The 130,679-nt window shown below is 40.3% G+C and overlaps 2 protein-coding genes across 7 annotated transcripts; one reads left to right on the forward strand and one right to left on the reverse strand.

Moving 5' to 3' along the window:
- Window positions 1–4,785: 4,785 nt before the first annotated feature.
- NFATC3 (nuclear factor of activated T cells 3) lies at window positions 4,786–69,135 on the forward strand. Of its 2 annotated transcripts, XM_059481207.1 has the most exons (11): window positions 4,786–5,026; window positions 20,286–21,405; window positions 29,328–29,490; window positions 41,517–41,716; window positions 42,384–42,556; window positions 43,295–43,435; window positions 44,734–44,789; window positions 45,422–45,548; window positions 47,351–48,397; window positions 56,952–57,053; window positions 65,678–69,135. In XM_059481207.1, exons 1-11 carry the CDS (start codon window positions 4,927–4,929, stop codon window positions 65,800–65,802), a joined length of 3,354 nt encoding a protein of 1,117 aa, XP_059337190.1. In that variant the 5' UTR covers window positions 4,786–4,926; the 3' UTR covers window positions 65,803–69,135. The 2 variants fall into 2 exon arrangements, with proteins under 2 accessions (XP_059337190.1, XP_059337191.1); XM_059481208.1 differs by lacking the exon at window positions 56,952–57,053.
- A 17,456-nt stretch (window positions 69,136–86,591) lies between these two features.
- Window positions 86,592–128,773, reverse strand: ESRP2 (epithelial splicing regulatory protein 2). 5 transcript variants are annotated; one of them, XM_059481618.1, is made up of 17 exons: window positions 128,603–128,773; window positions 128,186–128,338; window positions 127,153–127,281; window positions 109,543–109,656; window positions 108,396–108,510; window positions 107,560–107,658; window positions 107,384–107,438; window positions 106,481–106,591; window positions 105,511–105,643; window positions 105,283–105,325; window positions 104,482–104,783; window positions 102,266–102,487; window positions 100,808–100,994; window positions 99,361–99,556; window positions 98,163–98,340; window positions 90,856–90,965; window positions 86,592–87,957 (listed from the first exon to the last, which is right to left on the reverse strand). In XM_059481618.1, exons 2-16 carry the CDS (start codon window positions 128,318–128,320, stop codon window positions 90,876–90,878), a joined length of 2,109 nt encoding a protein of 702 aa, XP_059337601.1. In that variant the 5' UTR covers window positions 128,321–128,338; window positions 128,603–128,773; the 3' UTR covers window positions 86,592–87,957; window positions 90,856–90,875. The 5 variants fall into 5 exon arrangements, with proteins under 5 accessions (XP_059337601.1, XP_059337600.1, XP_059337597.1 ...); XM_059481617.1 differs by having other exon boundaries at window positions 100,796–100,994; XM_059481614.1 differs by lacking the exon at window positions 90,856–90,965 and having other exon boundaries at window positions 100,796–100,994; window positions 107,566–107,658.
- Window positions 128,774–130,679: the final 1,906 nt, after the last annotated feature.

The raw sequence follows: 130,679 nt of genomic DNA on the forward strand, positions 1-130,679 counted from the left end.
CAACCTTCTGTGTTATATTCCTAATTCGAGGCTGTTTGGTTGGTTGAATCATGCAGAACGAATGCCTGACCATGCGTCTTGCAAAGCCTATTCTGGCTACAGTTGCACAGCTGGCTTTGATTTGCTGCCCATAGGAAGGGGGGAGGAATCCCTATTACTCCAACACAAATACAGATCTGGGATGTGGCTGCAGATCCAGAATTCCTAGCTATCCAGCGTCGGATGATGTGTGGAAAATAAAACACAGCACAATGTAGCCCTCAGGTTTTTGGAGCCGAAAGTCACAACACGCCTAAAAAATAGCCACAGCCTGGAAAGGATTCAAATACCACAGGAAGCACGTTCCTTCCTTCTCCAGTCACATGCAATAACTCCAGCTCCTGACCAGATCAAGGTGTATCCCCATCTGGATACAATAACACAGCCTAGAAGCAACAAGGACAGAAACCACCTATGCATATTAAATAAATGAATAAATAAAGGAAACTTCTCCTCACAAAACCACAAGTGAAATAAAGTTGCCCTTGTTACTGCCACCATTTCATTTCTCAGTAGCCAACAAAAGCCAAATCAGCCAGCCATGCCCTGGATCTCAAGCACAGAGGTTGACATAATTCTCTGGAAATTGATGTGAGCTCAGTCATGTCAGATGTTTTACCAACTCCCTCCCAGCCACACCCCAATTGCTCTTCAGCTGTGTAGAAGAGGTTTGAAGGTGTATTTCTCTTTAGTTTCAGATGCAGAAAGGATGTGCTTTCTGGCGCAGTACAACAGAGTTAGCAAAATGAAAGCTATGGTGAAGGCAAGATAAAAAGAAAGGATGATGTTGGCAATGGAAGAACAGAATTCAAAGACATACATCTGCTTTTGAAGTAAAAAGCTTTATAAAGCTTACTGTAAATAACTTACCACTTTACCTTTTACATGTTCTCTAAATTCTTACCTTGTTAGCTAGGTGGTCATGTCATAACCAATTGCTCTGTTTATTTTAGGATATATAGTCCATTTTCTTTTTCAATTGACAGCAGTGGGTAAGATTAAAAGCAATACTTATATGCTTATATTATAGCTTTCTGAATGAATAGTGAAGACAAGAAAAAAAGGAGACAAGATTTACTTCACAGTCAAGGGAAATTAACAAGTCATTAATATTAAAATCTTTAATTTAGCATATTCATTAGAAATATAGTCTGAGCATCTTATCAAAGAACATGGATCAAATACTTGTGTTCAAGTCCACCCTTATGAAGAGAACAAGTTTGATTGTAATTTTCACTGGGGACGTTCATAATGAACAATCTACTGGTATAACAGAACAGGAAACTGCTGTGGTTGCTCCATTTGCTGTAATCTGACACAACAATTATTTAACAATAAGACAAAGTCTAATTCAGCTGCTTTGAAAAGCAAAAGATTACCCCAAAGTTTTTAGACAAAAATTAGCTGTTAAAAGTAATTTTATGTATAGTGTATTTTACTGACTGGTTCATCGTAGATCTGTTTTCATTCAAGAATGTATGAGGGTTTTTCTTAACCTCAGTTAATCCAATTACACATACTTTTCCAGCTTGTCTTGCTACGTGACCTTGGATTTAGAGATAAAAAGAGGCTACAGGCCAACTGGCTGTGAGCTCCTTATAAAGGTTCAGACTTCCTTCAGAAAAGGGAATTGTCTACCTTAAGAGAGCATGAATCTTTGGTTTAAGTGTTGTAAGAACAGTAGCTGTAGCTGCTCATGTATTTTCAGTAAAGAAATAGCTGGTGGTGTGTGGGAAGTGATAATGGCAAGGACAGTGCTTTACAAGATAAGTAAAAAACATATGGCTGCTTTTGCACTAGAAGCAACTTCCCATTTTGGGCAAACTTGGGCAAACTCCTGCTGTCCCAAGTTCTGCAAAGTATTTTTTAATATTATGTGTTCTGTTTCCTCTAGAATTGCAATGTCACAAAGTAGCTTTTCTTTTAGGCTTGCTTTCTTCAGCACAGATTACTGACCTTCCTCAGAAGTGCACAGAGAGAGAGAATTCACAGAGAATTCACTGCACTCTGTTAAGAGCCTCTGGACTGAGGATTATTCACTGTAGCTAATTCCTCTTCACGTGAGCCTTCTTGTCTCACTTTCATTCACAGGCTCTAATGAGAACATCCAGGTACAAATGCATGCCTAGGATTCTGACACACCTGTTGGGATCTGCCTAAACAGCAACAAATATGGAAAGACCCTGTGCATAGAAACAATTGGAATTATTTTAGAATCAAACAATATTAACCTGGAGATGGCCATAGAGTCACAACACACTAACTAGTTCAGATGATTTTTCAACTGAGTAATGAAGCCTTAGAGATAGTGATGATATTTCTGGTTAATATGAGTTTCAAATTAAACTGTGAATATTACATAACTGGCCGTAAGCAAACTTGACTATTTGTGAGTAGTAGTTTAAATCCCATCAATTTCAAAGTTTCAGCTCAAACCTAAAATCTTTCTAGGTCATATGTATTAAGGATTAATATTTTCCTTATTCCACAGCACACAGTGACTATTTCATTAAGTCCAGTCATTCCTTGGACACTCCAGGAATGGTGACTCCACCGTCTCCCTGGGCAGCCCCTTCCCATGCTTGACAACCCTTCCCATGGAGAAATTCTTCCTGATGTCCAACCTGAACCTCTCCTGGCATAGCTGAAGACCATGTCCTGTCAATTTTGCTGATTGCCTGCGGGAAGAGGCCGACTCCCACCTGGGAGTTATAGAACAGGGATAAAGTCATCCCTGAGCCTCCCCCTCTCCAGGTTAAACCCTAGCTTCCCCAGCCTCTCCTCACAGGACCTGTGCTCCAGACCCTTCACCAATTCTCTGCCATTCTCTGGACATGCTCCAGCACCTCAATGTCTTTCTTGAAGTGAGGGGCCCAGAACTGGACACAGGACTCAAGCATTAAGGTCCCTCAAGTTGTTCTATGATTTCTTAGAGTGCAAATTCTAGATACATCAGGACAGTCAGAGTTTCTGTACTGCCATCTCCTGCAGGGAACAGATGCTCATGCTGCAAGAGCAAATTCTGGTTTATTTTGCCCTTCTTTTTGTCTTTTCATCTTAGTGCAAGGCAAAACTATAGATTCTGGTATGTTATCGTGCAGGCAGAGCATCCTGAAGCTGCTGTGATCTCTCTGCTGACTGCTGGGCTCCCTTCATTGATGACATACATTGCTAAGGAATATTTTAATTATTTCCCTTATAGTTAAAAACTTTTAGATGCAGATCTCGCAAAATGCAAGACTGAGAAGACACTATTCCATACTTTTAAATTCTTTTTGGAATTGCTTTCGGAGGAGAATTCCCCACAGTTCTACAGCCTTGCTGCAGCAGCTGTGGTGACCAGAAAGTGAAGGGCACAAGAAGTGCCACAGTGCAAGCCAGGGTGGCTGGGCACGGGCTGGGCACTGAAGGGGCTGGGCACTGGAACGGGCTGGGCACTGAACGGGCTGGGCACTGAACGGGCTGGGCACTGGAATGGGCTGGGCACGGGAACGGGCTGGGCACTGGAATGGGCTGGGCACTGAACGGGCTGGGCACTGAACGGGCTGGGCACTGGAACGGGCTGGGCACTGAACGGGCTGGGCACTGAACGGGCTGGGCACTGGAATGGGCTGGGCACGGGAACGGGCTGGGCACTGGAATGGGCTGGGCACTGAACGGGCTGGGCACTGAACGGGCTGGGCACTGGAGTGGGCTGGGCACTGGAATGGGCTGGGCACTGAACGGGCTGGGCACTGGAATGGGCTGGGCACTGGAATGGGCTGGGCACTGAACGGGCTGGGCACTGGAGTGGGCTGGGCACTGGAATGGGCTGGGCACTGGAATGGGCTGGGCACAGGAACGGGCTGGGCACTGGAATGGGCTGGGCACTGAACGGGCTGGGCACTGAACGGACCGGGCACTGAAGGGGCTCCCGAAGGAAGCGCTCCCAGCCCCAGAGCTGCCGGAGTTGCGGGGGTGTTCGGACAGGGTGCTCAGACACACGCTGGGGTGTCCTGTGCAGGCCCAGGAGCTGCGGGATCCTTGTGGCTCCCTTCCAGCTCAGCATTCTGTGGTTCTGTGTTTGCCTGACTGCCGCTGTTCCCACTGAGCCGGAAGGCAAGCAGCTAACAGCTTCGAGTCCCGGAGCCAGCATTTGTTACCCAAGCGACATTCCTCAGCTTACGCCATCCCACCTAATTATTCCGGTCATTAGCTGGAGCCAAGAGCACCACCTATTCACATGCGGTGTTTTAGAACGTAACGCTCCGCACGCCGCAAGGGAATTCTGCTCCTTCGCTCGGACGTGGGGCCGTCTGCGCTGTGCAGGAGGGGTCACGGAGCGGGTCCGGACCGGGAGCGGGCTCGGAGCGGGGCGGGCGCTGCCGGCGGCGGCGGGACCGACACGTGGCACCGCGCCCCGCGCGCGGCCCCGCCCCCCGCGCGCCGCTGGCCGCGCCCGATTGGGCGCCGAGCGCCGCCTACAACTCCCGGCAGGCCCCGCGGCGCCCGGAGAGCGGGCGGTCTCTCTCGCTCTCAGTCGGGCGGCGGTCACGGGGCTCTGTCGGTGCCGTGACGTCACCGCGGGAGGGACAGCCGGAGGACGCACGGACAGAAGGGGGAGGGCCCGGCGGGGCGGGCCGGGGCGGGGGGCGCTGCCCGGGGCGCGGCGCGGGGGCGGGTCCAGCCGCAGCCCGTAGTAGGCGCCCGCCCCCCCCCGAGTGACAGAAGCGTCCGGGCACCGGAGCTCGCGCTGGGGCCGCAGTCGCCGCTCGCGCCGCCGCCCCGCCTCCGGCCCCTCCGCCGCCCGGTGTTATGCGGCGCTCCTGAGGGGCGAGCGCAGCCCGGCTGGACCCGGCGCGGCCCTGAGGGGCGACGGGGTCTCGCTGCGCCTCGCCGGCCAAACCCATGACTACGGCAAACTGCGGCGCCACCGACGAGTTCGACTTCAGGCTGATCTTCGGCGAGGACGGGCAGCCCGGCCCCGGGCCGCCGCTGGGGCCCGCAGGTGCGCCCCGGGGCCGGAGGGGTCGCTCGGGTTCCTGTTTTCCTCCGAACGAGGCGGGGAGGGCAGCGGGGACTGCGCCGGCCCTGCCGCTGCGGGAGGCGGCAGCCCGGGGGGAGCGGCGCCGTCCGTCCGTGCCTCAGGCCGCGGCCGCTTCCCGGCGCCGCTCCCGTTCCTCCCGCGGGACGCGGGGGCTCGGCAGCGATCGGCCGGGCCTCTCCCCGCCGTAAGAACTTTCTTTGCGAAAAGAAACGCAAGCGCTCGCATCGTGCGGGAGGAGCCGCCCCGGGCGCGGTGGCGCCGGCGGGGAAAAGGCCCCGGGTTGGATGTGGTGGCCCCACGCCCCCCGAGCCCGGGGAGGGACCGGGCCGGGAGCAGCGAGGTGTTAACGGGGCCGGAGCAGGGCAGCGCTCGGGCACTTGCGGTGAAAAGTTTCAGCCGAAGTGTTCCCCGTATATAGAACATCCCAGTGTGTTCTGCAGACTTTGTGTACGTTTGCACGGGCGAACACCGCGTGTCGAGATGTGATGGTTTTTTTGGGTCCCTGTGTACAGATGCACGCATACATCTCAGAGTGCTTCCATTTTACTTTGTTTTGTAGTACTGGAGCCTGAAAATCCCGTTTTAAAATGCTCGTATTTCTTGAAACTGCAGAAAACAAAGTATTCCCAGTGAATTGTGGCGTGAAGAATCAATAAGGACCAGCTGTGCCTTGTTTAGCTGTACCACAGTTTGATGGCTGCGTGCTTTATTTTCTAACATACTTGAAATAAGTTTTGATTGGTAATGGGCTGTCTTATGTCTAAGTGTTAGATGATAAGATAGCTTGAAACACGGCTGTATCCAGGCTAAATGATGCAGCCATGTTGTTTGGCTCGGTTGTCTGCCTAAGTTAATTAGAAAAAAATTTGTTTGATACAGTCTGTGTGAAAGCACTCAGGATTAACTCCTTAAAAAATCCCTAACTTTCTTGATGCTCATATTTAATTTGCAAATTCATTCAGATCAGGCAAGGCTTTGTCTATTTTCCATCTCAGTACAATAGCAGATGGTGTGTGTTGTGAAGGGGGCCTGAATTCTGCATAGATAAGTGCATTACAGTACCGTATGAAAACAATGGAAAACATGTGAACAAATGACAACAAAAATAATTTTGACACCCCCATTTCTATTATTTTGACATAAAACTGGTTGTCTAAACTATGTTCCTTTGTTGATGACAGATGAGAATGAGAGAAGAAGTTTCTCAGAAAGCTGGAAATACTAGTGTGGGATCAACTCACTGTTCTATTTGTATTTGGGTAGCAGTCCTTAATAAGATGTTCAGATATTACTCTGAATACAGAGAATGTTCCATGCTTTAAAAGTCAGAACTGTTCTTATGTCAAATTTAAAAATGTGATATTTGGACCATGAACTAGTTTGTTTGCTCTAGCTCTCAGTAAGAAATTCTGCATGTGAAGCTCAAGTAATTTTACTGTTTTGTAGAATTCTGGAGATGATCTTGCCTGCTGTGCACAGATGTGGCCTTCGGGGAAAGGGTTAGAGTAGAACTCTGCCTTCATGTCCTCTGTTAAAAGTATTGCCAGAGCTCATCTATTCATTCTGCCCTTGTATTTTACACATGAAGAACTAGAATTCATATGAGAGGTCCCATATTGGAAATCTATTTTTTCCTTTACCCCTCTTCCAAATACATTAGATGAACAAAAAAAAAAGTTCTTAGAGCTCCCTAAAGCATCTATTTCATAATCCCATATCACTTCCTTCAATGGTGATGTCTGTTGTGCTGCAAAGTAAGCGAAGGGTGTATTCTAATAATAAAACATGTAGGTCACAGGGAAAGTTGCCTAATTTGAAAGAAATAATACTAAAATTACTCAGTTTTCCATGATCGTGGAGAACACCTAAAAACACATTCAGATCCTTCGTGCTTTGTCTCTAAAAGTTTGAGACTGGCATTTGGATGAAGGAAGTGTCTGGTACTAAGTTCTTGTGCAAATAACATGGAAATCTATGTTAATGGTGTCTTTTATACTGAGACTATTGTTGTGAGGATTTTACTCTTTTATATATGTACACATGTAAGTATATACAGTTTCATATTTATATTTAACTGTATTTGTAATCAAAAGCAAGGCAAAGTGAGCTATTCTTTCATTTCCTTGAAATACTTTAGGTATCTGAACTACTAAGGAAGTGCTAGTGCCAGGCAGAAGATTATCCCTTTTATGATATTAAAGATTAAAAGAACAGTAAGAGAAATCAGCTGGGAACTTTAGTTATCCACAGAACAATTTCAGTGGGTTTCAGGATATCAGGACTGACATTTGTAGTTTTGTGCTAAGTGGCAGGACTTGAGACCTGTGTTCTGCATTAGTGCTTCTTTGCTTGATCTGAAAGTTGTAGTTCCTGCTGCAGAGGAGAATGCATGAAAGATGTGTGAAGATGCTTGCAATCCCTAGTGTAATACTGCAATCTTTGCACAATACTTGGATTGAAATTAAAAGGGGTAGCCCATTTCCAGTAGGTTTTGAGTGGAGGTAAAAATTTGCTCAGGTAATTGCTAAATTAAAGATTCTCAAAAGCTCTTCAGCTGCTTTTGAGTGGATGTTAGGTACTGAGCAAGAGTTTCTGCAAACTTGCTTTCTGTTTCTCTGTTTGTTCAGTGTTCTTATCCCAAAGAACAAAGAAATTGTCACTTGGGTTTGTAGTGTTGAGCGCTAAAAGTGTTTGGTACAGTTCTGGCTACAGTTCTTTCTTCATCTTTTTATGACCAAGGAATTCAAGCCTCCAGTTCCCAAAGGTGATGCTGTAGATCACTCTGAAGTGAACCAAATATCTTTGCTTTGCTCTTTGTTGCAAAAGTTTGGGTAGCTGCAGTAGCATCCGATTGCATTGTGCCACCTTGTATCAGGAATGTCTCAGTCAGCCCGTGCATCACGGAACGTTCAGGTGCTGCACAGTCTGAGAGATGTCACTGGCTTGCAGCTGTCAGTGCCAGTGTTTGATGTGCCCTCTGGTTTGGGCTTTTTGGTGAAGGGACCTTTGGGATGTAATGGGTGACACTGGAGTAACTGAATTAGCTGGAATGCTTTTGTAATGGTGCCCCGATTCCCTTCACCACCACCAGTTTTGCAATTCTATTCCGTGTAATTTGGGTGAATTTGTCTAGAATTTATTAGGCAATTAAACCGCATTGAGTTTTTCACGCTGCTGAGGACACGTTATACTTTTTAAATGCCAAACTTATCAAAATGAAAGCAAATATGAGTTGCTGTAAAATTTTCTGAAGTTGTATTTTAGGGGTTCGTCTTCTATTTAAAAGAATGAGTTTCTACAAGGTAAAAGCTGTACTTGGAGTATATACTACTAAGCTGAGAATTTGGGATCTTACAGGGTTCTGTGTCATGCAAAACTATTTCTTCCTGGTATATGAAATCACAACTAACTTAAAATTAGAGGCTGCAAACTGTTCAGTATGCAGAAATGAAGAGTTACAGATGAGTTATTGATGCTGCTGTTCAGCCTCCTGCCTAAAATGTTCCTGTTATTTCTGATTAAGTATCCTAAGAGCTAAAGAGGGGCTAATGCTTTGTTACCCCGTGAAACAGTAATATGAGTTTCACCTTAACTTCTACCTTTTGTTCTTGGATTATGAAGTAGAGAAGGAGAAGTTAATATTTCCATGTAAATAATCTTCCTTGGTTGATTTTGTTTATTTGCTTTCCCACAATATGAGTGCTTTAAAAGAACTGATCAAACTACCCTCCTTGGGCTTCAGGTTCATAGTACTTATTTTATTTTATTTTATTTATTTTATTTTATGAAACAAGATGAAAATGGGTTCTTCGTATTTTCTGTGACTTAACATTTGGTTAGGTAATGTTGTTTGGTAATCTTGTTACAAATGAATCTTATGATATCTCTTACTTTTCTTCTGAAGAGTATAAAAACCATCCCAGTTCTGTGATGAATTTAGCAACTGTTCAAAACATCTTTGTGAGCTGCAGCCTCGTTCTGCATACGGACACTGTGTTTGGATTTGTCTCTTTCACTGATTTACAAACTTGTACTCCTGTTCTCCTCTGAGATTTTTTTCCTGGAGCTGGTGGGTTATTGGTTTGTTACTGGATAGCTCGACTGAAATGCACATTTTGCTATAGTGACTGTTAGAGTAATGCCTGATTTTTCTGAAGGTTTTCGTGTCAGACCTTTCTCTGTGAGCATCCATGAGCTGCTTGGGCTGCTCTGCAGTTGTCTCCTGCCCACATACCAAGTGCTCTGAAGTGATGATGGCTGCTGGATTTTCCCTCAGCTAGGCAGAGTTCTCTTGTAGTGAAAACTGGCACTATGTATGTGTTATTTCATTTATGTGTGCCATAGAAGTCTTAAAACCATTGATTTATACTGAAACACCACCACAATACTAGTCTTTATAGCTTTGCCTTCGTCATTAATATGTGAAGTATCCTTTTCCCCTTCCTAAATGTGCATTCATGACAGGTATTGCTCTCAGGGATTGTTGGTAGAGAGTAGAAAACTGTCTAAGCTGTTGACGGGAGTTTGCAGCATGGTTGAACTTTTTGTTCTTTTCCCCGAGGTTGTGATTAAGGTAAATAATCTTAATAAAATCAAATTGTGGTAAAAAAGAGAGAGTAGTCTTATAATTAGATTGAGTGGGAAATGAAGGGCTGGGTGCTGGCAGTAGCTGTGAACTTATGGTGTGAGTTGACTGAGGATTGCTCTTGGTGAAATTTGATTTTGTGCTCAAAAGAGCTGGTCCAGAACTGTTGCAAAGTTTGCTTTCCCTGGCTGAGTTAAGAGGAGCTTGTGAGACATCTTTTGAAGTCTGTTTACCAGGCTACCTTGCACACCTGTATGTTTCACTTGAAGTTTTATTATTTTTTAAATTATTTTGATTCTATTTAGATTTGGATATCTATATAAATAGGTAGGAGAGAAAGTCTTTGCACAAGATGGTAACTGTGGTTAATATATATAATTTGGGCCATCCATCTAAATACAGCTGTCTGTGCTGCTCTGTTAACATTTGCTATACAAAAGAGTGCTCATGTGGTTAAGAATAGGATCAGCTGGTGCTATTCCAACAAAGGAATTAATGGATAAGTTACATGAATCCATTTATTTTTTTTCTCTCTTAGATATAAGTGACACTTTCTAACAGAAATATTTATCTGATAACTGAGTATTAAATATATAGTGATAAACCACCCCTTGAAGGAAATTGAGCTACTATCATTTTATTCTACAAGGTGGTGGATGCTGGTATCTGCATGTAAAAGATTGACACACAGGGACACAATGCAAATCAGTCATATAGGCTGTGGTTATATAATCTGCTGATAGGGGGGAGGAGGGAAAACCAAACAGCTGCATCTGGCCAAAACCAGAGGGTCTTGTGACTTCAAGATAGCTTAGAGAAACACTGAGAAAGACCAAAGGAGAATGTTTACTAAAGTGCTATCAATGGAGTCAAGAATTGCCTGGCAATTAAAAGTAAGAGATTAAGATGGTAATCCTGGCAAGCTGACATGTTTGAGTACGTTGTGATTTTTCACAGTATTCTGGATAAATTAAATCTTGCCTCTTTGAATGAAGCTTGACCAGGATGAGACTATTCAGGGAAAATACCAAAATCTTTTGTGTGGTGTTGCAAAGCAGTTGTAGTTGCAGCTAATCTAATTTGATAACTTTTCTGTTTTGGCAGTATGGTTCTTTGATCACTACATACTGCATTGAGAGTCACTAGCTAGTGAGTCACTATGTATTGCAGGGATTTTTAAAAGGTCCCCAGTTTGACAAAATGTCACTTATTTTGTTTGTGAATTCATAGTTGCACATCACTCTCTGTCCCCTTTCTTCCCAACTGAATTGTGGGCAGACTGTAAATGAAAACAAATCCTGAGGTTTGGGCTGAGGGAGATGGTCAGATACAGGTCAGCATTTGGGCTAGTGCTTTTGTCTTACGTATTTCTGAAAAGTATAAATTCCTTGCAGTTTCTCCAAGTAAAAAGTAGCCCACTGCTTAAAACATGATGGTGCCATTACTTTGGTCTGCATTGTCCAACTGGAAGCGGTTTGTGAGATGCCACCTGAAGTGTAGGCAGCTCTGTGATGTTGCTGTGAATGAGAGAGAATAAATTGGAGTAGATGGGCCTGGGTCAATAGCGAGCAGCAGTTTGGCTGTTCCCAGCAATAACGTAAATACGGGAGCTGTTGCCTCAAGCCGCCCTAGTGGGCCAGGGAGGTACGTGGAGCAGCCTTGGCAGGGAGCCCAGCCAGTAAAACAGCATCCAAGTCCTTGCATTTGTCCAGGCATGCCATGTGGGCTCGAATGACAGTGGAATTCAAGATGAGTGAAAGGATCAGTAAGGCTAAGTAAAACTGAGCAAGCTTATTAAGAAGGCAGCGTTCTCTTCTACCTTTAGTACATCCATCTGTGAGTGTTCTTGTGAAATACTGGCAAAAGAGAACATTAAAAAATCATAGAACTGTTCAAAGTCATTCAGGGAAGATGAATTTGAATCTAAAGCACTGCAGGTCTGCTGGAAGGAGAGAAGAATAAACTTTCTGGAGATCTGACTACAAACCCACGACCTTTCAGCAGTAAAGTCATGAAAATAGAATTCTGTGTGTGGTTTGATTTGGTATTGTGTGATGATTTTGGTGGGTTTTTTTCAAGCAGAAACAAAACCTTCATTTGAGGTTGCATGAAAGATGTTTGTAGATAAAGACATGAGCAAGTACTTAGAGCTAATTTATTAATACCAAAAATGTTGTATCATATTATTTATATTAATATTTAAGTTAATAGGAATTGCATGCTTAAAAATGGTCTCTCAGGCTGCACTTTGAAGATGAGTCATCACTTCTAAAAGTGAGAAATATTTTTAATATAGAAAAAATTCTTCAATGGAGTTGAATATTTCTGGTGTTTTCTGTTTTTTTTTTAGCAGGTTGATGGAGAGAGTTAATGAGAATCTTCATGGTTTAATGTCTGCTAACATTGCTTTTTTGGGAACAAATGCTGTGAGAAATGGTTTTTTAATCCCACATTTTAATGGTTTTAATGGTTTTGGGAAAAATGGAAGGATAACTTACACATACTTTGAGAGAGGTAGTATTTGCTCTGTGCTAGAGGGGGAGTGAAATTGTGCCTGATTGTTGTTGGGCTGGGGCAGAAGCTGTCACCTTTTAACTCAAGTTGTTGTACAGAGTAGCCCTCTGTGTCTTCATAGCCAAAATGAAAGTGTGACAGAATGACAAACTGCTAATCCAGTCATGTTGCATTTATTAACTGTTAGTGACAATGATTCATTGCTTTGATGGCTGCATAGTGCCTGTACTAATATCTGCAGTGATGTATAGCTGCTCATGTGTGTCTTTAGATGCTTTCTAGAAGTTGTTCCCTAAGTCAAGGACACGAAGGAGGAGATTCAGTAACTGATTACAAAAGGCTTTAATAGTGTCATTTGGGATAACTGTATTCAAACAACAAGGCCATAACGAAATACATTATTTAATCCAAAGAACTACTAAGAAAATCTGTCAATATTTTGTATTTTGCAGAGCTTCTTTAACTGATGTAGGTCTCTGTGTTTCATCAGTGCAATTTGTCATGTTTAGTCTTTTGAGAGCAAATGCTGCTGTCCTTCAAATTGCCAAGCTTTTTGTGTTGGGGGCAGGAGTTAGGCTGATGTACAGTATGAGGTGATACCTCCAGTCCTGCTGGAATAAACACAAGCCATTTAGGACTCTGGGAAGAGATGCAAAGTTACACGTGGCTAATATCACCATCTCTACATTTTGGGGTGTCATTCTGAACCTTGCTGAGAAAAATGGTATTTGTGCTGAGCTTCAGCCTCCTCTTTTTCATTTGGCTGATTCATGTTTCTGCCTTTTACTGTATCAATCTAGCAAAGTGAATTCAAGGTGTTTCTGATTCTACATTCATGCAAGCAGATGGGAAAAGGCCTCTGGCATCAAGGCAGTTTCACATTGTCATTCTGGCTCATTACAGTTGATGTACACAGCCTGTGAGTTTAATGCACCTGAAGTCCACTGCATTATAATATTGGTGACAAGTTGTAATAATTGATGGTTTGAAATACTGAGTTAACTGTGTGGTAGGAGTGCCTGCTGTGGAATGGTTTGCCCTCTGCCGTGCAGGCAGCTGCAGCAGTACAGTGTGATTTGGCCGAGGTGTGAAGAGTTCCCAAACGAGTTTGTTCAGATATTATTGATACCAGTTCTAATCTCTGTGTCATGCTCTGTTTGATAATCAGAAAGGGAATGCCCCCATTTCAGTCTCCCCTCCACTGTGTGACTGCTCCCTACTCACACATCTTGCCTTGGCTTACTGCTCTCCTTTTCTACCAGTTTGCACAAAGACCCTGCTCTGTGTCACCAAACTCTCCTGTCAACTAAAATACAAATTTTCTTGCACGCTCCTGTCTGTTTTCTTTGATACAGCCCTGCTTAACACCTGATTTTGCAAGTTTGGTTTCTGCTCAGTGCTTGCTTCAGGGCTGGAGCAGTGAACTGGCAGTGTCTCTGTACAGAGCAGCAGGTTGCTGTGAGCAAGGTTGTGTTAGAAGTCAGTTGGTGGTAAAGGCATCCATGTAGGAGTTAGGTGAGGATTTCAGTTGATTCTGTTTGACTGACTGGAGAGCCTTTCCATGGAGCCTGTTGGTTTTGCCCCCACAAAGGAAAAGTTGTGCATGGTAAACTGGCCCACAGCAGCAAGAATCTAGGCAAACCTGGCCTGCTGGCAATTACAGCCCACGATTAATTCCCTTGTTCCCTTCACTCGGTATTTGCCTAATCTTCTCACTTACCTTTATGCTCAGTGTACTTCCAGTGGGTCAGGCACAGCACACCAGTTTGGGAGTGATCAGGCTTCTCTCAGGTCTCACATCTACACATCTGAAACGCTGTGGGGCTGCAGGGCTGCAGTCCTTTTGCAGACTCTAACACCTGATCATAGAATAAGAGAGTTCATGTTCAGAGCAGCAGTGTCAGATGGCTGCTCATGCTGTGTGATAGTACCTGCTGTGCCCATGCTCTGTGCTGTTCCAAAAGGCTGTACACTAATGTCTCTGAACTACTGGGTCATGCTAAGATTACCTTTGATCTGACAGTGAATGACAATGAGGTTTCATCAAACTGGAGGGCAGCAGCTTCTGTTTTGTCTACAAGGTTATTATGCAGTGAAGTACCATGTTCTTGAATGATACAGCCACAGATTAAAAATAGAGGAGTCCACAGAACTTGGAGGCTTCTAAAGCAAGAAGCAGATTTTTTTTAACCTCTTATGAGTATTAATGAATAATCCTTAAGTACTCAACCAAAAGCTTTATATAAAAAGTTGTCATTTAAAGACATGCTTCATATCAACCAGAGATAGCAGGAGAGCTGGAGAAGGCCCAGGTACAAACACTGCTGAGCGCATCCGGTTGTTATTTTCTGTTTTGTAACTGAACTTAGAGTGACTAATTCTTGTTGAATCTTACAGTTACAAGTGGAATTCTTTACCTGCCTTGTACATAACCTGTTAGCAATGTAGCTCAGAGCTGTTCTTTCCCTATTTGAAATGTAATTTCATTACTTCAGTGTGAAGCTGGATGTACACTAAGACAGCAGTTCTAGTTTAAATGCATACCAGGCTGTGGCCTAAGGGTTTGTTTAGTTGCATGTTACGTTTTTATTTGATAGTGAACACCTGCAGTTCCTGTCCTGGTTGCTTGTTTCCTCCCATGTCCTAAAGCTTGCCATTCTGTCAGTTGTACATATACAGGTGTTAGTGCACTGTAAATATGATTACCAAAATCATCTGTGTTAAAAGAACATCTCTTCTCAGTTCCCCTCCCCCTTGGTGTGTGAAGGTGTGTGGGAGGGTGGTTGTTGCTCAAAAAACCTTAGTGTAGTTACACCCCGAGAGCCAGTATGTTCTTATTTTAGTCAGTGTCAGTTGTAAACATTTGATATGCTGGATTCTTCTCTTGTTTAAACTGCTTAAACTACTGCAGCTTCTTTATTCTTCTGTATTTCTACAAAGGATAATGAATTCTTATCCAGATTAGAATTGGAAAAGACTCCTTGAAGAGCTCCCACTGTTGAGAAGGTTCTTTTTCTTTTACATTTCCAGTATACTTACTTAACAAAAGAAAATGAGTGAAATTGTGACTGGCACAACAGAACAGCTTCTGGCATACATGATTGACAAAAGTAAAGTTCATTTTTATCCTTTTTTGAGTAATCTGACATGACCATGAAACAGAGCACAAAACCATCAAAGAGAGTAAACTGCTTCGTAAAATGAGAGTTGTAAATCATCCCTTTCTGAAAACTTAAACTTGCAGTACTTCATGTATTGCTAACTTTGGTCTAGAAGGATGTTTCCCCCTACTCCACCCTGCTACCTTAATTTTTTTCACAATTTATTCTTTTTCAGTACCATATTTGGCTTGCCAGTCAGTTGTACTCCTTATAAACTAATACATTGCTATGTTTCACTATGGGGTTGTGGAATTTTTTAAGCTGATGTTTAAGCTTGTAGGAAGTGTTTCTGGAGAACTGATAGCTCGTAATGGAAAACTGGAGTTAAATATCCAATTATAGAGCTTTAGTGCAATAGTATACCAAGAACTCTCATCAATTGTGTTTTTAAGTACACAAAATAAAAACTATTGATTAATGACTATTTTGTGTTCCCTGTGAAGATTAAGACTCTTCCTTCATCCCAAGAAATATATAAACTTGTGCAAACCTGCAGAGTAATGAAATAAAAAACCTGCCACATATGCTCTTTGTCCCTTTTTACAAATATTTTTGTAACCATTGTGTTCAGAAAGAGGTAATGGTAACTGTCATGACAGAAGTGGAAAACAGAAGAGTTGGTCATTCTTTTTGAAGCTTGTGAGACAGACTTGCCTGAGAGCACACATGATGTCTGTGTCAGTGTTCAGGTCTTTCCTCATGCTATTTAAAGGACTTGATTGCTGATCCTGTTTTCACAGTAGTAGTTTTATAAAACCTAGGTCAAGTTGCACTTTCTTCGTACCTTATAGCAACTCCTATTGTCTGAAAATGTTTATTTATGGGCTTATAAACTTAGAATAATAAAACAATTTGGATAATTCTGGCACAGGGCTCGTGTTCAGACATTTGATAGTAATTGACCTTCCTTCTCTGGAGAAATCTGGCTGAGTGCACAGCTGCACATGTGCATGTGCCAGTACAGCACTGGGGAGTGAACAACTGGTGGGCAAGCATTGCTGGTCCTGAATGTGCACTCTGATATAGCAAGTAGCAAGCAAAATGTACTTTAGAAGCAGTTGTTCTGGATATTATTTAATTATATTCCCCAGTTAGACAGCTTATGTTGAAGTGTAGTTAGCAGCTTAGTTAGGGATGAGCCAGCATTGTTTTAATGCTGAACAGGAGCTTCTGTACACGAGGCTGTTTCCAGACAGCAGCAAATGTACATTCAAAATGAGCAACCTTCTGGTTCTCATTGACAGTGGATGACACACATGCCTGATGTAAGATTGCAATGGAAGTCTGCAGCTTTATTTATCTTATACACTGTGAATATAGAGCATCTGCTCATTTTTGTGATCCCTCAGTACTGAACCTGATCTCAGCAGGGTGGGGAGGAAGACTCCAGTAAATTTCTAAAGACTCATGGCTTCTCTGTGCTTCTCAGTGGTAAAAGTCTTAGTAAGTAAAAACAAAGCTGAGTTTCTTTCTATGCCATTTGTCCAGAAGATCTCATTTGATTGTAAAAGAAAATGTGTTTGACGTGGTTTGTTCTTAGGAAACAGTGACTTGTTTTGTTTCTTTGTCTCCTTTAAAATGCTTGCTGGAACAAATAAACTATTAATACTACTTCTAAAACTGAAGTTGAACTTATTGGCCCATAATCCTTCATTATTTTTTAACCTTTTATTGAGTCCAGTTTTCTTTACTCTGCATTGCTGTTATCTTTATTAGCAGTTTATTCTGTTGGCCTTACCAAAGCAAAAGCATTTAGCACCCCTGCCTGTTCAGTGGCATGAGGGGATTTGAGGTGAATGGCATTACTTCTCTTGCTCTGTGTATTTTGCTGTGTCTGTTTTGTCATCTTGCCCCCATGTTTTTGTGGTAGTTTTTGTGCTTTACCTTCGTAGGCTGCCCCAGTTTCTGTGTCTTGAGTGCTTTCATATATTTTATGGTCAGTGAAGGCCTCATGACTTGGCCAACTTCTTTACTGTCTTTCCTCCCCCAGTAGGGTTGTTTGCATGTAATAGCTCTCCTATGAAGTAACCAGATTTCCAGAACTCCATTTTTTTCCCTTGGGCTTCTCCATAACTTTTTTCCTTACACTTGCCTATTTTGAGGCTTTCCTTTGTTTGTTTGCCCTCTGCTTCTGGAAGCCCCATGTTGGATTTGTTTTGTGCTGTTCTCACTGCTTTCTCTTTTAAGGGTTATCAACAAAGTTTTTTTCATTCTTTCTTTTCCCCCTCCCTCCCAGTTGTATGCTTGTTTGTATGTTTACTGGTTCCTTAAGATAGGTTAGAGGGCTCTTTCAGCTCTGCAATCTTTATTAAGACAAAAATAATATCTGGTAAATAATCTAGTAGAATTAATGACATGATTTGTGAAGGTCTTAGTGTTGTCCTTTTTGTGAGCAGCTAACAGGTTATTTAAACACATGAACTGTAAGGGGGAGGATTTGTGTGCACAGACTGAAATAAATCTACATGTTTATCAATTGAGTCTGAAAATTATGTGGGTGATTTAGACTTCAAACTGTGTTGTGTTCACAGTGTTTAGTGTGCTTTTGGGATGGGATATTCATTAGGTTTCTTGCTTCCTGTTTTGTGTGTGCAGCTGGGGAGGGGTAACAGCCAGCACAGCCAAACTCAGGACAGGGACCACAGAAACCTGAGTCCCAAAAGTTCTGTCTCCTGTCTGCTCCATCTCTGCCCCTGTTCTTCCCAGCTGGTGCTGGTAATTCTGTGCTAGTCTGATCTCTCCACCTCAGCATTGTGAAAGTTAAATTCTCAATGTACATCTGCTTTTTGTAAATCCCTGCGACACTGAAAGTAGAGAAATTGTCTTAAATATTTTAAGATTTCTTGATTATTGGTGCAAAGGAATAAGGCTCTTTGCAGTGGTGAGAGGTTTAGTGCAAACAATGTGCTGCTACTGTTCCTAAAACAATTAATGACAGTAAATGGTTACACACAGGGCTTGAAGACTTCCAACTGCTGTTTTTCTTTATTATTATTATTAATTTTAATTTTAAAAGTTCTGTGGCTGTAACTGTTTTATTTCTAAGTTTTGATAAGGTATATTATAGCCTTCATAGGATTGCCTTTTTCTTCCCTAGATCTATGCTTTTATTAATGCTGAGTTAGGAAACAGATATCTGTGATCTTGCACATTAATACACCAATAAATGTGGAAAACCTAGAACCAATACTGTCTGCATGTCATGTTTTGTGATGGAAAACAGCAAAAAGACCCTCAAGTAAAGTTTTAAAAAATGTTACCGTAGTGAAAGAACAGGGAAATGCAGTTTTGCTTCTGAGCTTGTGTTAATTGTGTGTGATATGTGCTGTAGTCCTTCCTGAGAATTCTGATTCTTTCAGTGTGTGCATATTTAGAAATCAACTTATGCTGATTTTCAGTGCTCTTAACACATATAGTAATAGTTAATGATATATAATATGGATAATTGTCATACATAACCATAATATGTATAAAATCATGCAGTGTTTATAATATTGCTAAGTACTCCTTAAATGCAACGTATGCCTCCTTCAATAGATTTCTTATAAAGTTGCTCCCTGGTCATGAACCTTCAGCCTTTTCTTTTTTGGTTTTTTTTGTGAAGTCTGAGGAGTGTAGTCCATTCCTTGGTAACAATGTGCTTTCTCTTCATTTGAAAATGCTTCCCTGTCTCTGAGGAGCTGATGTTTTGTTTCTGTTTTAGTTATTTTTAAGCTGATTGCTATTAATGAAATAGACTGACTTCATTAACATACTAAGTTTTTTGTCATGTAAAGGGCTAAAATACATAGCTTCCAGTCTGGATATTTTAACTGATTGTGAGAGAGAATACATTTATTTTAAAACAAGTATTATTAGTCTGCTGGTACTCGGGATAAAAATAATTTTTAAAAAAGAACTAATACCTAGATATGCAATTTATGTCATCTAGCCTGGATTTGTGGAAAATTAAAGAGTGACAACCCTATTTACAAGTGAAAAGAAACAAGAGTGGAATCACAATACCTGCAAAATAAGAAAAAAAAAATGTGTTTTCTACTTTTGTTTCAGACAAATGTCTCCTATTGGCAGTTAATTTAATATTGAGAAATGGGGCAAGAAAATTTGCTTCAGTTCTGTGACACAAAGTTGCTGATTTTGTTAACGGGACTTGTACTCCTTCTCAATTGCTTGTTTTTCTTTGGAATATTTCCTGTGTTTTGGATAAGTTAGTGAGGTCTGAGAATATTTTGTTTTGACTTATTTTGCTGAACAACTTGTGCTCAAACTTGATACAACTGCACTGAAAAATGCTATTTAGCGTAGGCACTTGAGAGTTTTCTAACCTACAAAAAATATATCTTAGGAATACAGTATATTAGTATCTCTAGTAATATTCCTTGTTAGGCCTCCTTTGGTTGAATGTTTTTAGTAGCTCATAATCTTCATTCAAGCTTGAGTCACTGTGAGATGCTTTCTGTTGTTAAAGTAGATCAATATTATGGATGTGATGTTCTGGTGCTTGTAAGTGTTGACGGGACTTGCAGAAAGTACCTTCATCCTATTTGTGTCAAAAAGACAAACTTTTAATGATTTTTGATTAAAAATGTTTAATTATAAGTGGAATACAGTTATGAAAGATGAAGTTTGAATTGAGTGTTCAAGCTTAGATCCTTTCAGGATTTTAACCCCTTTTTTTGCTTGCATTATAATTTCTTTATGAAGATGTGTATAAACTGTGAAATCTGATTGAAAACAGGATATATGATAGAAAATCATACTGTAGTCATATTTAGTTGTAAAATAGACTGGGGAAAACTTAAAATTAAGAATTAGCTTTATTTTGTGTAACTAGTGTAATGGGAAATGTCTAGGATGTTAATAACAGTCTGGGAAGCAAAGGATTTTGTTTATGGCATTTATCCAAGTATTGCATTCTGACTCTTACTACTTTTTTTATCTTTTTTAATTTCGTTTTCAGATCTTGAGTCAGATGACTGTGCATCCATATACATCTTTAATGTAGAGCAGCCATCATCCTCTGTCAACCAGCCAATTTGTATTCCTCGCCATGGACTGCAGTCTCACTCCTCTCCTACAAGATTTCAGAGTCACAAGAACTATGAAGGCACTTGTGAGGTACCAGAATCCAAGTACAGTCCACTAGGTGGACCCAAACCCTTCGAGTGCCCCAGCATTCAAATCACATCGATTTCACCCAACTGTCACCAGGGGATTGAGGCCAGTGAAGATGAATTACACACAAATGGCACAGAAAATGAGTATATGGAAAGGCCTTCCCGGGACCATCTCTATCTTCCTCTTGAGCCATCGTACAGGGAATCATCCCTTAGTCCCAGCCCTGCCAGCAGCATTTCATCCAGGAGTTGGTTTTCAGATGCTTCCTCTTGTGAATCCATTTCCCATGTGTATGACGATGTAGACTCAGAGCTGAATGAAGCAGCTGCTCGATTTACCCTTGGCTCTCCTTTGGCTTCACCTGGTGGTTCTCCGAGAGGTCCCAGCGATGAATCGTGGCAGCAGCCTTATGGCTTTGGGCATGCCCTGTCCCCCAGACAGTCTCCCTGTCACTCTCCTAGAACTAGTATTACAGATGAAAATTGGCTGAGCCCCAGACCAACATCAAGGCCCTCATCCAGACCTACATCCCCCTGCGGGAAACGCCGCCACTCCAGTGCTGAGATTTGCTATGCTGGTTCTCTCTCTCCTCACCATTCTCCAACTCCATCCCCCGGCCATTCTCCCAGAGGAAGCATAACAGAAGACACGTGGCTGAACACTTCCATTCATAATGTACAAGGCCTTAACTCTGGGCTTTCACCATTTCAGTGTTGTACAGAGACTGATATTCCTCTAAAAACCAGAAAGACCTCAGAGGATCAGACTGCCACTTTATCTGGAAAAATAGATATCTGTCCTGAAGAGCAAGGTAACTTGTCATCATCCCTTGAAACTGCAGTGGATGATTGCTCTGGATCCCAGCACACCTTGAAAAAAGACTTGCCCGGAGACCAATTCCTTTCTGTTCCTTCGCACTTTACTTGGAACAAGCCGAAGCCTGGTCACACCCCTATATTCCGGTGAGTGATTGCACAGTGGCTCCTTCCTGGCCTTCCCCTCCTGTGCATCTTAAGTAGACATACAAATGCCCTTGTATTTCAGTGATGCATTAAGACTTCTTAAAGAAAACTTGTTGAAGGCAGATGGATGCTATAATTAGGAAAAAACAAGTTGAGATACCAAATACCCTTCATCTTTAAAAACACAGTAGATCATTGTAAATAGGATTAGTTTTATTTAAGTAAAGTTTGGGAATATGCACAGGGCCCAGCTGAATTAAATGTCTGTGGATTTTGTACATGCTTTGCAGTCCCATCTAATCTGAGCACTTGACATGTTAATAGAGCTAGGGAAACATGACTTACATGATTTTCTAAAACTGGGAGGTCACAAAAGAGGTACAGAGTTTATTTGTTTTTGTGTCAATTTACTTCTTTGGGCTCATAAATTCTAGAAATAGAATCAAGGAAAAAATTTGTATGCCATGCTGAAAGTCATCCAGAAAGAATGGATGTCTGGGCTGTAGTTCCAAGGTATTTCCACCATCCATGATAGAATTATGAAGGTCTTTTCCCTTTGCAGTCCTGTCATGTGCTAGCAGGATGATTTGTGGAGACTCAGAAGAGGGAACTGGTTTAATTGAGTGAAAAAGTCCCCCCCCCCTTTCCACTTTTTAGATGGATCAGTTCTGTGATCTTTCAAGTTATAGAGCTTGTATAAATTCTTAAGAAGTTGTCATCCAGCTTGGCTTGTTAATATCTAAATCCATTTAAACAATACTTATTCAGCCATTTGGTTATTTTTTGCCTAATTTTATAACCATAGGTTTTAATTTCTCTGCACAGACTTGTACTGATTTTAGTAAATAGAAGTATTTTTTTTTCTTCTCCTTTAATGTTCTTCCACATAACTGATTATGGATTTTGTTTACTGTAAAATTTAACAGTAAAGATGCAAAACTGCTGGCTGGATCTGTTCTACCAGGTCTGAAATGACTGTGTTAACAGATAACTGTCTTCAAGTCTTGGGGATTTTTAAAATTCCATTGCCATCTGTTAATAATAGGTGTTCAATCTCTTTGTTGAGTCTTTTCATTCAAACTAAAACAATGATGTTTTAGTTTTAACTTATTTGTGTATTTTGGAATTGCATTATATTTGTGTAGGATACTAAGCAGTCCTAACTTGCCATTTTTGTTAGCTTGCATGCTAACATTGTTCCTAAAAGGTGAGCACTACTGTAGGGTTAGATGTCATGAACAAACAGGCACGGGCTGTGGATCTGTGGGATGAACAAAGTGGTTTGAAACATGGACAGCTCATACCTGTTTCCTCTTGTACTGCAGAGAACTGAGTACAACTGAATAAAAAGAAATTTTAGTGTTTTTATTAAAAAATAAAAATATTTTTTCAAATGTCAGGCTTTATTTAGAAGAAGGAACTGAATAATTTTTGTAAATATAAAATAGGCGAACAGAAGACAATGAAGACTACACCTATACACAAGGAAGCTACATGAACCTATTAAGCTGGGTGCATTTGCTGCCAAAAATGTTGACTGATTATTGAATTGGTGGAAATGGCTGCACTGGCAGCTGTGTCCTCGGTGAAATGTTGAATTACTTAGCAGTTGTAACCTGTTCCTCAGGGGCTATGGCAGTGTGCATCTTCAGCAGGTAAAACCTTCCATTCTGTCATATTGTATTTTGTAATTTTGATTCTTATAAACCTAATTTGACCCTTACATTTTATAAATAAAAATGAAATGCAAGACCCTCTGTTTCTAAATAGTTGATGATGGTGACCAAAAGTGAGTATATTAGTTGTCATAAAGAATTATGTAATTGTTATTTATGTGTTTATTCCATAATGTATGTACAATTGTATTAATTGTAGTATAAATTACAAGATATAGTAAAAATAGTGTACTTGTTAATGTCTTGATTGTGTTGTCAAGCACAAAGTAGTGCATGAAGTAAACAGCAGTATTGATTCCAAGCAGATAAAATAAGTACACACCCAGCTGTAATAACTGACCCCTGGGAGAAGGGGAGTGATTTGCCTTCCATGTTCTGTGGTGTGAAATGTGTAGGTAGCACCTTCTGCTCTGAGTGCTCTCTAAAGTTTTGTAAATCTGTTATCTATTTTATCTGTCGGGCCTTACCATGTTTTCCTCATTCTTCTGTTTTCACTAAGTGTGCAATGCTTAAGAAAATCTAAAAATGTATAAGATGCTTTTGAACATTAGTCATATTTCACATGCCATCCAGCCTGGTTTCTTTGATGACTGCTTGTTATTTGGTCACAGAAACTCATAATCTGCCAGTCAGTGGCATATGAGAAATGTCTGTGTATTACATGGCCCAAGTCCATTTCTGCTCCTTGTCAAAAAGAAGTGTGGGCAAGGGCTTGGGCAGGGCCACTGCAGCAATTCCTTCCTCCAAGTGAGAGAGCTGGGCAGCAGCTTCTGAACAGGGAATAGTGCAGGTGGCTGCTGATGGTGTCACTCACCTGCTGTGATGGCAGACTCAGTTGGTCATTCTGCAGAATATTCAGCAACTCGGTAATTTTATTTATTACATAGTTATTCTGGTTGCTGTTTAAGTTACCTCTTTCTTTCAGCCTCCCCACAGGGTGATGGGAAAGACATGTTTCTCATGTTTTCCTTCCCTTCCAATTAAAAAACCCTTTATTGGGATCTTAATGTAGTGATAGTAGATGCAACCTTCCCACTAGCATTTTACTCCAGCATTCCACAAATGTGCTGATTTTATCACTTTCTTTCATACTTGCTGTTTGAGTTTGAGTTGTAAGAGTTCCAGAAAGTGAAAAAAAAGGTCTGTTTTACAGTGCTTTTTTACTCGAACAAGGGGAATAAAAAGAGTCTAGAGATCACCTAGAAGTCTCTGCTGAGCAGGTGATAAAATACAATACCTTTGGTGAGGACTTCACTCTGCAAGTACAATTCATAAGAGATCAGGAGCATTGCTGGTGCTGACCTTGGTTGTGGCATTGTGGAGTTAAGGACCATCACAGGCATGGCCAGCCCTGGTGCAGGTAACATGGGGCTGTTAGAAAAGTGCTCTCTGATGCAATTGGAAATCATGGCAGTTCTGGTATTTTTGCGTTTTAAAAGCCTTGATTATCTTTTGCTTTAAACTTTCTATTTTAACATGAATGACTAGTGGAACAGTAGATTTTAGGTTTGGTCAAGTGGATCTTGAGAATCTAATTTGTGTCTCAAGCAAACAGGCATTTGCAGGGTAGTAAACTTAATGAGTCATTCTTTTTTTTTTTCTTTGTTTAGCCCCACGGTGTTTGATGGCAACAAATGGTGCTTTTGTGTCTGGAAGATAACCAGGCAATATTCATTAATGGTCAAAAATCTTGAAATAAGACCTAGTTTCCTTTACTTGCCTCATGGAATTCACAGAGACTTACACATTGATTTCAAAACTACTACATAAATTGGTGTTTGTCTCCAGACTGTTTTGTCATTAATTTAATCTATGACACTGAGAAGTGATGGGACATCAAATAGTTTTTTTGTCCTAGTGGTAATGAACAAACAGGCTTTAACAGACATATTTACAGCTCAGAAATCATTTTAATGGTGGACATGTAATGGTAGCTTGAGAGTATTTTACTGCTGAAAACTAGGATGGCTGACAATGTAATTAACTCATTCAGGAAAAAAAATAGTTTACATAAAGTGGTAGATAGTGGAATACTTGAGGAAACTGTTTCTTTTGTTTGAATCTTTCTCTTGGAAATCCAAAGAATAGAGAGGAACAGAATTCTGTCCTATTTTTATCATAACTGTTTTGGGCCTTCAGTCTTAATTTTAAGAACTGCACTCAGGTTGAAAGATTTCTATAGACGAAGTTAGTCTGCCAAGTATTTATCACCTATTTCTGATAAATAGAAATAACACCAGCTATTCTACTAGCAAAACTTTAAAATGAAAATGTTTGCAAATGACTGACTTTGAAGATAAGAACCCACTTAAGTGAGACAAGCAAAGGAACTTTGACCCTTTCAGGTTTTTAATAAGCAACGCTATCACTGTAATGTTTGCACACCATTACTGAATCCAGGGAAATTCAGGTAGTGTTTAGTGCAGGACCTTAGTGCTTGTACCTGTTATTCCTCTCTCTGCTTTGCTCTGGGATGATGGAACAGAGATTTCCCCATGGCAGTTCACTGTACCAGTACTCTGACAGCAATGTGAACTGTTCTGCCAGGAGCAGAATGGTATTATGAATGTAAACAGATGAATAAAGTCTATTGATAGGCCACTGTGGCAGCTGGAATGGCCCCAAATCCCTTAACTTCAGAATTTCACCATCAGGGAGAATATGGCTTTGTTCTAGGCAGTGAAGAGCAGCCACAGCAGTATCTTGGCTCTGCAAGAGACCTTGAAAACCATAGTATTGGATCATAGTTATGATTTGAAATTCTCAGGGGGTTGCTGTCTTGCAACACTGACTTGTCGCAGAATACACTGTGGGTTCATCTCTGCAAAAACTTGGGATGAGGAAAAAATGTGGAATAGCCATTGTATGGTCAGTGAGCTTTTTCTCTTTTGAAATGTTGGGAGGAGTTTTAAGTGGAAAATTATTTTTGCTGAAACCAGAAGTTAATAAAAGTATCTCTCTAGTAGATTTGGGAATCTCAACCAGTGAACTTTCACAACTATCTGGAGGTACTAAGGGGTATCTTTGAAAGGTTGCTACTAGAATTAGTAGCTACAAGGAGGTAGGAACATTTTCATACAGAGTGGCTAAAATGAGTTTTTGTGTCAGTTGCACCTGTGTTCAAAAACAGTGCTACAAGTGGAAGGTAATTGTTTTTAGCTGAATTATGTTAATGAGTCCCATAGGCTTTGTTCTTCCTTGTGTCCCACACACACTGCTCTGGAGCCACAGTCAAAGCAAATCCTGTTTCTGCCCCAGGCTTCTTCCTATGGCAGAGGGGCAGAGTCACCCATGAGTACACCCTGCCTTTTACAGCTCTGAATGCTCAAAACCTTCTGGACATGTCTGGCTGTTCTTATGCTGAACATCAGTTGTTTCCTCATCAGTCAGTTCTGTTTTGGAGGTAATGGTTGCAGAGAAGAAGGTATCTGTTAGATTAATATTGATAAAATCAATTACATGATACCTTCAAATGCTGTTGTTTCTGCTGAAAATGCTGCCAAGGGGTTCTTTCTTTAGCTCTGAGTTCCCTTTAATAGCTGCTGCTCTCCAAAGTCTTTAGTCTTGATGTGATATATATGAGTATGAGCTTTCTGAGACCTGCATTAATCAGCTCGTAAAACTCCCTTGGTATTTCCAGAAGAACATTTGTAGGTTTACAGATTGGTGCTGTTTCAACAATATGCAAAGATTTGATTTCATGAAAGCTTTAGAATGACTGTCACTCATGACTTCCCTGTCCTGATGTGATTTGGTCATTTACTAGTAGGTTATTGCATTGCTAATAAGGTTTTCCATTTAAAAAAAGAGAGAGAAAGCCTTTCACAGAAGTTAAGTCCCAAGCTGTTCTAACAGTAATTTGGCACCAAACTGGGTAGAATTTACTAATGAAACATGGAAATATCTACAAGCAAGTTCCTTCCCCATCAAGACTGAAAAGTGAAGGACTTTAAAACATGAGTTGTTATTTTTCCTAATCTTTTGTTCTAAAATAACTTGAAAAACCCCTCATGGCCAGCAGCTGATCTGGGTTCTGAATAGAAAGTTAGGTGTCTTTATCAATAACACAGAGCTGTCATGCTGTGTAAGCTGGGGAGAGACAGAAAAGTACTTGTTCATTTCTGAAGCAGCTGAGCTGCTTATTCTTCAACATGTTCCAGATACTTTAAGAGCAATACACCACTATAAATTGAATTGAAGTTCTGCACTATCAGAGATTGAGCACAAGTTCAGTGAACCTCAGTGCACAGTTGACAGCTGATAACTGTGGTGAATTAAATCTAGCAGTTCTACTGCTGATCCTCACCTATCAGTGTAGACTGAATAATATTTTCTTGAGAGCAGATCCTTACACGCAGTAAAGCTGGCAGCTTCAGACTGTTTTCCCATATTCAGCATCTGGTACAAAATAGCATTGCTTCATATGAAAAACTATTCAAAACATATGCAAGTTTGTTACTTCTTGTACCCCAAAAGCTGACATAATTTTTCTCATTTGATATTGAATTGTACATAGAATTAAAAAAAAAAAATAACAAAAAACAAAAAATCCCAAGAGTTTGTAGATTGTATTCTGTTGGGTTTTTTAATTGATCTAATGTGCAGTCTTGTGGGTTTCTATGACTTTAGGAAGGTGACAGTGCTGGCTAGGAAGTTCCCACTCTGTTTCCCACCCCTTAGTTCTGCTTGAAGGTGCGTAGGCAACTAGGACTTTGTTAAATTAATAGGATTAAAGAATTTACATTTCAAAATGAACCCAGGTTAGATCACTGATTTGGTTCAATGTGTACCTCTATAGTATTTGTCTAAAAAACGTGTAAGGATGATGTGGAAGCAAAAATACATAAAACTGATACCCTACAAGGCAGGAAGGTGCATGACAGAGTACCCTAAAAGCTGTAAAGAATCCATTGCTGGATAGAGATGGCAAGGAAGATATTCAGAGAGAAACAACAGTTTGGGTATCCAACATCAAAAGGGAAGCAGCTGTAACTGTCAGACCAGCTGCTTCTAGAGAACATCTGTTTGATGCAGTGCAGCCTCAAAAGCTGTGTCATTTACTGGGGAATTTCTTGCAATTTTTTTTAGCATTTTAGGCATCTGCACGTGCACAGTCCTCTTCCTTGCTCACTTATGCTGGTTTTTTTTTATTTTTATTTTCTTTTTGTTTTCAAAGAATGACAAAATTTTGAGAGTTGGTTATTTTCTTGTCTCCATGTTTGTCCTAGTATGCCAAATATTTTTTCAGAAGATAATGTGAGTCTGATACAACTTGTGCCACATTATTGTTAATTAATTGCAGGAGGAGTAAATCTCTCTGAGACACTGTATGGAGAGTGGTCATGATCAACAAATACTTTTTTTCTTGATTGGATTTACCATTCAACTTCCAGTAATAGCTCCCAATAATTGTTATAGACTGTGATGCATTAACAGAGTTCTCTCATGTACCATATCTGTCCAGTGTATACCAGCTATTTTAACAGAGAAATTTGGGTACATAAGAGATAAAAAGATTTTCACTTTTAAATGCTCCTAATTGAATTTACTCTGCGAGGTAATTACTGGCTTGAATCTGACTGTTCATCATCTTATTAGAATGTTAAGTCTATAAATCTGTGCAGGTAAAAGGGTAGGTAAATATTAGTTTGAGGTTCTTCCATGTTATTTCTATTACTGTATTTTGTTCTTCCCTGGAGTGACTTTGCTACTGTATGTAAGGGTGTGTCTGTGGACAAGCTGAACACAACTTTGGATGTCTCTGTTGCCTGCTGCAGTAAGTCTTTATGGCTAGATAGAACAATAGTGTTCATTTTAATGATAGCTAACAAAATGCAGTGCTTGCCAAAGGAAAGCAAATACAGCAAGCTGTAAGACAGTGCAGAGTTAAAACTTCATGACTGTCAGATTCAGTTTACACTGTTCCCTCTAAACCACATTTGAATTTGCTTGCTGATATACTTAAGGTTAAAAAGTGAATTTAAAGGCATAGAGTAGCACTGGAAGTGTGGAACTGGGAGGTCGTAGAGTACCTTTCTTTTGCTCAAGAAATTCCATTCTAGTTCAAGATTTTAATGTACCAGCAAAACTGTGTTTTTTCACATAACAATTTTAAGATGATAGTTATTCTCGTTGGATTATCATTTGTTAGGGAAGTGACATCATTGTCTGTGTTTTACAGTGAAGGCTTTGTGCTGTGCCAGGTGGCACCGTTTGTGTAACCACATGTCCTTATCTTGATTGCAGCACATCTTCATTGCCACCTCTTGACTGGCCTTTACCAAGCCATTATGGGCAGTGTGAACTGAAAATAGAAGTCCAGCCTAAAACTCATCACAGAGCTCACTATGAAACAGAAGGAAGCAGAGGAGCAGTGAAAGCATCTACTGGAGGACACCCTGTAGTAAAGGTAGGAAGTCTGGCTTTCTTTAATAGAAGGTAATTTTTAAACTACAGCTCCTGGTATTTACAATGCTGTGAATTGTTACCTTTTGTGAAGCTTATAGCCTTCCTGGGCAAGATTTTGTCCCTTAAATATGATGGTAACTATTTTGAAAACACTGACCAATAAAACCAGTTCTTGTTGAGCTCAGAATAAGATGTAAGGTCCTGGTAAATTAGACTTGGCTTTGGCATCATACTCTCTTTGAAGAGAAAGATATGTGGGTTTGGTCTGGTTAGAATAACTGTGTGCATGAGATGTGATGTGCTGCTCTCTCACTTGGAGTGTTCAGGTGTGTACACAAACATCTTGCTCTGTGCTGGGGAGATTTCTGGGTTGCTTAGGGACAGTCACTGATGTCTCCTTTGATATTCATTGTGTCAGCTGGCTCACACAGCTTGGAATGAAACCCACCCTCATTCACCGAACATGGGCAAATGGTGCTGAGAAACTGTGGGGCTCCTTAAGATGCCTTGTTTATGTTTGCCACATCCTTAGGTGAAAGCAGTGTCCCTTCACTTACCTCAGTATTGCTTAATGGTCTTTATATTAATTCCAAGCCAGGTTAAGACAAAATTTAATGGCTTGTTTATAAGTCAAATCAGACAGCAGTTACAAAATCCTTATTAAAAAAGGAGGGGAGAAAAATCTGATTACATGAAGGTTGCAGCAGGTTTTGTCTTTTCCTCCAAATCCAGGAGGAAATATTTCATGTTCTTTTCCAATAAAGTCAGTGTTTCAGTCTTAAATATTTTGCTACAGTCTAGACATTAAAAATGTATTTTATATATTTATCCTCTTCCAGTAGTCAAAAGTGACTCATTACTATTGGAGACCAGATGCAAAGTGCTGATAGGATTGCCATAATCCATCCTCATTCTTTCTCCTACTCTTACTGTAGTATAAACATGTTATCACTTTTCCCCCTTTAGTTTATTCCTCCTCTTTGGCAAGTGAATTGTGTCAGTAAATTGTGAAATTTACATCATTACATTTCATCTATATCAATGAAGATATACTAGCAGAGTTTAAGTGTCTTGGATGATCTGCTGTTATTAATTTGTCTAAGCAGCCTCTGCTTCCAGGCTCTTCATCTGATGAATTTCTTCAGCCTGACTCCTAATCATATTCTTTGGGCTGCTCATCACTGTTTCTTCTCTGTTAGCTTACCTTGAAATTTTTCATTTTACACCTTTTTTCCTCTTCAAGTCTTTGCATCATTCCTTTCTCTCCCTCTAAAAAGAGTTGGTTATCTGCATCCCATCTTCTTTCTTGAATGTCTTTCCTTGTTTTTCCATTGCAGTTCTCAGGTTGAGCTCTTCATCCAGCTTTCATGTTCCCTGCAAAGCTGCTCAGTGTGTTTCTTCTCACAATGCTGTGGCCTAACCAGCTGCAATTCTCTCCTTTTGTCAGACCACAGGGTTTCTTAGCACAGCAGAGACAAGGTCAGGTGCTTCTTAGGGAACTGTGTGCTGCAAAGTAGAGAAATTTGAGGATGCCTGGCCTAGGCTGGGGTTGGAAAGCTGGCAAGACACGTTCCTTCATGTGGAGTGGTGTGTTGCTTCAGTCAGTGGAGGACAAGTAGACACAACTTCCACATGCCAAGGTGCTCTCAGAGGAATTTAACACATCATTAATGAGGACAGAAACCTGAGAGATTTTAGCTGACAAAATAAATCTTTCCTGAACTGCTGTGAACCTCATTCAATATTGTTTAATTTTTTTCTCTGGGTGTTTGTCTTGCTCTAATATTTGCATTAAGGGAATTTATGCTGCTATTTGCAAGATTTGACAAATATGTAGGCTTTCTTTTGCTTACAGCACTAGATGATTCTAAGCTGCAGTACTGGATGCTTCTAACTGCAGTAATGCAAATTAGAAGAAACATCTGTAGTGGGTGACTTACAGCAATGATTTTAAAAGCTATTTATTTGCATTGAAATTGTGAAATACCTTGCTATATGAAAATGCTGTGTTGAAAATGAGGATGGCATTTATGTGTCTGACAGTCTTACACTTCAACACATGCATTGTACTTTGTCTCTCTAAATTAAAATGAATGCAAATGCAAATTAATATTCAACTTTGCAATTTGGTCTCTCTCTTCCAGCTGGACTGCAAATTAATTGTTGTGTTTGATAGGAGATAGGAAGCTGTTATGAAACAAAGCATTGATTTGTATTTACTTTTTACTTACTGCTTGGAAAAATAGCATGGGAAAGGCCAAATTTGGAACAGGTAATACTAATATCTGTAAGCAGGTGGATATTACTTTCATACAAACTGAAATGTTTTCCAGTACTTCTGGAAGCTTATTCCAGAAATCCACATCATAGCATGCACTACTACTTCTTTCTGACTTTTCTTTTTGGTGCTCTTAGCTTTAGAGCAATCACTTCATGTGTGTGATCATTGCAGTAAAGCACTCCACATTTTCCTGTGTGAAATGACTGTGTGTTTACCAGTGTCAGAGATGAGAAAGGAGCTGGGTAAAGAGAATAGAATCCTTTAATTGGAGCAGATCTACAGTGGTTGTCAAGTCTAACTGCCACATCTTTGGGTGCTTGAAGGCCTCTGTGCTTTTCCTTCTTACACAACTTGTTTTGCTTTTGAACATTATATTATAGAAAGCTGGAGTATTTAACCTCCAAACTGTGAAGCCTCTGTAGTTCTGCATATGCACTTGATGTATCATTTAAAATAAAGATTTTAAGATAGTACATGGCTTCAAGCCTTTAATGTATTAGTGCATGTCATTAATCTATTACTAATACTGCACCACACCTGTTGCTAGGACACTAAGCTTCTGACAAATTTGGCATCATCAGTTGTGAGTACATTTAATCAGCTTATTTCCAAATGGGAGGAAATTAAATAAGTGGAGCATCATGCTTTGCTTTGTATATCTCTTAACTTTAAGAAAGCTAATTCTATAATGATGTTCCCTTGTTTTTAGCTTTTTTTAATGCTAAATGTTCTAAGCAGCAGATACCTTTCATTTTAAGCTCTGCTTTCTTGGGAGTATGTTCCAGCTAATCCTTGTCATCTGGAACAGTTTCTTTTACCTTGGTGGAGAATCTGCATGATAATGCTGACAGTTTACACAGGGAAGGAATAAATAATATAGCAGAAAGGTTTGCAAGGAGAAAGGTGGCATGTTGAGCTTTTGTCATCCAAATGATGTGGAAATTTTGTAGTGCATTGCCAGGAGACAGCCTCTGAGCACTCCCTAATTTTACCATTCTAATTCATAGGTTAGAGTCTGCAATTCACCCATCTAGGAGCCTTTTAAACAAGTAGCTGTCACATTTTATCCAACTCCAAATGAATAGTCATCATTGCTTGAATTTCCACCCTTCCCACGGGTATAAATAAAATCATGTTTGCACTTAGAATTTGCTAGAATGAGTTTTCTTCTGTCTGAACTGGTAGGGTTCTTCATGAGACCTCACTTGGGTAATGCTTATGATCAAAAACAGAAAAGCCTTTTAGAGCAGGTGGGCACCTGATAAGAATCTATTTGGGATAGTTTGGGGTTTTTTACTTTTGTATCCTAGTTTTCTGATCTAAATGAACTTTTCTTTTTTAAATAAACAACAAACTTGTCTTATGTATTGTGTTCCTGTTACTCATGTAATTTTCTGCAATTTTCTGAGCTCAAGGATTTTAAATTAATGACATCTTTTGGTAGTAAATCATAAAGCCTGTGTTGTGCACAAGAAGTAGTATTTCCTTTTATTTTTTTGTCTTGTTGCTAGAGAAGAAGGTGATGTCCATGTTGGTCATCTTGTAACCACACAGAGTGATGTACTGGGGGACTGTGGGCTCACAGCTGCTCCTTAGCACCTCTCTGTGTGCAAGCAGTGTCTGTCCTGGGGCCACTGTGGCAGTCAGGTGTAGGTATGAACTGTGATGGGTAATTGGTTGTACAGCTGATGGTGTAGCAGCAGACACTGTCTAGAACCCACTCACACCCTGGGTATGCATGATAGATTTGGAGTTAAGCTGTTTGGCTGTTAAGAATTTGCCTGGACCAAAAGTGTCTTTTTCCTGTACTGCAAAGGGCTTAAGCATAGAATCATTCTGTTCCTCTGCCATAAGCAGAATTATTCCTGTAGCAGATTCACAGTAACAGAGGAGGGGATGCATTGTGGAATCCATATGAACAACTCAGCAGTTCTGCAGCTAAAAAAAAGATGTAAGATCAAAAATGAAAGCAATATTAAATAAAAGCCAGTTTATTTAGATGGCTACGCACTGCTACTCACTGACAAGCAGAGTTTTTTGTGTAGGGTTTCATGGAGATCTGTGTCAGCTCTGTTTAAAGTGATTGCAGAGCTTGAAGTCAAGATAAGCGCTGCTATGGCTGAAAAAAGTAAACTAATTGAGCAAAAGTAAACTCCCTTTGAACTGCTTTGAAAGTTCTGAGACAGGAATGTGTTCTCAAAAAGCCTGTCATACTCTGCCTGAGTCCTGATGGAAGAAACTGCAACCAACAAGACAGGATCTATCCAGGCAATGGCAGATGATCTGATAAAAGTAAATTAACAAAGCATTGTCTAAACGAGTGTATGTTTCCTGGCCTGTAATTCTGTTGCTGTCACCTTTTCCCAGCTGTTCCCTGTGGCTCATGCATGTAACTACTTGAATATTAGGTATAATATTGGAATTCTCCCTCTTCTCTGTGTCCAATAAACAGCACTCTTTTTCTGTGTTTTGCAACCCTTCCCATTCTTCCTGCCTTCCACTCTCTAATTTTCATGTTTGTCGTGAATTTTTTCCTGGTTTGTCCCTCACCAGAAGGCAGGCTGTATCCCAGCTCTAGTTGCCTCCTGTTGATTGGTGACAGCAACCTGCCAATAAATCTAAAACGCAGAAGGTAAATCTCAGCCTGTGTGAACTGTGTAATGGCAAAAAGCATTGACCTTTGGATGAGATTCTAAACCTATGTATCTTTCAAGAACAGTTTGATTTAGGCATCTTCTGCTTCAGAATCCCAAAAAGCGATAGCAAAAGGGATGCCTGTACTCACTCTAGAAAATGCAGTAATTGGTGTGAAAACCAATAAAAACAGTCATCTGCTTTTTGTATCATTGGTTTATTAAAGTTTTCTTTTTTCTACATGTTATGTGGGAGTAACCTCTTCCTATCCCAGCAATGCTTGTCCAAAAACTCTCCATAGCATAATTAGCATTTGGAGTTGGTATTTCAGGAATAGCACCGTTATTTTTCCAAGAGTGTGGTAGAGCCAAGTGCACATGGATGGTTTGATGGCAGATTACATGGGACTGGCAATTCTGCACTCTGTTAGCCTAATACTGTTGTAGCTATTAGATTATATTCTTTTTTGTGTAATGTAAAATGGGACAGGACTAAAACACCCCCAAAAAACACCTGAAGTCAGCATTTAAAACCCTTCCAATCCTGTCTGCAAGCAGAGTGTGTAAAAGTGTGAGATTTCAGAAATAGAAATCCAAGTTTTTAAACCTTGAAGAATGTTTTGTACATGTCTAAACACATGGAACCACGTCCAATAATGAACTGATATTTGCCATTACTCTTTTTGCTTTAGTCCTTTGCAGGATCTGTTTGTTTTTGTGATGACCTTTAAAATGTTTTTAATTGGACTTGTGCCCCTACCTAATAGTTTATTAAAGTTTGTTCCTTTTATCTGTCACTATTTTTTTCACAATTGCAAAGGTCTGTACTATTTTAAAGTCTTGAAGTCAGTCTACTTAATAAGTTTATTTAACAAAACACAAAGGATGACTTTTCTGATGTGTTTGCTTTTCCTTTTCTTTGATGGAAAGGTGCACCAAATAATCAAGCAACAGAAAATAGCACTGCACATCAGGAAGGGATTGAAATAGATGTTTTGGTTTAATGTATTGAACTTTAAAATCAGACATTTAACTTCTTGTAACATTATAATCTCTGCAGAATCAGAATGAAATTATAAAAAGAATCCAATGTGCTGTTAAGACTTTGTGAGCCAGCAGTTGGGGTATTGCATGATAGATCTGAATGGAGTTTCCTTCCATCAGTTTCTGCTGTCTCTTTTAAGCAGTCCACTGGAGATTATAGGTCAGCACTCACTGCACCTCTGCAAGGCTGCAAGGCATGACTGAGGTCATTTTGACTTTCAGTAGCTTCCCTGAGCTCTGCTTTCTTCATTTCATGCCCATGGTTTGCTCCAAGTTTTTCCAAATGCAGCTGTTGATAAATTCAGAATAAATTGTATCACTGGCATTAGTCATGGTGTCTTTTGTTTTAAATTATGTTCATCTTCATGCCCTTGGATCCTTGTCATCCCTTACTTGTCATCCCAAGTCATGGCTGATAGATGTGCTGCTGAGCTTGGCAGATAGCCCTTCAGCTTTTAAACCCAGCCATCCTCACAGTTCTTTAGGACAGCTGCTGCGCACCACTCAAAAGGGAAAGTCTTGTGGAGAAATGTCTGCAGGAAAAAGTTCCATTGATCAAAGCCGTTCACTGGTGCCTCTCTGATCCCACTGTCCAAAAGATTCCAGCCTTGTGGGTCATGTCTCCCTTTTCTCAGAGGATCAAACATTTAGATGGTTCGGTTTTTTCTTTAAATAATTTCTTTTTTAAAGAAATTGGCTTTTACTTTTGAAGTGGACTGAAATTTAAGCAGTGAAGGTTCTTTTCCTTCAGGATTGTTTAGGTTTCATAGTGAGCTCAGTCTTCCAATGCAAAAGGAAGAAGCAGCTGATTCATGAGAACAGCTCTTTCTTTTCACCCTCTACAATGGGGCCTGCATTCTTCTCTTTTGTCCTCCTTACCTTGTCACTCTGGGAGTGTTCGAAGGAATACAGAAGTCACTGAAATGCATCCAGCTGCTGTGAGTGTGTCAAGGGGGAAATAACTATTTACAAGCTGCCTTTCATATCAAGGTGTTGAAGAGCCTTGGAAATCTCCATCTGAATTAAATGCTTAGTAAGTGCTTGTAGGTCTTTACACAGATGAGTTTCCTTCCCTGTTCTTCACATTTGAGCTGAGGATCTCTGTATAGATACTGGTGCATTTGGTGAAGATGGATTGTGAACTTTAGGGACTTGATGATGTCAACCTTGCATTGTATTTCAAGACTGTGCCCTATTTTTAGGGAGGCCTATTTGTATGTAAAAGCTTTCTTTCTAATCAGCCTACTTCACCAATCCAGTAATGCCCTAAGCAGTGAATTAATTGTGCAAAGGCAAAGGAGCACTGAAATGTTCATCCACAATTAGCAAGCAAAAAAAAAAGGCACATAAAACGTTAGTATTAAACCTCAATGAATGTTTGATTAAGCATGGCAATTTCCTAATAAATGCTGGAAAGTTTTGCAGGAAAAATGCTTTAAAAATACAATTAAATAGGTTTTGACACCATCAGAATGTTGTTGGGTATCACAATATGCTTGATAGCTGAGCATAAAACCTAACTGATGAAATTATCTTTCCCCTACCACCACCACCCCATACACACACACACCCAGTTCCATGTTTTCTCTTAATTTCTGAGACTGAAACTTTAGGTGTATGGAATGCTGACATTATTTCTGGATTCAGTGACACTAGTAGGTATTTGGGGTTTTGGATATGTTGATTCAAAAACCCAGACTATTTCCAAGTATCCTAGTGATGTCTGTAAGTACCTGGTTACTGTGAGGTGTCTGTTTGCTCTTGGATGTTTTTTCCAAGCTTTGTTGTATGTCTTAAGAAATGACACTTTTACACTTGAGTAGAGATTGGTAAGACTTGGCCTGCAACAATAAATAGAAAACATGGACAGAACCTTCTTCATTAAAAAAAAAGGTGGAATGAGGAGGTAAAAATTTTAAGTATTAGAGACTAAAAAGAGTCTTTTCACAAGCTTTTCAAGTTGCTGTTTTCTTTAGACAAGAGCATGGAACCAATGATGTGTGAGCCAGCTATGGTCCAAATATAATCTACATGAAATCTGGAAAAATGCTAATTTATTTTTTGCAGGTTGATGCCTCTAAAATAAGGTGACCTCTTTGTTTTTCTCAGCAAGGAAAGGTTCTCACCACTGCCCCAAAATTCCAAGTTTAAATAGTGCTGTCTTTAGTGATCAAATGAATCCATATAGTCTCTAGCGTGACAGATTTTTACAGGATTTTCCACGTGTGCATTAAGAACATAGCAGTGTTTTTGTTGCATAAACTACAGCTTCTTGATGATCCAAAACTCTCTCCTGAAGTGCCTGCCTGTGTAGTTGCTTGGTAAAAGCCCTGAAGTGGCAGTGCCATGCAGGGGTTTCCTGTGTGCAGTGTAGTAACTGTGGAGCTGCTTTGGCGTGAAGCCCTTGTGGCTTATCCTGTAGTGACCTTCAGTCTTTAGCCTTCCAGCTTTAGTTTAACTTACGCAGGCACTGACCTTTGCTATGGAAACGATATAGAAACACAAAAACAACTTGGCTGAGTTTCCTCGGCAGAGCAGTGGGTGGTGGATCAGGATTCTGTTACAGGGGAGGGTTTCTAGAGGTCACTGGTGACACAGTGCAGTAACTTACTGCTTGTCTGCAGCACACTGTTTGCTGCTCCTGGGAAAGTGCTATATATATCTTTTTTTAAAGTAAAACTAGCAATTTTTTGTTTGTAGTGAGCAGCTCTAATACTGCACATTATTGGAATAAGTGCTAGGAGGGGAGGTTTACCTGAAAGCCTTCCTAGGGCTCAGCCAGTAGTTCAGGTTACTGTTCCTCTGTAAGTGACCCATGACTGAATCTTGAGCACACTGATACTGTAGTGCCTTACCATAATGCTTCCTCATGGTGCTGATTCTGCAGCACTTGCCAGTAGGTTGTAAAATGCTGTTTATTTAAATACCTATGGTCTGTAAAAACACACTGTGTTATTTGTGTATATTCTTTACTAAGGTGAACTAAAGGTTCATGGCTTCATTATGTATTTAAACAAAATATAGTATTTTTTCTCCCAAGTTAATTAAGTACTTATTTTCATTGAAAAACAATTAGCAGGTTGGGGATTTTTACTGATTTAAATGTTTGGGCTGTTCAACATACAGAATTGTGCATGAAGCAGACAAGGTGGTAAGAAGGCATCACCCTGCTGTCAATGAAATTAAGAACAATTAATATTTTTTTGAATGAGAGCAAAACTGTATTTAAAAGGAATGCATTTTAAATGCCTAAATAAATAATATTTCCTGATTCGAAGTTGATTTGGGGTTGTAGTTCTCTTTCATTATTCACAAGGTAGGTTTTACATCAATAATGGCAAGTCAGCCTGGAACTGCCAGCTTGCTTATTACACAAGATTTAAGGGGGAAATGTTCATTCTGAAGCATAGATTTGTGTAATAAATTTGGGGGTTTTCTATCCACAATCCTTTCAGCTGCCTGAGTTTCACTAGCACATCGGGCTGTCTGGTTAGCATGCACGGCCTGTTGAGCTCACTGGCTGTTGGCTGTGGCTGCTGGGAGCACAGGGACACTGCAGCCTGTCCCTGCTTGCTTGAGGCTGGGATGTTCCCTTTAATGAGGCTCCATTGGTGCAGTCAGGCCCTGAATTACACTCTGTGCTGAAATACATGGGGGTTGTTCTTCCTTTCCCACTCCCTGGCTTACTTTATTGCCACAGGTATTGCACACATTGGTTATATTTATTCCTTTACTTTGTGGGGCGACGTGGTGTTTATCTTTTTACTTGACCTTGAATAAAAGCAGTAAATTGCCTGCAATACCAAGTATATATTTTTAAGTCTCTGCTACCTTGTCAGAGTATATGGCCATAGAGTCTCCTGGGCAATACCAGTGTGACTGCTGGCATGGGGGATGCTTTACCTTCCTAAACTGAGCTCCTGCTCTGCGTCCTCTGCAGAAGATGGTCTTCATGCACTGTAGAGAGACCAGCTTAGTTTTACAAGTATCCCCCACCCTTCCTTATCTCTGGTATCACCAGTATCTCTAGAACTGCTGTGTACATTTCCATTGTTCAGCATGGGGAAGATTAGCCTTAATTGGAAATTAGCTTTGTCACAGTGACCGCATTTGGAAGTCAGTCAAATTTTTGAATAGGTCTGGCTTGTAATTTTTTTAATTCCCAGTATTAGAGTGAACACATTTAACTAACGTCACATTTAGGCTGTATTCCATTGTGTTAAGATTTAATTTTAACTCTGAGGAAAATGGATGGTGGAGTCACAGTGTTGAGAACTTGTGACAAGATGGCTGCTGTAATGCTAAACTAATATGTGTCCTAATTTTCTTTAAACTCCTAAAATAATTCAGACTAATTAAAAAAAATAAATTATTCATTTGGTATTTAATGAAAAAGACACTTCTGGAAGGACACTGGAGTCCTGCATCAAGCATAAAAAGGAACTTATGCATGTGTATATATTTAATTGGTGTAACAGTCCCTATGCTCCACTGTGATGGCAACACTAAGAGGAAAGTTCCTTGTGGTCCTGATGTTCCTGGAGTTTATAGTTGACTTCTGACAGTGAAGGGAGAGAAACCTGCCAGTACACTGACTGTCACAGGAGGTTCTTTACTGTAACCATTTACTTACATGGGAAGCAATTTTGACAATCTAGACTGTCTCCATTCAGTGGCTGAAGGGATAGTTTGGTTTGGTTTGATTTGGTGCTTTTTAAGTGGATTTAGCGCTTTTCACTGAGAACTCCAGGGATAACATATTTGACAAAACAAAGTCTTTCCAGACTTCTGTGTAAACGTATATTTCTATTCTTGACTGAGAAAGCTCTAATAAAAGTGACAGACCTGGTAGGTGCTGCCACTTGAATATAGAAACCAGGCTTTCATTTGGTCCATGAAACTCCCTGCCAGGAGTGCTGCACCAGCAGTGGGGCTGCTGGGTGTGGGTGTGCTTTGGGCTTGTGTGCCGCTGACTACTGGCTTAAATTACTCTTCTAAGTAAGTTAAATTGACATGTTTTGTTTGGTTTTTAAGTGTTAGTTGTGTAAAGAGCTTGGATAATATTGTTGTGTGACCAAATAACTCTCCCTAGAGACAAAAATATTGACATGGCAAAACCACGTTTAAAGAATGACTGTCTGTCCCTCCCTCCCGTTTGAACATAAGTTGATGTCAAAGTCAATGAAATGTAAATCTGCTCCAGTGCTGCTTAGCAATTATATAACTTACAGCCTGCATCAATCTGCCAGTTGCAGCAAGGTGAAGGAAAAGATTTGTAAGAAATATTCTGTAGGCTTCAGATTTATAATAACAGGGGTTAAAGGAAACTGGTGTTACTGTTGTTTATGTTTGTTTCCTTAACAAATTACCCACGTACTATCATAAAATGGGCTTTTTCTTCTAATTTCAGTTCATAATTTTTTTCTGCTGTTTCAGTGTTGCACCAGAGTTGCTGCAGTTAGCTCAAGCAACAGGTGGTTTTATGGTAACTGACTGCATTGGTGGTTACATGTGAATTTGAGAAATGGAAATATGTATAAATTACCATTTGCAGAATTTGGGGGTTTGAAGTATTTTCTTTGCCAAAAATAAACCACACTTGATTGTCTAGATATTGATTGAATCTTCTTGTCCTAATTTGATACATTTTCATTCACAAAACTTCTTAAGTTTAATAAAAGTTGCTGTTCCATTTCACAGCAGAAAAGCTAAAAGTTTTTAGTATTTCTAGAATCTAGGTGCATCTTAGTAAAATTGGTAATTGGTAATTAAAAACATTACCAGAAACAGACTTATAGCATAGCATAGCTTTGATGTAGAAATTCTGTAGATAGAAAAATTGTCTTTGAGAGATTCAAAAATAATAACAATATTTTGACATTCATTCATTCATTCCAGTAATTGTTGCCAGTCCTTGTGTTTGGTGACAGATACCTGTACTCGGTTTTCTGAAGTTAGTAATGAAATACTGCTGACTGCTAACTCTTTGGACTAGTTGTGTGTGTGTGGGGTGCACCCACAGGTGCAGTGGGAGTCACCTAACCTGCTCTATTCCTTGTGCCCCCTCAGCTGCTGGGCTACAGCGAGAAGCCGGTGAACCTGCAGATGTTCATTGGCACGGCCGACGATCGCTACCTGCGGCCCCACGCCTTCTACCAGGTGCACCGCATCACCGGCAAGACCGTGGCCACTGCCAGCCAGGAGATCATCATTGCCAGCACCAAAGTGTTGGAAATTCCACTTCTTCCTGAGAATAATATGTCAGCCAGGTACTTCACAGCATGAGTCAGCCGTTTTGTTGCTATGTGTAGTTTTTATTTTCTTTGTTTGCGCAAAGGTAAAAGAAAAGTCCTGTAAAATCAGCGTATTTTCCACAAATCTGGCTCATGATGAAGTGACACATCTCTTATAGCAAGCCAGTGTGAGAACAGTCAGAAGTAAAGGAGCAGAGAGGCAGGGAAGCTCTCGTACAAATGTGTTATATGACCGAGGTTGTGTGTCTCATATGAATAATTGACCACTGTGTGGAATAGCAGCTGGGATTTGATGGGTACACTTTGTCGTTCTCTAGTCCTTTCTAAACTAGAACTAAATAGTGGTCTCTTGCTCCTTGTAAATGACATTTACTATGTTAAATAACTCACTTTGGAGGTTAAACAATGTGCAATAACAAATAATCTTTTAAACGTTCAAAAAAGCAGCAGCTGGACATTTACAAGACAAACCATTTCACCAGTACTTGCTGCTGTTTCCACACTAAGCGTTCTTTCAATCACAGACATTTAAAATAATCCTTAAAATACCATAATGGGGGGAAAAATAGAACAGCTTCATTCTTTAACAAAAGAAAGGCTTACAGAGTGAACTTTGGCAGTAGTTTGATTTATTTTTTCCATTTCTCTTGTGATCCATCTGTCCATCCTTTCCCATCTCCAGTATCGATTGTGCCGGTATTTTGAAGCTGCGCAATTCAGACATAGAGCTCCGGAAAGGAGAGACAGATATTGGGAGGAAGAACACCAGAGTGCGCCTCGTGTTCCGTGTGCACATCCCACAGCCCAGTGGAAAAGTCTTATCTCTGCAGACTGCTTCCATTCCCGTTGAATGCTGTAAGATTGCTCTAACTGTACATCTTCTATACTCATGGTTTCTGCATGTGTCAGGAGTAGTGTCACTCTGACAATATTTATTGCCAGAATTATGTACAGCAATTGTGTAAAAAGCATTGTGTGTAAAGCACTCAATTACCAAGTTAATGTATCTTTAAGTAAAGATGGTACTTGCCAACAGCTTGGAGGTTTAGAGGAAAAACAAGGGTTTGGGCTTTAGCAACTTCAGTAGTGCCTGTGTATGAGCAGAGGCAGCTGATACATCTCAGTGAAAATACTCATTCTAAAGCTGATACCATTTCCTTGATAAGAGTCTTTAGCATGACTTTCCCTATACAGTAATATCTAGTGGACAGCTGAACTTCTAGAGAGTTGATTTGTTAAATGTTGGCACTAAGGAGTCAAGGAATAACCTTAATCTGAGTTTCCGCATGAATTTATTTTATCTAGAAACCACTACAGTAATTTTTAATCCAGTACTTACTCCTAAACTAAAAATTGAATTTTCTGTAACGGTAGAGACTGTTGGCATTCATGTCTTCTTGGTGTTTCTTTTCTGTAATTACGTAATTTCAAAATAATTTTAAAAGCAAAGATAAATCATAGACAAATATGATTTGTGTATGTAAACAGATGGTAATTTTAGTTTCATCCCTGATTCTTCAAGTTAGACTCATAAAATAAATGTCATTATGATTAAAATTGTAAATAATAATTATTCCCTTAATATTTCTAAAGCTCAACGATCTGCGCAAGAACTTCCTCAGATTGAGAAGTACAGCATCAACAGCTGCTCAGTAAATGGAGGCCATGAAATGGTGGTGACAGGATCCAATTTTCTTCCCGAATCCAAAATTATATTTTTTGAAAAAGGACAAGGTAAATACTGTCTTGCTGGGTTTTTTTTTTTCAAACCAAGCTCAGTATCCGAGCTTAATTTTAAGAAATAAGGATGTTTTAAGAGTAGTAATTGGAAAGTTCATTTGGGCACTGATCTGTGTGCTGGTTGGCAGTTATTAATGAAGTAGTCCTTCTGATTCAGGAAGACAGAGGGTAACTAACTTGGAATGTGTGTATTTGAAAGATGCTGTACAGATCATACCATGTATTTGCTCCTTCTTACAAAAAAATGAAAAAGTGAAAATGGGATCTAATTGAAATGTAGTATTTAGCATTGATGCCATGTTACATCTGATTTAATCAATGCATAGGAACTGACTCCCTAGCTAATGAAATAAATGCTAGCTAGAAAACAATAAAACATAAAATCTGAACAGCTTAAATTATCATTCTGGTGACTCAAGTGTCTGATTTGAACTTTCAGGAAAACAGTAGCAAAAGAAATTATTAAAACCAAAAATTTGCTAACCAAGTGCAATTTTTGTACATCTTATTATTTCTGTATATATGTAAATAAGAATGGTGTTGTTTTTATTAGCAAATACAAAATGTTATGTAATCATGTGTTCTGCCACACAAGCTGAACACCTTTGGGAGAGGCAGAGCTGCTGCTCTCCCAGGTTCCCTGTAACAGCACCCAGTGCAGAGGGAGCCGAGTGCAGGGTGCAGGGTGTGGGCTATGCCAGGTCAGGGCACAGGGAGGCTGCCCAGGTGATTGCCCCTCTGGCACGGGCACCTTGCCCAGCTGCGGGTCTGTGCGTTCAGGGCGGGGAGCCCCGGGCCGTGGCCTGGGTTATCTGCTGCTGACTCAGCCTCCAGTCATCAGCAGCTTGTTTGAATCAGCACAAGTGGCAGCAGCAGCAGTTTGAGCACCCTTCAGGAAGGTTTCAGAAGGAGTGGAAAACCCTTCTGTGCCCTGCAGAACCCTTCTGTGCCCTGCCCCTGCTCAGAGCCCTTCTGTGCCCTTCCCCTGCTCAGAGCCCTTCTGTGCCCTTCCCCTGCTCAGAGCCTCCCTGCAGCTCAGCTGCCTGTGCAGGACCTGCACGCTGGGCTGCACTGCACAGTCCTGCACAGCAGCACCTGCACTGGCTGTACTGCTGGAACGCCTAAAGCATCTCTCTAGTCTGTTTACAGTGTGTGTCTGTCAGTTTAACAGCCTCTTTGTGACTGAAAATAAATCCTGTTTGATATTAAGTATTTAAATACTTTTAAGATGAATTATTAAAGTGTTAAGAAAATGCTTTTTGCTTGAATTATTTGTAAATTTTTCTCAACAGATGGACGACCTCAATGGGAGGTAGAAGGGAAAATAATTAGGGAAAAGTGTCAAGGGGTGAGAAACAATTTTTCTTACTTTAGAAAGCTTATTTTTTTTTTAATGTGTAAATTGATATTTTCATTGTTGTTCTAAAATTTAGACTTCATTTATTAAAATAAGTAGATCGCTGACTAATTCTGGCAGACAATTGGAGACTTCTGTGCCTTAGGAAGACTATAAAGTAGCCATTAAGAGGATGCTTTGAAGGAGCTGGAAATAGCATGCTTGTTGTGAAAGCAATGAAAAAAGAACTTGAAGATTAAAAAGCGGAAACTTAAGATAATTTTGCTAACCTGACAAATTACTTCCAGTGCATTAAAATTTTTTTAAAAGCTAATGATTCAAAATGCAGTATTTTAACTGCTAGAAGGTTTTCCTGTGCTCTGGCAGATAAGCAAAGCATCCTTTATATGATATGTCTGTTTAATTAAAGCATTATCTTCAGAGCACTTGTGTTTAAAAGAAAATAAAATTCTCCAAATAAAAGTTTGCCTGTAGTACTGTTTCACTATGTAATGTGCATGAAGTTTGCCAATTTAAAAATATTAGGGTGCTTTAGTTTTACCATAAGTGTTTCAGTTTTTCTGTAATTAACAGTTTCATTTGCTTTTAATGTGTAAAACTTTTTTATTTCAACTTTTCTATAGGCAAACATCATACTTGAAGTTCCTCCATACCATAACAAAGCCATCACAGCTGCAGTTCAGGTGCAGTTTTATCTCTGCAATGGCAAGAGGAAAAAAAGCCAATCTCAACGTTTTACTTACACACCAGGTATCAAATGAAAAATACAAAAGTGACATTTTATTTTGTTTTTTAAAGTGGACATACAAAAACACTCCAGACAGTTTTGATCCTTTGATAGGAACATAGGATTAGCTTTGAACTGTTTGTAAAACAGTTACTAAAGCTTATCTAATTAAAAAGCTGAAAAACAGAGTAGTAAACTCGAGTACTGTGACTACAGCTCGTTATTTCTTCATTACACTTTCTACACAATAATTTTTGCATTCTAATTTTTTTGAGAATTATGATGAATCTTAGAAGCTGCTCTTTAAATAACTCTGGTAATGACATGGTGGATAGTGAGATCATAGAAGAACAAATTTGTGCATTTTTTTCCACTCTCAAATGTCAAAAAAGAAAAAAAATAGGTTTAGATACAAGGAAGGTCAAATTATTTTTCCCCCACTCTGGATAGATTGCAGTTTACTGAGACAAATCAGCTTGTAACTTAGCCAGAAGTAAAACCAGGATATGTTAACTGCAGATGTAGTAAACAGCCTTTTCCTTCCTACTTGGTGTGAGGAAGAGCTTGCAGCAGATGTGCAGTGCCTGCTCCTGTCCTGCCCCTTGCTCTATTTCAGCTGTGTGCCCATTTGGAGCAGTCAGAATTCCCAAGGTGCCAGTGATGGTGGGGACCCTTTGGTGCTCCTTGGAGCACTTGAAGTCAGATATCTGAATGAGTCTTTAAAGATACAGATATTCATATAAACTTCTTAAAACTTCTGTATATGCTGACAAAGCCAACTTCCATTAGTTAACACAATTTAAAATAAGCTGTGCTCACTTGTTGTGCTCTAAAATTACCTACTTTTTAAATTTAGGCAGTGTTACTGAGGTGTCTGGTATGCCAAGTACACATTAACTGTGTTATCAGATTTCTGTGGTATTTGTCAACTGTTCTTCAAGAATATCAGCTCTTAAGATAGTTACACATCTATATTTTTGTTTGAAATATCTCTATTTAAATTATTTAAATGGTGGAACAAAATAATGACAGTTACTACTTAAATAAGAAGCAAGCTGAATTGTAACTGCAGCTGTTACTACACAAGCACTTAAAACACTCTATATGTATTACAGTTCATTTGACTGTAATATTTAGTTAACTGTATTTTATAAAGTAGTAAATGAGCATTTGAGTGTTAGTATTTTTCTACTAGTACTTAAGATCAGTATCTTGTTGTGAGCCTACCAGTAGTTTAAAAAAATAAACCTGTTACTGAAGGTGTGTCAGTTTGTAGCTCTTATAAGAACAGTTTGCTGCCATCACTGAAATTGGGGAATGAGCTTAAAGAGCTGCTGTAATAAAAACGTGGTGCACTACTCAGGCTGGGGTGTGTGTTGCCAAAGCTCAGCTGTCCTTGTGATCAGAGGCTAAGGAAGGCCTGAAGCCTGCTAAAAATTGCCTTCACCATTTCCTAGTGCATGATACTGAGCTCACATCTGCCCATTTTCGGTGGAGCCCAGCAGCAGCTCCCCCCCTCTGGTGACAAGAACGTCCTTTAGATGAACTGGACTTTCTCTGGCTGCTTTGCAAATGTCTTTAAAACCATCCATTGCATAGGAAGATGTGCTGGAAGGGGAGATGCGTGCCCTTGAATACCTGCTGGGAGAGTTGTTCTGGCTTTGCAGGGTTGGGGTAGCAGGCACAGAAACAAAGAAGGTGAAAGCAGAGCAGAAGGGAAGCAATAACACTAAACGTGCTGCTGTGGTTATTAAACAGCAGTCAGTGTGTATTTGTCACAGGGTACAGATGGGCTGGAATTGTAAAACTGTTTTACTTTTTTCAGTTATAATGAAGCAAGAGCACAGAGACGAGGTGGATTTGTCAGCTGTTCCGTCCCTGGCCCTGCCGCACGCGGGCGGCGTCCAGGGCCTGCACTCCATGCGAGCCCAGCTGCCCTCCCCGGAGCAAGGGCACCCCCGTGACAATCTGCTGTCCACGTCACCCAGGAGCCTCGTGTGTCCCATGCAGCCGCCCTACACGGCCATGGTGACCTCGGCAGTGCCACACCTGCAACACATGCAGGGCAGAAACCTCAGTCCAAGCGAAGAGTGTCACGTTTTGCCTCCTGCCGTGGTTCAGTCTTTTCAGGTAACATCAGCACCTCCCGTGAGGCCTTCTTACCAGCCTATGCAGCCTAGTGATGTGTACAATGGACAGCCCGGCCTTCCCATGAACTCTGCCTCCGGCCCAGCATTCGATGCCATTTCATTTCCGCAGGACACGGCTGTACCTCATTTGATAAATCTCAGCTGCCAAGCTCTACCACCGGTGCAGTTCCATTCTTCAAACCCAGGTTCTGTGTCAGCATCAAGTCCAGCAGGGCACGCCCTGGCACACGCAGCTCATTCGGGACAGTCACCTGCTCAGCTGCCGTCCATGGGATTCCACTGCCCAGGCACCGGGCAGGGCTCCCTGCCCTCTGCCATGAGCCGCTCCCTCGGCCAGGCCTCTCCGCAGCTGCAGCAGGTCCCGTTCCACTCTCCGAACCCAGCGGCCGCTTCTTCCCCGTCCCCGACAGCTTCGCACCCGCTGGGCCACTCGCCGCTGTCCGGCCCCTCTTCCCCGCAGCTGCAGCCTCTGCCTTACCAATCCCCCAGCTCAGGGCCCGCCCCGTCGCCGCCGCCCGGGGGCCGCTCGGGGCAGCCCTCGCCGCAGGCCGCCAGCCCCGCGCTCGGAGCCCTGGGCGCGGTGTCACCCCTGGGGCCCCACCCCGGCTGTGACTCGTCTCCCTTCGCGCCCGAGGGGGCAGCTGTGCACATCAAACCAGAGCCTGAAGACCGGGAATTGAATTTTCAAACCATAGGACTGCAAGACATCACACTAGATGACGGTAAGTGGATATAATATTGCATTTATGTTTTATGGGCATTAAACTACCAAGTGGGTGTGGGAGGGTTGTTCTGTTTAGAACACACTGCTCTTCAAAGAAGGAAATTTATATCATCAGTCATGGAGTCGTATTTTTGTGTCCAAAGCAACAAATTATTTAAAACTAATTATATCAACTGTTTGTAGATACACAAGTCAAGCATTTTAGTCTGATTTGCCCACAAACTTTGGTTTTGCCATAAAATAAGGCTTGAGGATCAACTCTTACACTTTGACACCTTGTAGTCAAGAAAGTCATTTGAAGTCTTTTCTGATTGTGTCACTGATACGTTTCAGTAAAACTCATAATACGATATCTAAGTTGCATAGATGGAGTTTGGACTCTTGTTTCTTGGAGTTGTCCCAGTTTTGAAGGGCAGGCTGGTGTTTTGATAATCTATCACATGCATTTTGGCACTGTCTTGGTCTCCTCACAGACATTCTGTAGATACTGTCATCATTCAGCACCTCTGCTCACAGTGGCTGTTTGCTTTCTCCACTCTGACTACCTTTTTGAGAAGTTCACTTGTTTAACATAAACAGAACAAGGACATTATAATGCTAAAGGCCAGACTATAAAGGACTGTATTGTAAATATTTGGACAATTTTAAAAATTTAGTTATTAATTAAATAGTTATTTTCCAATCAAGTGAAAAAAGAAAAATATCAGATCCTAAACATCAGACTATTTGAGGTGTAGATGCAAAGCAACTTAAAGAATATGTCATGCTAATAAAGTCTGGAAGAACAGAAGGCCTGGCCTTAAAAGTTGTGCAAAATGTGTTTGGTTTTGATGAAGGGAATCATGCCAGTGTCTCTTTTCTAAAGTAGTCATAAATGTTGTGGTTTAGGGTTTTTTTAACCATCCCTGGTAATTACTTAATTGCATCAGGAGTAGAATAAAGACTTAAGTGTAGGCCATCTGTTAAGTGTCTGTGTCAGTCCCAACTCCCTGCATAAATTGAGCTTTGCTATTGTTACCTCCAGACCGTAGTAATAAAATTTAGTAAGAAATGCCTTTAAAGACATGGCACAGTAGGAGGAAAACGAGAGAAACCAGTCTAGTTGAGCTTTCAGTTCAATAGCCACCTTAATTAAACAAAGCTCTCTTTTTAGAAACAGTGTTTATCAATCAACTTAAGTTTATTTAGAAAGGAAGGAAGAGACTGATTCTGTCAAGGACTTGCTGAGGGGAGAAAAGCAAGGCTTTATGAAACAGCATGCAGCAAAAAAATAGCATTTTGTACTTCTGTATAGAGGAACAAGAGGGAAATCTAATGTTTCAAGAAGTGTCAGGTTAGAACCTACCTTTTTCTCATCCTTCTTCTCTCCACACCCACAAAAAAAAGTAGAAAGAAATCAAATATAACTGAATACTGTGGTTAGACTGTTCACAAAGTAAGCAGAAGTGTTTAGCACTTATGAATATCTTGGCAGTTTGTTTATAATTGTTCAGAAATTAAAATGGATGCACAGTAAAAAAGTTTTTTTCTTTATGTCACAAATATTTGTTGCTTTTTGATACTATTTCCTTTGCTTAGCACTGAAAGCACTGCCTTGTTCTGTGCTGACAAAGCCGTGGAATCACAGGAGAAGCTGTTGGAGCCCCACTGGAAGCGTGGCCACTTGCTGATGGTTCAGAGTGCAATGAACATGGGAGTCAAATGGCCACAGCTTAATTAACTTCTTTTTTTAAGTGATTGTTGTAGAAAATTCAAGTTCTGATAACTGCTGATTAAACATACTTCATGTATGGAGAACTGAGCATGGATTTAAGTGCTGAGCTTGCCCTTGGCAGCAGCCCTGGGTTTGTGAGCAGCGCCTTTCCCTTCCACCGTGCGATGATTTCCTGGGGTTGGCTTTGGGGCTTGTTTGCCTTTCCAATCTGCAAATACAAATCAGATGTTGAGCATGAAACCTGCTGTTCCCAAAGTCTGGAAGGGCACAGGGACAAGAAGCAAAACTGCTCAGTTCTCTCAATGTGAGTGAATACTTCCTCTGCTTAATCAGCTTTAAGGAAAAAAAAAACCCCATGTTTAGACAAGAACACTTTTTTCAATAATTTATCTGACATATTACTCTGGTTTAAAAAACAATTCTAAAATTTCTTTTTCTTGTATAATTGAATTTTAGTTTCTGTACAAATAGTGCCAAGCACAAATAGCAAATAGGCTATTCTACAATAATGTTATAACAATTAAAGAAAAAAATCCAAACATAATTACATACATAAAATGAGTGTTGTTACAATATGTTCTCCCAACTAATACATCAAACCTGAAAGCTCTACTTAGTTGGCAAATAGGTTTTTGAAGGTTACCAATTAAGGCAAATAAACCTCTCAAAATAAAACACTAAGGCAAAGCCAGTTGAAAATTCTTTAAATCATGTCTGGCTTACCGGCCTTAAATATTTAAATCAGTATTCTTAAAATAAAAAACTCTGAGAGCATAAATCATCTTCTTTCTTTTAAGTAATGTATACTGTTTCAAAATTAAAATAGTATCTATTTCTTTGCCAAGAAAATAAAATATTTCAAGAAATATTTTACAAAATTTCAGTGTAGTATGGAAGTGCTACCCCATGATAAATAAATCACAGAATTACTGTGTATCTTGACAGAATTGGATTTAAAATTCTTAAAGACAAAATCCCAATTAAAAAACCCACAAAACTGAGAAATCCCCACCTCCAGATGTGACTGTGTGCATATTAGTTACATAAATTCATTTAAGTAAGACCCCTAGAAATGACTCTTACTGCCTCTTCAACCAACATTCAGGTGTTTTCTTAAAACCACACCAAAACCCCTTCCCAGTCACTGCCTAATAGAGAGCTACAAAGCTGCTCCATCCATCTGTGCTCAAGTCAAGAGCATCTGGATTAGTCTTGATCCAGCATCTCCTGGAAAGTGGAACACATTTGCAGCTTCCCTGCAAAGTCCAAGGTGTTTGCCAGTGACCAGGTGGAGAACCTTTTGAAATGTTGCTGTGTTCCTTTGCCCTTTCCCTGGCTCTGTTCACTCTGTGGTTGAACACAGGTTACACAATGGAAGGACAGATCCTGCCCATGTGTCTGGCAAAGGACTTTCCTTTCCTTCCTTTCCTTCCTGCTTCTTTCCTTTCTCCCCCCCATACTGAACTTTGTGTGACTCTTCATTGTCTTGTTTTTCAGGAGGACCTTGTTGATATCCTTAGACTTTTCTAATGTCCACCTTGAATTTACTTTTATGTTTTGTTTCCCCTCTTCCTATCCTTGCATCCTACAGGGAAACCTAATTCACTTGAAACAAGGGATCAAAATGCATGAGGTCACATAGATACAAAATTCAAATTACAGTATAAAAAATATTTGAAACATAACACAATTTCAAAGTAGTATTGTGTGATACTACTTCAAAGGCATTCTGAAAAGTTCTCTTTTCTGCTTAGGTTTTGCAGTTGTGAGGTTGCACAAACTCAGAAACTTTTGGGCTGGAACTAAGTAAAAACAGCTCCATGCACTTTTATTTGTCCCCTCTACCTTTTCTGTCTCTCAGTGTGTTGGACCTTTTTTCCCTCAGCATCTCTCAGCAAGTCAGCCCTCTGGCCAACACCTCAGGGTAACATTTCCCTGGACAGACAGTGGAGTTTTAGGGCTGCAAACAGATACAAACAAGGCAGCTGAAGTGACAGGAAACAGGCAGCTGGTCGTGTCTGGCCTTTCCCATATCCATCATCCATACTGCTGCACAGCCATCTAATAAAGTTTCTTCCCCACTTCAAAGAAAAGCAACCCAAAGTTAGACTCAGTCTGGTTATATGATGAGGCTTAATTAATCTACCCCCTCTGTTTTTAAAAAGTGCTCCTAATGTAATGGTTTACCTATTCCCACTGTCAGGTTTTAGGTTTAAAACTGTTCCAGTACTGTCGATCTCAAATTTAATCTTTCGTGGTTTCCAGTTTAGGAGGGAATTTACTGTGGATTTCATGGCTTTCTACAGTGATGACATTTCTAACATGTACACCTGTATTTAACCATTTTTAAGGTATTATTTGGCTAGATTCAGCAAATCAGGATGACCTTCTACTAATCCTCTTATATGTTGTTACTCATTGCATCTCCATTACATAAAGCTGGAGATTAGAAAATCCAGTATGTGCATTTACTATAAATCATAACCAGAAATCCCCTAAGCACTTTGTGTATATAAAGCAATGAGGCTGCTTTGTCAGACACATTCCATGTAGAACTCTAGGCTGGTAGCATTCATTCATTTTAATAGTTCTGTGATAACTCTCTAGCTTATAAATTCTCTTGCTGAGAAGCTCAGATTATTCTGATCTTGGCTAGAAGACTTGTACATCTTTGCAGGCATATTTTTAACTGTAGCTTCAGCTTAATTTCTGGAGAATCAAAGTGTTGAGTAATAAAGTATTTGAGAAGGACTATACTTTGTACTTCTGTCTGTATTTAAAACTTACTTATTAAGATCAGTGTTAATTTAAGCAGCATCCTGCCACTGGAGGTCTGCAGAAGCACAGAAAGTACTGAATGCTGGAGTCTGCTGTAGTGTGGAGGAGAGCAGCTCAAACTTGAGATGTACATCTCCAATGCAAGGTGTTTGTATTGTCTCCTGAGTACAGAGCCAAATGTTGCACCTTGCAGTGTGCCCAGCAAGGCCAAGGACTCTGACCTACCCTGGGCCTGGAGCTGTCAGAGCAATCCTGCCCTGAAAGGCATTCTGAAAACTCTACCAGTATAGACTGTTCAGTAAAGTTGTGTTCAAACTCCTCCTTTCTTAGCATTCTGATTATTAAATCTGCATTGTCAAGCAGCACGAGGCAGCAGTAAAAAGCAATCCTGCAGTGAGATGTTGAGGTGATAAGGCAGAACCTGAAATGGATTGAAAGAGAATGGAAATCTACTTTGAGAAAATGTGTGTTATGAACACAATGAGGATCCAGACCGAGCAGTGGTCTAAAAGCTGAAGGGTGGAGCAGTGAGCAAAGGTGAAATGTTTTGCATCAGGGTTGTCAGCAGTTAAAGGGTGCTTTGACTGTATCTTCTAGGGGATTCACTCACTGTGTCCATAAAATCTGTGTCAGTGATGCATTCCAGTTACAGATTTCTAATGTGTAAAGATGTCAGCTAAATCCTCAGGTGTCTGTGGCCAGCTCTCCCTGGGAGAGCCACAGAACATCTTGTAACTAATGCACAGTAAACTCAACTGACTCACCACGTCAAAAAGATTCCCATTCAAGAATTAGAAGAGGTTAGAGACTTCTTCCATCAGTGCAGGTGGCACTTCTGCACCAAGGTGTGGCTGGTGGCAATCACAGCAGCACTGGAAGGAGCTCAGTGCACCTTGTGACCCCAGACAAAATCCACACAGACCCTTCAGCACCACTTTCCACTGCACAGCCCATGTGTCCTCTAGAGCCCAGGCTTGTCCTGGATTCTGTGTCAGACTCAGCTCTCTTCTTGTGTGAGAGAAAAGGTAAACATGACTGCAGTGAGTTGGTTTCACCAGGCTACAGAAATGCAGAGTGGGACAGCGCGGCCAAGCCATGAGCAGGGTATTTGTTACTGTAGCAGATAATTGCAGAGCTGGTGCTGTGATTCTGCAGGCACATTTCATTTTTCTGTACATTATGTGCATGGGAAAACTATACTCCAACATTCCATACAGTTAATTGGGGAAAAAAATAGTACTGATTAGTGAAGTTGGCATTAAACCTGAAATTACTGAAAGCAAGCCTGGCCTATGGCTTGGAATGTGACCTGCAAGGCACCCCCCTGTCTGTGGTAGTTTGCCACAGCCTGGCCTGACCTGTGACAGGTTTGGTCCCAGAGCAGCACAATCAGCTGGCTGCTCCAGCACAGACTACTGAGGGTTAATTAGAGCCTGGCAGCTTCTTCTTTTTTGTTAGGGAAAGTTGACACTCACTGGTCATGTGGAGTCAAAACCAGGCTAAATATACTGCACTAAGCAATGTGACAGAGTTGAAGAGGTTGTTCACATAAATTCAGCTGGTAGAGCTCTGTCTGAGGCTGACAGAGGAAGGTGCATGTCCCAGGAAATGTGTGCTGCACTCTGTCCATAGTTTTCCTTGAGGTTTGCTGGTCCTTGTTACCTCTGTCAGGAGAGCAATTCACTCACCTGTCCTCTAAAACACACAGTGTGTATCAAACTTCTTCTTATGAGGCACATTAAAAAACTCCACTCTCTGCTACTCACTGAAGCAGCACTGCAGACAATCATGCATTCTAGAATATTTTGGGAGATTTACTCTTCTAAAACCAGTATATCTTCTAGGTTATGTCCCACAGCCTGCACATCCTGCTCCAGTTCAGCAGCAGTAAAGGATACACAGGCCAAACTTTTAATCAGATAGTGCTACAAAAACAGGAAGTTAATTGACTGCTGTAGGAGGAGACCCTGAAAACCAAATGGAATGACTCCAGGAGCTCTTTGGTCTGCCTGTACCCATAACAGAACTCTAATTTAAAGTTGACTTCCTGCTTTCACCCAAACCGAGTGCTCATAATTGAGGGTTTAAAGCTTTTCTTAAATTTTCTTTACTTAAAGACTGAGTCAGGCCAATGAGTTCATTCAGAAAAGTATGAATTTTTGATCAGTTAAACAGATCTACCAGGTGTCATTTTTCTTGATTTTTGTTTGAGCTTCTTAGGTTTTATTTTGGCTTTATATTCTTTGGGTACAGAAAGCTTTCTCAAATGTTTAGGGTATTACAAAGTATAAAGGTATTTTTAATGTATATTTTTCTGGTACCTCAAGTTCTGCCTAATATGTGTGTTAGAACAAAATCTTTATGTGTATCACAGAGTTGAAAAGGCTGTTGTTTCATGTCCCACGTTTCCCAAACAAGAAGCAGTGTGTGCCTGAGGGCAGTGCATGCTCTGTTCCAGAAGGTGCTGGCTGGAGATGCTGTGTGTGCTGTGCATGGCACAATTTGTCAGGGACTGATAAAAGCAAACACTCACCACTGTCAGCAGCTTTGGTAGTGCATGCAAGAACCTCAGGATCTTGCTAAGGATGAAACTAATTAGAAAAATTGCTCAGAAATATATTTTCCTGCCAGAGTGACATATAATCCTTACTGTATAAGCTGTGCTGTCTTAATGGTGCAGAGGCTGTTGCTTTATAAGCTAATGAACTCCACTGTTCTCTCTGGAGGCTTTTTGGCAGTGTTTGTTGTCTGCTCTTTTGAAAGTTTCACCTTTCCAAAGAGGGTTGTTGGTACAGTTAATTTGTTTCCTCACGAGGCAGATTCCTGCCCATCTCCCTGGATTCATTAGATCTTTATTTAAATATCACTTTCTTGCTGTTTCTACCGTAATTGATGGGGGGAAATGATCTTTTTTAATCTCCTATTATTTGACAAGAATTTATCCTTAATTTACTCCTTTCCTTCACAATGGCAGCGGACATTTTCATTGAAACCCAGATAATGCTTTCCACTTCCCATTTAAACATGTGTAATTTTACACTTTGAACAATTAAGCATAAGAAGTCACCCAAAGAGGTAATTTGAGCTGCTTGAATTTCAGAAGGAAGTAAGAGTAGATTCCTTTGTTCTCCCAGGAGTCATCCCTAAGCAGGGCTTAGATACCATGCTGGCAAAACAAGTGTGTGCCTCTATCCAGAAGGCACAAATTAGCCAGGGTCCAGAGTAATTTTCTTAATTGTGTTAAAGCCTAGTTGACTAAATTTGCAACCCTGTCTTGGGCAGGGAAAAAAACCAAATCCAGCCCTGTTGTAAGCTCTGCCTAGCCACTGATCACAACTGAATAAACACAGACTTGTTGGTTAAAATAATGAACACACTATTTGACATTGATTTTTCCTCTAGGAAAGCAGTTCCATGAAATGCAGCTCTGCACTACCTGCAGGGTTTCTCATGTGTCCCAAGGCTGAGGGAGCCACCTGTGCCAAGACAGCACTGGGTGTCCTGGCACTGGAGCTGTGGTGGCCCCACTGCAGGGCCGTGCCTTGGGCAGGGTGTGCACTGGGACAGCTCCCTGTGCTTGGGGCAGAGGCAAAATGGCACAACAGGTTTGCTTCACTAGGACTCCTTTGCCCACCCTGGAGTTGCTGTCCAGTGCCACAAGTACTTCTAATTTGACCACAGTAAGTAAAGCAAACTGAAAAAACTGAGGGAAGAATGTTCTAAACACAAATACTAAAGTCAGATTTAAGTAGTATAAATGCATTCATGATGAGGCAACTATGCAGACATCCAAAAAAATAACCATTACTTTTATGGCTCTGGCTGCTAAATGAAAGTAAATATACAAGTAAATATACAGGAAAAGTGATAATGTTTTAAATAAGCACTCTGATAACTTATAAATAGTTACTTATGTCACATATGCAGTGTTTGTGAATGAAATGGGGGATTTCAATTTAGTGCTATTAAAACAAAAATGAAAATCACTTCCTGGTTGAGTGAACTGTAACTTTTGGTTTAGTCCAGTCAGTAGTTATGTCTGTCTTCTTCTCTGACACAGACAGTTTTATCTCTGACCTGGAATACCAGCCATCAGGTTCAACAGAGAAATGGACTCAACATTCAGCACTCATGTCCAACTCCTTTGTGGAAAATCTAGAGGGTGAGTCTGCTTACTGAAATGCTTCAATGTTTGAAATTGGAGCACAAAGGAAAGGGGAAAGTGTTGTAAGAGTTTTAAGAGCTGCAAGTGAAAAGCACTGTGTAATGCTGAAGTATTGCTATAACCAGACACCTGTGTATTCTGAAATAGTTGGAAATTTAGCATTTGTGAACCAGGTGTACACTCATTCAGTAAAAACCTCCACTCAGAGTATACAGAGCTGCCACAGAACTTCCTGTGTGCTGTAGGATCTAGTAAAATAGCAGAAGAGGATATGAAAATCTGAAGCCAAATATGGGCAAGGTAGAAGAGTGGCCAGATCAGTCAACTGAGAAATTTGGAATGTTTCTCTTTTTCAAAAAGATGAAGCAATGTCAATTTAAATAGATGGAATACAGTGGTATGCACCTCCAGTCAGAGTATTAGGAATACAGGTCCATAACTAGACTTAGAGTTGAATGTGCATTTTAATTGGGTAAGAATATCTGGATTTATTATTTCAGCTTCTTTATTTCACATATAAGCAAGATAATTAGGCCCTATGACTCTTCTAAATACTAATGGTATTAGAATTGTTGCATGGTCTATTGGTCTTGTTTGTGTTTAGACTTTAGTGGTTTTCACTTTATTACAAACATGCCTAAAATGCCAAAGAACTATGCTGTCCTTTTTCTCTCAATACATGCACATATACATTGTAAAGACTTATAACATTTTCTACTTTCTCCATAAATTTGTAAAGGTTAATAACTGTAAATGTACAGTAGATTTGGTGACAGTGAAATAACCAAGCTCTTCATAAAACTTTCACACAATTACTGTGTAGACTGATCCTAAGTTTGCCTATGAAGCTGAAATAAACCACACTGGTCTTTTGCCAGCTTTCAAGAAACTTAATTCTGCTTTCCTTACCTATCAAAATGTTGTTAGTAAGGTAAGTAGCTCCTATTTGGAATGGCAGAGCCAGGGAAAGGACTGTACACCAAGCTGACATTCCTGTGTCTTTAAACAGCAAATCAATTAGTAAAATAAGAGTTATAACTTACTTAGATTATTTCAGTGTTCTGCACTATATCCTGTGCAATTCAGAATCTGGTAGGTTCAGAATAATTTTTGAAGAGCAGGAGTTCTTGAAAAATAGAAATCCAGGCTAATAATAAAATAACCCTCAAATACCAGTGTCCCCAAGTGAAAAATAACACATAGTGTGGTAAACCCCAAATTTAGGCCTATGAAATGTATGCTGACAGGTCCCTTTTATAAAGGGCACACAAACAGAAACACATTTACACACAAGTGTTAGCATTTGACAAATGCAATTGAGAAACATGGCATTTTTTAAAATGAAAATAATGGGTATTTTGTGTATTTGGCACAATGTAGTGTGGTGTTAATACAGGATAGGATACAGAGGAAAGTAGGATGGTTTTGTACCTTGAAGAATGCTCAGTGTCAAATCAGACAAGTTAACTGTATCCACTGCCAGTACAGAATTTTTACAGAGCTAATTTTCAGGCTTAAATTCGGAAGAACACAGCTTCTAAATTATACTGCTGAGGAGGAGAGCAACTGTGACTGCAGTGTGCTGCAGGAGATCAGAGCATCTACAAAGGCAGGAAATAACCAATGGAATACTTGAGTCATCCTTTAGAGGAGGGGTAAGTGAGGTGACTGCTACAGGGAGTACCAAAACATGAGGAGAACCCACATGAGGAAATAGCTCTTTATTTGGTTGAAAGGAGTGCACAAAAACTTCTTGAAAAAATTAAATTTTGTTTTGTGGCAGTTTCAGCATCACAGACTGTGGCAAACTTGAAAAGGCAAACTGTAGAAAACAACCAAGCTTATGAAAATATAATAGATGGTCAGAAGGGTCACACAGTTGCAAGCAGTCTGCAGATTATTTATGAAGGTTCTTAAGTGTGCAATTACTCTGCTGTGAGAGAGACTACAAGCTGCTTCCACACGCAGAAATCAGAACAGAACATAAAAATTATGAAGTTAAATGGGAAATGTAACCAACAGATGACTAATCAGTTACTCAGTTAAAATTAGGTAAGTGATGTTAGAAAGTTTTGTGTATTGATGTTGACAGTTGAGGAACTAGAGATTCTCATGCCCAGAATCCTTTGAAAAAGAGACATGTGGCAGGATCTGCCTCAGTGTAAGGTGTCAGCAGAAAGGTTTCAGAGCAGTGACAGTGACAATTGTCCTCAAGTAGATGACATGGCAGACAGCAACTCTGGAAGAGCAAGCAGCAGTTAAGTGTAAAGTAGAACCTGATGTGGAGCCTGGGTAAATGTGACACTGCTGCTGCTCTGCTTTTCAGAAGGGTGAAAGCCAAAAACTCTCCAGAAACCTCTACAGCAAGATCTTGTGATTAAAGGAAACCAGGTAGTTAAAGTGAAATGAGAGTAAGGGAAGGAATCAAACCTGCACTCATCGATACAGTGCTAACTATTCTCATTTAAAGCTGTCTTGAATTTAAAATGAGAACCATGAGAACTTCTCAGTAGTGTTAAAAGTAGTCTTGAAAGGGTGAATAAATGCTAGGATTGTCCAGGGAACAGCAGAGAATAAGAAAATGCTACTCCTTAGATCTATTTTGTGGCCACATTTTTGTCCCTGATGCCACAGAGGAATTAGATGAATGCCTGTTGTTGGATCTGCTAGAACTCTGCAGCCAGAAAAAGGAATGAGGAGAAAATGCCAAATACAATAAAATGAGTGGGGGGCACAGAAAAGGTAATGGAAGGTAATTCCTGGGAAGGAAACCAGTAAGTGACCATCAAGTAATCCTGGGGCAGGTTCAGCACATCTGAAGAGCATTGCTATTGCTATGGGGAGTTAAGCTTTGCAATCTGCTGTCACAGAATGTTGCAGTTGACAGAATTTTGCACAGACCTTAAAAGATCCTAGAGAGAAAAATCCAAATGGGAACATTTGGCACAAAAGATGCTGTCTCTAACTCAGGAGTTCCCTGGGACAAACACATTTTGCAGGCTGATGGAACACCCTGGGGAAGCATTGTTGCATCTTGCACACGTCTCTGCTCTTGCCCATTACAGTGGTCTGTAATCTGAACTGGTTTGCCTGAAGTTCTCCATAGAGGTTTTCAGGAAGTCTTTTTGACTTAGAAAAACCTAAAATGTTTGGTAACTGCCAATAAAGATACTTGCTTGTCCTGTAGAAAGTAGATTAGTGGCTTCCTGCAAGGAAAAAGAGGTTACTTGCATTATTCCCTGAAAGGCCTGTAGGTTCATTAATTCCTTTTCTTATATTCTTATAAAAATATATATACTTAGGTATACTTCTGTTTTCCTTTGTGCTCCAGTACAAAATATTTGTCTTTTAGCACAATGAGAGGGGAAATTAGATACAGAGCAATTCAGAAGCATGTCAGTTTTTGCTTGGCATTTGATTAAGGAGGATAATGCCTTTACTTTTGATATTAGAACTTCAAACACCTTAAAAACACCTTAAGAGAACTTGTTACTCTAAATTCATAGTTCTGGGGGGGGGGTTAATTTATCCAAAACATCCAGGAGTTTATTATTAGAAGCACCAGCTTCTAATGCTGATGTCTTGCTTCATAGCACAAGAGCTCTGTTCTGTTCAAGTCCGTGAACGTGGATCACTTTCTGTAGGTGGGGATTTCTCCAGAGGGTTGCTCAGTGCTGGAACAGCTGATGGGATCAGCACCCACAGCTCTGGGTGTCACTCACTGCACAAATGGCTGAGCTCTTCAGCCTAACTTTAGGTCTTAAAACTGTGCATAGCAAGTTGCAAAGTTTGAAGAGCTCATCCTGAGCAGCCTGGCTGTCAGGCTGTGGCTTTGTCAGCTGTCCAGGGCAAGCCTTCAGTGAGAGGCAAAATCCTCAGGGGCAGGGAGGCCTCAGTGCTCCAGCTGCTGCCCCTTGTGCAGTGAGCAGGGACTGGAAATAGGCAGACAGAGCACAATGGGAAATGAAAACCATGGGAAGAACCCAGTAAAACAGAGTCAGTGGTTGCTCTTATTTTACAGCAGATCCCAAAGTCAGAGCTACTTCTACTCTGTTCTACCCATATTGATGTCAGGATGCTGCTTCATATTTTTCAGTTTTTCATTTTGTAGGCTGGAGCCTCTGTCTGACATTTGGTGCTTTCTCAGTGCAATGTGTTGCTCCTTTCTCGATGCAGCACAGAGAGGGAAAAGCTTTGCAATGCAACATTGCAGTATCACCAGTACTGACCAGGCCAATCTAATCTGTTTGTAGCAGATTTTCTCCCCACCAATTTAACTTCTGTTCTGCACCCTCTGTTTTTAACTGTTAGTATAAATTTGCCAGCCAGGTTATGTTCTAGATAAATACAAAGGGAGGAAAAGGTGAAACTATTGCAAATAAAGTAACAGCTGAAATTCTGAAATCTGGGAAAACTGCCAAAGAGGTCAATTACATAGACAGAGAAAAGTTGCTAAAATAATTTTCATTTCACAACCCAATATTCAAAAAAGGAGAAAAAAGTGTTTTAAAAACCTGCTGTATCACATTTTGATCTGTGCCATATCTGACAAGTTTTCAAAGTGCAGGTATCAGTGTTGTATGGAGGAATGTGCCATGAGTGTACACAGGGTGGTGTGTGCACCCCTTTCTCTCTTTGTCTGCTCCAGTTGTCATTTCAGGATTATTGACCTGGACTGTTAGCACAGGAAACACTTTGTGGCATTTTTGATATCATCCACTCAGTTGACACTGATCATTCAGAATGATTTTAGGTATCAGTAGGTACCAAATGATTACTAAATATTAGCAAGGCCTCTGTAATGATTCAGTGTGTAAGGCATTTCTGGTTCCTCCTGACTTGAGGAGTGAGTGGAGGCTCCAGGCTGTGGGATCAGCAGTCAGCACCTGCACCACAGGTACCAAACAGGCAGGGATTAACTGGAGGGGCCATGCACTGAAAAGTCAAGGTCTACTTGCACAACTGTTCATCTAAAGTCTAATGAAACTGGCTCTCTCCAAAGAGGCAGCAAAAGTATGAACTACAGAACACATGAACCCGGCAGCCAGAGCACAGAGAACATGAAAACCTTCCTGGAGATCTGTATTGCAGAATCCCAAACAAGCTCTGCATCCTTCCCCTGCAAACTTGTGCTGAAGAAAGGAAATGGTATCAAGACAAGGAGGTTTAACAAAGCCATGCATGCTGCTTTCCCAGTGTCTAGTTGCTAATGGGATGGCTCTTAAGGTTAAGCAAAAGGGAGTATGAAATCTTTATATTTTTAGGACAGAGTAGCCCCTGCAGCCCGTAGTCAAAAGTAGGAGAGGTAGGAAAAGTGGTTTTATAAAAGTAAAGAAATTTTCTTTTGTTTATAAAGCATCAGCAGTACAGCCTGAGCTTGTCCTTTATCAGAATTGTTGAAATTTGTTCCTCTCCCAATTTGTCACCTGAAGAATTTGAGTTTTGCTAGACAATATTGTAGAAAACCTGTATTTATGCACATTAATTAAGATTTCAGATTTAATCACAGACTGTTACATCTTGTGTGCTTGCCCCTCATTGGAAGAAGGTGACACGTCATGCATTCAAATACTGACCTGGATTTCTCTTTTAGTCTTTAATATAAAAAGGAAAATGTTGGATGATTTCACCCTCAGCCTTGTACATTTTTATGCAAGATTTTATCTCTTACTGACTACATGATTTACATTTGAAACTGCTTTAATTTATACCATTCCCCATCAGAAAGACAAGTTCTGATAATGCTGGTATTATATGAATATTATATGTGCCATGAAAGATTAGAGACTGATCTGCTGCCTTCTGCAAGTTCTCCTTTCTCTGAAGCCTTTATTTTTATCCTCATCTGTACCTCATCTAAACAATGGAGAGTCTTCTGGAGTCTGCAGGCTCCCCCCAGTCCATTTGTTGGGTACAGAGTTCCAGACAGCTGAAATGGACATTCCTGGAAAGTACAGAATAGGAAGATGTGTTAGTTGGGAGGCCAAGGTCTGTAAAAAAATGCCTTGGTCAGACACAGCAGGAAAAGCATTTTCAGCCTTTTCTTGAGGCCTGCAAGGTGCTCTAGCAGAACACTGATTTACATCTTATTTTGAAAAAAGCACACTTGAATACTGGTTGGTTTTATAAATTAGCAATTCTTGCAAAGTCACTGGGACAAGTAAGGTTCTTCCACTAGAATTCTTCATTGGAATGAAGACATTTGTCTAAGAAATGGTAGATATCTCTAATGGAAATCCATGTACACCAATAAATCTGTATTCACCACATCTAAAAGTATTGCAAAAAAACCCCACTGAGCTACAAACAGCTTCTTATAAACAAATCAGTGATTATTTGGAATAAAGCAACACAAACTAACCTGTAGCTTTGATATTCTACACAATGACTTCTGCAGAAGTTTGGCAAATAAAACCCCATGTGACCAGCTATTGTCTTCAGAGTAATGTGTTCCAAGGAGAGTGCAGTGCCAATGGCTACGTGCTGTTCAGTTAAACACCTCTGCCTGTGGGAGCTACAAAACATTGCAGGACAGACCAGTTTGTGCTGATGGTGCTAGTACAGATACAGATCAGCCATCAAAACTTAAGGGAAGTAACTAATCATTTCAAAATACTGAACTTCAGAATGTTATTGGTAATGTTTTTATTGTAGCACTCATGAAAGTTTTAGCAGTACTGAGCAGCTGGGACACTGGGTTTGCACAGAGCTGCTGTTCAGTAGATAAGAGCTGTTGGAGCTCCTGAGAGCAGGCTAATGAATGCCCTGACAGAAGCTGCTGGAGCGCAGTTCTTATGAATAAGCATCTATCATTTGTTTAAAAAATAAAAAGTTGTGGGTTTATTTAGCAGTTTTAAACTTATGTATTGTGTTGGCCTAAACAAAGTACTTAGAAAAGTGCCCTACCTGCAGTCACACAATTTGCAGTGCCCTCGTGCAGTTAGGTTCATTGAATGCAGGTTTTTCTAAGCCAGATGAATTGCACATCTTGTAATGCTTGAGGGAATTGGCTGTTCCATGGTGTGATACACCCCTGTTGGAACCCTTGGGTTCAATACCAGGGCTGTAACAAGCTGTCCTTGCACTCGTGAGGAGAAAACCATTGCAGGGATGAATAACAAACTCCTCCATTACACACAGGGCTGTGCAGGAGGTGGTTTTAATGCTCTCCTGAGTGACACAACCTCTTTTCAGAGCTGAATTTTCTAAGTTACATGGACTTCGGCATATTCACATTATTAATAAATTTCCTTTCAGAACTACTTATGGATCCTACTGCAACAAATGGCAATGCTCAGGCTGTTCAGTGCTAGAAACACAATTTACACCAGCTGTAGATTGGTTTTGTTATGCTTCTACCAGACAGGAATAGTTGGTAGGAAAGTAAATCCTGCTATGGAAAATTAAGGAAGCGTTAAGAAAGGTGATGAAGTGCATCAACACTGTCCTGTAAAATTACCCAATAGAGTACAAAGTAGCAAAAGCCTGGGTTCCAGATCTGTTAAGATGTTCAATAGAAGCAGCTTATTAGCAGAACAAAACGTTCTAAACATAAAAATGGTCCTTAGTCAACAAAAAGATCCATTAAATACCTGTTTGTAGAAGGTCCAAGCAAACTCATGCAATGATTAAGGAAAGGCCTCTGTAATTCAGCCTATTCAAAGTCTTGCTGAGAAAGAGATAACTTACTGCCCACTCAGTAATGGGAATCAACAGGACTCATTGCTTCTAACAAGGAAATAATAATTTAGATTGTGGTTATGGTCCAATATTTTTCTAAAATTTGTCATTATTATTTAATGATATATTTTTCATGTCCACATAGAATGTTATTCAGTTTTCTTTGATAACATTACCAAGGTCCATTTTTGTAAAATAGACATTTCTATCACTGCTTTTACACTTAGCCTTTAAAATTATAATTTTTATCATCTTCCAACCTCAATTGTCCTGCATTTAATTACATAGGATTTAGAGTAGGACTGCAAGATTATAATTTCTTAATAACCTAGGTTAACTTTGTCACATTCATGGAGGTGTCCCTCACTTTTAAATAGTACAAGTTGATTAAACTTGACTGAAGTTGACACAAACTGGCCTGTATATTAGTCCATGCTGAATCTTCACTGTAGGGAAATTGACTGATATAATTCAGTTACTGTGGTTTCAGAAATGCAAGTATACAGAAAACTGGCCCAATTAATAGGTATGTAGTGTTTAAAAAGAATATTCTCTTAACCTGAATCCAGGTTCTTAGGAAGTTCTGTAAGTAGCCTGAAAGAGCCAGGAGTTGCTGGAGTTATTTGTTGTGCTTGTCACACTCTGGAACAGAAGGAGTTCTGTGGGGAAACCTCAATAAACCTGACCTGTGCTGTGCCTTTCAGTTACCTGTGTGTCATGAATGCTCATGTGCTTATTTTCTTCAAGGAGCTTAGGGATTCTCCTGCATGGATTATGGCAGGACTGTTGCTGAAGCCAGGCTCCTCATTCATCTCCTGTTACATAACAGCATCAAGGCTCAGCTCTGAAAGTATTTATTTTTAAAAGGGTTATGCTGATGAGTTCTGGCTTTTGGAAAGTATAAAAGCTGTCAATTTTTAATATTTCTTTTTTTTTTATAGTGAATGAGATCATAGGAAGAGATATGTCCCAGATCTCAGTGTCACATGGAACACCAGTGGCCAGCCAGCCTGCACATCCGTGTCCTGGGTCTCTGGAGACGAGAATATCTGATGGAATCCAGTAATGGATAAGCTAACGACTCAACGTCCATGACAACGTCACAGTTTCTCTGAATATTTCTTCATCCTCTTCCTCCTTAGACTTACTGTGCTTCCAACTCTGTGGCCTTTATGAACTGGAACAGTGGATCCTTGCAAAGCCCTTTTAGTGGGTTACATTTTTGATGTAGAGACAGAGCATTTTAATTATAGTTCCTCAGATGCTGTAAAGAGACTTCTTAAAATGGACACACAGAACCTACACCAGATATTTTAACTGTTTTAAAGTTACAAACAAGCTTTGCTTTTTGCATTTAAATAGAAAACTTTTATATTTTAAGTGCTTCAGATGTGTGGAGGTGTTAGTTTGCTCTTATAATATTCACAGTCCTGAACGTGGAGGATTTAATGCACATCTTCAGTGTGCTGCTTGCCCTTAGAGGTAGTATAGTTTGTAACTGATGATTTGTAACACCTTTTGGTCATTTTGGAAAGCCTTTAAAGCTTCTGTTGTTTCATTTTTTTTTTCTTAATAAGATCTTCCAGTGGCAAGTTGTACCTGTCATCTGAAGCCAATGCCACGGAAGCCATTGTGTATATGAATACTGTAGTGTTTTCTTTCTTAGATTCATAGGAAGCAAAGCCAAATGTAGATCTGCACTTGTTTATAAACTGAAGATGTTACTTGATAGGCTGCAAAAAGACCATTCCATCATGAAAGTGTTGGGATAGAAATTACATTCCAAAATTTAACTTTTATAACTTTGTGGATAATCTTCCTGATCTTTATTAGCACAGGCTCCTTCTTGAAATAGCTTTTTTCTTAGCAAGTTACATTTGTAATCAAATTTGAGCAGTAGGATTTTAGTTTAAAGAACAGCAACGTCAAAGCCATGTTAGATACAGGAGAAAATTTAATGTTTGCTGAGGATCTAAATATTCCCATTATCCCTGCAGAATATGGGTTTGAAATCACCAGTTCAGTGGCGTTCAAGTTTTCAATGCAATAGATCATCTGATCACATCTGTTATCTTTTATATTCTGTATGCCCAACCATGCCACTTGGGAACTCCTAAGGAGATGACAGTTGCAGTTCCTTAAATTCAGGCTGTTTGTAAATGTCAGTTTGCTAAAAGTAATTTACTGTGAATAGTGGTTGGGCAGTACCATGTGTCCACGTTTCATTTCAAATGTGTGAAGCAGGAGCTACCAAAGAAATACACAAGATTCAGCAGCAGCAGTAAACTCTGCTGTGCTCTGAGGATGCATCTCCTTTATCCCCATAATCTGATGAATTTGAAAGAATCTGTTTACATCATTACTTAAAAATCTCTGCCCTTTCCAGTCAGACACTGTGGAGAGGATCCAGCACTGCCTGTGGAGGCCACAGCCTTTTCCCTGCCCCAGGAATCACTCATTGCAGAGCTTCCCTCCATGGAACACACAGGGTACACCAGTCATGGCAAAGGCCAGCTCAGAACATCCAAGGTGTTCCTTTTAGTTGCTCATTTGGGTGAGCCATGACGATCTAACAAAAGTTAAGAGTGAATTAACACAAAGAATTAGAAAATTGGAAAATATATTTGCATTGGATCCAGTTCAGGCAAGTGTAGCCATTTTAGCAGTTAACACATGGGGAGCACATGCCCTCTGTAGACTTCAAAGGAATGAAGGGGTCTGACAGTGGAGAGCAGTGCTGAGTTACAACACCTGGGAAAGCAAACACAGCCTCTACTGATGTTGCATTTTGGCAAACAGTGGTGGGGAGAACTTTGGATTGAGCCTTTTGCAGGCAGAACCTTACACCTGGAGTGAAGTCAGTGCCCAAGCAATACCACAGCTGTAATCTCATCTCTGTAACAGCTGAATCATGAACTTCTAAAGACCATATTAAGTGGGTAAAATTGTAATTTTATCATGTACTTCCTTTTAAGACTGCAGCTTGAGGCTACTAACTTGATGTATCATAATTATTTCAAACAACTTAATGCAAGGCCACTATGTACCTGCTGGGAATCTTAAGCATCCTTTTTGTGAATGTACTGTTGAGTGGTGCAAATCTTGACATTTGCAGGAAATAATTGGCAGGGCTGGAATCTGGAAAGTGTGATATTGCAATTGTCCCTCAGCAATGGTGCTTTTCTCTGTCCTCTACTCGTGTGTGTTAAAGGTCCTAGAAAGAACTCACATGCTCAGAAATACATCTACTTCTGTTTTTAACACCTTCAAAACAAACCAAACCACACAATGCTGTAAACCATGTCATTGTCTCACAGTGTGTGCTGGTGGCAAGGCACGTTCCAGTTTTCATTCATGTATTGGGTCTTTTGCATTAAGCATTGTTTGTAGGAGAATTCTGACTGAAAAGCTTTTCATACTGTATGGGATTTATGCTCCTTTATCCTGCTGGTACAGACTCTCCTTGCAAGTTCTCCAAGTAGCTGGAATTCACACTGTACCTAAAGTATAGGAGCCCAAACAATCCGGAGTTGCTATGCACTAAATTTTCTGATGCCTTTAAATACCTTGATGCCTGTAGACATAGAAATGCTTTCCTATTTAAAAATGAAATTTAAAAAAATATAGCTTTGGATACTAAAGCAGTTTTGTATTTGCCTTGTAAAAGCTTCAATACAAGGGTCTTAATTTTATTTTAGCTTGTGTGATAACGTAGATAAAGACTGTTAATCTTGTATAATTTTAGTGATATAAAAAGCACATGATCTCTATTGGACTATGCAAATTTAATTAAACAACAGAACCCGGCAACTGTTAATATTTTGTTGGCATCCACTTCCTTGTCCTTAAGTCCTGTCTTCTCCCTGAGTTCTTTCCCAAAAAATTTTAATACTTAGATTATCCTGAAGGAAAGCCTTAATGATGAGGTCGCTTTTCTGTAAGGAGGGTCAAAGATCAATGTTTGGGGGAAAAAAAAGGGGGTAGCATATTAATCCAGGGGGACAGGGGTGAGTTGTGAAATTACCATAAACTAGGAATCTGAATTTCTGTAGTAAAACTTACCTGTTATCAGGGAACTGCCACCCTTTTTAAACCAAAGAATGAAAAAATGGTTTTGTTCTGATACAAAGCTTTGAAACTCTATTTTTGATACTCATAATGGATGTCATTCCTTGAGGTTTGGAAATCGTTCAAATTGAAGTTTTATATTTAAAAATGTGGGACAATAAAGATTAAGTTCTAGATGTTTACAGAGCCTTGTATTGTAATTTCATGTACATTTTGTATTTTAAACATTTTTGTAAGTTATGATTGCAGTGCTACTTGCAGAAATAAAGGGAAAAACTTGCATTTAGGCTCTTAAATCATAGTGTTCAAATAAATAAAAATAATGCAAATACATTGTCATTTATTTGAAATGCAGACCCAAATGTAGTGGGAAGAATCTCCATTTGTGGTGCGATGTAACCAGCTGTGCCAGGCTGGGACAGGGGAAGTGAGGGGCATTGGCTATTCCCCCTGGAAGGGCGATCGGACAGAGACTGGGGCTCAGATTGGAGCCAGCCTGTGACCCTCCCCCTGCCTCGGAGCTGATGGGCAGTGCTGGCCGGGTATCAGCCTGCACGGTGCTGCTGCTTCCCTAGTTGCAACTGTTACTGCTTCAATTAAACAGTCACGAGATTATTTTGAAAGATTTTGCCAGAAATTATTATTCAAAAGAGTTCATAATAAAAAGTAATTCCCATTCCTGAAAGGATATTATCATAGATGTAGTTAAACAGTTTCTGAAAAAAATGTGAAATTCCAACAAAGTTCATAGTACTTGCCAAATCCTGGCTGATCAGGCAGCCCGGAGGGAAGTCCCTGTGGGTACAGCCAGGCCTTACAATGTGTATCTCATCTCGGTGATCTCGGTGCTACTGGAAAGGTTTTTATTTCCCTTGCAGTTTCCTGCCGGGCCCTTTCCCTACCCAGGGAGGTGCGGGGCTGTTCCGAGCCGAGCACGGAGCAGAAGCTGCGGCCTTTGGCTGCCACGCTCACCCGCACAGGGAGAGCAGCGGGAGCCGGGATCGGGCCGGGCTGGGAGCAGCGTCCCGCGGAGCGCCCGTCCCGCCCCGTTACCTTCAGCTGCATTTGCCTATAAATACACCAGAAAGGGGATGCTCGAGTGGCACCAGCCGAGGCACGGTAAATATAGCCGAGCTTTAGTAAAAATAGCGCCGGCAGTTTGAAAGCTGTTCACATGTTCTGCAGGGTGATTACCCGGGGTATAATTAGCACACACCGACACCAGCAATAAGCCATTGACTGCGTCTCCTTTGCCGTCAGCTCAAGTCGCCTTTCAGATGCAAATGGGCTGGAGGCTGCTCCGCTCGGGGCTGGGGGGGCACAGGGGCGCTGGCACACGCGCGGCTCTCGGTGCACAGACCGGGCTTTATTCCAGGCGCGGTGGAAACGGCGCTTCTGCCTTGCACAACACTGGCTTGGTGTTGCAGGTAATCAGAGAAAAGGAATGTCCTGTGCAAGTCAGTTCCTTCAGAAGAGTAACCAGACGTTTTCACTTGGGACCCAAACCCAAAGGAAATGCTAGCAGAAATCAAGGTCTTTTACTTCTCATATTGTAGCCAGTATTTCCTTACAATATTCCACAGCACACACTCGTGCTATCTTCCTGCTGCTTGTTTCTGGTCCTCTCTCTCCCTGCCTAACTCAAAATACCAATGTATGTTCTGTATCTACCACACGCTCCACTGGACTGAATGAGGTGAGGATTGAGCTGTTTTGTCCCTACCTTTTTTCTTTGCCCTTTGGCTTCAATTAATTTACAATAACAGTATTCAGGAACTAGCCACTGCTGTAGTGAGTGAAGTATTAAGATATGTAGAAGGCCATGGAAAAGAAAAAAGGATTTTCAATATATTTAAATTCATGCATAGTTTTGCATACAGACTTCTCTGGTAAAGGAAGTTAACTCAGAACTTTATTCTGCCTGGTAAAAATATAATTTTTATCAGTCATTCTTAACAAACAAAAAGCATTGCCATTGCAGAGATCTTCTAAAAAATTATTTTACTCTAACCTACTGTTACTTTTGTTAACACCTGCTACATGCAAAAGAAAACAGAAGGGAAAAAACCCCAGACTAAGATACAGAAGAAATTTAAAAGAAGTATTTACTTTGCAAAGACTTGGATGTTCCATAGATCCTGTTTTTGAAGAGATTGATCCACTAGAAAAGTCAGGCTATACAAGTTCTGAAGTTGCAAATGTAAAATTTTCATTTCATTTGTGGTTTTTATTACTGGACACCGAAAAATAAATACTTACCTCTTCCTTCCTGTCATTGCTGTGACACCTGCTGGTAAGAGCTGGAAGAATGTTTGTAGTCTGTGCTTGTTCTTTCCTGTAATTTTTGATCAAAGAAAAGTGATGCACCTAAAGAGGACTTGATATGAAAATATTGCTTGGGAATGTGGTGCTGGATAATCAGTGGTGTCATATGAAGTAAGCTGGAGGGAAAAGGGAACAACTACTCTTCCAAGTTCTTCTGACAGTGGAATGATAAATGACTGATGGCTTAGAAAGGTCCTTCTTGTAATAAAAAGCAGGAAAGACAGTGAAGCAGCAGTGTGGAAAATCCTGACTGTTGGGAAGGCAAATGTTTTCTAGAAAATAAGTAATTATAAAAACCAATAACCACCCTATGTATTAACAACTGCAGCATCTCTCAATAAATACCTCCACACATTAATGACTGCAGGTTCTGGAATCAAAGACAAAAGTTCCTAAATCCAGCTTCTCCACATCCCCAAGGTTCTGGCTGCAACACCAACATCAAGGATTTAGGCTGGCATAGAGTATTTTTTAGGACAAGGCATGAAAGGTCAGGGTTGCTTTCCTAAATTTACTACAGCTTGGTACAGAAGGTGTGATGGATTCTTCTCTGCCAAGGAGGTAACAAACACACAGCACAGAATAGCTGAGTTTTGTCCTACATGCATCATAATTTTTTTCTCACAGCAATAAAAGGATCTGTTTGTAAATATTCCAAGAACTCCCTGGTGTATCCACCAGCCAAGTGTTTCTTGCAATGTGTTGGAAAAGGACAAGACAAACTTCTAGCAGTCAGTATGTCACTGTTTTCAAGTAGGAATTTCTCTAAGTATGATGCAAGAACAGATTTTTCCACTCTTCCATCACTTGAAGTAGTTCTTCCAGAGCTGCTGCATAGCCTGTCCAAAGCACTGGTTTTCTATGATTTCATGAATTAAGGTCGACTTTCAAGGTTTGCCATTTTGAGAATTACATCATAATAAAGGTACAACAACCATTTACAGGTCAGAAACAGCTGCAGTTGACAGCAGATGTGCAGATTTCCAGTCAAACTGCCATTGGTTCAACTTTACCCTGTGTGTTTTCTAGGCTGGGTCTCCATGTGGAAAGGTTGCTCAGCCATTAATCCTCAGCCCTGCCTGTCTCAGCAGCTCCTGCTCAGGTCTGTGCTGTGTGATCAGTTCCTGCTGCACTCATCAGCACACACAGTTTTGCCAGCACATGCATTTCTGCATTTCCATGTTCCCACCATTTCTTCCCTTACCAGGAATAAAAATTGGCTGATAAAATCTTCAACAGAAAGCAACTATGAGAGGTCAAGGATAACTTTATCCAAGTAACAGCAAATACCAGCCTGTGACATTTGCCTGGCTGTAGTCACAGTAGCTGGAGGAGGAGTATAAACCATCAAGCCAGTAGGACAAATAAGGCAATACTCAAACTGAATTAAGTGCTACTATGGGATTATTTTTTTCTTGGGATATGAAAAAAGAAGCTATGCCAAGAATGTCATCATTGCCATCTGACCTCAGCACTGACAGAAGTTCTAATGGAAAAGCTGCACAAACAATGGAGGATAACAGGCAGTCCAACACTGGCCAGATCCAGGCTGGATGACATCGTGGCCTGGAGAGGCACAGCCATACATTTTGTACATTTTGTGGCTGTCAGCAGAGTTTGCTGAGAGACTCAAATGCTGCTTGCCCAAGCCTGAACCCTTTGGAACTAATCCAGCTGCTAAAATGACACTGGAGACCAATAAGGTTTCCTTAGCTAGAAAGAGGAATACAAAACATACAAAAGACAGAGAAAAGGAGGAAAAGAAAAAAGAGAAAATATTTTTGGTACTGAGCAGGTCTGTCTCCAATTACAGACTTCCACTCCTGTGAAAGGCTGACCTCAACTACTTCACAGCAGAAAGCAGGAAAATCTCCCACAATGTTCTTCTTAGATTTATTTTTTAGATAGCTGTAAAGCTGCAAAAATAATTTTTTAGATAAGCAACAATTAAACGTAAAGCAGGGCACATTCTAATGTAAATTGTTCCATTTTTCTGTGCCTTTTGTGCCCTCCTGTCCAGACCACCCCCACAGAGACTCTGCCTTCATGACTTTGTATCACTTTCACATATAGTACACTAAACTCAATATTTTTTCCAACAGCACATGAACTTTTAGCAGGTCAAATACCATCTGGACCAGATGAGTACAATGGAATTCCATCACTTACAACAAAAAAAAAATTTCCTGTTTGGTTGGAAGGACATGACCTAAAACCAGAACAATTCTGAGTGACATTAAATATTATATTTAAACAGCAACTCAGTCTTTAATAATCAAAGTAGAAAAAATTTTGAAAGCAATTAAATGTTGTCTTTACTCTCAGCTTGTAAGATAACTTTCAAGCTACCTGGTGTTTCCTTCATTCAAAATGCACTTGGTTGGCTTCACTGAAGGCCATTCTGCAGACAGCAGAGATGTGCTGCAGACAGGCCCAGCAAGCAGAATCAGCACTGGCTCCATGCAACATAAAATATCCTCAGGGGTGGAGTTAACAAAAAAGAAATCACATTGCTGAGATTCAAGGAGCTCGGTTGTTCAGTTCTGAAAATGTCCCCCAAGCTCTCAAATTTGTTTAAACAAGTGTCAAACCTTCATTTGGTGTTACTGGCACTCTCTCAGTCACATAGATACCATCAGGATCACAACAGCAAAAAGATATTTAGGATTACTTTTTTCTTTTTTTTTTTTTAAGAAGGCAAATTGCAGCTTGGGCATGGGGCCAGGGGTGTTATAAAATTTAATTCACATAGAGATCCTATGCAGTTCTAATTGCCCCCAAGAAAAGTCAGGGTAAGAAAAGCTGACACAGCACAGTTCTCTTGGGTCTCTTTTTCTGGCAAAATGTGTGGGTGCTCAGGAAACACACACCTGAATCCAAGTTAGCCTTCGTGAGCTCCCCAAAGGCACAGACATTTCGGCTTAAAGCCAGAAGTTAATGGCAAACCAGTTTTAGCTTTCTATTTGCAACTGAAAAGGAGGTTTAAAATCACATGCAGTTTGAATTATTTCTCTCCATTTGTGTATTTTGAGTCACTTTACTCTCAGTGGGACTCCCACAAAACAAACATAAGCAAGCAGGAATAGGAGGTGAAATCTCACATGCAGAAAGGTCACGGAGGGAAGCAGCCTCGCTCTGCCTGCACTGAACCAGCCGGGGTTCGTCGGGAGGGTCACGCTCTGCAGTGTCCCTGTCCTGAGCTCAGTCACGCTCTGCAGTGTCCCTGTCCTGAGCTCGGACAGGTCCCCGCTGCTCCCGCCTCCAGCTCATGCCGGGACCACCTCACAGCCAGAGGAGGGGAGCGCCTGACAGCTCCAGGATACCGTGGGTCCAGCTGAAAAGCAAAGCCTGAATTCCTGGGAGTGCTGCTGATTCTTCACCTCAGGGCTGGCCACAGACGAGTTCAGGGGAGATTTGCTTCTAGAACCAGAAAGTGCTGGATGGAGAAAAGGTTGGGAATCTGCTCCCCCTGAGTGGTGCTGGGTAGTGCCAGGTCTCTCAAGAGCCAGCAGTGAGGTGACAGAGCCACAGCGCTGTGCCCGCACACACACACTGACACAGGGCCGCGGTGAACAACAACGGGCATCATCTACGGAGGGGAGAGAATTCCACACCTCATTGAGGCAAAACACCTCAGCAATTTAGTGAAAGAACTGATGCTTAATGGCTGGAAACAATTACATGGCTATGGAAGGGAAACAGCCTTTATTGTAACTAAAAGGGTGGCCCAACTCTCCTGCCCAAGAAAAGAGAAGGATCTGGAAGAAAGGGGGTATCAGCTGAGATTAAACCTGGATAAATCTTCTACAAGACTTGAAAGGGAATAAAGGCTGTAAAAACTAAAGATACCCCACCAAAAATGTGCAAGGCACAAAAGCTAAACCCTTTAGTGAGGTTATCAGAAGGGGAAAGAGCAAAGCTGATTACTGCACAAAGAGAAAGCTTTCTCACACAGTATAAATGCAACTAGACTAAACACAGCACTGGTTGCTTATCTATTTCTATGCCTATATGTTTTTTGAAAAATAAAACAACTAACCTGACTGCTCTGAGCATTATGATTAAACACAGATTCACAATCTAAATCACTCTTAACTCATGCTAGTTAAAGTAATCTGGGTAACTGCAAGGCATTCCTTATCCTCACACGTGGTGAATGTAAAAACTGAGACCTCAGGACATTTTAGCAAGTGACCCAGGACATCTTGCACCCAACTGAAACACCAACAGAGCAGGTTCCCCCTCAAAGGGCACAGCTGCAGGAAGGGTTGCAGCACGTGTGCCACAGAAGCACATCCAATTCCTGGTAGCTGCTGGCCATACTGGAGGCTCCCTGCTGGGCATTCAGGTTTTGAAAATACACTGGAACTGCAAGGCTCACACAGGGCAGAACATCACAGCATTGAAGAACCTTTGGTAAAATAAATGGATGTCTTAGGATACCAATAATTCAGTATCACTGTATCATAGATGATTTGTGCTACAATTTTGTTTTAACCCACTTTCTGTCACGAGGTACTTCAAATAAATGTCAGAAAAAATCGTGTTAGTCACCAAGAAGACAACCTCCACTTAGCTGGAATGCAGCAAGTGTTTAATATTTATAATAAAGGTCAAGATTTAAGAAATATCGGGGCCAGCTGAATAAAGGTGAGTTTCAAGTAGGTATTATGTAATCACCTGGGTTTGTGCAGGCTACTAAGGTAAATGTTTTCTTAAGCAATTATCATTTGAAGTCCAAGTTATTTTCCACTATGTCCCACTGAGATAAGAGAAAATCTGGTAAGTACTGTGATCTCCAGTTCCCAGAACTCAATATATGTTTTGGTTGACATTTCAGGTCACATATATAAAGCATTTTAGAGTCTTATTGGTTACAAAGTGCACCTTTTAGTCCTGGTCTTTGCAAATATATTGATCATGAGCAGTTCCATCACAATCTTTCCTGTAACTCAAACTTTCAACAATTCAACAGCTTTTTCAGCAATTTCCCTTCCTACTTCCAGAAAAATTCACCATCTAAAGTGAGCCTGAAACTAAAGGAACTTTAGGCTGCATTGGCTGTTTCCCCCTCAGTGAGTCCATATCAGATTCCAGTGGGAGAAGAGAAGGAGCAGCTCCCAGTTAAGATCAGGAGGGTTTGGGTGGGGCACTCACACCCAGCCCTCTCTGTGCTCCCAGAGGAACAAAACATGGGGAGGGAGCAGGACAGAGCTGTTCAGGGGCTTTTCTTATCTGCAACTCACATCTGCAGTGGCAGCCATGCCTGGAGCCAGCTCTTGGTTAGAGAGCCTTATCTCACTCCATTCTGTTCCTATTATTTCATATTTAAAGTCCTCCCACCCAGCTCCAAAATTCTGCTGCTATGAAAAGCTACTTGGGTTCATCTAATGCCTTATTTATGCCCCAGCATCACATTCACTTAACTAACAGATGGTGGTTGATGAACCCTCGAAATTTTTAACACAGGCTTCTAGTTTTATTAATTTAAAAGTAATGAATAATTTATATATAAACAATTAATATGATGTCCCTCTCTTGTTCTGACAGCAGCAGAGAAGCATCCAGACCACATGAAACAATTGCTTCCAACACCAGCTGTGCACAACTGCCCAGGAAGTCTCCCATCTGGCCCTGCCACTAAAGGTACTACCTGAAAGTTGGTATTGCACCACTGGTGGTTTCCACAAAACAGATGCAAAGCTAAAGGAACTAAAGAAACTAAAGAAAGGACACATGAAGGTGTATTTAAGAAAGGCAGCATTCTGGTACCCCACACTGGAAGTCTCAAAAAAATGGACTGAGGAGAATCGAATCAAATCAACCCCCTGTAGACTTATTTTCTAAAAAGCAGTGCAGAAAAATCACTTTTGTAAGCAAGAAGAGATGTGGCAAAAGAGGCTGGATTCAGAGGCATGGCCAGGTAGGACTGATGATTCAGGGTAGGCTTTCAGGCAGAGGAGCCATTTTGGAAATAAAAAAATGCGTCCTTCAGAGAAAAGGTGTTCTTGCTACAGTGGGGTTAAGAGGAAATCTTTGCTGTTTGCTCAGTGTTGGGAACATTTAAATTATTTTCTCTTTTTTTGTCTGCATAATTAAGGCTGGCCTTGATTGGCCTTCCAGCAACAACTGCAGTCGCTGCAGTGGCTTCCCACAGCTGGAGCAATGTTTACAAGGGTTCTCAGAACAGGCTGGGTGGGCTGGGAGCAGGAGGCACTGAGTGTGCTCACCCTGCTCACCAGCACCCACCGCTCCCTGCTCAGAGCCAGACACTCACCTCACCTTGTCAGGCACCCCTGGTACCTCCTATAAATACCTCCCAGAATTGGCCATTAAATTACTTTTACAGCAGAGCAGAAAGGATTATTTATAAAGTTCCACATTAGCAATCTTTTAGGGAGCGCTGCAGTAAGATAAATGTAAAGGCACTTTTGAAAGAGAGGAATGCTTTCCCATCATGGAGCATTATCAAGAGAACATTATCTTTAATACTTTAATAGACTTGAGACAAAAGGCTGGATGTGTGGTTTGATTATTGGTGCATTTACTGTGTTCACAAAAAATTACTTTAAAAAACCAACTTTCTTTGTGCCTCAGAGTGAAAAATTTATGTGGGGGGAGGGGGTGAGTTAAAAAAAAAATCACAAGTTCCCGATCTTATTACTGTAGAGATAGTATGTGGAAAACAAAGATAATTTTAGACTAAATATTAACATCATGCTTCAAATGTACTCAAATGGGGCCCGAACCAGATGAGCTCATTCCACAAACAAAATCTATACTTGGGGCATATGAGGGCAAACCTGGGCTGCTGTTCAGGGCAGATTGCTGAGCCAGGCTGTGGGTGCAGGCCAGGCAGGGAGAGGCTCAGGAGAACCCCCTGTGCAGAGCACACACAGAGCACACCCCACTGAACATGAACAGGGCACATTCTGGAGAGGGAGCGAACACACAAAAACCAGTGTGAGACCCCTGAGCGTGGAGCACAGCCTAGGCCATGCCACTAAGGTGTTCTGGAAGCACAACCCGAGCAGCTGCTCATGATCTCACATGCAGGACAAAAGCTTTCCTTTCACACTTCTGTTATGTCATCCTTACCATAAATTGCCACTTTCATTTTCATATCTAAAAACCCCAAAACAAGCCTGCCATGCTTTACTGCTTTTGGCACTATGGAGCCACCACAGGGACAGGTACTGGTTTGGGTTGCTTTCCATGTTACTGATGGTTATCTATTTACAAGCCTCACCACTGATGGAGAAATCAGATTGAGATCTTAGGATTTGTCTGCCATCCCTGAAAAATATCTGTTGGCTTTGGAGTCATGAAGGGCAGCAAGCATGAAATGTCTTTATGTAATTCCTAAAGCACAGCAGCAGAACCCACTTAGGAGAGAAGAGAGGGTCCCAGGTATTCTCCCAACATCTCCCAGTGAGGGGGATTGAAACAGCAGCTACCAATTCTGCACAACTCCATCTAAACAGGGATCTGCAAAGCACTGCATGTTCCAAAGGTACTCACAAAGAAAGCTACTGAAAAACTCATCTCTGGGTTTCAGTGTTCCACTGCTGATTTGGGAACACATGATGGAGTGTTTCTAACATGAAAATTAAAAAAACACCCTATGGTTTATGTGGGTAAAAAATAAAAATTAATTTTAACCACAGGATCTTATTTTCCCTGGGAACACTGAACAATAGAAAAAGCCATTCAAGTGGGGGTGGGGATGGCAGTGGTTTTGAGCATTCAGGAAAAAATGCAAGTCCTCTTACACAAAGAGTTTCTGGAGTTCAATTTTCAGTGGCATAGTCTGCTAAAGAGTAATCATTTTTCCCCTGTAAACTTCACAATTTTTTAATCTGAAGCAAATATGAAACTGAATATTCCTGAAATCAACAACAATACATAGGAATGAGAAGAATTTCTGAAGAGACGATGTGCTTGCTAAATAGAATTTAAAAGTTACTCTAATTCAGTAATAGCTCTTCTGAAGGATTTCTGACTCAAATTGCAGAGTTACAAATTCAAGGGCTCCAAGAGCCAGGCGTGTCTGCTTCATTACTGGCTCCATAATTATTCCTCAAAGTTCCTTTTTACAGCGACATCCACACAAATTCTGCATGTCCCCCCTCACTAAGCCTTGTTTAAAGCAATAAAAACTGAGGTGCTGGCATAAGAAAAACTGTTCCTTGGCTCTTCTTTCTGATTTCAAATCCAATTTCCTATTCTGTATCTAGAGGCTAAACATCATTTATGCTCAATGACATACACGCAATGAACGATCTGCAATTGTACCCAGTAGCCCCTTCTTTCCCCCACTTTGGTTTGTCCTGATTGTATCCAACAATTCTAGAGTCTCTAAGTTATAATCAGTTGTGAGTGCAGCTGCTGAGAGCAGCAACACGAGCAGAGCTGTGCTGGGAGCTGCATTCCTGCTTGCCCCATGCAGCTGTGCTCATGGGCTGAGCCTGGGCTGCCTGCAGCTCTGGTCCTGCCCACCCAGAGCTGCTTCAGCTCCATCTACAGCGCACTTGGGCTGATTTCTGTGTTCGTGGCTTCCCAGAGCTCCCCAGGAGCAGTGTGCCAGCAGGGCTGCCCTTTGCTGCCAGCCCGTCCCAGCCCACCGGCAATGTGGGCCCATGCTGCCTCCTCAGCACGTTTGCAACCTGCTTTTCCTGTTCAAAACAGGTCAGAGAACCATCCCACCCCCTAAACCACTACAGGAGTCATTATCCTGGTCATTGCAAACCCTCTGGAAGCTCCAACATCCAAGGCTGAGCTTGCTGTGAGTTCCCACAGTGCAGCTGCACGGGACCGTTCAGCCAGAGTAGCTGGGTCGGAGAGGGAACCACTGGTGGAACCTGGTGCCAGTGAACAGAATTAAAAAAAAGAAACAAACAACCCATAAATCCAAAATATTGTCTTCAATGCATCCACAGTCTCCCCTGTTGTTAGCACACTCTCTGGGATGTATTATCAGTGTCTACATCCACGGCCTTACCATTTTCTTTCTTCCCCAAATTATCTCCAAAACCGCCTCCATTAGCTGAAAATTTGGAATCCCTTCTTCTCTGGGGCTTACTTTTTACAAGACAAGATCAGGTCACTTTAAATAAAACCACAGACATGCTGTTATCAGTTACCAATATCTTTTAGCTGAACAAAAAGATTTTACAGACAAGCAGAAGCCACATTTGATTGAAAATATGGAGCTGCCATCCTTATAGGCCTTTTCCTCCTCACAAGCAAGAGAAAAGGTCAATTGCTGTTGTGAGCACTACCAGGTGTAACTCCAGCTCTAGGACACATCTCATGGCCTGCAGATCATCATCCATCCATCATCTCTGCTCCAGACACCATCAGGAATATGATGCACCTGACCTCGGATAAAACATTTTAGAGCAATTTAACACACACATACAAAATACCCAGCATTGTAAGCAATCTGGCAGCTTATAATAGCAGATTTAGATTTAGACAGTTTATAATCCCAGACATAGATTATAAACTATATAAAAACTAAGTAAAAACTAAGCAAAATTGATTGGTTTTCTAAGTTTTTGCATTGCTTTTCAAAAAAACAAAATAACCAACCAAGCTCATCCCAAAACAAAACAAAAAAGACCAAAAAGTCCTGAACTTTTCAAGAACATTTTCATTTCATGCTATTGCTACAATTAATATTCAGTGTAGCCTGTGTGGATTTTCACAGTGAAGTTCCCAATTGCACAAGGACTGCATTGCATCAAACAAAAGGGGCACACCTAATCCAATGGGAATGAGTCCCACACTTTCAGGGCATGTTTGGCCAAGAATTCCTTGGACTAAGTCTGGTGACAAATGTGACACTCCAGGTAAGGCTCAGACTGTCCTTTCCTCACTTTAACCTCTCATGCCCCAGCCAGGGAGGAGGAAGGACCTGTTCCTCACCAGCCTTTGCACCAGGCAGTTCCACCACACCTTTGCATTTCTCCCACAGCAGAACTTTGTGTGCCTCCCATCCCTACTGAAAGCAGTCCCAGAGAGATCCCAAACACTGAATTAGTTCAGAAAACAGCAGGAAAAGATCTTACTCTTCCTAACAAACCCAAAATCTTTCATTCAATGTGGCAGAGACAGCTAAATTCTAATGCTGTTCCATTGCACACAACAGATTTCAGCTTTTTGGAGCTTCTCACAGAAAAATCCAGTGAGACTCCCCCTTCCAAAATACATCATTTTTCCTCTCCTCAGTTATTGTGTTGTTTCCTTCCACCTCTCACCTATTCTTGTGGATAGTAGTAAGAAGCAATAAAACAATATTTCATTCATTTTGCTCTTGCATACTTCTAAGTATTATTATTTAAAACGTATCCAGAGTGAAGATTTTGAATATTTTTGCACACAAATACAATTTTAAAAGTTGCATCAAATTCAAACATCCCAAGTTATTTTAGTAGGGGATATACACATTCAAGTGATCCATACCAGCAGCACATTAACTTTTCCCCTACCTCCAGCAAGGAGAAGATAAAGTGCTGATAACGAGGAATGATTAAAACCAAACAGCAACAACAAAAAAGTCTTTCAAAAGTTACAATGCTGGAACAGCCAAGCTGGAAGGTAGGGACCAGTACAAGACACTGGTATAAACCAGAACAATTGCACCTTCATCAGGTCTGTTGTAAAAGCTGCTTTCCCAAATTAAGCACAACAGGTTCTTCTTATTTTCACTTATTGCTCAACAAGAGAAGAATGTCCTAGGAGGTCTAGGAGCAGTAGAAGGCCCTGTTTAATGTCCCCAGACTTCAAAGCAACAGAAATTCACAAGGATGACTCTGGTGTTTGAGGGTTAAGGGTTGTGGGTGGGAGGCTTTGTTCCTTTTTCTAACTAGTGGAACTACTGATATGCAACCCCCCACACTCCCTCCCTTTCCAATTTCTCTTGAAAACATTAGGCAGCCCCAAAATGTGGCAAGTGCTGGAGCAACTCAAGATTTAATACAAAACATTAAAAACCTCTCCCCATTTTTACCCTTCTTCCTATATGATCTGAACTCCACAGTGCAAGTGAGTGTGGTACTTTTGGGGTCTCCCATCGTTGGGAGGAAATGTGGAATCTGACTCCATGTTCTTAGAAGGCTAATTTATTATTTTACTATATTATATAAAAGAATGCTATACTAAAGAATAGAGAAAGGATGCAAACAGAAGGCTTTACAAGATACTAATGAAAACCCTGTGACTCTCTCCAGAGTCCTGTGACAGCTGGACTGTGATTGGTCACTAAGAAAGAACAATTCACATGAAACCAATCAAACAAGCACCTGTTGGATAAACAATCTCCAAACCACACTCCAGAGCAGCAAAACACAGCAGAAGCAAATGAGATAATGTTGTTTTCCTTTTCTTCTGGGGCTTCTCAGCTTCCCAGGAGAAGAATCCTGAGCAAAGAGGGCTCCAACCCTGTTTGTTACTGCAAATGCCATCTGCTGTAAAGCCTTTACACTACAATGCTGTTCTACTGATTTCTTTCTTGAAGCCAGAGACTAAAGAGTAATTTTTCTTTCATTTTGGTCAACACAGTATGTTTTCATTAGGGTGACACTTAAAGCACTCCTTTTGTCTCCAGTCATTGCCACTGGATTGCTAGCAAACATTTGATGCATTTCATTTTTAGAGCAGTTTTTAAAAGTTAATTTTTTCCCCCGAATAAATGCGGTCAGATACCACTGTGATTTTCACACCTTGAAATCAGTTTGAACATTTCAAAGCAGCCGTGTTGAATATCAATGAACTCGGAGAAAACATTTATAACAGAAAAACAAGGACAAATTTGGGGGGGGGGGGGGAAAAAGGAAAAAATGAAAAAACAACACAACCAACTTAAATCAACAATTTTATGAGCTGCAAAATGACCTCGGACTTTAAGGCTCTCAGACACCAGAGTGTTCCCGGACACTGGGGCTCCCGGCTCCAATGCTGCTGTTCCGAGCTCCTTCCTGCGAACCCCGATGGAAAGGGGACATCTGCTGGCAGCAAAAGATATTCTCCCAAAGACAGCTAACATTGAATCGGCACAGTTACAGCAGTACCTTAGTAATGTTTACAGAAGGGAGGCATTTTATTTATACTCAACTTTATATTATCAGCAAGTACACAGAAAGCCACAAAAATTAGCTATTAACAAACTCCAAAAACATGTATTTAAAACTATTTAATACAAAAACATGTATTTAAAACTATTAATACAAAAACATGTATTTAAAACATCTTTTAAAACTATTATAATAACATTGCAAGAAAAGAAATTGCAATTAGCAAGAGTAAATTAACATGCTGTCATCTTTATTTGAAGATTTGCATTTCAGCTGCATATCCAGCTAAATAACACAGTAGCCCTCATCTATTCCTTTTCAAAAGATTTATAACAAGTAGATATAAAAAGGCAAAATTTACTACAGGCAAACCTTGGCACATCAGGAATTTTCTGTTTCAGAATATTTCAAGTTTTCCTTAGATGCAATCAGCTTTTAGGAGACACTTCTAGCAATAGACTCAAAACATATTATAACAGATTATAACAGATTTATAACAGTTCTATGTAAGACAGGACCCAGGAGGTTGAACTGCCAGCCTTCACCAGCAGTTCATTTTAACTGGCTGAAATAGAACAAATACTATTTCAGAAATGAAGGTGCTGAAAAGCCTTTATTCTTTAAAAAAAATTTAGGAATTGAATTCCACTAATAAAATATTTGTTGAAAATATCTCAGTTCAAATAAACAAACAAAACTTTTAGGCCTGTCTTGGGCAAGCCTGCTCTGCAAATGAGGAAATCCCAAGGAGAAACACCTGATCTGGATGCACAGCTGTAACTATTGAAACAGAGAACATTTCAAACTCTTCAGTCTCACCTCCAACAAGTATAATAAGAATAAGCTATCTTCTCTCTAAGCTGGGCAGGAACATCCCATGGGATAGGCCAAGACAGAAATCATCTCCAGGTAAAATTGTCAGTCTCAAGAGAGTGGGAGCAGAAATGACTAATGAATCATCTCCAAACCAGCACTGTCAGTATTGTGGAATACTGAAGAAATACAACCAGTGGTAATTCTGTTCTGCAGTTACTCAACATGGCAACACACATGCAGGTGAAGGATTTTGTGATTGCAAGCACAGAAAAAGCTTCTTTTTGAGAATCCAGTTTTGTGGCTGAGTGTGAGGACCCTTTCTTTAACAACAGTAAAAGTCAAATCAGAGTTCTTTACCAAACTTCACTACTTCTTAAAGCTTAACACTTTTTTTATTTTTCTATTAAGCTACATGCATTTAAAGACAGGGATTCCTCTGATAAAGCTTTGCAGCACAGCATAGTCTAAAACTTCAATCACAAAGAGTAAATGAATTTATCAAAGAACACAAAACACTTCGGCCTTACCCCAAGCTCCCAGCATTCACCAGTGATGGAAGCCATCATCCAAACACGTGTCATGGAAGTATTTATCTTCTATTTGGGAAGGAGAGCTCTTGGAATTGAAGCCAGCTCATCAACTCTAAAGCAAAATTCCAGGTGAGCAGCGCCCAAGGGACACTGCTGGTGGCCGCAGCAGCAGCAGAGGTGAAGCTGAGGGCTCAGCGCAGCTCCACGGCCACGAGCTCTGCCTCACCTGAGGGCCCGGCGCAGCCCAGGGGCCGGGGCACAAAGCCTGCGGGCCGGAAAGCTTCAAAGGCCGGGTGCCAGCCCAGCCCAGCGCGGCCCCTCTGGCCCTGCAGCCAAACTCGGGAGGACCGGCCCGCTCGGGCTCGGCCGTCCCGGTTTTACCGAGCCAGACGGCAGCGCAGGGGGCGGCTGGCGGAGCTCCGTGCCACGGGGCCCGGCCCGGCTTCGCCTGGCCGCTCACAGGCGCAGCCCCGGGCAGAGCGCAGTGCTCGCAATGCTGGTGCCGCGGGTTCGATCCCCGCGTGGGCCATTCGCGCTACGGTTGGGTTGGGTGGTCTCTGTGGGTCCTTCCCTACTCGGAATATCCTGTGAATATGATGGATCCCTGCCCCAGCCACCGCCCTATGTCAACATCACCTCGTTTTTCAACGTTCCCCCCTTATTTTTTTGTCTTTTATTCTTTTTTTTAGACAAGACCACAGTTTTCAATATGACCAAGAAAGTCAAAGTTCACAGAAGAGCATCCTCAGGCCTGGTCTCTTGTCAGCCCCACCTGGAAGGCTCTGGGCTACCCAAAATGCTGCCACTCCCCTTGCAGTCATTTTACACTAGTAACTGCTAAAAACTATACTCTGGTCCCATGTTCCACATGTTTGGTTTCACACAGAAAACCACACAGCCTGGAACACCCCCAAGTTCACTTTCTAGAACTGCTTTCCACCATCTCATGCTAAACAGGGAATGAAACAGCAGTGGGTGATAGGTACAGATTTCACACATGGCAGAGGCTGTTTGCAGTTTGTGATGGGCATGGGGCTGATCCCCAAGCAGAACTGTGATCATTTCCAAGTAAGTCACAATGGTGTTAAACGAGTAGGGAAGAGTGTTTGCATCTAAATCATGACTGATATGGCTGAGGTTCTCCATTCCAGCCCTGCCTCACCTTGCCAAGGAAGCAGAAACCCACAAGTTCCATTTGGGTTTTATAAGAGGAAAAATGAGAAGGTTTCAATAGCCTGCAAAGCTGTCACCAGCTGGACTGTGGCAGACTGTGTGTGATAAATGGACTACACAGCTACCAAATTTTCCTCCAAGGCACAATGAGAAAGGGTAATTATCCTTCATACTGTTCAAATTACTTTCAAAGTAAGATTTTTTGGTAGACTTCACCAAGATGAATATTGGAAATAGGTTAGTGTAAACCCTCCCATTAAAAATAAAATTAAAAAGCCTTCCCTCCAGTCCCACCTGATTGTGCTGAAACTTAATTTGGGAGATTTTGATGATGAAATGGTATCTGGTATGAGATATGTCTGACTAGAGAGAAACACACCTTATCTTGATGTGATCGCCTCCCCCTGTTTAATTTTCAGTACAAAAAGGCAGACTGGCTGCATCTTGACTTAAATGTAGCATTTTGGGTTGCACAGATAAGTGAGTGACCCGTCAGTCAATGAAATGCAAACACAAATGCAATTTCAAGTTCAATACTTTGTTTCCTCTGGCAACAGAAAGAGAACAGTAAGCATGTAAACAGTTACGTCATGTTGCCTAAAATGCGTTGCACTAGGAGAGAAGCAGGCATCATACAGATTTCTGGCTTACTAGAACATGCAAAAAGACAAAATGAAAAAAAAAAAAACCAACCCACAAAACCAAAACCACAAAAAAACCACCACAATCCCCCAAAAAACAGAGATGTCACAAAGTACAAATGCTCATCTAAATCTAGGAGAAAAGTGTGTAAAGCTATTTATCAAAGCCTGATGCTCTGTGAAAATACATTAAAGCAAAGCATAAATTACTTTCAAAAGGCAATGCACATTGTAAGCATCTCTTTTATTGTGATATAAAGAAGCATACATCATTCAGTTCTTTAAAGTACAACTCAAATTGTACACTAACAAAAAAAGATCAATTCAGACATCCATGAACATGTCAACAACAGAATTCATTACATTTTGCTCTGCTGGTATTGCACTTGGAATGATTTAGAAGTAAGGCACAGTAAAAACAAAGTCATTTAGTGCTTCTACAGCAGATGTCTTTTTTTAAACACATGCTACATGACGTAAAAGTACTTCTAGCTTATGTATATACACATAAGGGAAAAAGAAAAAAGCATGCACTAGAGAATTCAGATTTCAACATATCTTGCTGTTTCATAATATACAAATAAAGTAGTTTAAAGATGTAAACAAATTGCATGCACATAAACTAGAGCAAAATCTTTAATACAGTATCTGAAAGCTATTATGCTTAAATAAAAAAATATAACTTATTAGTACTCAGGTTTATGTGCCATTTTTGGTCCTGTAGAGATTAAGAATATGGGGTTAGAGGCAGGATGGGAAGAGTGGATTTTTCTGGTTTTGCTGTTGGTTTTTTTTTTGCTTTACACATTGCAGCAGTACACTGGTAAGGTCAAATATGGCTTTTGCAAAACAATGTCTAATGAAAACATGAAAAAGCACAATTGGTTCAGGATCCAGCATCCTGATATTTTCCAGTCAAGAACAAAACAAAACAAAAATCAATATGATCTACGCTTTGAACTGGGTAAGACATGCATTCCAAAAGACCTTTCTAAAGACATTTAAACTCTACAAGAATGAGACACTTTGTCAAGTGTAAACTCTTAAAAACTAAACACAGAAGGATCTGAATGACTCAAGCATCGTTTTCCACTTCAAATGCTACTGAGTAAGTTTCGCCCGTGGCCCCGGTAGCTGAAGTGATACTGGACTGTCTTCAGAATTAACTGCATGCCAGGAGCAGCTTTGCTTCTTTTTACACAGGTACATTAGAAATTAAGTAAATTAACTGCACAATTTTTGGCTTCACTTTATCTTTGGCATGGGAGATGCCATTTTTCAAATTAAAAAGGACATGCACCATGCTGCATTCCAACAGGTTATGCTGAAAAGGCACATTTGTTGCTGCCTGGGTGGCAAGGGAAGACTTCTTATTTTGCAGAGGGCAGGGTGTTGAGTGCAGCATCCTCTCCTCATCCTCCAGAGTGTTCAGTTAGACCAGGTACAGTTGTACACTGTGGCTGCCCAGGAGCTGTCCATTTCTCTCAGCCACTGCTTGCTTAGCTAGATCCAGGCTTGGAAAAGTCACCAACGCCTCGCCACTGGGCTGCCCACTAAAGTTGTAAAGCATGAGGATGGAATCTGCTTGGAGCTGCAATGGTACAAGAAGAAAAAAATTAAAAAAAAAACTATTAAGACCAGCAACAAAACCTGGACACCTGGAAATGTAGTTTTTAATGCTGGTGCATTTTTTAGTGCTTCTGGCTCACTCCGCTCCTGTGTCCATGGTGAAAACATTCTGGAAGTTAAGAATGGGAAGGAGAAGGAATCAAAGATTAAAAGAAATTTTAGCTTGGCAAACTGCAGCAGCTCTGACTCTGCTGGAGTGCTGAATATAGTGATGTAGACATAATTCTGTGCAAAAATTTTTCTAGAGAAGCAATTGAGATTAAAGGAGAGAGTTAGATGTTAATAGGAGGTAAATGGAGCAAGAAATTCAGGCACTAATAATTCTTGTACTATAGGGACTACTGGCCAAGTGACAAAGGCTTTTAAGGCATGTCAATACCCACACACAAAGTTTAAAAAAAAACACCAACACACATGCCAAAAATAAAAGCGCTGTGTGAGTTCTGTGTTGGGAGAATGAGCTGAACTCAACACAGGTATACAGCACAAGGAAGATTTTCCAGAACAATTAAGTAAAATTTGGTGTAAAATTGAATTAAATAAATATTTATTGTAATTTTAACAAGGCTAAGGAAAAGCAGGTTAGCAGACAAGATTATTTAATCATTGCAGTTGATTTACTTTTGAGCGCATTTGCCCTCATAAAGTCTTAAAAGGCAGGTCCAAATTGCTAAGTTCAAAGCAGACATTACAGTCAGCCCTATTTTACCCCATCCATTTTCCATAAGATGCAGGAAATTCTTCCAAGCTAAGTTTGAACTCCTGGTTGCTGGACAGAAATGAATCTCAGTGAAGTTTCACAATGAGAGACTGAAGGACCAAAAGCTCAGCATACAAAGTTAGTTTTTTTGAAAAACAGTGTCAGACAAAGCAATGCTGGAAAACCAACCAGTTTTTTGAATATTAATTCAAGTTATGTTCATGTGACATATGTTCTCTTGAGTTTATAAAAGATTAAAATGTTTAAGTGTTTCATTTCTGTAGAACTTGTGTGTGTCTGGTAGACTACAAGAAGCAGCAGACTTCTCAGTTATTACCAATAGCATTTCATTCATGTATCATACCATATATCAGCTTTACATTCAAACATATGAAAATAAATCAAGTGCATGCTAGAGCTTCACTCACCCAAACACTGAGCAAGTAAAAATATTCTTAAAATATAAGCAACAGCACACTTTAAAAACCAAAACCATGCATAAGGCAGTTAGTACAAACTTTCTATCATTTCTTCTCAGAAAACTAAAGTTAGTTAAGAAATAACATGCAAAAGAAATAAAAAAAGACAGATAAAATACATAACCTCTAAAGCCCACTTTTAGTTTGGAATAAAACAATCTTGTCTTATTTCAGAGTAACCCCCTCTCAAAGAGAAAGCTGTACAGAACTTGGATTGAGCTGCAAATCTGACTTAAAAGATCCTCTGCTCTAAACCAGCTCTTTGCTGTTAATCCATATGGGATTACTCATTTACTATCAGTCCAGAACAGAATTTTAATATTTCAGCCCAGAGTCAGCTGAAAACCATATGGAACACAGTTAGACCTCTGAGCACAGAAGAGAGCTCTAAGAACATAGTTTAAATGGCAGTATTGGTGTAATACCAATGTAGGGGTCTAGAAATTCATGTTATGAGAGCTGCACAAAAAGTTAGCAAAGAAGTCTACACATTCTGCAAGCAACATAATTAAAAGGACTAAATGAACCTCTTCAGTTTAATTTTAAGATATATTTGGTTTAAGTACTTTATTATTATACAAATAATTCTAGAGAAATAGATTTTCTGTATGTAGACATGTGTTTTAAAATTAGCTTCAGATTCATGCAAATATTTTTCTTGATTTTCTTTTAAACTCTCTAACAGTGGTACCTATATAATACTACCTTGTACCACTTACAATTCAGACTGAGCTACTCCATGAATTGGCCAAAGACTGTTTCCATGTCATACTTAGTAGAAACCAAGTGCTGATCTGGTTTTCCAGTTAATCACCAGACCATGCAGTCCATCTGCTCCTTACAGATCAAGAAAACAACACAAGAAAACAACTAATTTGAAAACAACTGACTTGGTGGTTGTTAGTGAAAGTACATTTGTCTATGATAGTAATTCTCTTAAGGCACAGTATGTGACTGCCGTTTTTAAACTGAGAGGTTGTTCTGTTTTTTTCTTAAGGAAAAAGAAAATGTACTAACTAATCAGTAGACTTTTGAATGGAATACAGTAGTACTGTGGCATCATGTAGTTCACATAGGCCATAATAAAATTTCTCTGAGAACTATGTGTAAGTGCCAAAAAATGCAGGCAAATTTACTGTTAGCAAACCTAGATAGTTGCATTAGAAAGTCACTATAACCAAAAAACCTCCTCTGGAAAAACTAATGCAATAGTTCATGTTGCATTAGGGAGAACAAGAAGGAGACGTTAATCTCTAGCCAGTTATATGGTACAGAAATACACAGCCAGAGGTCTGGGGGTTTTCACACACATATTTCTGTGTTCTTCCTAGCATTACCAGGGAGAAAAAAAAATCATCTTCTATGACTTTACTAAGAGAGAAATATTGGACTGAAAGGTTCACATGAGATACAAGCATCAACAAACCATTCTGGAGGTTGAACATACCATCTGAGCAGAACCAGGCAATCACTACCTCCACCACTGCTGCCCCAGCAGCCACAGATCACAGCCAGCCCATTTCCTTGGGTTAGTTGATTTTTGAAGCAGGAAGACTGAAACCAGGATCCCAATGCAAGCTACTAAGGGGGAGAGCCACAAGCAAAGGTCTCTGTAGCACCAAGCCCTTCTTTCCCTTCCCATTCACCTCTGGAGAGCCAGGCTCTGGCAGTCACAGCTTACCTTCTTCAGAAGTTACAAAGTTACAAACAGACCCACTCTTTCGGTGCTTGTAACACACTCCTGGCTTGATCGCTCAGCTGAATTAGGCCATTGTAGTCATCAGGTGCATACTACAGTACAAGTGTGACATGGGACAATCAGCAAGAGAAGGAACAGTCTGGCACAGCAAGCCACACAGACCATCATTTGCAACCACAATTAAGAGCATCAGCTATAACAACTGGCAGGAGACACTGAACTGGACAGAAACAACTTTTATGTAAGATAAAACATACATTAATTGCATTACTGGTTGTAGAAATAAAGTAAGTGCTTGTGGGGAATGTTCTAAACTGTGTATTTGAACTGCTCCTTATCAAGGAAGGGAAATAGCTCAGACCATGAAGTGCTCCTTTCTTCCTTCTACTCATGAGATGGCAGCACCAGGTAACCAAACCCTTACATTTTCATAAGCACAATCACAAACCCAGTGATGGCTCTCATTGGGACAGATGAGCATCTTCCATTCTGCACAATGAGGTGGGGGATCAGAATAATTGTATGGATCTCACTCAGATCTTTTATGCACTCATGGAAATGAAGTGTAGTTTCTCTAAGGAAGAGTGAAAAACACTCCATAGGCTACACGAATGTAATGAAAGAAAATCAATGCCCCAGCATGAATGCACTCACAAGGTAAAATAGCATTTATGCTAGTGTAGTGTATTAGAAAATGAAATAAACTATACAGTGTAACTGCATCATGACATATTTGAAGAAACAATATATTAAAATGAAAATAATGACTGCACAGAACAGTCACACTATCAAATTAGAACAAAATCCTCATATGTGAATCAGATCTAAGAATTCTTTGAGATGCTGAATATGAACAGTAATCACTCATACTACTGGTCTGGTACATATATATATCGTCAGGAAATACATCAATATGAAATATTGTTCTTAGCACATAATCCTTCCAAATCACATATCCTGGGAAGGGACTGAGCATTCTTACACATGATGCAGATATTACTTGAGTGGTTCCTGTAATCCAGAAGACAATAGTTTTTAGCATAACCTGAGTTGTAGAATATCTTTTCAGTGGCAGGAAGAGTTTCCTGTCTCCCCCCCTGACAGACTAATGCTTTAGATGATTGCCAAATGCACACAATGTAGGCGCACTGTGCTGCCTTTCCTTTAATATTTCTATCATGCAAAAAGTCTCCTGCCAGCTTAGGGAGAAAAGGAGTATATTTGGGCATACAGAACACATATCCATCCAAAGGGAAGCTGAAAAGAAAAACACCAACCATCTTGTACACACCTTTCACAGAAAACAATAACCAAGAGCCCAGAGAACACAAAAGAAAAGAACCCCCCAAAATTTTACTACTGAATTCTAGCCACATCTAAACCCATGCCATTAAGTAAAAGACAAATATAAGAAGTATTTTCTAGATAGTCTCTGCCAGGGCAACCAGACCGTGCAAATATTAGATTTATGATTCCCAGACCTGCCCTTGAAACAAATCTACAAAATGTAAGTTTACTCTTTGGCAGGAATGTCTCAAGATAGTACATACTTTAGATTATCAGTAGATGTACAGTAGGCAAAGTTCTACAGTTTTACTCTTGTAAGGGACAGTATTTCATAAGTTACACTTGAAATGGAGTAAACAATGTAGAAAATATGAAAGTTGTAAAGATATCCTGTACAGAGTTGTCAGAGCTTAGGCAAAAACCTAAAGAAAGTGAGAAAGAAAGAAGAAAAATAAATTCATCAAAAGACCTAGAAATAGAAGTAGCATCTAATCACAAGGATAGGTGAGAGACTGCAGTCAATTAAAACAGAAGCTGTAGAACAGTAAATTCTTCAAATAAAATTAAAACTACCCTAACTTGCCTAAGTAAGCACATGATTGTAAATCTTTCTGATTCAGTCTGCATTTCAAAACCCATAAGAACAAAACAAGAACATCCAACCACACAGGACCAGACCAAGTGTAAACTGGTTAATAAAGATGCAATACACTAAACTTCCTCCTTGAATTTTCTTTTTCTTCAACCTATTTTATTTCTTTGTTCTTCTCTTGCTGAGAGAAATATGGGAGTGTCTTCCCCTCACAGACTGCGCACAGATTTAACCAGGTCACTAACCAGTAAGTCATTGATTTCCATTTCATTTTTACAGTTCCTACAGTAAATATTCAAACTCAGTCTAAAAACAGCACATACAAAGCAATCTAGAGAAAATAACCCACTGCTAAAAAAAAAAAAACAGCATTGAAACTGGAAAGTATATTTAGACACACTCCAACTGGGAAAAACGGGAGCAAATGATAGAAAAGGAAAACATCATAGACAAAATGGCCACTTCAGGAAGGCAGCTGCCCGTAAACTTTATCACAGAACAGTTCCCAAAGAGAACTCTCAGACTCCGGAAAAAAGCCTAGCTAGACTCAGCCTGGAATACAGGTTTGATGGTAGATAACTGCAACCTTGTGCACAAGAGTCAGGAGAAATACCCTACACTGGCTTTGCCCCTAGAAGCACATCAATTGTACCATAAGACTGCCAACACAAACACCCACAAATACCTGAATTCTGTGTGGGAAAGATACCACCTGAACCTTCTGTATATCAGAGACTGAAACAGGTAATGCCTGTTCCAAAAATACAGAGGGTGCCACTTCAATCTCTTGCTTCAAGCGTGGGAGGCAACAGACAGAAACTGTAACCTCTAATTTACTGGTCCCAGTCACACAATGCTTTCTCCACACAGGCAACATTTCCAGGTGGGAGATAAATTTAGGAATAAAGCAAAACAAGCAGTGTGCTCTATTCTGAGAGTGTGGGGGTGAGCATGGAATAGTGTCTGTGTTGCCAGATGACTTCCAACCTCAGTAAGTGGGAATTAATTCTTCCTCTGCCACTTCCCCCTTCCCTTCCCTAGTCAGAGGGTGCCATGCCTAGGACTGGCACACAGATGATGGGGTATCCCCCTCTCAGACTGCAGAGAATCAGATTCCAAAAAGATCTTAAAGGAAATAGAGAATACTTTGTTTAAGCACACATTTCAGAGAAAGCAACTCCTAATCCCTAAAAAGTCAGCAACAATGAAGTCTGTTGTCCTGACAGAGCTGAGAAATGTCATTAGAACCTTTGGAATTCAGCCATCCATCCACTTCCCTTCACTTTCTTAGTACTGTTTTAACCACAACTCATCCTCCTCCCCTCTACCAGCAAGCCTTAAATTCTGTGTCTCTGAAGCCTTGGAGAATTAATATACTGCAAAAACTCTTTATAGCTGCAGACAAAAGACACTTAAGGCCAGTAGGGCTTTCAAGAACACTATTTATTTTACACTTTTCTTATGTAGAAACATGTACACAAAGAAGTCCTTACATTTCCAATCCAGCCTTTTTCAGCAAATTCAGGGGGCTTTTAAAAAGTTCAGGTGGTGACCTTGGCCCCTAAATCTTAGTCATCTTCTAGTCTCTTTGTTGGGGTTTTTTTTTAACAGCTATTCTTACACACAACTTACCTAAAGAGCAAGTCTGCTTTCTAAGAACTAATCCACAGGGTCTTTTCCAGGCAGGCATGAGTTCACATTCATGCCAACCTCCAAGAAACTGGGCAAGTACTACCAAAAGGAGGCTGAATCCTGGCCAAGACAACAGCTGAGAATTGGTTTTTGGTCAGCTAAGACCACAGGCACAGCTAAACTACCTCTGCTTTTACATTAACCTAACAGTTCTTGTTATGATACCAACTCTGCCGCTATTTGCATTCTCAGAAAAAAATTATTGAGAAACTGCACACCAACAAAAACCCACACAAACACACACAAAACCCAAACCAAACAAACAACAAAACCAAGCCAAATAACAACAAAAAGAGAAAACTGAATGAGAACCCCTACCCCAAAAGAGTCTCCAGTATTTGGAGACTAAAATATTGTGCATTAATTCCTTTAGTGGCTAAATAGTAAAACCTATTAAGTATTTAGACATTAAATAAAGAAAAATAAAAATTCTTCAGCAAAAAATTTTGTCCTGCTATGTGTCAACTTCACATATATTCATCACAATTACTACACCTGTTCAATAATTATTTACTGGAGTTCTCTCACTGCTTCTGCAGCTACAGAGTGATGGCCTGAAGTAACACTGAGGAGTTTTGCTGTATGTTATTACTACATTTGCACCACCTCTTCCACAGACTTCAGCCCATGATATGAAATACGAGTTACTTTTCTGAATTCCTGAAGAGTTTCCTCACAATCCCATCCATGGATCACTCACTTCAACATAAAGCCCAGAGACCAGGATATGCTGAGCAGCTGATGAATGGCATGGTGAGGGTTTTGTTGTTGTTTTGGTTATTTTGGGGTTTGTTGCTTTCTCAATGTGGTTTTAGTTGGCTTGGATTGTGTGGTTGCTTTTAGCTATCCTTTAGCTATGTATCCAGCACATAATTGGACTCAAATCAATGGCCCTATTGCTTTACACTACCACTAAAAACAATTTAATGTGAATTACTGAATCAGAGAGTACTAATATTAGTTCTTTTGAGGATTACAGTATACTACAATATTATACAGAAAGGTGATGGGGAAAATTGCCATCTCCCTGATTTACTATTAAAATTCTTCCCAAGTTTTTCAATTGCTTAATCCAAGTTACAAGAAATACATGGGAGCTGGAAGGAATTTCCACCAAAAAAACCCCCAAGAAAACAGAACTACAGGAAGAAATTGAGCTGCTGAAACACTAAACAAGAGGCTAATACTAATAAAATTAAAAGAAAATTAAAATGCTGATCTGCAGACTTTTAAATTATTTCTTTTTAGAAGCATGTACTGATGTTGAGACCAGCTTGTTGAAGCCCATGATATCTCTTAAGAGGCAGGTCTGGTATGAAAAGTGCCTTCACTTAAGTAGCAACAGGTGCACACATGCAATATACAGAGCCCATGAAGCCTGAAGGAAAAATTCAGAGGAGAATAAAGCAAGAACTAAAACTTAAACCCTGTTCCTTCCAGACAAGGACACACAAAGACAAAAATCACCCTTCCATTTCAGCATCTCCGATCCGTTCCCAGAATACCAACACAGAACACCATTGAATACCAACATCAATTAGCTGTACACAGATTAAAACCATGCCCAAACCACTGATGATTATTAAGGGCTCACTTTATGAACGAGCAGAAGCATCGTGCAATAAATCCTTGGGCAGCAGCAGCAGAAAATGAGAAAACAATGTGAAGAAAGGGGAGGAAAAAAGAAAAAAAAAAGATTAGTTGTTGCTCCAGAGATGTAATATTGTCCCATTAGAGTAAGTCACCATCTCTTTTTCCCCTGAAGGAATGAAAGACTATAAAATTAGCATTACCACATGCGAGATTCCAAGAACAATTCAAAAGAATTCCTGGTTCCCTTATAAGATCTTGAGCCTGATCTCATTTGGACAACATCTTCTAAAGAAGTCAGAGAGGTGACCAATTTAATAACAGTAACTGATGATCACAGGAGGTTGCAGCAACAGAATATAGGTTTCACCTTGTGGCAAAATTTCTGTTCCTATAACCATTTAATTGTGCAATACAAGCACCAGGAATTGCTCTCCAAATGCAGAAATGAGGAGAAGGGCAAACTTAGCATGAGACACAAAGTCCAGGTTCACTAAACTGAAGATTTAACAAAAGGCAGAGGTGCTAGAGGTGGTCACTGATCTGTTCCATGCATGGACAGGTTCAGGCCACATTTTTCAAAGGTAGTTACACTTCTAGCTGAATTTCAATTTAGCAAATAAGCTTCCATACTTAAGGTTTTAATACATCCACCATCTATCCACCAAAACCCCCAGGCAGTAGAAAACAACTAAAAGGCAAAATATCGATGGCTAAACAATGGGATGAATGTTTATTACTTCTCTGGGTATCATGAAAGCCACAAATAACTGAACTCGGTTTGAACTCTGGAAATATCTGTGGAACAAAAAGCCCTAAAATACAATATGCAGCTTCTTTTTACTGTTTGTCAAAATTCACCATACTTTTTATGTGATAATCTTTTTCCACTGAAAAATCGAGTATGCAGAACTGCTTTCAAAACAAAAATGTAATGTTCAAAGAGAAGACACAACAGGTAGAGCACTGCATCTTCCAAATACTCAAAACTTGGAACATACACATTTAAGCATTTGTTCTCAGTCTACAATTATTTGCATACCAGATATCTGGCTCAACAAATTAAAGCTCATTGTCTTCTAAGAATCTAAAGGTTAAAAAAAAAAGAAGAAAGAAAACATACCGTGCCTGAATGTTTCCTATTACCTCTTGCAATATCACTGTTATCCCAGAATGTTGAAGGACAAACATGCAAATATTATTGCCTTTTGTCACAAATCACTTGTTTACTTGCAGTGGTTTGAGAGCCATAAAGAGGATTTTAGGTCAGAGCTTCCAAGTAGTACCCAAAAGGGCAGAGTTGGAACTGTGTAAGTGCTGTTACCCACAGGGGTTAAATACTCACCAGAACATATTCAATTACCTTTCCTTTTAGCAAATATGTCATGACAAACCATGGATATAGATACAGTATCCTCTGAGACAAAAGGCAAGAAGACATCAAATAAGGGCTGCTGGAAAACAGTGTTTGTAGCTGGTGCCTTTTTTTTCTTTTTAAGACTTACCAAGAAGATAAATTTCTATTTGTTCACCTGAGAGCATTCCATCAGTCCATACAGACTGACATTACCTGTAGTATATTTGCTGTCAAAATGGACAGCATGGATAATACAGATTTTCTTTAGTTTGCAATGTAATATAGCTTTAATGAAAGATGCTCCTGCCTGTAACCAAAATTATTAGCAACTGAAACAATGTTTGACCAAGACATCTGTGTCTCTTTTTGCAAGTCACCACACCCAGCTTACAGCTCTCTGTATGAGAAATCAGCAAACTTTCAGTGTTGATGGTCAAACACTGACCCTACCAAAAGGATCCCACCACCAAGTGGCCAGGACAGAAAACTTCTGGCAGCCCCTGCTTTCCTGTGGCAGCCTCTTTGCAGCCCCACTCCCACTGGGGCTCTGAGCTCTTCAAACTCAAACCCAGACACCAAATCACTGCTTCCAGATCAGGATTTGTTTATTTAATGAGAAGGAAGGCAAATCGTGTGTTACTCTTCAGTCTGCCAGTTAAATATACAACAAGCATCTTGCAGTTTCCAAAAGTTCTTGCTTGGTCAGTTTGGCCTTCACTGATCAATACTCAGAGGTCCAAAGAGGTCTCAAGGAGAGGGCTACATACTAACCTGGTACCCCTGGAAGAAACTGAGTATCTCCTTCATTCCTGTGTTATATGGCAAGCCCTGCATCCGGACCAAGGCTCCAGGCTGGGGCAGGATGGGAGTGTGGGTGGCAGTGGCAGCAGCTGCCACAGCTCCTGGGGGAGCTGCAATGTACCCCACCGTGGTAGGAGATACTGGAGGGCTGAAAGAGAGAGAGGGAGCAAAATTGTTACAAAACCCAGTAACTGGTTCTACTATGAAACCAAAAACTTAGATTTGAAAAATAATCCAAATATCACACAAAAACAGAGTCCCGATGTGGATTGTTTTGAGGACTTTCTTAATTTCTCTTCAGCGTCTCATGATCTATTTTTAGAGAAGGGAGGGAAGGGAGGGAAGGGAAAATGGCTAATATTTGTAGTTAAAGACAAAAGGAGTGGCATTTGTTATTTCACAGGGGAGTAGGAAAAGTAGCTGCAGATGACTTGTTGTAAGATCGTTAATGAAAACACAAAGAAATAAAGGGGAGGGGTGTTGCCATAGTATGAAAAGGAGGAAAACACCCTAATCTGCCATTTCTGAGCCACAAAATAGTGAGTAATTAGCATCTCCATCACTGGTCAGGGCTCATTAGGAAATTCCTAGATACTCAAGCTAGCAAGTGTCACACAAGCCTAGGAGCTATCAGTGAACAAGCTATTTCCCCACAACCCCTGTACCAGACTTCAGTGACTCATGCTGATACCATCTGTGGAAGGGAAAAGGTGGAGATTTGCTTTGCTTTCACATGTAAAAATGTTCTTTGGTCTCACTGATGTACAAAATCAAACGAGTACACCAAGTACACACCTATGAGGAGTCTTTCAGCATGAAAACAGTTTTGTAAGTAAAAGAACAAACTAAGAGGTGAGGGTAGAGGTGTGGATTGACACAGTTTCTCTTCTGGCCAAGAAATAGAACTGCCTTGATGACATTGCCTCAGTACCAAAAATACCCTTTTTGGCCAACATTATCACGAGATTGAAGCAGAACTTACAGAGATGAATCCCCTTACAAGGTCACAGAAACAGTTAAAACGGTTTCTGCCTCTGTTGCTGAACATTAAGTTCCCAGGACTACCTACACGAGAAGTGCAAATTTAAGAGCTGTTCACAGGTGACCACAGAGTCACCTACTGCACTGGGATGAAAGGTTAAGAGGAGCAGTGAAATCTCGGGGTCACCTGGGATAGTAAGCTGTGTAGTTCATGTAGAGCTGAGCAGCCTGAGCTGGGTAGTAGGTAACAGTTGGAGGAGCAGCTGCAGAGGCCTGGGGCGTCCTGGTGGATGGCAGGAGGGCTTGTGGCTGGTAAAGGGCTGCTGCCTCTGCTGGGATCACAGCTGCTGTTTGGAAAGCAGCATAAGCTGGTGGAGAAAGACCTAAAACCAAACCAGGACACAGCAACAAAAAAGCAATCAGAATGGAGAAGTCTCAGATGAGTAACTCCTCTCCTACAGCAATGTGATTGAAACCATCTGGGCATGATTGATGAACCCTTGAGCAGAGACTGCTCTCTAGCCTCTCCCCTGGAGACCTTTGCTACATTGCCACGAAAAACAACTCGGGCATTGGGAATGAGTAATTCCTAAAAGTTCACAGCTTCTAGATGTGAGCAGCCTTGTCTAAATGTAAATGGAAAGTAGGGAACTTCAGAGTTAATAAAAGAAAGCATAAAGCCATGTGCATAGAGAAAGCAGGCGTGCACACCAACACACCTTGGTGTTTTCTAACAGAAGTTGTACTCTGTGGGACAAAAGCACCACAATAGTGCTTGGGCATCCACATGGGTGCACACATGGGCAACCATAACTACTGACCATGAGACTTCATGTATAAGCATCCTGAGACTTCAAAAAGTATTTTTAGGAAACAGCAAATGGAAGGGAGAATACTCCACTAGATCACCAGTCTGATGGTTTTTGATGAATAAATACCTAATTTGTCCAGGAACAATAAGCTTGGCTTGGTGTGCAGTCAAATTGGTTTTATGTACTATATTTGGCAGCTTTTTATTATTTTGCAAATACATCAGTATCTGCTTTGTGATTTGGTAGTGAGACTAATTAGAACAACACAGTAAAATTCCATTATAGCTCCTCAGTAAGGTTCACTGTAATCTTAAAATAAAAAAAATAAAATCCATCCAACTTCACCACTCTATGGTTGGTTAGTATATCATCCCAGTGGGTGTTTTCCTTCAAAAACAAGCCCAAAGAGTACCTTCTGAATGCTCTGAGGCAAGATAGCAAGAGCACTCATTGGCAGCTGGAATATAGAACTTCTCCCCATTTTAAAAATCCCTCTTATTCCAAGTAGGTTTCACTACAGGCAAGTCTACTGCAGAGCTCAGAAGAACAGTACACCCATAAAAAGCAAAGTGTGCAACAATTTCACTGGCAAGGCCTTGCTGCCCTCTACTCACCACCGAAAATACAATAAAAATGCCTCTGATCAGTCCCATTATTGCCCAAAGGGAACAATTCCAATCTTAGCATGTACACAGATGGATGATTATTGATCATGGCAAAACCCGAGTCAAAAGGTGAAAGGCCACAAAGCTTCAGCACCTACCACATATCAGCCTTTAGCAGCAGAGAGCAGAAGAATTGGAGACTTACATGGTAACTTACATGGCGGTGGGGATAAGCCACTACGATTTAAAGTGCCACCCATTAAAACAAAGTTCATCTCCTCTCCAGAACACTGGAATACTTCCACATAACGGTCCTTCATCATTTTTTTGTGACATTTTTGAGCCACCATAAAGGCTTTGTCAGCAGATTTCATTTGGATAAAAGCATCACCTGACGGTCGTCCCTAGGGGAGGCGGGGAAGTAATTGTAGGTCAACCTGTTATGAAATCACCCAGATCACAAGAAATGCAGAAAGGACTAAGATCAAACATCTCCTGAAAGCCTGTATCCTTATTCCTTTTCTGGCACAAATGACTCACAACTCAACAATTCTATTTAGGAGCAGAAAAATCAAGACTCATGCAACAAGTGCCCAGTTAACACAATGCTGCTTCAGTCCTCTGCAGAAAGAAACAGAATCATGTAGCATGGAAAAAAATGTGGAGGTCTCTCATCCAAAAGCTGTTCAATGCAGGACTAACTTTCAATTTACGTCAGGCCACTCATGGCCTTCTCCACTTGAAATCTGAGCATCTCCAGGGGTGAAGGTTCCATATCACCTCTGGGAATCTGTTCAGGTGCTTCGCTAATTTCTCATTGTGGTTTTATTTTTTCCCTTTTCCATCAACTGGAATGGGAGTTTTTGGATGTAGTTTATTCACATTGTCTCTTATTCTTTTGCTCTGAAGCTCTAGGAAGAGCCTGGCTTTGCCTTCCCTACAACTGCTTTCAAGGTAATAGTACAACAGCATAAAGTTCCAGATCCTTTCGTAAAGTCCATAGCTGCATTGGAAGTTGATTTCCAGGCCTGATTTTCTGCAATCTGACAGATATACCTGTCTGTATAAAATACAAAAAACTTTCTTAACCAAAAAAATATACACACACAAAAGAAACTCCTAAACAAATATAGTAGATCAGTCATTTGTTTTCTTTAATACCTCAGTATTTCTCTCATTAAGAGCTTACTTTTAACACAAGACAGCAGGGAAAATATATCTGTATGATCACATCATTAAAATACACCCAAACCACAACTTTTAATTATCAACTCTCTTTAAAATCTGAGCAACTGCTCATCAAATTAGAAAAGGCTCATTTTGACACAAAGAGCACTCAACACAGCAGGAACTCTGAAGTTGACAGAGCAGCTATGCCATCTAAAGGAGAGATTTTTGTAATGTATCTCCAGCTTCTGGCTGAAAACAACCTCCAGGATAAGGTTATCATTCAAAGAACAAGCTTCATCTTTCCCAGGCTGATGCATCTATACATACAGAGAGAGAAAAGCAAGGGTGTATGTAAAAGGGGAAGAGAAATGAGGCAAAGACAGATGAAGAGAACATTACATTTTCCCAAGGCTGGAGAAGACTAAAGCCAAGATCAGGTAAGCTGCCCTGACTCCTAACCTGTTCAGTCAATGCAAAGTTACTCCTCCCATGCAAAATGCCTTACCTGCTGATTAAGGACCATGTGAACTCCATGGGGCTTGATATCCCCCGTGGCATCTCCCATAAATTCCAAGATGTCATCAATGCCAGCAGTGTAGGGAAGGCCCCTGAGCCGCACGCAGTCGCGGACGCTGCCCGTGGCGATGGTGTACGGAGGGGGGATGACCGGGATGATGGGAGTTGGAAGGGTTGGAATAAGAGGTGTTGACATGTATCTATTGAGTACCTGTTGGCAGAAAACCCACAGCAATGCAGATTTACAATCATCTGTCTGAGCACAGGGCAGTTCTCACAATACTATTTCCAACAAACCCTTCTTATACTAAGTCACTGCAGTTACTTTTCTGTTGGGCATTTGAAAGTTTTAAACTCAGAAAAGAGAGAGGAAGGCTAACAAATTCAATTTGCCAGACCCCAATGACAGACTTTTCTCATGTCAATATAAAAAAGTTAAAAGTCTATTACTGTTTATGGCATCTCAAAAAGGAACATCTGAAATCACATCTGTGCTAATAAACCAGTATTGCCACATACAGTTCTTAGTTAAATCAGGGTAAATTAAAACCAGTCATTTTAAAAGGACTGAGACCTGAAATAGCCAGTAAGTGAAAGTACTAATTTTAATTTATTTTAAAAACTGATTGGTTAAGTGAGAGTGCTTATTTGTTTAACCCCAGTGCTCATCTCCAAGTACAGATTTTCTGAGGAAAAAATAAAAGTTAAAGATAAGAATATAGGAGACTTTGATCTCAACATTTTCTCTTGACTCATTTCCAAATGACAAAGGGATCATACAACACATGTAGGGCTTACTGCTGAAAACCATTTCTACTGATGATTATCACAAATAAACACATTCTGCCAAAAGAGCTACTAAAAGCAGGTCACAAAGCTTTAGTTTTGTTAAAAGTTATTCAGCTTAGGGAGTTTGTTTCAACAATGTCCTTGTAATGCATTTCAGGACAGAAATCTCTCTCAGTTGTGTGGAGAATATTGCAATTACTTTGTACTAACACTAAATAGATGAGAGCTGGCTTTGATTCTTGTAATTACTCAAACAAGTAGCCCATAATTTCCTAAGAAATAATCTCTTGCCCAGGCAGCAAAAAAGTTTGGGTGTCAGCCTAGACAGATGTCATAGAGGAAGAAGCAATGAATATAAGCTATATCCAGGTCTCCCTAAAAAAAGTGGAAGCAGAGACTTGGTTGCTGTGACAGAGTGATTTTGTTCCTTAGAGGATTTTGCTTCCTTCTCCCTCAGGAGGGAAGTTATGGGGGACAGGGAAATGCCACTTCCCAATCCTCACAGCCCACAGATTCTTGGCTGTTGTAATATTCATATCACAGTAGTGGCAATGATCTGCAAGTGTGGATATCCTTTCCCTTGCCCCATCCCTTCTACAGAAAGATTTCACCTGTCACATAAATTGCACAGTAACTGTATTATTACACTTTTATAGCCAGTGGTTATGCAAACACCAGACCAAATCTAATACTGGTTCCCCCTGGAGCCACCAGTCTAGAAGTATTCTGTGTCAGGAAGAAAAATACTATATGTGATATTTTTCATAGGGACAAGCTGCTGGTGACAAAATATAATGGTTTTACCAGTTTAAGAAGGTAATGATAGGAACTGGTGAAGGACAGGGGAAAAAGGAAACATATCAACTCAGGGAAAAAAAAATCACTTCCTTTCACCAAAAAAACCAGATATATCCTCTTAATTCTTAGTTTCCAAGAAAGCAGTTGCTCATTTCATGCATCCAGATTTGGATTTAATATTAGAAATTCTGTACATGGAGACTAGCATTTAAAGACTGCAGATTTTCAAGAAGTATTACTACAACACTATCAATCTACTATATTTTTAGAATTATTTTTGTGATTTCAGTCAGCCTTTAAGGAGAAGAAAAACATGATTTTCACTTTATAGCCTGAAGGAAGGTAAAAATAAAACCACCCAAGCAGTGGCAGCTTAAAAAAAACCCCAAAACCAACACCCCCTCCCCGATCAAAGCAAAACCAATGCTGCACAATTTTCCATGCCCATTAAAACCAATGCTGCACAATTTTCCATGCCCATTAGGAAATATGTATTGACCTTTCCTGACATTTTTCATATAATAAATGTTCATGATTCTCTACAACATATTTGTGTGTAAGCATTAGAAGAAATGTTTCAACTGTTCTGTTTTGAGTCTCACAACCAATAGTTACAACCTGTTGGACCTCTGCCGCTGTGCTCCTGAAGAGTTCAATGTAACGTTTTCCAAGTATTTCTTTGTGCTTTTTAAGTGCATTCTGTGCATATTCTTCACAGGAAAACAACACAAATGCATCTCCTGTGGGCCTGCCATCTGGGTACTTGACAAAGAGAAGTCCCTCTTTCCCTCCTGTGACTGGGCACTCCGGCCCCAGGAAGCCCAAGACATCTTCCTGGGTAGCAGTGAATGGAAGTCCTCTCATCCTGATGATAACTTGATTCTCCTTGGACAAGAACTGGGCCACTTCATTGGAGGTGCCTGGCAGAGAGAACAGCACGTGGTCAGCTAAGAACCTGTGGTCAGGGCTGGGCACCCAGTTCCAGGGGATTCAGCAGCAGCGGGGAAGCACTAAGGAATAATACAGTAGGTAAGCAGCCAGCAACAAAACCATACAAGACCCAAAACACTACTAACTCTCAGCAATCTGTTTTGAGGGGAAAACCTCTTCATCTGCAAGTGCTTCATATTTTAATAAAATTGGAGCAAAGATAAGATTAGTGTGAATTAATACAGGATACATGGATGCTTCCACTGCAAAGGCTGGTCTTCCTCCAAGAAGGAGGAAAGTCTGTGAACATCACAGCTCAAATGCTCACAGCTCAGTTTCAGCAACTTGACAGGGTCAAACATTCTTGGAAGACAAAACAGGAAAAGCTACTTCATTATCCATTTGCATCCTCAGTCAAGGAAAGAAAAAAGAACTTGAACAACATTCCTACGAACTGAAGTAATCACACTGAACTCCAGCATCACTTACCTCCTGCAATTTTTAAGAATTCTTCTCCAGTTGCTTTGTAAACCTTGAAAGAAAGAACAAAACACATGAAAATCACAATGTTCAGTTTTAAATGACACATATACTTTCAAGAGACTTGTGTTTTGGTACTTTGAGCAAAACAGAAGTGCAGTTTGGTTTTAAATGAGAACATAGCTTAAAATATTCAGGTTTCTCTCCAAAGACTTGTTTCAAGTCACAACTTTTTACCTCAATGTATCTGCTACCCATGTGATGCTTGTGCCTTTCCAGGGCAAGGTCTCTCTGCTCAGAATTGACAAACCGAACCAAAGCCTCCCCATTTCTTCTTCCTTGGGAATTCAGGCAAAGAGCCACACCACCTCTGGAAGGTAAAGCCAACAAATATAAGTTTAGTCTGAATCTTTAATACATTTAATAAACAACTGTGTAAGAATAGTAAAGGAATCAGACTTAAACATGAAGCTTACAGATGTAAAAAGAAATTGCCAATATCCAAAATTTAATTCTTGTTGTAACAGAATTATACTTTAAAATCTGTTTAATTGAGCTCGTGGATCTCATGTTGTTCATCATTTTCTCAACTCCCATAAAGTTGCAAATTTGTCCCTCCTATTATCTCAGATGTACATTTGAAATTCCTCATCACTCTAAATTAAAAAAAATATATTTTTTCAGTGTTGGAGGTCTGGAATATATATTAAGTGACAAGTATGATAAATAACTTCACTCTCTTCATATAGAGGTATACACATAAATCTATACATAGGTATATACATGAATCATATGAAAATTTATTCCAAACAGTACTTAGAAGTTTCTGAATGTGGCCTGTTTAGGAGGTATATAAGAATAATAAGTTGGCACAAAATTAAAGCTTTTTTCATGTCTCGGCCTCTGCTTTGATTAATGCAGTAGGAGTTTCTCCCTTTTGATACTAGCAATAAATGAATGTATATTGGTTTTCCATTGATAAGTCTCTTTTCTTCTTCACACATTTCTAAACTTTCTCTTGCACACTCTAAGGCTGCTAAACCTGTTCAGCTGTCATGGCCACAGCATGGGAAGAGGTCAAGTGGGGAAAGACTGAAGGACTCCAGTGGGGAAAGTGGGGGATGTATGTAAAAGAAATATTAAAGGGACTTGCTATTAAAGGCAAAGTGATAAAGTGATAAAGCAAGGTAAATTTTCCTTATCTTACTTGGCAATGTTGAGTCCTTTGAAAAATCGAGCGATGTCCTGGTCTGAAGACTGCCATGGCAAACCTCTGGCACGTATTACTGTCTCACTGTCCACAGTTTCAGACTTACTGCTGCACAGAAAGAAAAAAGAAGACAAACTAAGCTTTCATCCAGGTTTTCCAATATTTTACCAAACTTCAGATTGCAACTAACTGAATTGTAAATTGGGAGCATATTTTCTGTTGAGACTCTCCTATCTCCATTATTCCTTTCAATAAAGAAATGGAAGATAACTTGGATAATTCCTTTATATCTACAACACTGTAGATGCACAATGTTGTCACCACATTGCAGTTCCTTAAACAAAAAAATAGGAAAACTGCCTCAATGCAAAGTAATGAGGAACTGAATTGATTTTATTTGAAAGATCTAGCAATCCAAGCAACACAAATGACTTATGCCTAAAATATTTCAGTCTGGTCACTGAAATGCATTTGTAAAGAATGAGCCATCCTGTCCCTTCATGCCTGAACCCAACACCCAATTCAGCATGTAAAAGCACTTTGGGAAGCACCACACAGCTCAGCTCACGCAGGGTGCACTGGCCATCAGCCCTGTTGACTTAGGGAAAGTTCACAAATATTTCTTCACCCTGGGTAAGATAAAACAGCCTCGCTGCCATGCAAAACAGAGGCAAGAGAACAAAGAGCATTTAACTTGCAGTGACTTTAAAGAGGTGGACTAAAGTGCAGCATTCAGCGTGCCAGCCACAGTCTGGCTGCACTGCAGTGACTGCTGAGTACACTGGGCTGTTCTCAGGAGCCAGCCTGCTTTCACATGACCATGGGGAAATATTCACAAGCTTTCCTTGCCGTACACAAGACTCATCTTTGTTTGTAAACAACCGTGACAAGGGCACTTACCAAGGACCTGTTTCATACTTGTGTTTCACAGTTTCAGGCTCAGTAAATATGTGATCTGTGACAAAACAAGAAGTTTAAATATAACCAGAGTCAGAGATTACTTAAGAATGACAGCATCACTGCCAATTCTTTCAGAAAAGAAGGATTTCAGCATTCAGTATAAATAGTTAACTTACTACAACCTTCTGAAAGCATGCTGAAAATGATAGCCACCATGGTCTTCACTTGCCACACGCCAAAGTCCTCCTCTGCTTCATCTGTCCCTAAGCCTAGATCTAAACAGGTGATTATAGAAAATAACAGACTTGCACAATCCTTTGTAAACAAGTCATAAGGCTTTCCTGAAATTAGCACAGAACTAATAATCAAATGTACTGGTCTTAAGAGGGACATGTGGCTATTAGACATGTTACTCTGCTCATAAACTGGTTTATATTCACTGCAACAGACAACAGTTTGAAAACTATTGAGAGCTTACATAATCTCAGTGTTAATAGTCCAAAAAAGGAAAAGCTGACTAAGTTCCTATCACTTTAAACATAACTGAACTTCAATCCCATTCAGATGGGCCCCAACAATCTCTCTAATTTGAACTGAGATATAGAGTATTGTTTGGGTCTTGTTTTTGCTTTATTTTCAACTAATTTTAGTCAAGATCATGCAAGATAACTATTATCTGCAAACAGTGGAAACCTGCAGGCCAGCAGGTGCTGAAAAAGCCCACTGACAGCTCAGCTTTTCCTTTAAGATCAAGCACCAATGCAAGTGATGCTTTTCTTTGGCAGATTTACTAAATATGGTTTAGAAATCAATTAGATTCAATTTGGGGGGGGGGGGAAATACAAGGAGAGCCACTCCCCTGACACACACTTAAGTAGACACTCCTTTCACTTTCCCTGTGAGTTTATAAAACCCACATTTAGTTTTATTTTTCTAAACTTTGTAATAATCACAGAGATAAAACTCAAGGAACTGAACTGCTTGTGGGATACAAGCTGCAGCAAAAGGATACATTCTGCCATGGTCTTGATAGTCTGGTCTTTCACGGCAGCTGAACTAGGGTAGCAAGTGTGGAATTCTTTGCGCAGATCATAAAAGGAATAGAAGCAGTCTGACAACAAGAAGTTCTACAAGGAAGGCAAAAATATTTGGTTTATACATGCTAATCCTTTAAAGTTCAAGTAATACTTTTGAACTGAATGAGGCACTCTCAGAAATTACGTAGTTCCACATCACCAGCTTGTAGGTGATGGAACAGTTTGGTTCCTTTGTAACACAGTTCAAATTCCATAACTCTACAGAACTGGATGTCTACATGAACAAAGTCAAATAGCCTCTGGGAGTCAGACCCATGGAAAACAGCTGGAGAGGATGGCTGGGAAAAAAATATTTTAATATGTCTACATTTTACTGTTAATTCCTATTTTTGACACTATTTTATCTTTTGCGGCTACACTGAAAAGCAGATTTGTACCAAACCACAATGACAAATTTTAAATAAATATTGTCACGGAATACAAAATCTCTTTCAGCAACTTTCAGAAAAAGATCCAATAACTGGCCAGCTCCTTCTATGTCAGCAGGTCTCATTCTTGTGGGGCTCCTGCAGACCCTGCTAAGCCAGCAAACTCAAGAGTCACCACCTTGCACAAAGGCAAGGTTCTCCTCCCTGTGCATGACAGGGTGCTCTAAACCCTCCAGGAACTTGGAGCAGAAACTGCTGCTTCATGTGGGAGTAGCAAACAAGATGCAGCTCTGCTTCCCACTGAATAAATGCAGATGGGGAACCACTGCCAGGCCACACCACCACCTGTACGCTTACCCTCCACAGGACACTGGTTTAATACAAGCCTAAGCAAAGCAATAGTTCTCCATCACTTCTGCTGAGGTTTGATCTGTACCTTGGTTTATACTCCACACACAAAGTACTTGTATTGCCTCTGTCTCTATCCTGTTTTTCCTAATTTTCCTCATCCTTATGCTCATCTGGGAGTCCAAGCAGTGTGGCTGACTTTCAAGAGCAAGTGCCTAAAATAACTACTCGTGGCTCAGGCAGGGAAGGGGTCATCTTCAATAGTCTTGGGACACTCCAGCTCCCAGGTGGAACTGTATCACTCCCCTCCCAGTGCTGCCTCTCTGCACCAGTTCTGATCTTGTACCTTCTTGGATGTTTCTGGGTGGATAACTTGTCGGATGAGTAACTGGCCATCACTGCAGAGTGTGTAAGAGCTCCTTCCAAGTACTTTCAAATCACTGGATACCAGCTGACTAAACTGGAAAATGAAGAGAAATTTTTATTGTAGTGACTGATAATTTCATGCACCTGCATTACTTCAGCACTTTTTAAAAAGGATATAAAGTAATTCAACATTTTGTAAAAGTTTTTGAAAAAACATGATGGAGAACAGACATGGGCTCCTGATTAAAGAAGGCAAATAAACTGCATGAATTTGTGGAATAGCAAACAAGAACACCCAGAATATAGTAAAAAAAAAAAAAAAAAGACTAATTAGGAAGATACAGCAGAATTATGAGTTTATATGAAAAGTGATAATACTATACTGGTAATGTACAGAATCTGGACTAACTATAATTTAAGTTATTAAATATTTGAAAGAACTTTGAAGATAAATCACAACATTGATTTTGCAATACCCTTTCTTCACCTATAGCACCTCTGATTATATCCTTAATAATTTTTTTTAAGTTCAAAAACAAAAAACCTACTCATTAGGTTTTAATTATGTTTCAAAAGTCATATATTAAGAAAAGCCAAACAAATAGTGATCTAATATCTTCAAAAGTAAAATGATAATCAAGTCACGTCCAAGCTAAAAAAGTTCTTGGTATAGATAAAATGTTATGAATACTAGATTTAAAAAAATTATTCCCAGCTCTAGGGTGGCTAACCCCCAGCAGATTAATTCTCAAGAGGAAAGAGCTCCAGCTGTCTTATTCTACTTTATTTTCCATCCTTAAGATAACAGTTTCCAGCCTTTTATTACTCTATACCAGTGTTAAATTCCTAGCTCCTAATAAGTCAGCTAGCATATTATAGTACCTACATGTATCAGTAAGCAGTAGCTTGTTAACTAATTTTCAAGGGGACAAATGTAATTATTCTAAGCTTCCCTCTTGATGCTACTCCCTCCCAGGAAAGCATCTCCTCACAAACAAGCAATAATTACAATCACAATGCAATAGCCACCCACTGCTCTCAGCAACAGACTATAACTCCAAAACAACCACCCCCAAAAGCAAATTAAAAGTTGACTTGAGACTTAGACAATATCTTTGTGCTGTCTTTTAACCTCTGTATGGGGAGAAAAGAGAGTTGGTTTGTTTTATCACAACACATGTGACACTACATCATTACAGTCTCTGCTCAGGAAAGGTGATGTCCTAATGACCTGATCCCACAGCTACACAGAACCCACAGTGTGAACAAGAGTTGCAGCACCTGCAGCCCAAAGTTAAGGCTCCACAAGGGAAAACACGTGTATTGAACATGATTTAGAAGGAGCAGAGACATGATCATCCAAGCTTTATTTCAAAATAACTGCTCAAACCAATCCTGGGGCTTGGGCAGCTGACCAGAGTTCCACTACCATTCTGAGTTCAGAGTTCTGTAGTAGTGGGTACTACATCAAAACAGGGAACTGAGGGGCAGAGCTGGGTAAGGGGGGCACTCAGCTCAGCACCTTGTGTTAAGTTGCTTCATTTGCAGATATATTTACAGATATAGACAGGAACATATCTATAAAGTGAAGTTACTTAATAGCAGAGAACATATTTGAAACTATAAGAAGGGTGAATATCCCCACAAAACAAAAGCTTTTATAATGCAATTGTCCGCACACTACCAAAACACACAAAAAGAACAAATACACCACCAACAGATAGTGTATAACTAACTAAAACAACTAACTAAAAATCAACCATCCCAAACTTGCAGATTCCCAAAGCCTGTTTCCTCCCAATTGCTAGTACAGGTTGTGGTCCTACCACAAGCCAAAGTCTTGAAGAACCTGAGGCTTTAAAGCCAGTTATTGTTCAAAGATGATTTAAAGTCAGAAAATTGAGATCTGAGAGTGCTCAAAATACCTCAGATGATGTGTAAACATCAGAAAAAGAAGAAAATTCCAGTGGACTCCAGAGGAACCACTTCAGAAAAGTAGTTCTGTGGATGGCCACAGTCACAGACCAACAACAAATATTCTCACCACAATAACACACATGAGAATTGCTTTCATACTAAATGCAGCAACTTATTAGGTTTTTTTGTTTAACTAATGCACACAGTAAAGAGCAAATATTTGTAAAAAGGGGTTGGAAATGGTGATAGGAATCAGCCTCCAGAGGGGGTGCACAGGGATTCTTGCTGAAAGGAAGAAAGTCTTACTGATGAACAGCAATAAAACACTCCCCAAACCTTCAACTTTGTACCCTGTGTTACTGGAGATGCTCAAGAGCCAATGCAGGCAGTGCAGTTAGGGAGCTATTTTGATCAGGTACAAGAAGAAATCTAACCCACACAATCTGAAGAAAGCAACAAATGTAAGCAGCCTCCTGCTGTACACATAAAATGTAAGAACTGTAGATCAAAAAGATGTCATCAAGTTATAAAACAAAAGGAGAAAAATGTTTGCACAAGGGAGGAAATGCTCAGGTCAAATGGTGTAAGTCAAGTTAGTAAAAATCAAGACTGTTGCACTGAACTATTCACATTTTTTCCAGGTGGTATTTCCCACACAACCTACAGCTGAAAAGAAAACACAGATATTTTCAGAAGCCTGTACTGAGAAGATGCCAGAGTAGTAAAATATTGCATAAGGACACTGATAAGCCCAGAATTCCAACTGCACTAAGGTTTAAAGAACTCCCAAGGATCAGGATTTGTTTTTATTTGTACCAAGCGTTAGTACTTGCACTGCATATTTATTAAATGTCAGTGATAACATTCAACATTGCAAACTCCTTTCCAGTGGAACAATCAACATGTCAAAACAATACTCTACTTTTCTTACCAAATGCCTGCAGCTTAAAGTGCCTTAGATAAACTGCCACAAGGTTGGCAGGACTTGCTGGGAGCTTATTTAGAAACTCCTATTTTAAAGCCAGCCTGTTTCAAACTTTGGGGTGTACTGCTCTGGAAGAGGACAAGAAGACTGTGGGAAGAATAGTCAGGAGATATAAGCAACCTTTGTTATCCAAATCAGCTCAACTATGGCATGGGTTAACTGAGGAGAGGAGGGGGTAGCAGAGTGAATGGGAAGATTCACTCAGAATCAGAGCATGGGGCAAAACATGCCATTCCCAGAGGAATGGCAGATATTTGAGATTAGCCTGAAGTAGCTTCTTTCACCCACAGGAGATGTCTCCTAATTCTGCAGAGGTTGAGTATCAGAGCCATAGCTGTGGACCAGCTCTTGCTGCTATAGATGACACTAGACCCTCAAGTCTTTCAGGCAATAGACCCACTTGACCCACCCATGTGTCAAACTTGTTAAAACAGCTAGGGCAGATGTGTTTGTAAAGCCACATTGTTCAGCACAACAAGCCACACCAGTTAAGCAATTCAACACTGCCCAGGAAAAGCCATCTTCAGCCTCCTTTCTTGCACCACAGATTTCAGGCAGCATTTCAAAAGCCAGCCTTGAACCAGCATCCACCCAAATGGAGCAAGCACAGGACAAGTTAAGACCAGCACCAGATTTACATTACGTTTTTCTGTCTCACATGTTGAACAACCTGTCCACAACTCTGTCATTTCATAAATTCCGTCTCCATCTCCTTCACTCCACTAATAAAATCCATCTCAGCTATTTACCTGCTGTCATTCACCTTCATGCTGCCGTCCAAGCACGCCCCCACTGCAGCAGGCAAAGCTGCCCCACCTCAGCACTGCCCCCACCAAGCTCACACACCCTGTCTGCCCTGCTCCTCTGCTCCTTCCACAGCACTCACACTGCTAATTACATCTTTGCATCTTGCAACCAGCCCTCATTCTGACTGCAAGAACCAGTCTATTAGCATCATCCTCCACCTCTCCTGCTTATTCCACCAGATCAGTCTCTCCAGCAAAGCTCTGATGAGTCATTCCTTATTTAAAGGAATTTGTTCAATAATTCCACACCAAGATTAAAAACTGAACAGAGGGAAGAGGAAGAATCAAACAAACTGCTCTGTATACTTGCCTCCTCGAAACCTAAAACAGTTCTTAGAGAAAAGGTGGTGAGAGGGAAGGACAGACTTTGAACAGCAGTTTGAAAAACTGGCTAAACAGGATTTTGGTCATGTAGCTGAGAGTACAAAGAGATTGAAGAGACATGTTTTGCCAGCAGCAAATCTGGATGAAAGCCAGCACAAGCTGCTGTGTTTTTTACTGATGAATCCCAAGGGACTAAAATAACAGCCCACTTCGTGTTGCCTTAAATATAGCTGAGCTAAGATGTAGATCTTGGAGAAACAAGAAGATTCTTCATTAAGCTTTTTCTACAGTTATGATGCACAAAAAACTAAAATAAACATCTGTCTATTTGGATAGTCTCATTTTCCTTACTAAAAATAGCTGCCATCCTTGAGAAAGGCCACTGCATCTGTGCTGTATCTGTGCCTGGCATGGTAATTAAACACAGATAATTCAGGCACAGAATGCATCCATGCTGTCAAATAGAACCATTTCTAAAACACCATGGTACTCTGGGGGGTTCTTTCTTCAAATCACCTCTGAGAAGTAACAGAAAATTCAGCTGTCCCTTATGCATCAGATTTCCAGCAGCTCCTAGTGAGTCTTTAAAGCAGCATCCTTTCCTTTAGTCATGCACAGAATTTCTCTGTTTTGCTTCTTTTGGCCCTACTGACCCATCACAGCTAAGACAAAATCATCCACAAAGCTTCAGAATTAAAGGCATCCTTGCAGTTTAAGCAGGTCTGGAATTCCATGCAAGTATAACATAAAAATCAAAAAACCAGCTTAGATTGTAGTTCACACTGAAGCTAGACTTGAATCTATTTTCAAGTAGAAAGATGAGTTATATTTATCAACATTCTTTGCACAAAGAGTGGTCCTCACAGTGTAGGAATCTGGTTTCAAATCAGTAGTATCAACAGGATGTTACTAAACTGCCCGGAGTTTACAATTTGGTGATTGCAGATGAATACATGGTCAACTTCCTGCCAGATCAGCATATCAAAAAGTGCTCATTTTTTCTTCCATGCCATCTTTAAACTTGGGAGGGTGAACAGATCATATCTGGTCCAGTCAAAATTGGAGACATGAGACAGAGAGATGATAATTGATTTGGCTTAAAGCCTGTCGAAAGACTTTGAACAGGTTTAGCATACTAGATTAGTGCTTTACAAAAAAAAAACAAAAAAACAAGCAAACAAAACAAAAACCACCAAAACAAACAAAACCCCTGACAATAAAACTTTTTCAGGAATGACAGTTTTTTGTCATTATTAAGAAGAAAAATATCAGGAATAACTTAGAAGAAAAATTATTTTGGTTAACTTAGGACTTACATTCTGATATATTCCCTTGAGCTTAAAAATCCCTCATATTACTAAAATGAAACTGTTCTAGAGAAAATGAAAATAAGATTCCACAGATCTGTAAAGTACCCTGAGAAGAAAAAGGTTTTATCTGAGGCACATAAATGTGCACTGCTTATACCTCCTTTGTGCAAACCTATGACTAAAGCCATACTGTTTATAACCATGGATGTTTTCCAATCTAACTTGTGTTTTAAAAAAATCATCATCACTTATTAGACACTACTGCAATTCACAACATTAGAGCTTTAGACTCTCAGGCTTTTGGTGTGAGTCATTCTTTGCTTGTAGCATTGAGCATATAACAATGATCAGTCTTCTTGGAAAACAAAGGATAATCTTCAAAAAGGTTTCACTAAAGATTTTCTATTCCCAGTTCTGTTTCAACAGGCAAAAGGCACTGCAGTTGTTGCCTCAAAGCCTGATTTTATGCTAAGTCCTCTACAATTTATTCCAGAGAACACCCAAACCCAATTATACAGTTGCAGGTGTGGTTCCTGAAAGAAGATCTCCAGCAGATGAACAATGAAAGAGGCTGCTGAGAGAAGTTGCAGATTCTTCATCATTGAAGATGCTAAAGATCCAAGAGGTCATTGTCTTTGGCAGCCTGCTCAAGTGTCCCTGCTTTCAGTGCTTGGGCTGGACAACATCTACAGGTGCCTTCCAGCCTCAGCTGTTGTGTGACTCCCTGCACTTTGGATTCTGTTTTGCCCACTCTGCAGCTCCACCAAAGATCAGGACACCAGTGGCACCACAGTGTGTACCTGAGGGGCTGGGGGTTTTTGGGAAGGGACATGTTTGCAGGATGGGGGGAAGTGAAGGAGATCAAGAGTTGAGATGCAGCCAAATCTCATTAACAGAACCTGTCTGCCACTAAAACATTAGGAAGATTGGAGCACCACTGAATTCTGAAGTTTGTCCAAAGACTTAAAGGGTCTAACACAGCATGAGAAAAGTCAGGAGTAACAAGCCATGGCTTTGTTATACAAGGCTTGCATACACACAACACACCATGACATGACAGCCTAGGGAAATATTTTCACTTGGTCATTGTGCCTCAGTTCCTACACTCATGAGGGTTTCACATTTATTTACAATACTCTCCATGAGCAGTCTTCTGCTCCTTCACTCTTCCACTCCTGGTGATAATGCCAGCCTTATCCATGCAATGGAGGAATTTAAAGCATGTCAATACTACTGGGAGGTGCACAGACTGCATTTCAGCACTATTTACAAGTATGATAACCCTTTATTGTGCTGGGTAACTTTTTAAACAGAGAATCCTATAGTAAGCCCTTGCCTTTGTTCATCTGTTAACTGATATTCCACATGGCTGATAATGGATACATGGTGACCTTGTACTGAAATTGCTGTATGGAAAGAAAACAAAAAGCATAACCCCCAGTGTAGCCAAAAGCTACAAATCACTTATTTTCCCCTTCTAGCTAAATAGGGGTAAAAATACAATATTTAGATACCAATCAGACATAAACATGAAAAAGAAATTGCCCCTTAGTGTGAATTCATTGCTGGGCAAACAAGGTAGCCCAGGTTCACTCACTAGAAATGTTCAAAAATAATATTGCCAGTTGATTTCTCCTATTAGGAGGAAGGCAATTATTTGCTCTACTGAACACTAATGCCTGAGATTATTTAGCGACTGCAGACTAGCTTGGACAAAAGCATGGGGCCCATTTCCAGCTTGCCAGAGAATCTAATTTTGCCCAGTATGACCAGTCAAGTTACATATCACCTTATACCTCTGGATGGCCTAGAAACTACATTAAATAACAGAAGGATCAATCAGTCACAAAGGCCATCATAAATGTACTCAAGAGAGACATTACATATCCAAAACCAGTTAGAGTACAGATCCCTCTTGGAATTTGCAAGTGTAAGAGCAAATTTACCCTACTAAGTCTGGAGGAGAGGCAGGATGTGGCACTGAGCTTCAAGCACTGGAGACTGCCTTCCCCTCGAGTACATTTTGCTGCTTCTTACACCTGATAATCTGCTGTCACTTTGTCTTCTTCCCTGAACAGAGGTCCAGAGCAGGTGCTGCACACTCTGCTGCTTCTCTAGCTGTTCCAAAGCAGTTTCCTCCACAGCAGCTGCTTATTTAGACAAACCCCTGTTGTTGCCTCTCACAGAAAGAAATTAATTCTTTTCCACTCATGCTGTGAGCAAAAGGTGGCAAGAGGGTCTCAGCTATCCTAGGCTTGGGGCTCTGCCATGAAATTCCAGTCACAAATCTTCAAAAGAAGCAGTAGTTGAAAAACACAGAATTATGCTTTTAAGTGTATTTATGATAGTCACTTTTATTTTTTACTTTGTTGGGAAGCTGAAGTTACAGGAAATAATACCACCTTGTCCTCCTTGTTGTCACCTCACAGGTCTCTCAAGAAAAAAAGGTCTACAGACACCTCTTATAATTACTGCAAGACTTCAAGGGGGAAAATGGAAAGTATTCTTCAAATTTATTGCATCCTTTCACTCCATAAAACAGAGAAAATTCCTTTAAAATTCATTATACTCCTTCAGAATTAATAAAGGGACTGGCTACTTTAAACTTAGCTAGTGAGAGTAGCCTACAGCTAATTTTCTGCATAAAAATAAGTTTGTTCAGCATTGTTCAGCAACAGGTGGAACATGAAATGCAGAAACAGAGCAACAACTGTCATGGTTTGTCTATCCAGTGATACTCTGTGGAGCACAGAAAACAGCCCATCGTTACTCAGGGCTGTGGTAAACTGTTTTAAAGATGAAACTTCCACACTATTTCTTTCTGTGGTTCATTTTAATTGGACCTGGGTCTTTGTGCAGCAAAGTAAACAATAGCTAACTAAATGCTTTAATTCTTCCTAGGAAAGAATGCAAACATCTAACCTTCTGCCATGACAAAGATCTGTCCAAACCATGCCACTTGAGCACTTTATGACCATTTTTGATTAATTATTTCTTAGATGGAAGTTTGAAACACCAGACTATTTGCATGCTTTCCAGCTATGGTATCTACAGCATCTAATTCGGGTAATGCATTAAGCATAAAAGGCAAGACCATGGCTCAGGCCATCTGAATGTCACAGCAATCAGGTCACAGGCTTTTATCTTCAAAAACACAACCTGTTTTAATAAGAGAGTGTTGAAATATGCAGAGTACTCCACAAATAAGCTACTTGAAGTTAGCCTTGTGTAAGATAAAGCACCCCAGTCCAGCAACATAAGAATTTCAGCGTTTGTGGACTTACTTTACTACTACATTATGTGTCAGGAAACTGCTAAATAAAGAAACACTTACTGAGATAAACTGTTTTCACTTTAAATTAATCTGTGTGAAAGAGGCCACAGCTATCAAAACCAACAAAATAACACAAAAAATATGCATATCTTCTAAAATACGTAATCATTTGTTAGCAGAGATTATTCATAAGTCTGATTTTAAGCAAAAAGAAAATTTTGAATACTACTTATACAAAAAAATCCCTACTCTGTCAACCTTTTACCTACATTTCAAGCAGGTTTACAATGGTGCCTCACAGTCCTCACAGGCTGCTTGCTATCAGCTCAACTCACAGAGCAAGTCATTACAGCCTGAAAGACAAGGTTGAACATACTTTCCAAATTCTAGGTTTTAATTAATGCCATGACTGCAACATTTCCCAAAGTCTTGATATAAGCACAAGCTCTCTCTCAGTGTTCTATACCTCCCCCACTCCCACTCACCTCTGTTTCAAGGACAAACTTTTATTAGCAATGTGATCTTTAGCACTGGCTCTATTGACTGTAATGCTTGGTACTGCTCTATTTACTCAACACTACCTCATTGTTTGTAGTGCAAGCTTAACCAGTTGTAGGAGAATAGCCAATGCCTGCAAAATTAAAACTTTTTTTTCTAGTAGGTTGTTTCTCAAGTTGTTTTTTTTTTTTTTTTTTTGTAGTAGTAGTACTCAGGGAAAGTAAGAAGATGAGGCAACACCAAAAGAATGAAGACACACTTATCATCCACAACCCAGTTTCCTGCATGATTTTCTCATGCTCCTGCCTCTCCATTAAACTTGTACTGTAAGAATATAATAATCATGGACTTTTCTCAATAACAGTCTTGAAATTTATGAAGTATCTTTGCTTATGTAAGAATCCAAGTGATTCTTGATCAAACCCTTACAAATACCAGCAAAAGAAAGTCAAACTTTCTTGAATTGACTCTGCTTTGCTTTGTAAATGGGGGAGTGTTCCCTTTCTTGTACAAACATGTTTTCACAAATAAATAAAGGACAAGTGGAATTAGATCCCTAAATCAGTTTGCCTTCAATCTCTCAAACTTTCAAATCACAGATTAGAGCAAGCATCAAAAATTGGTAATGACTCATAAGGAAAAATGAGAGTGAGAAACTATTAGATATGATTTTAGCAGTTCACAACTGAGTAATATCAAAATTTACACTTGGTCTTCCAAAGGATTCAAACCTGGCCAACACAGAAGGACATTAATGGTTATATTACTTGGATGTTGCTTCCTCTTACAGAACTACATCCTCCCTTTCAGGTAACTTTCTGCTTCCAAAGCAAGTTCCTTATGACCAGGAAGGCTTGACATGAGTTTGTCTGGATGTGAAGCAAGTCACAGCTTCTTGTGCTCAAATCTTAGTATCTGACACTTATAGAGAAAGGATGTTGATTTCTATTTTCTTTTGTTTCTTTAAGCATAACCACCAGAACAGCAGTTTTATTCTGTACTTCATATTTACAAGGTGCAATCTCGCATGCTTTACAATAATCTGAAGTCATGTATAACTTTAATTCTGTTGTAAAAAATAACACTGAGACACTCAGGTTGCCAATCAAACAAACTGCAGAACTCTGTCACAGTCATATTCTTGTGACAATTATGTATTTCCAACTCTGTATCTCTCATGATCCCACTCCCATCCAATGGTATTTGATTAAAGAGGATTGGTGTGTTATACAATGTTAATAAAATATCCATTTCTCAATCGTTTTTTGCAACACTCTGCCCACTGCAGCTCTACAAAGAAAGGCAGCAGAAGGAAAGAGAAACCAAAGTATTTTGAAATAGAAATTTGAGGGAAGTGAGAGAGTTGGTTTTAATTGTTTGGTTTTGTCTCTCATCAAAAGGGGTGATCATTTGAATTTCTATTCCCAATACCTTTTGCTTAATATTTATCCCCTTACATCTACCTTCACAGCATGTGGAATTAAGGAATGAGGGACAAATAAGCAAAGCAGCTGTTTGTGAACAAAGCAAGAACAGAGGCTATTATATAGAAGTACACTGGAGCAAGTTGTGAACAGTTTAAAGAACATCACCTCAGTTTACCACTGAAACAAGATTTGTAGAACAAACATGACTTCTGACTCAAGACACTCCTAGAACACATGTCAAGGTGTCTTTCAGAGCATCAGCATTTCCTCCTTTTTATTGGAATATGGTTGTAGCTAACAGAAAACAGCATGAGATCTCTACAGGAAAGAAAAAGCACTTCTCGAGAGCAGAGGAGATGGCAAAGACATGAACATGAGGGAGAATTACTGTTTTTGTTTCTAATTAAGAGATATAAAATTTCCTCTCTAAATGACAGAAATTATAAAATGAGAGAGGGTTGACATATTGTTGCTAAAAATTAATCTTTAATCGGCATTTTTAGTTCTGGCCACAGCACTGCTTTGCTAGCAGTATCAATTCCAGTAACTGTGCATCAGTCTGAAACCCAACTGCTCTGCAAAGAAGTGCTGCAAGAGATTGACAGAGACATTGCCCTCATTTGGCAGCACTCAGCTACCCAAGAACTTCATATATAACTGAAGAGTGTTGGTTCATTAAAAGAGGGGAAAAATCAAGTAACCAACATACAGATTGACAAAGTGTGCAACCTTTTCCAAAAATTACCAGAGGAAGAGAGAAAGAGCACAGACTTTCAGACAAATCCACACAGTTTTCTAAGCTGCTTCCATGTTAACAGCAAAAACAGATAGAAGCACTGCACACATAATTACTGCCAAAATAATAGAATGCAAATGACAGAATCATTTAGGTTGGACAAGAACTTCAAGATCACGGAGTCTTACCATTAACCTGACAGCACCAAGTTGACCACTAAACCATGTCGCTAAATGCCCCATCTACATGTTAAAATCCTTTATGCTTCATTTATTCCTCAGTCACTTTTGAAACCCCTGACAATAATTCATTAACACACTTCCAGTGATTTTTTCAGTAGCTATTTAGAGCAAGTTAGAGGAAAGAAGTTCAAAGTCCCTGAGGACCATGCAATCCAGCAATCTTTGTATTAAAATGGTTCTACCCTCTATTTTGCTGTCTTTCAATGATGTAAAAAAAATCCCATAAGAACAATTTCAAGAGAAATTCAAGTGTTTAGACATATTATAGGTGTGGAAACATCCAAATGTATTAGTAACACAGTTTACAAACATGGCACAACATCACTCCCCGTGAAGACAGGCACCTCAAGCTGTTCTGCAAGCTCATAGTAAAGTTTATTTGTCCATATATGCTAATCTCAGACTTGGTAATTAATTGTTACTGTTCCACTTCACCAGAAAATGTAGCAACATCTGCTATCACAAAAAAGTCTACTCATATCTTCAAATCACTGGGCCAAATTATTCACTTCTCATGAATATTGTCACTTCTAGTTTTAAGAGAAGATAGCCCAGCTTGCCAAGGCTCCCACACTTTTATGCCTATAAGGAAAAGAATTCGCAGCTTTAGACAAATTCTTTTACTAATTAATTCTTTGCTCATTCAGAAGTGAAACACCTAAATACAGGAACAAAGCAAGGAAACCTTCCTATTTCCTACAGGGAATACTTGAAGAATTCAGATAAAAGTATTGCAGCATTTGGAGAAGGTAAGGTCACTGATTTTCCACACAACATAACAGAACATAAGTGCTACCAATAACAAATGGATTCCCATGGTCTACATATGCATATTTCTGTATACACATATATATATTTAATATACATAACAGAAGAACTGTTTATGCTATCAAGTCTTTTCTGGGCTTTTTGAGGGACCAGATTTGAGTGTTTCAAGAACAATGTAATGGGCTTCAGAGCTGGGTAGCACTGAGAATTTGTAAAGACAAAAATAGTTTATCTAGGCCATTATCAATAGAATTGCAACTAAGGTTCTGAAAAAAAAAGTTAGCCATAGCTAAAAGAACAATAAAAATCCACACTGCAACATCCTACAGCTACAGGAAGCATTAGCACATAAGACATATGCAACATAATTTAACCAATCCTCATCTACATTTATCCATGAAAATAGGGAGCTATTGGATGTTAATAAATGTGAAAACTCTACATAAGGCTACCTGCATACAGGACACTCAGCCCTCCTGTAAGAACAGGAATCTATCACTTACCTACCCTGGGAACCTGAAGGCCCTTGTGTCTGTCAGGAAATCCTCATCACTCACTGCTGATGCCAAACCAAGGCCACAGTTTCACATTAATTGCTCAGCGCCCTACCTGTATTAAAATGTTACCCTCCTTTCACCCACACCTTAGTGCTCTGGCTGCCCTTGGGAAAACTTCCTAATCTGCCACATGAGCATCAGACAAAACCACTCCAAACCAGAACTGCCTTCAGCTCAGAACAGTGCCCTGCTCCAGCTCCATCTGCAGCCCCAAAGGCTTTTGTACAGGCAGAATGCAGGAGGGAGGGCCGTGTAGCAGCACCTGCCTAAGTGAAAGTTGCCACTGAAGTGCTCAGGAGCAGAAACAGCTTAAGCTGGTATCGCCATCAAACGTGTTGGATCATGAAAACACAACCAAAGGGTGTAGTTTCACAGGATGTGAGCTTGGATAGCAAAGCAGTTTTAAGTTCCCAGCCCATCTGCTCATTTCAGTGATCCTGTTTACAGCACAGCTTCACAAAGGGTTTTACTGACACAACAAAAAGATGGCAAAGTCTGGTGCAGGGCCAGGGGAGAAGCTGGCTTCACTGCTGAAGCCAAATCTTGTGAAACGACACCCTAAGTGTTTGTTGTGGAAAGAACAGCCTGTCTGGTAACACTTGCCAAAGATTCACCAAACACCTGCTCCAAACCATCAGAACTCAGACCCAGCAAATACTCCAAACTCTGTTAGAAGTTTTATTGAGGTGATGCAGCCAACAAATAATCTGAAGTTGGAAGATCAACTGTAAGACTCAAAAGAAAAAAAGTCACCCTGCATTTTCAGATTTTTCTGCAATTTGAAGACTGAGAGGCGTATTAAAATGAATTTTATAAATCATTTAACCAAAATGAAGATGCGACAGCTGGCAAGGGAGCCAAGAAAACTTTCTGCTAGCACTTTGTGAAGAAGAAGCTGCAGAACAAGTTTCTCTTAAAAAAAGGGTTGTAACCGGTTTATCAGGTTAGAGGAATTCATGAGTTCTTCCACCTCTCCCCCCATCCCATTTGTTTCCAAAAGCTCATTTAACCAGCTTGTTTCTTGCTGAATTTGCTGAAAATAAATTACACCTGCAGCTCAGCTAGGTGATCAATAGGCATCCAAACATGCTTGAGGGAACTGGCAATTTGCTATCACCTGATAAAGTGGCAACCACTCAGTATTTTCAATTTGAGCATTATTTAGGGGAGTAGTGGGGGGCAAAGGCCCAGCTTTGTCTCTCTCTCTATAAGAATATGAATCAAAATATTCACTGGTGTATTTGATTGAGTATATTCAATCAGCAAGACAAGGAGAGTCTTTTAAACAAATTTTTAATATTTTAATATCAATCCATAGATTAAAAATGAATGTTTTTAGTAGGTCCAAAAGCAAAGCCAGGTCTCACATGAGAATGTCTCCCTTTTTATGTATATTGTTCAAAGAAAGATGGTAATTACAGCTAAATACTGCAGACAGTTCTCCAGCATTATTAGCTCTTCTTAGACATCTTTTTTCAGGAAGACATGCAAATATTACCTTGCAAAAGGAAAGTAACATGTCTTAAGGCAAGTCATGCTGATTCAGCCAGGTTTTCTATATGGGAGGGATTAAGAAATTCACAACACTTTCAACTTCGTATGGGATCTTTAACTTAGAGCCCCCGTGGCTACAATCAGAGAAGCACATGAGGATGGCAGCTTTTTGATGACAGAGTAATGGGGCTGAGAGAAAGGCAAAGTTCATTTTGGTTTTGCTCTTTAAAAGCAAGGTTCCATTCCTACAAGGTTTCAGAGAGCAGCCTGAGAATAACCGCTCTCCCTTAAAAGCTTGCAAAGTGGGGAACTATAAAGATACAGCAATTAATTAGAAAAATATAAATAACATGCTAAATAAGCCAGTCCTGTGATTTGGGGATCTGAACAATGAAACTGGCAAGAATGTCCCAGTCATGCAGGAAGAGAACTATTCCCTTTGGTAAGTAGTGTAGTTGATACATGTTTAGAAGCTTAGATCACAGACTCAAGAGAGTTCCAAATACACACTTGAACAAGAGATCTCCCACTTTGTTAAATAAAAATCCTCAGTTTTCTACTCAGTGGCATTTTACAACATCTCAGCAGCTGTGAGTTCACCATTACTGGTCTCACATTAGAGGTAAGTTATTAATGTCATTTTGAACCAAATACATCAAGCAAGGGGCTCCCAAAGGGCAAACATTTTATAATTTCAGGTAACTATTTCCCTGACATTTGTACATACTCCACCCCCACAAAGGAAAGCTATCACAACCCTGCACATCACCTATGAGAAAATACAGATGGATCCCATAGCTGCAGTAGTACCTCTGGAATCAAATGCTTGTTACCCCTGGACAAGTACAGTATTAAACACCTTGCAACAAAACATACAGAGCATATGCTTCAGCAAGCAGCTTGGTTATTTGGGGGCAGTGTGCTTCAGGACTTTACCTTGTACAATTGCAACAGCCAAAATTTATTGAGAAGGAACACTACTTCAGAAAACTTCAAGTCAAACTCAAGTAGTAAGTGTGCAAAAATATGAAGTAAAATTTAAAATATGCATTATTTGATGAAGTGCCTGGCTAAAAGCAAGACTTGACCATAGGCTACAGGCCTTTGGTAGACCCCATCATTGCTGGAAAGTGAAATATACAGCAATAGAAGGAGACTTTCTGTGGTCAGGGGAATGACTCCAGACCCACAAAAGCTGATCTGCTGTTTGCCAGCTACAAATCACTGATTCAGAACTACAGAATGTTTGAAGTTGAAAGAGGCCTCTGAAGCATGGATAAAAGTTACAATGGATTTGTGCTCAGTGGTTCTCACTTCCCTCTACGTGTGGAGATTGAGAACCCAAGGCAAAAAACCAGAAGCCGACACAACTTTCATTTACATGATTGAGATATGTGCTAAGGTGAGCAATTTTCAGCTGCATCATCAATTTTCTACCACAGTCCAGGCAGGGTGTGGAAAGCTAATTTCACGTACTCTATAACATTATCTCAAATCAAGGTACAAGTCTACTTCCTTTTCCTCCTCCATTTCAAATAACCACTTCAACTACCTGTTGCTTTTGCTAATCAAAATGCTTAACTAAGAAAAAAAATTTGTTGTCACCTGATTCATCCCTAAAATATATGATGCAATTAAAATATCCTGTGGACTTGTCTTCAAAAATGCAGGAAAGGATTTACTAATAAAGAATATGGGGTTTTGCTTTTTGCCACCACTGTAAGTGGGAAGTTGAATTAATTCTCTCCTAATTCCCACAGGAGTCAGGACACAGAGGGGAAGGGAGAAGAGTTTAGGTAAGGTGATGGAACTGGCCACATCACAACTGGCATCCAACAATTAACAGCAAAATCATTATTTAGTTGCATAGATATGCAAACAAAAAGGAAAAAAATTGTTGTTTTTCAAGAGTCTCTACCCACCTACACACAAAGGTAGTATTTCCTTTTATTTGCTAAAGCAGACCCACCTACAGTGCAATTTACAGCAACAAGATACAATCTCTCATAAAGTATTGGGTATAATTAAAGTGTGTCTGTTATAAAGGTAAACAGAGTGTACTAGGCTAAGCTGTTCCAGATGTCTTTAGTGCAAGATCTGGGACAAGATCAAACCTGCAGCTGCACATTTTCTCAGGGGTTATTATGGAGCTTTAAAAAAAAAAAAAAATCACCTCTTGGTCCTGGACTCTAACAAAACAAATGCAAGCAGAACAAATGCCACTGCAGCCAATGCTGACAGATGTTAAGCCACATAGAAATTACGTGTTCAGAGACACTCCAGAGTGTAGTGTTAACCATGCAGTATCAAAGAGGGTTAGGACCAAGTCTGCCAAGTTATCTGTGTCACCAGAAATTACAGCAACATCATGAACCTGTTCTACTGCCTAAGCAAGTTTCTGCTGAAACACACCTACGAATGATTCAGACAAGGTGTGGAAAGGCAGGTTTATATGTTACACAAAAATGCACTATTGTATTTTTCCATTCAAGCACATTTCATGGATAGAAAAGACAGTCAAAGTAAGCAAACTTCTGGGAACTGCATTATGTGTACACTATTTGTGCTAAGTTTTTTCAAGTAGCTTAAGTCTTCTTGAGCTGTAAGTATCATACAAATTTTAGATTTACTGTCTCAATGTGATATTAAATGAGACAAAGAGCAAAACTACAGACATCAGAAAATAATCAAACCAAATCACTTTATAATCCACTCATTAATCTCATCTGTAAAAGAATGATACACAACAAGCATATCTGATGTTACATGAAAGATTTTGAAGATTTCAGCTGATTTTAAGAATAACAAATGAGAAAAAGGTTTTCAATATACATTAGAGCAGTGAACCTGTAGATTAGAATGTACCATGTGAAGTTTGAAATTTTGATTAGCACTGCTTTATTAAGCAGTACTCTTACTGGCCTACTCTTTCAAAGCTTAAAATAAACTTGGAATAAAAGTAGACCCATCAAAAAAAAAAAAAAAAAAAAAACCACAGAAGTCAGATCTTTCAAGGACTCACAGCATCAACTCAAATAATCTGGTATCATACACAACTGTTTCAGAATTATGGAGTTCCCATTTCAAATGGTTCAGGTCTCTTTTGGGTTAGCTTAAAAACAAGCATGAAAACTTGGCTAGTGATTTCAAAGTGAAAGACAAAACTAAAATCCGTTTCCTTTTTCAAATCCTTTAAATCTCATTCACAGGCTTCACTCTGAAGAGCCCCTGCTCCCAAAAGCAGCAGCTCACCTGCTGAAGAACCCGGTCCAGTGGTTCAGCTTTGCCCAGTCCCTCTGGTGTTAAGCCGCTGACTTCGCGACACTGGTCACTTAAGTCCAAGTTGTCTGCTTTCACCAGGGATTTGTGTAGTGTCCCTACCTAAAAACATTCAAGAAATTATGGACAAAAGTGAGGAACAATCGAAATAGTTCTTTCTAGCATTGTGTTGAGACTGCAGAAAAATCAGAAAGGTGCAGTATCACCTCCCGATAAACGCCAGGAAAAACCGCATTTGTCTATTTCACAAATCGAAACCTTTGGCCGCGGTTTCTCTCCCTCCCACCCCGGAGAGCCACGCTCTCTGCTTCGCAGTATCCAAGCCCATTTCGTGGGAGGCCTTTTGCAGTTAGCACCGACTTTTGCGGGAGTTGTTAAATACAAAGGGAAGATCACTAAATATTAAGGCAGTTTCGTGAATCCACTAATGAAATTGATAGTTTGTTTTATCAAAGCCCTTCATCTCTAGGGGGTTATTTATGATAGGGCTTTTGGGGAGAAAAAAATACTAGAGATGACTTTTAGGTTGGCCTAAGAATTAAAAGAAGTCAATATTCTCTTAAAGGTTATCCAAACATTGGTTAAACAAACAAAAAGCAGGCCCAAAGGGTCCAACGGTGACCGTGAGCCGGCTCCCAGGGAAGCGAGCACGCTCGGAGCCACCGGGGGGAACTTTTTGTTTTAAAGCTTCAAAAGTCCGTAGACATCCTCGAAGCTGCACATGATTTAAGGCGGACGAGGCAGTGGGGTGTGGAAGGGGCCAAACTTTCTTGAAAAGTTACTCCTTCCCTGAAGACGGAACAAAAAGGAGCTCCCCGAGCGAGCGGCCCGGGCAGGGAATGAGCCCCGGGCAGGGAATGAGCCCCGGGCTCGGGCCCCGCGCCCTCCCCTCCCCTCGGTGCATTTGTGAAATGAACAAACGGCTCCGGGCAGGCGGCGATGCCCGGCACAGCCCGCTCGCCCCGCGCCGGGGAACGCGCCCTCGCCCCGGATATCGAAGCCATACCTTCTTGTTCTGTAGATCCACAACTTGCCACACCAAGAGAATTAGTTCCCTCTCATCCGAACCCAGTTTAGCCCCATATGCACCAGCTGTTGCCCCAAACAACACCACCAAAGAGTCACTGTGCGAAGCCGTCATGACCACAGGGGGAAACAACTACAATCAAAAGCAGAGGTCAAAAAAAAAAAAAAAAAAAAAAAAGAGAGGGAAAAAAAAAAAAGCAAAAGAAAGACACACTAACAAACAAGGAAAAAAAAATTAAACCAAAAATTTCCCACAAGGCTCACCCCCTACCTCCAAGTAATCAAAGGGAAAAGAAGCGAACGAGAAGTCACGATATAAAGAGGAGAGAAAGAGCTATTTAGGATGTTGGGTATTTGAGGAAAAAAAAACATGGAGAAAGAAAGCTCTCATCTCTACCTGTTCCCGGTGATCTCCTTCCCGGGGCCGATTGGGAGATGAAATTAGCAAGCTGTGGGTTTCTCTACCTCTGACATCATGGCAGCTCAGTCTGGGCTTGGGCTTTTTTTTTTTTCTCTCTCTCTTTTTTTTTTTTCCTTCCCTCTTCCCCTTCCCCTCTCCTGAGTTACCTGCCCTTGGTGCAGCTCATGTGACTCTAGTCAATCTCCCAAAGGGACAAGGCCATTGGGCCTCTGGAAAAGGTGTAGGAGGGACGGAGGGAGAATCAACGCCTGGCTGATCCGGCCTGATTGGTTTTTAAAGGAGATCAGAGGCAAACTCCCTTTCTCTGTTGAATTCAGCCTGCAGGAAGTGCCTCTACCTGCTTTCAGTGCGGCGGGTGCCGCCCGGCGCTGGGTGCGGGCTGTGCGCGCCCGGCGTGCGCGGCACTGGGGCTCGGTGCGATCCGACCCGCACCCCGTTCGGGGCAAATCTGAACAATTTACGTGGCTAAAACACAATTTATGACTTAGCACTGAATTCCACGAAAGAAAAGTCTTTACCTGCTTCTAAGTAATTGCCCTTTGTGCACGTTGCTGTGTGTGTATCCAGCTACCGACACCAACGCTAATGTGTAATGAAAGTGTAACATTCCACACGGATTTTTAATAGATATTCCAGGCAGAGAGTACTTTGCAAATTGGGCCCTGTCTTTAATATAATTTGTGAAGATGGGTCTCAATGGAACAATTCTTTTTGTTTTGAGAAAGGATGTGTCTAGGAAGTTTTGCAAAAACACAGTGTAAAACCTGCATTTTCTCCCCTACAAGTGCTGGATAAGGAGCTGTCTCCCGGGCATTAACGGCAGTCCAAGGTGGGCAGCTTTTCTCCACTCGTCTCTCCTCTCTCACTGGTGAGACTACAACGGGATACACCACCAAGTTTAGCTGCTATGAAAACACTCCTGCTTAACAGCAGCGGCAATATTTGTAACATTGGGGACTGAGAAAAATTTCAGGGATATTTTCAATTTGAAATTTTAAAGCAGAAAAAAAAAAGATCAAAAGGCTTCTAAACTCTTTTGAAAGTTATTTTTTTCTACTGCCACCACAGATGAGTTACTAATGATTTTTAAAGGCCAAATGCTTCAAGTTAGACTAGTCATAATTTTTCTTTTGTTTCATTAAGTCTTCAGTTTATATTTCAATATTAGTGTTGTGTTGAAACAGAGTTTTTACTGAACAAAAATTGGTTCTGCTATTTAGCTACTGATGTCTATCCTGGGAAAATGAAGATCTGGGCATTTAACTATGAATATCTGATGGCTTAAATCATTAAATCACATTTTCTCGTCTTCTTTCAACATTCCAATTTTATAATTGATTAATTATAGCAGTTATTATGGACCTCCTTCTAGCAAGCGCTGATTCCTCATGCTAACGCCACCAGCAAGACTAATTCCATTTATTTTAATGAAAACAAATTACAGTTCAATGATGCTGTTCAATGTGAGGTACCTTAGAATTCATGTTTTACAAGTATTTACCTAACAGAGGCCATGCAGGAAACCTTGCACAGGTGCATCTCACTGGACATCACAAGACAGTTAAACACCTCTCAGCTGTTGTCTCTGCAACTCACGCAGCTGCCTGAGAAGCAATCCTGGAAATACTTTGTTACAGAAAGGGCAAATTCTTGAACAAAGTTGAAAACTTTAAGCTGCAACATGTATATATTTATATATTCAAAATATTTTCAGCATTGTATTTTCTAGCATTGCTGAATTCATGCCACAGCTATATTTTCCTCTGTCAATGCATTTCCAGAAGTACTTGGTAGAATAAACCCCATTCATTTTCCTTCTGTTATATCCTTTGGGTACAGTGGTAATGAAACAGTGTAACAGACTGTTATTGAGTGTGGGATGATTCTTATCCCTGACGTCTGTAATAAGCACCATAAAAATGATTGCAAGTGTGAGAACTGTTCCTCTTTTCCCAATCTGTTCCCTGCCTCCCAAACTCACACATGTATATGGAGGTGTTTGGAGAGAGGCAGTGTTTGTACAAATAAGTGCATATACAGATTAAGTGTAAAT

This window comes from Ammospiza nelsoni, chromosome 13, assembly GCF_027579445.1.
Source record: "Ammospiza nelsoni isolate bAmmNel1 chromosome 13, bAmmNel1.pri, whole genome shotgun sequence".
Classification (NCBI taxonomy): Eukaryota; Metazoa; Chordata; class Aves; order Passeriformes; family Passerellidae; genus Ammospiza; species Ammospiza nelsoni.

Bases quoted from the DNA above. Each gene is read 5' to 3' on its own strand.
- NFATC3 (XM_059481207.1), top strand. From the start codon at position 4,927: ATGACTACGGCAAACTGCGGCGCCACCGACGAGTTCGACTTCAGGCTG. The intron at 41,717-42,383 runs GTACTTCACAGC...TCCCATCTCCAG, and splicing joins GAGAATAATATGTCAGCCAG to TATCGATTGTGCCGGTATTT. The intron at 45,549-47,350 runs GTATCAAATGAA...TACTTTTTTCAG, and splicing joins ACGTTTTACTTACACACCAG to TTATAATGAAGCAAGAGCAC.
- ESRP2 (XM_059481613.1), bottom strand. From the start codon at position 128,320: ATGACGGCTTCGCACAGTGACTCTTTGGTGGTGTTGTTTGGGGCAACA. The intron at 100,995-102,265 runs GTAAGGCATTTT...CGCCTCCCCTAG, and splicing joins ACATGGTCCTTAATCAGCAG to GGACGACCGTCAGGTGATGC. The intron at 99,557-100,795 runs GTAAGTCTCCAA...GTTTGGTTTTAG, and splicing joins ACCGCCATGTAAGTTACCAT to GTCTTTCTCCACCAGCTTAT.